The sequence below is a fragment of the Pyricularia pennisetigena genome, assembly GCF_004337985.1.
Source record: "Pyricularia pennisetigena strain Br36 chromosome Unknown Pyricularia_pennisetigena_Br36_Scf_13, whole genome shotgun sequence".
NCBI lineage: Eukaryota > Fungi > Ascomycota > Sordariomycetes > Magnaporthales > Pyriculariaceae > Pyricularia > Pyricularia pennisetigena.
This window is the reverse complement of record NW_021940925.1, coordinates 265-143,762: the sequence shown is the minus strand read 5'-3', so window position 1 is coordinate 143,762 and position 143,498 is coordinate 265. Positions and strand designations below refer to the sequence as shown.

General features: G+C 38.4%; 12 protein-coding genes across 12 annotated transcripts; 6 read left to right on the top strand and 6 right to left on the bottom strand.

The window, feature by feature from the left end:
• Positions 1-59,585: 59,585 nt before the first annotated feature.
• On the top strand, positions 59,586-60,036 carry PpBr36_11071 (uncharacterized protein; the record flags this gene model as incomplete). Its single annotated transcript, XM_029898175.1, has 2 exons — positions 59,586-59,645; positions 59,710-60,036. 2 exons carry the CDS (start codon positions 59,586-59,588, stop codon positions 60,034-60,036), a joined length of 387 nt encoding a protein of 128 aa, XP_029743464.1.
• Positions 60,037-68,600: 8,564 nt separating this feature from the next.
• PpBr36_11070 (uncharacterized protein) lies at positions 68,601-69,042 on the top strand (the record flags this gene model as incomplete). The annotated part of the gene is made up of 2 exons (XM_029898174.1): positions 68,601-68,786; positions 68,941-69,042. The coding sequence occupies 2 exons, from the start codon at positions 68,601-68,603 to the stop codon at positions 69,040-69,042; spliced, it is 288 nt and encodes a 95-aa protein (XP_029743468.1).
• A 7,093-nt stretch (positions 69,043-76,135) lies between these two features.
• Positions 76,136-77,678, top strand: PpBr36_11068 (uncharacterized protein; the record flags this gene model as incomplete). Its single annotated transcript, XM_029898172.1, has 5 exons — positions 76,136-76,237; positions 76,318-76,357; positions 76,456-76,645; positions 76,908-76,986; positions 77,082-77,678. The coding sequence occupies 5 exons, from the start codon at positions 76,136-76,138 to the stop codon at positions 77,676-77,678; spliced, it is 1,008 nt and encodes a 335-aa protein (XP_029743481.1).
• Positions 76,542-77,617, bottom strand: PpBr36_11069 (uncharacterized protein; the record flags this gene model as incomplete). Its single annotated transcript, XM_029898173.1, has 2 exons — positions 76,542-76,800; positions 77,145-77,617. 2 exons carry the CDS (start codon positions 77,615-77,617, stop codon positions 76,542-76,544), a joined length of 732 nt encoding a protein of 243 aa, XP_029743482.1.
• A 60-nt stretch (positions 77,679-77,738) lies between the features above and the next one.
• Positions 77,739-86,266, bottom strand: PpBr36_11067 (uncharacterized protein; the record flags this gene model as incomplete). The annotated part of the gene is made up of 4 exons (XM_029898171.1): positions 77,739-78,271; positions 85,045-85,414; positions 85,514-85,701; positions 85,801-86,266. The coding sequence occupies 4 exons, from the start codon at positions 86,264-86,266 to the stop codon at positions 77,739-77,741; spliced, it is 1,557 nt and encodes a 518-aa protein (XP_029743484.1).
• An 84-nt stretch (positions 86,267-86,350) lies between these two features.
• PpBr36_11066 (uncharacterized protein) lies at positions 86,351-87,475 on the top strand (the record flags this gene model as incomplete). Its single annotated transcript, XM_029898170.1, has 3 exons — positions 86,351-86,694; positions 86,787-87,269; positions 87,343-87,475. The coding sequence occupies 3 exons, from the start codon at positions 86,351-86,353 to the stop codon at positions 87,473-87,475; spliced, it is 960 nt and encodes a 319-aa protein (XP_029743483.1).
• Positions 87,476-104,379: 16,904 nt separating this feature from the next.
• Positions 104,380-105,623, top strand: PpBr36_11065 (uncharacterized protein; the record flags this gene model as incomplete). The annotated part of the gene is made up of 2 exons (XM_029898169.1): positions 104,380-104,751; positions 104,835-105,623. 2 exons carry the CDS (start codon positions 104,380-104,382, stop codon positions 105,621-105,623), a joined length of 1,161 nt encoding a protein of 386 aa, XP_029743486.1.
• Positions 105,624-105,707: 84 nt separating this feature from the next.
• PpBr36_11064 (uncharacterized protein) lies at positions 105,708-105,821 on the top strand (the record flags this gene model as incomplete). Its single annotated transcript, XM_029898168.1, has 1 exon — positions 105,708-105,821. The coding sequence occupies one exon, from the start codon at positions 105,708-105,710 to the stop codon at positions 105,819-105,821; it is 114 nt and encodes a 37-aa protein (XP_029743485.1).
• A 6,723-nt stretch (positions 105,822-112,544) lies between these two features.
• On the bottom strand, positions 112,545-113,066 carry PpBr36_11063 (uncharacterized protein; the record flags this gene model as incomplete). Its single annotated transcript, XM_029898167.1, has 1 exon — positions 112,545-113,066. One exon carries the CDS (start codon positions 113,064-113,066, stop codon positions 112,545-112,547), a length of 522 nt encoding a protein of 173 aa, XP_029743488.1.
• Positions 113,067-125,433: 12,367 nt separating this feature from the next.
• On the bottom strand, positions 125,434-125,920 carry PpBr36_11062 (uncharacterized protein; the record flags this gene model as incomplete). The annotated part of the gene is given in 3 exon segments (XM_029898166.1): positions 125,434-125,620; positions 125,636-125,836; positions 125,859-125,920. 3 exon segments carry the CDS (start codon positions 125,918-125,920, stop codon positions 125,434-125,436), a joined length of 450 nt encoding a protein of 149 aa, XP_029743487.1.
• A 432-nt stretch (positions 125,921-126,352) lies between these two features.
• On the bottom strand, positions 126,353-127,003 carry PpBr36_11060 (uncharacterized protein; the record flags this gene model as incomplete). Its single annotated transcript, XM_029898165.1, has 3 exons — positions 126,353-126,589; positions 126,626-126,820; positions 126,845-127,003. Coding segments are annotated over 3 exons (591 nt in total), but the record flags the coding sequence as incomplete, so codon positions are not given.
• Positions 127,004-130,711: 3,708 nt separating this feature from the next.
• PpBr36_11059 (uncharacterized protein) lies at positions 130,712-132,079 on the bottom strand (the record flags this gene model as incomplete). Its single annotated transcript, XM_029898164.1, has 2 exons — positions 130,712-131,409; positions 131,497-132,079. The coding sequence occupies 2 exons, from the start codon at positions 132,077-132,079 to the stop codon at positions 130,712-130,714; spliced, it is 1,281 nt and encodes a 426-aa protein (XP_029743452.1).
• Between the last annotated feature and the right edge of the window lie 11,419 nt (positions 132,080-143,498).

Below are 143,498 nucleotides of genomic sequence, written 5' to 3'. Positions count from 1 at the left end.
ACCAGCGGTAATTTTTACTATTTGCGACGATTACCCCATAGTATGCTGCAATTAAAAATAATTTCCCTAGTACGAATGCACCCGAAATATATGCAAAATACAAATATTAACTAAAATATGACTATGTCCCGAAATGAAGTTAAAGTAACCAGGACCCGCACCAATAATTAAAATGGTGTGGAACCCCAGCGTGAGGGATAACGAAATATTTACGAAAATATAAAACACACCCATATTAATAGGATACCGATTTAATAAAATCAAAATTAAAAGCAGTTATACGTCCCGAAACAAAAAAATAAGGACCCATAAGGCGAATCCAAATAGCCAAAAAACTAAAATGGCCAAACGGTATAAGGTACCAAACGGTAGCAATAGAAACGGAATAAAAAACCCTAAACGTTACACAAACCACGAAAGCAGTACACCAATATATATTTTTAAATATACAATTTAATGGAGATTTTATACGAACGCTCTTTAACAGCGGAGTATATAATAACTACATTTCCCCAAAAGTCGTGAAAAAACGACGGATATTTTAATAATAAAAAAAGAAATTATACCGATTGTAAACCGTAAAAGGAAAGGCAATTTTATACGGGAACGATATAATCGAAATAAAAACTATACATTTTAGGATGGAAACTATGGACAAAATAATCAAATTATTTGAAATATTACGGAAATAGGGAACAAAAGTATAATTTTAAAAATTCCCTAGTTTAAAAAAAGCAACCCCCGGATAAACTGGACTATAAACCAAATTTAATGGGAAAAATATTTGATTATTAAACGACCTCCAGTATAACAGGGTTTATATAGGAAATATAAAGTACGGAAGGATTAAATAAAACAAATGACGTATTTATAGGAAGGACGACCAGCCCCGGAACCAATATCGGACAAAAAGCGATTATTTACAGGCTAAAACCAATTCAATTATATAGCACTAACCACGAAAAAATAGACCAGAAACGGCAGAATCCCAAAAAATACGATATTTATATACGATTATCTAACGAAAAACTCGGAATAAAATTACCCGAACACAGCCCGTTCGACCACGAAATACTATTAAAAAAAAACCCACCGAAAATTCGATAAAATATACGGTTTAAATCCAATATAAATGGAGGTTTTAAACGAGTATTTCGCAAAAGGTTTTAAAAAAAGCTACATTAAATTATCGATATTATTAGCAGGATACCCAATTTTTGTTCGTACTAAAAGAAACGAAAAACTACGATTATACGTGGATTACAGATAGTTAAACGACATTATAATAAAAAATTGTTACCTGTTCCCGTTAATAGGAAAATTTCGAAATATGGTTTACCAAATGTAATGATTTCCAATATTGAATTTTTAAAAGGCATATAATTTAATCCGAGTAAAAAAGGCGAGGAATAGAAGATAGCATTTCGCATTTGACGAAAACATTACAAATATTTGGTAGTATTTTTCGGTTTTACAAACGCCCCCGCAACCATCCAAACTATAATTAACCATGTTTTTAGGGAATATTTAAACATTTTTATCGTTATATACCTGGACAATATCCGTATTTTTTCCAAAACGTTGGAGAAATACAAAAAACACGTTAACACAGTTTTACAAAGCTACAAAACGCTAAAGTTTTAATTAAACCCAAAAAATACAATTTTTACAACAAATAAATCAGTTTCCTAGGATATATTATCGCCCCTGGAAAAGTTGGGATGGAAAAATCAAAAATCCAAATAGTAAAGGAATAATTCCAACTATAAAACGTAAAGAACGTTTGGATATTTTTCGGATTTGTAAGTTTTGACAAAAGATTTATTAAAAAGTACGGCGCGATCGCCACCCTATAGACTAATATAATTAAACAGGATTTAAAGTTCCAATGGACGGAATAAATATAGCAAATTTTCGAACAATTACGAAACGTAATAGCATAAAAACCAATTTTTAAAATACTAAATCCAACAAAACTTTTCGAAATCAAAACCGACGCATCCGATTATGCAGTAGGAGGATAATTTAGCCAACGAAACGAAAAAGGACGCCTACATTTCTACGTTTTTCTTTTTACGAAAATAATATTAGTTAAAGTTCAATTACCAAATCCAGGATGAAAGATTTATGGCTATTATCCGAATATTCGAAAAATGGAAACTATACTTATCCAGAATTAAACACTAAATATTAATTTACACTGATTATAAAAACTTAACCCATTTTACCATTAGTAAGATATTGAATAAACGACAAATTAAATAGGTAAAATTCCTATTAAAATTCCATTTTCAAATTACTTATCGAAAAGGAATAAAACACGGTAGGGCCGACACCTTTAACAAAAAACTAAATTATAATAACATAACAACCGAAAAAACACGGAAAGTTTTTACAGCAAACGATGACGGAAACCTTTAACCTGTTTATCAAAACCTTATAACAACTAATACGGTAATTATACCAAAGGAAATACGAAAAGTCCACGAAAATAAAGCCCACGGATACCAAGGAATCTACAAAACATGGAAAGGGTTAAAACAACACCACAATTTTAAAACAAAAATACGATAAAAAGTACGAAAGACCATTAAAAATTGCGAATTTTGCGCAAAAAACAAATACGCAAAATACAAGTTTTGAAAGCTCCTACAACTTTTACCAACCCCTAATGAATTTTGGAAAACGATTATAGTAAATTTTATCGTTAAACTACCATTTTTTGAAAAACCATTTACTAAAGCCAGATATAATAATATATTAATTATAATAAGCAAACTTACCAAATACGCCTATTTTTTATTCAATAAGGAAAATAATAAGGCCGAAAAAATGGCTTACATATTCCTACGAATAATTGTCAACAATTACGGACTTCCAAAAAATATTATTACGGATAAAAATAAATTTTTTACATCAAAAGTTTGGAGAATTTTAATGAAACAATTAAAATGCGACCACGAATTATTTATAATATTCCACCCACAAATAAATTGATAAATAAAACGAACGAATTGAATTTTGAAATATTATTTAAAATGCAATATAAACCATCAATAGGATAATTGGGTATAACTATTACCTATAGTACAATTCGCGTATAATAATTTAAAACATGAAAATATTAAAACAACCCCGTTTCATATTAATTACGGACTTAATCCTACCGCATGTGGAGAGCCAATCACCATGATTACAGCCCCACGGACCGATAAACAAGCAAACGAATTACGAAAATTCCATAAAAAACTCCGATAAAAATGAAAAGTCGTACAAAAAAAATGACCAAGTACGCTAACAAATATCAGATAAAAGAATTATCCTTTCAGGAGGGAAACAACGTTTATTTTATTCGACGTAAAACCAAAATACAGCGACTTAATAGCAGATCTGATCTTAAAAGCTTGGATTTTTTATAATCGATAAAAAATTAACGAAATTAATTACAAACTATTATTACCAAATATTATAAAGATCCATATAACGTTCCCCGTATTATTATTGGAACCAGCACTATACGGCACCGATATTTAAAAAACAATCGAAATCGACGTAAAAAAGCGTATAACGTCGAACTAATATTGGGCCATAAAAGCAACCACGGCAAGATAAAATATTTTGTTAAATGGGAAAACTATGGAAACGAAAAAAACATTTAGGAACATTTTAATTATTTCCAAAATTGCTAGGAATTATTTCGTCAATATTACCAGGAATTAAATTTGCGAACAAATTAACCAAAAAAAGGACGACCTAAAAAAAACACCATTTATCATTTTTAAAGACTAAACCTGTAAAAAGCCAATCGTGCGGATCGGTATTTAATACCGAAAACCAATTAATAATATTAATGTAGCCCAGAAAATGCAGTTCCGGGATTAACCCCGCTTGGGAGGGATTATCGAAAAGCAATTTATTAACACCCAAACAATCCCTTTCCATAGCATTTTTAACCGATATTCGGCATTTCAACGAACGGTTTCGGCTTCGCTATGAAATCAAAGGAAACGTTTTTGTTTGCGTAAACGCAATAACCGATTAAATCTTTCGGAAAATTTTCGTTGTAAACGAGCAATTTCCTATTGGACACGGAAAATATCGTTTCTATTTTAAATTCCTGCAACTCCAGTTTTTTTTCCTAATCTAATCTAGCCATTGGGAACGACTTAAATTATTATAAAAGCCCATATACGCAAAGGAGGAAATTATTCATAATTGGTAATAAAGACGGAGGAAATATTACATTTCCGACCCGGGAAATATATTTATTATATCGACAATTCGATGCGATTGTATGACATAAATAACCGCGGATTCTATAAAAAATATAAATTATAATTTCGAAACCTTCGAAAATAATAATTTCAGTTAAATGCTCGCGACGGAGGGATAACGTAAAAACGGGACGCGCGGATTGTAACTGCTTTTTAATTCGAAACCATATCGCGGTTAGCTAAAAAAAACAGCAAAAACCTGGGAAACGAAAAAACAGGGACGCGACCTATTTATGGGGCCACGGGATTTGGCTTTGGAAAAAGGATTTAATATTACGACAAGGATTACAACTGATATTATTGGGTAAAAAAAAGGAGTGTCGGAACCCAGGCGGGAATTAGCGGGAATTTCGCAAACACGAGCAAGGACTAGGATACACCAGGTTACGTAATAATAAAGTCAGGAACGCTAACCCAATTAGCGGGAAAAAATAACTATGGTTACTGCCAAAAAAGCGATCACCCCTGGCCGTAATTACCCCAAATTAATTATAATCATTTATACGGAATAATTACCTAATTATATAAGGATACGCTTATTACCATGTTAATAGAATTTAGTTTAGGATTGTTTAGCAGCAATGAACTTATTACCTACCCAGCAATCGATCATAATTTCATCCTTGTTATTGAGAACCCCAGTTACCCAAGTTAAAACGCTCAGTTTCTTTAACCCACTGTATTTTACCCTAAGAACAAATCACCCGATACCTTGATGGTAACAAAAACGCTGTTTTAACATCGCATTGGATTATTAAATAACCCATTTTAACGTCTATTATTAAAATCATTCGCCACGTTTCGGTTCTGCAGGTTGTAGAAAAAGTCTCCAGAAAATCTACACCAAATATTTGATAACCACCTTATATAGCCCAACGGGCTTTATAACGATACTTCTGTTTATCGTCCGTAATATAACGGTTATCGTTATTATTATTGTTTATAGGCTTTTTTATCAAAAGCCAACGCGATTTTATAGCAGATTTACCTTTTGGTTACTAAAAGGAAGGTTATGGAATGAATTGTGAGGTGAATATATCTGTATGAGGTAGATATATATAAGGGGAAAAAGGTCCCTTTTTATAAGTAAGATAGAAGTAAAAATTGTATTGATGGTTAACAGTTGGTTTTATGTCAAATAGAAATCCGTAGTTAGTCTAATAGATACATGGATGGATGAATGGATAAATCGATAGATCCTAAAACTTCCTCTAATTCTAAGGCGGGAAATTCTTCCCTATTTATCTGCAAAAGTATTGCATTTGACAATCTATGTATTACAAATCCAGGTATTAAGGTTTGCATTTTATTTTCCCAATTAGGATAAAATAAAATAACGCATTAACGTTGACCTATTTATATATGTGGCTATTTTGAACGTCTCATATTTGAAACGTGGCATGATGCAATTGTTAAAACTTTACCTATATTTATATTATGCGTTTATTTTTACCAAAATAGGTTTGCGTGTTAATCGTATGTGGCACACATAATCTGCGTATGATCTCCGTTCATTTCTTTTGCCCAAATAGGTTAAAATGGTGCATGCGTAAATCGTATGCAATTGTATTGAATTATGTGATTAATATACGTTATACATTGAATAATAACTATGCATTATTGTATATGATTAGGTATCGTAGTATTTACTACGTGCTTAAGCTTATAATATAAGCTTATCATTCTTATATGCATTGCATAATAATTATGCATAATTGTGCATAATTATGCATCGTAGTATTTACTACGTGCTTAAACTTATAATATTACTAATTATTCTTATATTTTCAGATTATCTGCATTACCACAATATGCATATTCGTTTGTAAGTCTATAATCTAACAAAAAACCTTTATTACAAACTATATTCATTGTTGCAGCGCTATCCATTAAAGATTTGTGTATTCCCTTCAAATTACTTAAATAATCTGGGTTGTTGTCAGCTTCTGCAATTAATATATTATTTAATATATTATTTGGGATATGTGGGCTTACTTCTTCAACTGTATCCCAATTTCGCTCGTCCAAAATTGAATCGTCATTACATAAATCGAATAAGGTATTAATCGAAACATTCTCGTTGGGACTTATATTTTTATCGTTATTTCTCAAATGACTTTTCTTTAATAAACCGTCCAATGACTTTCGTGCTGTATTTGGATTCAAATACCAGCATTCTTCAACATAATAACCTGTTAACTTGCAAAATCTGCAAAATTTGCCCTTATTTTTGGCTTTCTAAATTGGACTTTTGAACGAATTCCTTTTATTTCCAAATTTATTGGTAAATAATATTTTGTCATTTTTGCCTCTGGTTTCGTCAACCAAATGTACAAATATCGAGTCCGTATTGTATGACTTTGGATTATTTCCTAATGCCTAACTACCATTAGAAATGAAACCTTCATAGAAATTATTCAATAAATTCAAGACCCAAAATACAAATATTTATTCAGGGATAATTTTTTCTTTAGATTTTAATATATCGGACAATTCCTTTATTTCATTAAAGTAATTATTCATCGATATCCTTAAAACTTATATGATGTTATATTAAAAGCTCCCTAGCGATTAATAAATCGATAGTGAATCCTTTCGGATTTTGTAAGGTTCCTTAATGTTAACCAACCTTCTTTTATATTATTTTCGTTCCTTATTTGCAAAATAGGACCGTTCTCACACAAAAGCGTCAGTAAAACTAAAGCTTTATTATTATTTTCACCGATTTTGGGAACATTGTGAATATAACCTCGTTCGGTAAAAATGGCTTTGGCTCGGAGGGATCAGGTAATATAATTATCTGTACCCCTTAATTTTAGGACAGAAATTTTATCTCCAAAACCAGATATTTTTCAATAAATAAAGTTAATTTAGATGAAAATGTTATCTTTAATAACTACATATTCTCTATATTCAAAGGAGTATAATATAGATAATATACCCGTTATAGTATATTCTTCCAAAAGTAGAAAATATATTTCTGTTTATTTAGGCCTAATGTTAAATTTTAATAATAGGTAGGTAAAAAAACGGTCGTTTGTGTTTAACCAAAGGTTAGATAGAAAATATATCTGAATAGGTGGAAAGAGTGGTCTTTTTAACAAGCGAGCACCCGGGCTTATAACCTGTTAGAAGGAAGGTTATAAAATGAATTGTGAGGTGAATGTACTAATGTGAGGTAAATATATAAGGGGAAAAAGGCTATTTTTTATTCGTAAGTTAGAGGTACAAATTGTATTGATAGTTGACGGTTGGTTTCGTGTCCAGTAGAAATCCGTAGTTAATTTAATGAGTAAACAAATTAATAAATAGATAAATCGACGGATGGATAGATGGATAGATAGATTAATTATAAGGCTTCCTCCAATTCTAACGGGGGAAATTCTTCCCTATTTATCTGCAAAAGTATTGCATTTAACAATATATGTATTACAAATCCATGTATCAAAGGTTGCATTTTATTTTCCCAATTAGGATAAAATAAAATAACGCATTAGCATTTACCTATTTATATACGTGCTCATTTTAAACGTTTTATATTACAACGTTTTATAATGCATTACTGAACACTTTACTTATATTTATATTAAGCGTTTATCTTTACCAAAATAGTTCTGCGTATGGATCTTATATGAATTACATGATTTCCGTATAATCTGCGTTTAATGCTTTTCCCCAAAATAGGTTAAAAGTTGCACTTGCATCAATTGCGTGCAATTATATTGCATGATTTGATAAATACACGTTATCCATTGCATACTAATTGTGCATTATAATACATCGTACTATTTACTACCTACTTAAGCTTATAATACAAGCTTATTATTCCTATATGCATTGCATGATAATGGTGCATAAATATGCATCGTAGTATCTACTACGTGTTTAAGCTTCTAATATAAGTTTATCATTTTTATTTGCATTACATAATAATTGTTCATAATTGTGCATCGTAGTATTTACTACGTGCTTAAGCTTATAATATAAGTTTATTATTTTTATAAATATACGTGCGGCTCCTATGTCCCATAGTTTATTTGAATACACTGGGCTATATACGTTATGTAATATAAACTGGTTTATTTGCTATATTAGTCTTATCATATATATTTTCGCTCGTCGCGCGATGGATATACGCTTGATTTCACAGGAATTGTGCGAGGTGGTATTTATTATTTTTATTTTCGTGCTCCTCGTTAATTTTGCTCAAATCATCGCGCGGTTGCGGCCTATTTACTCCCAAATCTCTTAAAAATTAATTAAAATCCTCGTATTTCTTTCCCAATAAATCGCACGTTTGGTGGTATTTTTGGCGTACGTTTTCCTTTTTCTTTTTAATGTATTTCCAAAATCGACAATTTTGTTTTTTGCATATACAGCAAATATTTGCGTTTTTATCCTAATATTTGCTTATATTCCCTATCGAACGGAAATTACCTTTTGGGCCTAGTAATTTGGCGAACTCCTTTTATATCCCGCCTTATTTATATTTTAATACGTACGCGCGTCCTTTTAATTTTTACTGGTAGCGGTAATATCGCCTATTTGTAATATTGGCGTTGTACGGCCTTTTACCTAGCAGGTATTACTTGCCGGCTCTATTTTGTACTATTCGGTATACGTACGTAGGTTCAAAATAATATTTCGCAGGTCCTTTTTTATACTAGGATGCGTTTTTGAATTCCGGCATTTTTGGGCATGCTCGCACTACTATTATATATAATTGGCGTTTGTGTTGGTATTCGTCGCCCAATACTCGTGATACGAATTTAAATATATCCAGCAGCAATTCCAGCATTTTTTAATTACCTTTACTTGCCTTCTCCTATTTTATACGAACTAAGGTGGTAATTATCCAATCTTTCAAGTATCATACGTGGTTTAATTTAATGTTAAAATACCTGTCCAACATATTATATATTTCCTCCCATCGCATGCCTAACCAGGAAATATTGGTCCAATAATCGCGCGCGCGGTTTATTAAAATTTTAGGGAAAATGGCGTGGTATTCATTAATAATAATCCTTTCTTTATCGCACGTTTAATCGGAAATTTTGGTGTTATCTAGGAATATATTGTACGGTTTTCCTTTATAACTGTCCGTTCTTTTCTATATTTTTATAAAACGGTTTACAATTATAAGGTTTATAAATTCGTTTGGTATTAATCGTACGGGTGGTGATTTATATTTAAATACTTCTAGTTTTTAGTTTATCGCACGTTAACCTTATTAAAAAGAAGGTTATGTGATGAATTGTAAAGTGAATATATCTGTATAAGGTAGATATATATAAGGGGAAAAAGGTCACTTTTATAAGTAAGATAAATAGAGGTAAAATTGTATTGATGGTTGAATGAATCGAGAGATCGATGGATAGATAGATCGATAGATAGATCATAAAACTTCCTCTAATTCTAAGGCGGGAAACTCTTCCCTATTTATCTGCAAAAGTATTGCATGTGGCAATCCATGTATTACAAATCCACGTATTAAGGTTTGCATTTTATTTTCCCAATTAGGATAAAATAAAACAACGCTTCAGCGTTCACCTATCTATATATGTGGCTATTTTGAACGTCTCATATTTGAAACGTTGTATGACGCAATTTTCAAAACCTTACCTGTATTTATGTTATGCGTTTTATTTTTACCAAAATAGGTTTGCCTGTGGATCGTATAATCTGCAAATAATCTGCGTTCATTTCTTTTGCCCAAATAGGTCAAAAGTATACATGCATGAATTGTGTGCAATTGTATTGCATTATTTAATTAATACACGTTATACATTGCATAAAGGTTATGCAGTATTGTGCATAATAATTATACATTGTTGTGCACATTAATTATGCATTATTGTGCATAATAATTATACATCATTGTGCATAATTATGCATCGTAGTATTTACTACGTGCTTAAGCTTATGATATAAGTTTATTATTCTTTTATGCATTGCATAATATGTATGCATAGTTGTGCATAATTATGCATCGTAGTATATATTACGTATTTAAGCTTATAATATAAGCTTATTATTCTCATAAACCTCCGGTATTTTTTCCATAATAAAGGAATTATGGGTAAATGTAAACCTCGGATGTTAATCTATTTTCCAGTACAATTAAAATACCCTTTCCTGGGTCGTGCGCGCCTGCCACATTTGGGATAAAATGTGGCGTTATTTTCGCACGTATCGATTTTGCAGTATAGCTTCCTTATTCATCGTATTTAACAAATGAATATACGGGTTTTTGGGGGATAAATATCGTCGCCGCACGCTGGCTTTCCTTTATTTATCTTTCGTTAATTTACTCCTTTTTTCAATCGTCCTTATTTTTAAAAATTATACGATTTTATCGTTAATTTTCTTTCCTGGGACTAATCCGTATATCTTTTTCAACAAATCGACGTACGTTTTGCGGATTCCGCGCGTTATTTGGTCGAACTGCTAATTCATCCAGCTTTGAATTTTTTTTAATATCGGTCGCGCCATTGTTATTTAAATTTATATTGTACTGCATTTCGGGTTTTGCGTTTATTAACCCAAATTTTATAATAGTTGTGTATCAAATATGTAACGGGCATTTAGGGGTCCAATAATTGTTGAAGGTTAGGTGGTGGTCCATCTTTTGCGTGCGGGTCGATATGTTTTAACTATTATGTACCGCTAATCCCGCTTATTTCGACTATTTTAATTAAGGCAAATATGCGCAATAACCTCGTTATAAGTAGCGATTGCTCCTCGAGCTCGTGGTTATCCTCGTCGCGCGTATTTGGTATGCTGTCTATTACTACCATTGTTGCAATTGTTGCTCGCTTGGATGCAATTTCTATAACCGTCGCACAATAGCGTGCAATTTAATCTCTTTGCGCAAATATTAAATTTGTCCACCTTTTGAATTTTTGGTTTTGCCAATAAAAAACATCCGATTTAAATTTTAAAGAATAGCATAAACCAGACTCCAGCGTTGAAATATCTAATGGGATAGGCCGTCGTCCGCGCGACTCATTTTTTCACTTTAGCAATTTGTAAATTTCGTACGACTGGTAACCATATTTTTATTTATTAGTTAATGTTCATAAAACGGTGGTTTTATTGATAAATTATGGTAAAATCTGATTACAAGGGTGATAATAATATATTCTTCTGTATTTGGATATATTGGGTGTAATCTTTTATTTAAATCTGGCGATAACACGTGGTTATTGCAGCGTTAGTTAGAAACCTAATACACGGTCCGTGCATCGTCTTTAATTATCCAATTGCGGTCCGTGCACCGCAATTTAGGCATCCCGTTCCGCCGGGTCGCGTCCTCCGCCCCGGATCTCTCTATTTGTGCATACGCGATAGTGCAGTTGTTCCAACAATAGCGTAATTAACCCTATTCGCTAACTATTTAGTCCTAGCTCCTTCAATAATAAAATGAAAACGGATAATCCAATAGCCCTGCCAACCCCATTTCGGCACTATTTGTTATAGTTTATATATGATAGAAAGTGGACCTATTACACTTTAAATAACGTATATAATTAACAGCTTTTTTTTGCTATTATTCATAGAAAGTCGGAAAAGAAAATATATAAAAATAAAAGCTTTAAAAAAATCCCCTTAATATCCTAACCCCATTCGAACCCCCGATATAAGCCCCTTGGATCAATGAACCTTTTGTACCGACCTATAACCTCTAAATTAAACGAACCCCCGGATTGGAAAAGCGCCCATAATTATAATAACGCACAAATTCGAACCCCCAACCAGCATAATATAGACCTATGGAATTAATTATTAAACCAGGTAGCTAACTTGGCTATTCGTTGTTTATAGTCCCAGTTAAGCAAACTATATAGGGCATTTGGAATGCGGAAATTGCCCAAAACGCAAATTATTTCAATTGAAATTTGATTTTGGGAATAAAATAGGTATATACTGCCTATTAATCAACATATACAGGATGAATAAGGGTGATGCGGTCGGTATAGCGCTAATAAAAATCCAATATCTGCAAATAAAAATAATAATAGATAATAATTAGCTAACGATTTAATTTAATATCCTTAAATTCACTCGGTAAGAATAAGTTCACAGGGGTTAAAACGTTATAAACTTTAAAATGACCTTGTAAATTGGAAAGGGTAAGGGCATTATCAGGCTATAACAGGGTATTTGTAAGGATTCCAGGTATTTTAAGGTTATGAATTTTTTTGTAATTCGCACCCCTCGTAATACAATTTTCATAACGTATATTGAATACGTTTATAATACGTAAGGTTATATGCGCTAATCAGATTGCTAAAAAGAAGGTTATACAATAAATGGGGAGGTGAATATATTTATATAAGGAAAATACATATAAGGGGAAAAAAGTTCATTGATTATGAAATAAAGGTAAAAATTGTATTAATAATTGATGCTTAGGCTAATGTTTAATAGAGATCCGTAGTTGATAAAATAAATAGGTGGATGGATGGATCGCTGGATGTATGAATCGTAAGAACTTCCTCTAATTTTAAAGCGGGAAATTTTTCCCTATTTATCTGCAAAAGTATTGCATTTAACAATCCATGTATTATAAATCCACGTGTTAAAAGTTGCGTTTTATGTTCCCAATTACGATAAAACAAAATAACTCATTAGCGTTTACCTATTTATATATGTGGTTATTCTAAACGTTAGATATTTAAAACATTCTAGGACGCATTTTTTGAAACCTTACCTATATTTATATTATGCGTTTATTTTTACCAAAATAGTTTTCCGTATGGATTATATATGAATTATTTAATCTGCGTATGATTTGCGTATAATTTGCGTATAAATCGTATATGTGAGGAGGTTACGAGATAGAATAAGCTTAATCTTAAGCGCGGGGAAAAGTGGATCACGTATGAGGTTGATGGAACGTTGAAATGGCAAATAACCGTCTGCTAGCGGGTAATAGAGATGATATATTATTGTTGCACAATCGATTCGTTGAATCGTTAAATCGATGAAGGTATGAAGGTGATGAATCTAAGGCTAAGTTGTGAATTACGTGTTCGTATCCGTAGGTGCAGATCTTCGATCCGGATGTCCGGAACGCGGGGTCACGTCACATGATTTGGCCTTATTCATGTGACTGACCTGCCGACCTATTGAGCCTAACGACCCATTGAGCCTAACGGCCTATTGTGCTTATGCATGCACAGAAAATCTGCGACCACAACGGGATTCGAACCCACGCACTTTAACAACGTATATATGATATAGATTATAGTACGTGCATTATACTATTAAACTAGATTATATATGACGTATTTGTTTTGTTGTTGAAACTATGAACAAAGACGTGATATATAAAGCTTTGTGTGTATAATAAACGCGTATACGTTTTATTTGTTATTTGTTTATTTATTCGATGCAGGGTGACTAATAAAATTAGCCCGTGCTAGCCGTTATAAGATAATGCAGGGTAGCTAATATAATTAGCCCTGCGCTAGCCATGTTCACAGTATATATATGCAACAAATGATTTGCGTATCATTTGCGTTTATTTCTTTTGACTAAAATAGGTAAAAAGGTATATATGTATAAATCGCATGCAATTATATTGCATTATTTGCTTAATGTACATTATATATTGCATAATAACTGGGCATATTTGTGCATCGTAATATATATTACGGGCTTAACCTCACAATAAAAGCTTACTATTCTTATATGCATTGCATAACAATTGTGCATAATTGTGCAACGTAGTATCTATTACGTGTTTAAGCTTATATTATAGGGTTATTATTCTTATATAGAAAGCCTATATTATTTCCAAACATTAAAATAGGATTTATTATTAACAATCCAATCTTCAGAGGTGGATGTTAATAATACAGGTGGCTAATAGGAGTTTGGGCATCAGCTCAGGTGCGGCGTGGTGCTAGATGCCTTATAAGGCCTGTTATTACTGGGTTTAAATGCATTAAACGCACTGAAATGGTACAATAATTTTGGGATTAATAATTTAAATTAATCGGTGGGGAAGATCTTGCTTTGTGTCCTTTATATACCCTCCGACATCGAAATGGGGGTCCGCACTATGAGAATAATAAGGTTATATTATAAGCTTAAGCACGTAGTAAATACTACGATGCATAATTATGCACAATACTGCATAACCTTTATGCAATGTATAACGTGTGTTAATTAAATAATGCAAATATAATTGCATACAATTCATGCATGTACCCTTTTGACCTATTTGGGCAAAAGAAATGAACGCGGATCATGTGCAGATCATGCGATCCACAGGCAAACCTATTTTGGTAAAAAGTAAACGCATGACATAAATATAGGTTAGGTTCTAAAGATTGCGTCATACAACGTTTCAAATATGAGACGTTCAAAATAGCCACATATATACATAGGTGAACGCTAAAGCGTTGTTTTATTTTATCCTAATTGGGAAAATAAAATGCAAACCTTAATACGTGGATTTGTAATACATGAACTGTTAAATGCAATATTTTTGCAGATAAATAGGGAATATTTTCCCGCCTTAGAATTAGAGGAAGTTTTAGGATTTATCTATTTATTTATCCATCGATTTATTTATTTCTTTAACCATTAATACAATTTTTACCTTTATTTAATTTATAAAAAGTGGCCTTTTGTCCCCTTATATATATCTACCTCATCCAGATATATTCACCTCATAATTTATTATATAATCTTATTTTTAACAGGTTATGAGCCCGGGTCCTTGCTTGTTAAAAAGGCCACCTTTTCCACCTTTTTACATATACTTTCTATCTAACCTTTGTTTTAACACAAAAAACCTTTTTATTTACCTACCTATTGTTAAATTTCAACTTTAAGCCTAAGTAAAAGAAGATATATTTTCTACTTTTGAAAGAATATATGATATTACGGGTATATTATTTCTTTTTCAATTTTTTGAATGTAGAAAGTCTACATTCATTAACAATAACATTCTCAGAAAAATGAATTTTGTTTATTTCAAAATGTCGGGCTTGGGAATTAAGATTTCTTCCCCAAAATTAAAGGGCACACAGAATTATATTATGTGGTCCCTTAGAACCAAAGCCATTTTTACCGAACGAGTTTATATTTACAACATCACTGAAATCGGTGAAACTGATAACAAAGCGTTAGCTTTATTGACTCTTTTGTGTAAAGACGGTCCTTCATTGCAAATAAGGAACGAAAATACCGCAACAAAAGCTTGGTTAAAATTGGAAAACCTATATAATTCGAAAGGATTCACTACCGATCTTTTAATCGCTAGGGAGTTTTTTCATACAATTCCACAAAGCTTTAAGGATATCAAAGAATACTTTAATAAAATAAAGGAATTATCCGATAATTGAAGATCTAAAAATATAAACAAATAATTATATTTTGGGTATTGAATCTATTAGATAATTTATATAAAGGCTTTATTTCCAATATTAGTCAGGCATTAAGAAATGATCCAAGACTATACAATACGGATCCGTTATTTGCAGATTTGAATGACGAAGCCAGAGGTAAAAATGACAATAAAGTTTTATCTACCAAAAGATATGGAAATAAAAAGAATTCGTTCAAAAATCGACTCGAAAAAGCCAAAAATATAGGCAAATTTTGCAAATTTTGCAAACTAACAGGTCATTCTGTTACCAAGTGCTGGTATCTGAAACCAAACAAAGCACCAAAATCATGGGACGGTTTAACAAAGAAAAGTCCTTTGAAAAATAACGATGAAAACAAAAATCCCGACGAAAATGCTTCGATTAATACTTTGATCGATTAATTGAATAACGATTCGACTTTTGACGAACAAAATTGGGATACAATTGAGAACGTAAGCCCAGATGCCCCCAATAATATATTAAGTAATATATTAATTCCAGAAGCTGACAATATCCCAGATTATTTAAATAATTTGAAGGGAATGCACAAATTTGTTATAAAACGCGCTGCAACAATAAACACAGTTTATAATCAAGGTAATTCGCAAATCTATAAACCTACAAACAAATACGCGAATTGGGGTAATGCAAATGAATTGAAAGAAAAAACCGGAATCGGTAATTTATATTTGGAATTCAAAGTTTTGCATATAAAGATTGTCATTAAAATGTTTACTTTATACCCGAATGGGGAATAAATACATTAAATGTGTCTTATTTCCAACATGTGACCACTACCTTTCCAAATAATGAAGTCACTTTATTTAGACAGAATTAATTGCTTACAAAAGGCTACAAATCCAATGGATTATACTATGTTCTGGCCCAAGTTTTTGAACAAAGCTCGGATAATAATGGTTTTAATACTAACAACTATAATATTAAAGATAATATAATATATAAATGGCATTTAAATTCAGCCTATGTAGGGCTAATACCGTTATTAGCGGTTTTAAAACCACAAAATATCCAAATAAACAGAGACGGTATATTGGTATAGAAACAATTTCAATGTAAAATCTGTTTGCAAGCAAAGGCCAATCGTCATATAAATAAAAGGTCAAATAATCAAAGTGATTATTATATAAGCGAGCGAATCCACAGCAAATTGGGGGGTCCTATCACCCCTATCACGTTTAGTAATTACAAATATTATATAACCTTTTTGGATAAAAAGCTCAAATATTTATCCGTTTACTTATCAAAGCAAGAATCTAATGCAATTATTGCTGTTTAGACTTTAATGAATAAATTAAATAATAACCCGAAAAATAAAAGAGTAAAAGAAGTTTTTACCGATAACGGAGGGGAATATATCAATAATGACTTCAAGTCAATATTAAATAAATATAGTATTATCCATAATTTAACTCCTCCGTATACAAAAAAACCAAATGGGTTAATAGAAGGAATAAACTTAACACTTTTTAATAAAACGAGGGCTATGCTTTTTCATACAAATGCTCCCAAGTACCTTTGGGGCGAAATTTTATTATTAGCTGTTTATATATATAACCGAACCCCGAATTTGTCATTAAGTTTTGAATTATTTTACGAGTTATATTATAATAAATATCCACATTATAATATATTTTGAAAAATATGGGGATCGATTGTTTATTTTGACACAAATAAACAGATAAAACAGCTAGAAGCTAGAAATTAACTTGGTTTATTAGTCGGTTATACCGATTAGAATAATATATGAAAAATATGGGATATAAAACGGAAAACCACCGTTTGAGTTCGAGATTTGACAATATTGGAAAACAAGTTTTCATCGAATGTTAACAATGTCCCGAACGAAATATTTAACGAAATAGAAGTTAGTATTTCTAAGGATTATAACGCTGAAATTAGCGTTAATGATAACGGTGAGAATAACGTCAATAATAGCGTTGAGAATAACGTTCAAAGCGGACCTTTTGCTGCAAAAATGCCCAAATTCGATCCATGGCAGCACGAATTATTAACTATAAGCGATACGGTGTTAAATAAATCTTGCAAATTCACAAACAATAAGCATTTCATTTTAACGATAAATAATACGGATAATCCGTCTATTTTCCACCAACCTATAAAGTTACCAAATGCACAGAATTGGTACAAATCCTGTAAGGATAAAATAAACAGTTTGGAAAACATAAACGTATTTAATATTGTTGGTTTACCAAAAGGGAAATCGGCTATAAAAGGGCGTTGGGTTATACAAGGTTTTTACCAAATATTTGGTGTAGACCTTTTAACGATTTTTTCTACAATTTGCAGAGCCGAAACGTGGCGAATTGTTTTAATAATAGCCGTTAAAATGGGTTATTTAATAGTTAAATGCGATGTTTAAACAGCGTTTTTGCACGCAAATATTAATACCAAAATATATATAAATTTACCAACTGGTTTCTATGCAAAAAACAACTATAAAAATAAAGTCGGTAAATTAAATAAAGCTTTATATGGCCTAAAATAGTCGCCACGATTATACTACAAATATGTGTAAAAAATACTAAATAAAATAGGATTTAATTCTTTACAATACAACGAGGGTATTTTCATTAATAAGAACCCCGATAGCAAATATTACCAAACAGTTTTGGTATATTACGTGGACGATAAATTAGTAATAGATAAAAGTGTCATTATTATTAATAATTTGATTTCCGATTATCAAATGGAAACTTAAATAGAAAATTTCGGACCTGTTTCCAGCTTTTTGGGCCGCGAAATTGTTATAAACAATAATAATTTGACAATAAAACAAGCCCAATACACAGAAAAGTCATCAAATAAACTCAATAGTAATGACGATTATAAACCGGGATTAATTCCGGGGGTACCGGGTATTACATTGACAAAAAATAAAAACAACGCTTGTCAGGACGAAATAAAAATATACCAACAATATATGGGTTCGCTAGTATATTTAGCGTTAAAAACAAAACTAGCTATTTGTTATACCGTTATTTTATGTGCCAGATTTATGGCGAACCCAAACAACGAGCATTTGAAATGTGTTGTGAATATTTGGAAATATTTGTTGAAATATCCAAATCTTAGGTTGAATTATGACATGAATAACGGAAATAAAAATATTTTTATAAAAGGATATTGCGATTCTGATCGGGTTAATGACTTTGAAAATCGGAAATCGACTTCTGGCTATATATTTAGCTTGACAGAAGAGAATAACAAAAATATATCGAATAAAAATATACTAAGTTGGAATTCTGATTTACAAAAAACAGTAGCTTTAAACAGTTGCGAAGCAGAGTATATGGCTTTGACAAACGCAATGAAAGAAGCAATGTATTTAAACAATATAATAATTTATTTCAATAACAATTTAAATTTGGGATTCAGTATAAAAACACCTGTTATTTTGGTGGATAATACGGCGGCCATTGATTTGGAAAATAATCCCGAATCTTACCAAAAGTCCAAGTATATCGATATGTTATATTATTTTAACAGAGAAACTGTTTTAAAAAAAACTTGATAAAACTGGTATATACACCAATAAAAGAAAATTTGGCGGAACTTTTAACAAAAACGGTACCAAATCCAGCCCATGAATATTTTCCAAATCTAGGAAATATTTAATAAAGCTTTTTTACCTGAAGTATTCAGGTTTTTTGCTTAAATATATAATAATCCAACAGTTCTTTCCCAAAAGGTTTTATACGTTGAATATGTGTATATAAAAAGTACTTCGTTTTAACGAGTTTTTTACCACTGGATTTTATATGTTAAAACGAGGAATACTTTACAGATACTTTCTATAATATAAAAGCTTTTATTATACAAAATATGGGGGTATATAAGAATAATAAGCTTCTATTATAAGCTTAAGCACGTAATATATATTACGGTGCACAATTATGCGCAACTATGCATAACTATTATGCAATGCTTGAAAGGATAATAAGCTTATACTATAAGCTTAAGCACGTAGTAAATACTACGATGCATAATTATAAACAATGATCTATAATTATTATGCACAGAAATGCATAATTAATATGCACAATAATGTATAATTAGTATGCGCAATGATGTATAATTGTTATGCGCTATAAGGCATAATTATTGTACAATGTATAACGTGTATTAATTAAATAATGCAATACAATTGCATACGATTCATCGATATACCCCTTTGACCTATTTGGGCAAAAGAAATGAACGCAGATCATTTGCAGATTATACGATCCACAGGCAAACCTATTTTGGTAAAAATAAAACGCATGACATAAATACAGGTAAGGTTTTGAAGATTGCGTCATACAACGTTTCAAATATGAGACGTTCAAAATAACCACATATATAAATAGGTGAACGCTAGAGCGTTGTTTTATTTTATCCTAATTGGGAAAATAAAATGCAAACCTTAATACGTGGATTTGTAATACATGGATTGCCACATGCAATACTTTTGCAGATAAATAGGGAAGAGTTTCCCACCTTAGAATTAGAGGAAGTTTTATTGATCTATCTATCTATCGATCCATCTATCTATCGATCTCTCGATTCATTCAACCATCAATACAATTTTACCTCTATCTATCTTACTTATAAAAGTGACCTTTTTCCCCTTACTTATATCTACCTTATACAGATATATTCACTTTACAATTCATCACATAACCTTCCTTTTTACATTTCTAAGGTAGATATATATGAGGGGAAAGAATCTCACTTCTTATAAGTTAGATAGAGGTAAAAATTGTATTAATGGTTGAATGAATGGATAAACCGATGGATAGATCCTAAAACTTCCTCCAATTCTAAGGCGGAAACCTCTTCCCTATTTATCTGCAAAAGTATCGCATTTAATAATGCATGTATTACAGATCCACGTATCAAGGTTTGCATTTTATTTTCCCAATTAGGATAAAAAAAACAACGCATTAGCGTTCACCTATTTATATATGTGGCTATTTTGAACGTCTCATATTTGAAACGTTGCATGACGCAATCTTCAAAACCTTACCTATATTTATATCATGCGTTTATCTCTACCAAAATAGGGTTGCCTGTGGATCCCATGATCTGCAAATGATCTGCGTTCATTTCTTTTGCCCAATTAGGTCAAAGGGGTATATATATAAATCGTCTGCAATTGTATCGCATTATCTAATTAATACACGTTATACACTGCATAATAATTATGCATCATTTTGCATAATTATACATCGTAGTATTTACTACGTGCTTAAGCTTATAATATAAGCTTATTGTTCTTTTATGCATTGCATAATATTTATGCATAGTTGTGCATAATTATACATGGTAGTATATATTACGTGTTTAAGCTTATAATATAAGCTTATTATTTTTATAAAGGAAAGGTGTATATGTCCGGGTCGTGGTAATACTTTTCCCTTCTACATATTATCCTTAACCCGCTTTTATATTTGATTACGTAGTACGTATTTTAAATACGAATCCATAATACAACCCGGATTTGCCCGTCCACCATTCGGTTTAATCCCGATCTGGAAAAATATGGACACTATAATGGATGCGTACCCTTTTCCTAATTTCCGTTTCGTTGTCGCCGCGGTTTTTTTATAACGTATTCCGGCTATTGGTACCTATTATATCCCATCCGTCCCTCGTTTTAACCGTTGTAAACCCGTGGTCGGGTCTTGTCCGTCTGCCCTTAATTGTGGTCGTATCGCGAATTTTCCATCTTATTATCCGCCTGCGGGCGTTTATCGTGGTTTACCTTCATTTTATTTCGGGCGGTATAAATCTATGGTCTGGGTTTACCCTTTTATTTTTGGTTACGGACGCGTCGCGATTTTTATATCGTATTTTCCGTTTATAAACGTTTATCGTGGTTTATTTTTATTTTATTCTGGGCGGTATAAATCCATGGTCGGGTTTTATTTATTTATTTTTAATTGCGGTTACATCGCGATTCTTTATCGTATTTATCGTTTTCGGCCGGTTATTATACCTTATTTACCTTTTACTTTAGGCGGTGTAAGTTTATTTATTTATTGGTATAATCTTTTTCCTATAGTGGTTGCGGTTTTGTTTTTAGTACCATCCCGCGTTATAGTCCTAGTTTCTTTTTTCTTACAATTTTCCCCTGACCAAAATTCCTCCCGTCTTTTTGCTTTGTTCGTCATCGTTTTTCCCTTTTTCGCCATTTTATCGATTTTTTCTCGTTTTTCCATTATTACGTTTTTTCGTTTATATCACTTTGATTTTATTTATTTTTACGTCCTAGTCAATTAAATTTATTATTTATACCTTTCTTTGTCGTTACTAATTTATTTCCATTATATCCCGAGATTTTATTTCCTCGGTCGTATTTTAAATAATGTTTGGATAAAGTAATATTGGTGGTGGATGTGGCCGTCCTTTTAACCGCCCTGGTTAATTGCCTTCGTCGTATAATAATTATAACTGTTCGGCTGTAAATTGTATCGTTTAAATGCTAATTGGAAATATCGCTAATTTATATTTGCAACGTTGTCGTCGCGTTATTGGCGCTGCAAAATTTCAGAGTAATTTAAATAACGACGAATCTACCGCCCCCGAAAACGTGCTTCATTTTTGCTTTTTTTGCGTAAAAACGTCCAAAATAATTAAAGTTTGGGAATATGGTCCTACCCCCGACGGTATTATTTGTTAGAGATATTATAATATTTGAAATCGTATTATTATTATAGCGAAGCCCTTTGCGTGTTTAACCCTGTTTTTCGCCGTCGTTTGCAAGAATTAAGAATTGCGACCTATAATAGTTGTTTTATTATCCAAATTTCGGTTAAAAACATTTTCGTGCACGGGAAAGAAATACCGGGTAAAAATACTGTCCTTTCCCGCTACTCCTTCACCGTATATACTAATTGGGTCCGCGTTTATTCAAACGCACAAAATAAAATAGGCAAGTTTGGGGCCATAACGACTTTTATTCAAACTATTATCCTTACCATATTTAATATTTTTTCCCGCAACGGCGGTATTTGCAATCGTTAATTGGTACAAATCCTTACCCGCGGTTTTATTTACCTGGATATACGTCCCCGCTTTTTCAGTATATATAATTATTTTTATAACGTTATTTATTTTCAAATTTTTTAGGAATGTAATACGTCGCGGTATAAAAGAATTTGCAGGAAACGCGCCGTAATAATAGTATTTTTGTTATTTTAACTACTATTTTAACCTTTTCCTTTATTATTTCTGTGCTCCAATTTCGTCCCGCGTATTCCTTGCGCCTTTTTGCCTCCGTTATTACCACGCCCCGTCGCCGTTTCGAAACCTTTTTTTCGCGTTATTTAACCGTTTTTCGTTTTACCGGTACCCTAATTTGGTATATATTTGGTTTTGCGCGCCCCAGCGTCCCCGCCCTGTTGTGTTTTGCCGCCTTTGGTTGTAATATAGGTAAAAACCCGTTTTTTTGGGAGGTTCCATCGTAAACTTATTTTAGTCGAAAATGGCACACGTCGTCGTACTGCTTTATTGCGAAACGTTAACCATTTGACTAAGGAATAGGAATTTTAAATTTCCAAAAATAACACCGAAAATAATAAACCAAAACAAGGACGTTAAAATAAGCGAGGGATAAAAGGAACAGGGCAATTTAGGTCGTAAATCGGAGCTGTATAGTTTAATTTTCGATTAATGTTTTATCGTTGTTCAGGGGTTATAGTTTCACATTATATATACTAATTTAATTTAAAAATTAAATGGGTGGTATGCGGCCACGTCGCCCCCAAAGTGGGCGCAGTTTGCGTGGTCGTCGGTTTATTTTTATTATTTTTCGCCCCGGGAAAAGGTTTGATTTTGCGTATTTTCGCCATATAATTTGTCAAATTAATACTCATTTTGGGTTTACCGCGTCGCTTTTTTAACGGGGAATTATTTGTTTTTTCGTTAATTATGGCAAATCATTGGTCCAATTAAATATTTTATCGCTGGCGCCGTTTCAATACGGGGCCGTTATTTGTCCGGTTAACCTTTATTTCGCTTTAAATTTGTCCAATACCCATATATTCTCCATTATTAATTAATGTTCCTATATAAATTCGTCGTATTTTGTCCATTTTTACCAGGATTTTTTGCTTACGCCCTTTTTTTACTGCGTTCTTCGCGGCCAGGATTTCTTCCATTACCTATTCCTCCGGGGTATCGTTATCCAAATCTAATATTATTAATAACGGGCCGGGTTTAATATTAGTATATATTTGGAACCGTAATGGGTTACTCGCAGCCTTTTTAATAAATTCCACGTAAAAACTCGGGTAAATTCGTTTTGAAGCGTCCCGCGTAATTATTAATAATATAGGAGCTGTTACAATTATATACTTATTTGCTAAAAAGTTTAACTTTTCATACCGGAGGTGAATTTTAACGTTTTGCAGGTTGAAAAAGATTTTATCCCTTATTTTCAACCGTTCCGCCGGTTTCCGTATTTTATTTGCGTTTCTTCTGGCGTTGCTATATATGAATTATGGTGGCGTGGGCCACGTTTATAACATTTTTAAAATATTGCAAACACGAATCCGCGCGGACTTTGGGTATAAAGCCTGGCGTTCCATTTATCTATATTATCGGGACCGCGGTTATTTTATAATTTTAATAATAGCCTGCTAAAGTTTACTCCCGTAATTAACGAACTTTTTTTTAACGTCATTTAAACAGCGGGTAGTTGCCCGGGCCAGTTTGTTTGGTCGAATACCACTAAAACTTTTAAGTAACATTACACCTCCTAAGGAATATATTGCGTATTATTATCCGGTGTTAGGTAATAGGACGTCGATAATAATTGTAAGATTTCTATTTACCGGCACAATTCCGGTTTGAAACGTTTTACTCAATTTAACCCCCGGTTTAATTTAACTGCGTTGAAAAATCCCTTTAACCGTTACCAAATCAAAACGGACTTCGCGGCGCAGGTTTCAGCTTTTGTCGAATTTATCGCTTTTAATTGGATATATTTGGAAAGCTTATCTATAATAACCATCAAAAAACCCGGCGCATCCGTATTATTTCTTAGGACGTTTATTATAAAATCGATTGAAATTTGTTTCCAAACGTATTTAATATGAGTAGGGGTTATAATAATCTTGATTTGCGTCGCTTTAACGGTTTTATCCTGCGGTAAATATCGCAATTGCGTACGAATCGCTGAATATGCTCGGCCATGCCGTCCCAATCGTAGTTTCGGGCCAGGTTCTTAAATATATTATTTTTACCGGAATAGCCAATTATCGGAAATTTGTTGGTCCGTTGTAAAATTGCCGTAATTGAAGGCTTCCAATTGGGTACTTAAAAGCGGCTTTTATATAATAGTAAGCCGGAAACGCTTATTAAATAATCCGTTATTTGCGCCGTCGTTTCGGTTTCGGGTGGGAATTGTTTTATATATTATTGGACCGCGTCACGTCTATAAATGTATACCGGGCTTTTTTTCTACCGTTTTGTTCCAAAATCCGGTTATATAGGTTTATTGGAAAAAAAATATTCCTTCCAAAACCGCGGGTAGTACGTTTTGCGGTAGTATTTGTGATATACCGATTATAGTTATACAGGGTATTAGGCGCAATATCGTCGTTTTTTTCCTCGTTAATTTTGTCCTACTCCCGTTTCGATAACCCGTTAAAAATTGTGGCGTGTTTCCCTAGTCGGTATTTTAAAGTGTAATGAGATTTAAATGGAGCTTCTATTTACGGTATTTATCGTTCCGATAGTACCTTCGGTTTCGTAAAATATTCGAATATTTCATAATCCGTGAAAATATTTAAAACAAACGGATATTGCGTAGCTCCGTTTCCCACAGTTATAAACAATAAACGACCGCACGCAGTTTTTTCTCGTGTATAATATAATTTCGTTGGGCCGTCCTTAATATAGCGGAATAAAACGTTACCGGTTTCCATAACCCGTTTTTCCCTTTTATATTAATACCTCCCCGACAGCTGCAACGGAATAATCCCTGTATATTTTCGTTTATAATGATGAGCTTAAGCATGTAATATATATTACGATGCACAATTATGCACAATTATGTATAGTTATTATGCACTCCTTATCTGAAAAATACGCTTATACTATATGTTTAAGCACGTAATATATATTACGATGCATAATTGTACACAATTTCGTATTTATATTATGCAATATATAACGTGTATTAATGAAATAATGCAATAAAGCTGCATACGATTTGTGCATGTACCCCTTTGATCTATTTGCGCGAAAGAAATAAGCGCAAATTATACGCAGATCATGTGTTTCACATACGATCCACATAAAAACCTATTTTATTACAAATAAACGCATAATATAAATATAGGTAAGGTTTTAAAAAATGCGTTATAAAACGATTCAAATATGAAGGGCTTAAAATAACCCCATATATAAATAGGTAAACACTAATACGTTGTTTTATTTTGTCCTAATTGGAAAAATAAATCGCAAACCTCAATACGTGGATATATAATATATGGATTGTTAAATGAAATATTTTTGCAAATAAATAGGGAAAAGTTTCCCGCCTTAAAATTAGGGGAAACTTTGGGTTCGATCCATTCATCGATCCATCCATTTATCCATCCATCGACCTATCTATTAAATCAACTACGGATTTCTACTTAACATAAAATCAATTGTCATTTATTAATTCAATTTTTACCTCAATTTTATTTATTAAAAACTAACCTTTTTCCCATTATATATATTTACCTTGTATAAATATACTTACCTCACATTTTATTCCATAGCCTTCTGTTTTAACATAAATTATAATAAGGTGCGATTATTCTTTATCCAAACTTTAACCAATTTAACGAAGTTTATTATTGTATAAAGAGATTTAAGGTGCGAATGCTACGTGGTAATATACAGAAATTAGGCCGAAAGATTACGAATAATAAAAATTCCTTTACATAAACCCGCCGGTTGGGCACGGTAACGGGATAAATACGAACCAATATACGAATAATAGGCAGTTGCGACGTGGATATCGACGGCTATTTTGCGCCCATATTCTTTTATATTATCCCGGGATTGGCCTAAAACCTGCTCCCCGGACTCGCTTGGATAAACCACCGGAAAATAATTTTAAATCCAAATTAGGGATGGTTAACAATAGGATCCGTTAAGGGTTTATTCGTGCAGGAGTTGCATTTGCGGCCGAAAAATAGGAAAATATGCGAATAAATAAATGGAATTCGTTTCTACTTTATTACGAAATATAACTCGGGTCCTAATTTTACCGGTTTTAAAAAGGGGTGACGCAAGGTCCCCGGCGACGTTACCCGGAAAATTAAAAGGTTTTACAAACCTGTTTAATAAAAGGAGGGTTTTGGTTTTACCCCCGTATAAGGGCGAGTTGGACCACCATATTTAGATTTAAAGGGATTACGACGGTAAGTCCCTCCTATTGCTATAAGGCCGGAGATACTATATATCGCGCGATTGATTATTAGAATTGCGGCGATAAATAGTCGATATTATGAGAATAATAAGCTTATATTATAAGCTTATAATTCTCATAATTTTTGTACAATTCTTATTCATTTTTCTATTCGGATATTCAATTGTATGTAGTGTTTATACCGTTATATTTTGCCATTATAGTGGGAATACAGTGCAAATACTCGCTATAAACGGTAAAAGGCGACAAATTGTCCTCGAACCAAGTACCATAACCCGGATATAAACATGGTTCCTTCCCTTTCACTTAAACGTTAATAATAATATTAACGCAAATATTTAACGGTCCCAAAACCGTTGTTATACCCTATAATATTTACTAACGTTCCATTAAAAACACGAGAATGGCCGACCTAAAACCGGGTCATGTCAAAAAAACCCATAACCTTTACCAAAACCCAATCGCGAATATTGCGATATTGGAAAAACGTATCGCTTAAACGCATTTGCAATCCCCGAACGTAACCACGATTACGCAAAAACAGCGTTTAAAAGGAGATTTTTACGTAACCCCCTATCGTATAACGGCGCACTGGCCGTATTTACAATTTGGAAACAATTTATTTCATACAAATTAATACGCGACGTGGAATTTATTAGAACCCCGCGCAACCAATTGGAATATATAAGTCCAATTTTACCGCGATAGTATAAAATGTAGTCCGTTCTGTCTACAAGGTAAAGGGTACGGGAAGGGCGTAAAATTACGAGAATTTCATCTAATGTTTGGGGCGCACGTACGACGATTAATATAAAAAAACCTAAATTTTTGCCGAATTAAAGGCGTTCCGTATACGATAGGGAAAGTTATTCGCACATTCTTTTATTAAATTCGAATATTCTTTTATAACGGCGGGATGTTTTGTATGGTCGGACAAAATACAGGCCAATTGTTTGCGTTTTCGGGTTTTCAACCAAATAAAAGAGGCGTCGGTGGGAAGGTATCGTTTCCGATTTTTATTATAAATTTATCGTTACGTACCGCTATATTGCCCAAAACCTGGAAATTATCGATTTAAACAAACGTTTTGGCCAAAAACGGAATACCTTATTAACGGGCTTTTCGTAAACGGGCTTTGAAAACATAATAATAATAGGCGTGTTAGCGATAGGAGCTGGACGCGGCCGTTATAATATTGGTAAAAAACGAAAAAAACAGCGGTTAGATGGAAATTGAAAAAACGGGCCCTATAAATACCCGCCCAAAGATTCCAGCGACGCCGCAAAATAAAAGCCTATTTCCGTTGCAGTTCCACCTCCCATTATAACTAAATTACCAATTCGCGCCGGCTATACGTTTAACGAGGAATTAATTCGAAAAAGGAAGCAATTAACATTGGGTTTTGGTTTTAATTTGAAGGAAAATTTATGCGACGGGCCGTAGCCGTTCCACAATATATTAGCAAATACGGATCGAAAGAAACAATTAAAAAATATAAATTGTAGGGATGGGCGACCATTTTTTATCCCAATTCTAATGAATTAAACGAAATTTATTATTGCGCAAATGGATTTAAGGTTCGAATATTATACGGCGATTAACAAAAATTATACTGAAAAACTAAGAATAACGAAAATCCTTGTATTACGGGCCCGCCGGTTGGGCACGGTAACGGGACGGATACGAACCAATATATATAAAATAGGTAATTGCGACGTAAATATCAACGGTTGGTTTACGCTAATACTTTCTTATATGACCCCGGTATTAACCCGAAATGTCCATTTAAATTCTTTTTAGATAATTTACCGAAAAACAATGTTAAACATGAATTGAAAATAGTTAAAAATAGAATCCTTTAAGGGGTTATTTGTGCAGGAACTGTCCCTACGTCCAAAAATAGGAAGCGCATGGTAATTATAGGTAACGTATTCCTAACGGCGGCCCAAAAAGCGAAAAAGGAAAAATAAATGAATGGAATTCGTTTTTATTTTATTACGAAGTGTACCCCGGGTTTTAATTTGTCGGCGTTAAAGAGGGGCCATATGAAGTTTTCGTCAACGTTACCCGAGGAATTAAAAACTTTTTAAAAATTGTTTAATAACGGTAAAACTTCGGTTTTACCCCCGTATAGAGGCGAATTGGACTATTATATCCGGATTTAGAGGGATAGTAACGGTAAATCCCCGTTACTACTATAAGGCCGGTTATATTATATACCGCGCAGTTGATTATTGGGGTTGCGGCGACAAATTATTAGTATAATGGATAAAAAGTGGATCTAAAAACGCGTTAAGAAACGCGGCCCCAGTGTAAATAATTAAAAAAGCTTTTAAAAAATGGCGTTTATATATCGATTATAAGGTATTAAACGCTGTTATAATGTAGGACCGGTATTATTTTCCATTAATCAAATAACGTTTCGCTCCTTATCCGGGGCGAAATAATCCATTAAAATAAACGTGTGTGCAATTTTCCATACATTACGCGTGGCCGAAAAGGATAAATATTTTTACAGTTTTTCCCATCAAATTCGGATTATTTATATGGTTAATGTACCCGATTGGATTAGCGGGCGCCCCCGCCGCGTTTGAACAGTATGTTAACGGCGTTTTTGGGAATATTTGGGCGATTATATATAAATATATTTGAACGATATTTTCATTTATACGTCCGGGTGTAAAACGGATTATTAGCGCAAAATTAGCATATTTTGGGAAAATTGAAGGAAACGGGATTGAGTTTGAATTTTGACAAAAACGCGTTCGCAATTATTTCCGTTATATATTTCGGGTTTGTTATATACGTTCGCATAGGTGTAAAGGCTATTCCGGAAAGATTTCAGGCAATACGGGAATGGAAACCCCCGACGGCGTTGCGAAAATTGCGCGGTATTTAATTGTTCGCCAATTTTTACCGTAATTTTAAAAACCAATATTCGGATTTGGCGGCGGTTTTATTTCGATTTATTAAGAAAAAGGTACCGCTTGAACGGAAGCCGGTGGAGGACGCCGTTTTTAAAATATATAAGCGAATATTCTTATAAACACCGGTAATGGCCGAACAGAGCGACGGAACGGAAACGAAAGTGAAGACGGACTATGTAAATGCAAATATTGGGGAGGTATTGATACAAAAAGGAAAAAAGTGGGTTCTAAAACCAATAACGTTTTATTCCGTGAAATTAACGACGGTTTAACGCAATTATATTATTTACGATAAAAAGTTGTTCGCGGTCGTTTATTATTTATAGATATGGGAGGCGGAATTACGGAATATCCGTTTTCCGCCTACTATTTTTACGGATTATAAAATATTCGAATATTTTACGAAACCGAAGGTGAGATTGGAACGATTAATGCGGTGAGTAAAAGCCCTATTTAAAGTAAATTATACCTTGATATATTAACCGGGGAAATACGCGATAATCCCCGACGCGTTATCAAAACGGGAATCGGAGGAAGTCAACGAAAAAAGAAAAACGATAATCTTGCGTCCAATACCCGGTATTATAAAAATAATAAGCTTATATTATAAGCTTAAGCGCGTAGTAAATACTACGATGCATAATTATCATTCAATGCATAAGAGAATAATTAGCTTATATCATAAGCTCAAACACGTAGTTCTTACTATGATGCATAATTATGCACAACGATGCACAATTAGTATGTACAATGATGTATAATTAATATGCACAATGATACATATTTATTATACAATGTATAACGTGTATTAACTAAATAATGCAATACAATTTCATACGATTTATGCATGTACCCTTTTTACTTATTTGGGCAAAAGAGATGAACGCAGATCATATGCAGATCATGCGATCCACACGCAAACCTATTTTGGTAAAAACAAACGCATTATATTAATATAGGTAAGGTTTTCAAGATTGCGTTGTGCAACGTTTTAAATATTAGACGTATAAAATAGCCATATATATTAATAGGTAAACGTTAATGCGTTGTTTTATTTAATCCTAATCGGGAGAATAAAATGCAAACCTTAACACGGGGATTTGTAATATATGGATTGTTAAATGCAATATTTTTGCAGATAAATACGGATAAGTTTCCCGCGTTAGAGTTAAAAGAAGTTTTAGGATTTATCTACCCATCGATTCATCCAGTTAACCAACCATCAATACAATGTTTACCTTTATCTTACTTGTAAAAAGTGACCTTTTTCCCCTTACATATACTTACCTCATACAGATATATTGACCTCACAATTCATTTCATAACCTTTATTTTAACAGGGATAAATATTATCCGTATTTTATAAATATAACCGTAAAACGTACTACCCGCGGTCCAGGAAGGAATATTTGTTTTCTATTTATCCTTATTTAACCAGATTTTGGAACGAAACGGTAAGAAAGGACCAGGTTTACGTTTATGAACGTAACGCGGTCCAGGAAGATATAAAATAATTCCTACCCGAAGCCGAATCGACGGTGTAAATAACGGATTTTTCAATTAGCGTTTCCGGTACGCTATGATATAAAAACTGCTCTTGATCCCCCCTTAGGAACCCCTAATTACGCTATTTCTGTTAAAAGGAAGGTTATGGAATAAATTTCAAGGTAAATATATATAAGGGGAGAAAGGTCACTTTTTATAGATACAATAAAGGTAAAAATTGTATTACTACTTGACAGTTGGTTTTATATCAAGTAGAAGTCCGTAGTTAATCTAATAAATAGGTAGATGGATGGATAAATGGATGGATAAATGGAATGGATGGATAAATGGATGGATAAATGGATGGATAAATGGATGGATAAATGGATGGATAAATGGATGGATAAATGGATGGATGAATTAACAGATATTGAAAACTTCCTCTAATTTTAAAGCGGGAAGTTTTTCCCTATTTATTTGCAACAGTATTGCATTTGACAATCCATGTATTACAAATCCACCTTTTAAGGTTTGCATTTACTTTCCCAGTTGGGATAAAATAAAGAAACGCATTAGCGTTTACCTATTTATATATGTGGCTATTTTAAACGTTTTATATTTCAAATTGTTAATAATATGGGTTGCTAACACGGGTTACGGCATTATCCTAGGTGCGGCGTAGTGCTAATTGCGCTATAAAAACTTGTAGTTAGAGGGTTTAAATTCACTAAATTGTTCACCAAAATGGTTCACTAATCTTGGGGTTATTAATTTAGATTTATTAATGGGGGAGACTTTGCTTGGTTTCCCTTATATACTTTCCGACATCGAAGCTGCGGTCCGCACCCCTGAAAGCGTTCTAGTGCCGCACACGATTTTCCGAGAAAATTATTTTGTATGCGTTGTTGAAAAAACACCCTTATTTCCATATAAACCACTTTTAGGTTCGCACTAATTGTCTTATCTGGTGAAGATCTCAGCCCGATATATGGTGGCTGACGCGGAAGTGTTTAAAGGAAGGTTATGGAATAAATTGTGAAGTGAACATATCTATATAAGGTAAGTATATATAAGGGGGAAAAGGTCATTTTTATAAGTAAGATAAAGGTAAAAATTGTATGAAATAGTAGACAGTTGGTTGTTTGTCAAGTAAAAGTCCGTAGTTTATCTAATATATAGATAGATGAATGGATGGATGGATGGATAGACCTTAAAACTTCCTCTTATTCTAGGGCGGAAAACTCTTCCCTATTTATCTGCAAAAGTATTGCATTTAAAAATGCATGTATTACAAATCCACGTATTCAGGTTTGCATTTTATTTTCCCAATTGGGATAACATAAAATAGCGCATTAACTTTAACCTATTTATATATGTGACTATTTTAAACGTCTAATATTTCAAACGTTGCATAACGCAATTTTCAAAATTTTACCTATATTAATATTATGCGTTTATTTTTACCAAAATAGGCTTGCGTGTTGATCGTATGTGGCACAGATGATCTGCGTATGATCTGCGTCCATTTCCTTTGCCCAAATAGGTCAAAATGGTGCATGTATAAATTATATGCAATTGTATTGCATCATTTAATTAATACACGTTATACATTGCATACTGAATGGGCATTATTATGCATCGTAGTATATACTACGTGCTTGAGCTTATAACATAAGCTTATTATTCTTATATGCGTTGCAGAATAATTATGCATAGTTGTGCATAAATAGGCATCATAGTATTTACCACGTGCTTAGGCTTATAATTTAGGCTTATTATTCTTATAAAAAGAAAGGCAATTTTACACGGGAACGGTACTATGGACATAAAAACCGTACATTTTTGGATGGAAAGCTATGAACGAAAAAACAAATTATTTTGGGTATTACAGAAATAAGAAATAAAAGCATAATTTTATGAGTTCCCTGGTTTGGAAAAAGTATCCCCAGGATAAATACGATCACCGGCCAAATCCAATGGTAAAACACCTAATTATTAAACGAATTCCCGTATGGCAGGGTTTATATAGGAAATATTGTTAATTATGCCGCTGTGCAATCGGCTGCGCGCATGCAAAATGCAGCCGACTGCACTTAACGTGCGGTCGCAGGGTCTCTATACGGCCTCTTCTTAGCAAATATAAAGTACGGAAAAATCTAATAAAATAGATGGCGTATTTATAGGAAAAACAATTAACCCTGAAGCTAATATCGGAAAAAAGGCGATTATCCATAAATTAAAACCGACCCAATTACATACTACCAATTACGAAAGAATAGATCAAAAACGGCAAAATCCCAACAAAATACCAGGTTTATATACGATTATTAAACTCAAAACTCAAAACCAAATTACCCGAATATAACACGTTCAATTATAAAATACCAGTAAAAATAGGAACCCAACCAAGATTCCATGGAATATACGGTTTGAATCCGATACAAATAGAGGTTTTAATCCAATACTCCGCAAAAAACTTCAAAGACAGTTATATTCAATTACCGATATTATTAGCAGAATACCAAATCCGTTTTATACCGAAGAAGAACAGAAAATGACGATTATACGTGGATTATAAACAATTAAACCATAGTAGTATAAAAAACCGTTACCCACTCCCATTGATAGGAAAATTCGGAAGTATATTTTGCTAAGTATAATGGTTTTCGATATTACATTTTAGCATAATATATAAATTGAACCGCATAAACGAAGGCGAAAAATGGAAAACAGCATTTCGTATTGAACGAGGATATTATAAATATTTGGTAATACTTTTCGGACTCATTAACCCCCCTGCAATTTTCCAAACTATAATTAACTACATTTTCCGGGAATGCCTCAACATTTTTATCGTTGTTTTCCGGGACGGTATCCTTATATTTTCCAAAACGTTGGAAAAACACAAAAAATAGGTTTGTATAATCCAAAACCGGGGTCGCGGTTGCTAACGCACTTGCTCGGATCCATTTGTCATCCATTATATCTATGAGAATAATAAGCTTATATTATAAGCTTATTATTCTCATAAAAATAGGGTAACCTGTTTTACATTATTTGGAATTTAACGATTTTGTTAATGCAAATATCGTTCCTATGCCGGCTTTGATTTTATGAGTAGTTAAGTATTAAGTATTTTCTCAGTTTTTCGATATTATTTAGCATATTTGAATTTTAATATAGTTAAGGGGAAAAATTGCGCAAATAATAGAATTTTGCATATAGTAAATATTTGTTAGTTTAACGGTGCAAAATGCATATACTATCGATTCGAACTAGTATTTTATTACATGTTTTCTTAAGTATATGACTTATAAAAAGATGAAATAATTAATTTAATTACTAATCGAAAAACTATTAGTGATATGCGTTATTTGGCACGTGATAGGTCCACCTTTCTCTGGATATAAGCAACAATAAATAATATCGAAGTGGAGCTGCCGGGGTTATCGAATTATCGGTTATATTTTGTATTATAAGAATTGCGATTCAACGGTCAGCGAATGGGGCTTACCGTATACCGGGTTTACCACCCACCCTGCAGTTACAAATTAACTACGCTATATCAGGTTAAAAATCTTTCCCAATTAGCAAATAAATGGGAACCCCAAAATAGTTTATATAATAATAAGGGTGTTTTTTCCAAAAATCATTGAAAATAATTTTTTCGGAAACTCGTGTGCGATACCGGAATGGTTTTTGGCGTACTAACCCCTATTTGGATATTGGGGGATATAGAAAGGGAATAAAGCAGAATTTCCCCCACCAATTAATTTAAATTATTAATCCTAAAATTAATGTACCATTGTATTGTATTCAGTGCATTTGAACCCCGTAATTTCAGCTTTCAAAACCCTTTAATATAACGTTTTTACAGCGTAATTAGCACCACGCTGTATTTAAACTAGTATTAACACCCCTGTTAGCAGCTCATATTATTAATAGGCTATAAACCCGGAAAGGTTTTAATTTATACACCAAAATACATTTTATATTATTGGAAAACCTGGATTTTAGGTTTTATTTTAACTATTATCGCATTTTTATAACACGTATGAATTAAAAAAAAGGTCATAAAACAAATTGTGAGGTAAACATATCTGTATAAAGTAAATAGATATATAGAGAAAAATCACTTTTTATAAGTAAAATCTATTATCGATTCGTGCCTAAGGCCCGTATTATGTTATTAAACACAGGAGCGGGTGAGGGATAATATATCAAAGGGAAAAACACTACCACGACCCGGATATACACACCTTCCCTTCCTTTTCCCTCCACCGTTAATAGTAACATTAATAAGGATATATAACGGTCCCAAGGCCGTTAATTTGCCCTATAATACTTACTTCCGCTCAATTAAAACACGATAATAGCTAGCCCAAGGTCGGGCCCGGGAAAAGAAACCCACGATGTTCTCCAAACCCTGGTCGCGAATATTGCGATATTAAAAGGACCACAGATGTAACCACGGTAAGATAGGATACCTAGTTCAATAGGAAAATTACGGGAACGAAAAAAAATATTTAGGAACCCTTGAACCATTTTCAAAGTTGCCAAAAACCATTCCGCCGATATTATTAGAGATTGGATTTGCGAACAAATTAGCCAAAAAAGGACAATTTGAAAAAACACCACCTATTATTCCGAAAGGTAATAAACCGACCAAAACTCGAAACCATACCACTAAACGGATTTACAAAAAAATAATTAATACGCACCACGAATCGAAATACACGAACAAAATCAATTTACCAATTAAATAATACACAAAAACATTCATTTTGTTTAGCAAAAAAAGACTTAAAAAACTTATTAAAAAAGAGGAATCCCAAACAAAATTGGAATCCGGAAAAAACGAATCCAAAAACATTTTCGGGAAAATTTCGGCCAATCGCCGCCACTCTTTTTATTTTACCTCCTCGCGTTCCACCCGATTCAATTCCTCCCAATCGATAATACCGCGAATTACCGCCCGCGTTATCCTTTCAAACCTCAATTTTGATTTTCGCAAACGGAAAAATTTTAATTGATTTGCCTGAATCCTCTGCTATTCTGCCAAAATGCCCTTTTCCATATAAGAGTAATAAGCTTATATTATACGCTTAAGCACGTTATATGTACTGCGATGCATAAATATGCCCAATTACTATGCAACGTATACCGTGTATTAATTAAATAATGCAATATAATTGCATGCGATTTCTACATGCACCATTTTGACCTATTTGGGCAAAGGAAATGAACGCGTATTTTACGAAGATTATGCGTTTCACATACGATCCACAGGCAAGCCTATCTTAGTAAAAATCAACGCATAAAATAAATATAGGTAAGGTTTTGAAGATTGCGTTATGCAACGTTTCAAATACGAGACGTTCAAAATAGCCACATATATAAATAGGTAAACGCTAATGTGTTGTTTTATTTTATCCTAATTGTAAAAGTAAAATGCAAACCTTAATACGTGGATTTGTAATACATGCATTGTCAAATGCAATGTTTTGCAGATAAATAGGGAAGTTTCCCACCTTAGAACAAGAGGAAGTTTCAAGATCTATCCATTTGATCTATCCATTCATCCAACCATTAAGACAATTTTTACCTCTATCTTACTTATAAAAAGTGACCTTTTTCCCCTTATATATATTTACCTTATACAGATATATTCACTTCACGATTCATTACATAACGTTCCTTTTAGTGACGATGCCGCGAAATAAAAATTTACCTCCGTTGCGGGTCCATTTTTTATGACGCCCAAAACTACCAATTCGCGCCGGTTATACGTCCAACGTCAAACAACCCTCAAAAAGGAAAAAGATATTTTTGGACCGCAATTTTAATTTGAAGGAAAACCGACGCAACGGGCCCCGATTATTTTATAATACCTTAACAAATATAAATCGGAAAAAACAGTCACAAAATATAAATTATAATAAAAAGGCCATAATTTTTTATCCCGGTTTTAACCAAGTTAACGAAACTTATCATTCTATGAATGTATTTACAATGCGAATATTACGCGGTAATAAATGAGAATTATATCAAAAAATTAAAATGAAGGAAAGTTTTTAATTATAAACCCGCCGGTTAGGCACGGTAACGGGACGAACAAATTCCGATGTACGGGAAATAGGCGATTATAATGTAAATATCGACGGTTGGTTTACGCCGACATTGTTCTATACAATCCCGAAATTAATATTAAATCTATTCCTAGAACCTTTGTGGATAACCCACCAAAAATTATATTTAGCCCAAACCAGGGATAATTCAAAATAAGGTCCGTTAAAAGGTTATTCGTGCAAAAACTGTCCCTGCGCCCGAAAAGCAGGAAATTTACGGTGGTTATAGGCAAAATATTCCAGGCGGCGGCCCGAAAAACAAAAAGCAATACGAATAAATAAATAAAACTCACCTTTATTTCGTCACGAAATGTAGCCCGGGTTTTAATTTTGTCGGCGCTAAATAAGAATAACGTAAGGCACCCTGCGACGTTTCCCGAAAAATTAAAATATTTCGAAAATTTATATAATAACGGTAAAATTTCGGTTTTACCCCCGTGTAAAAGCGAGTTGGACTATTATATCCGGATTTAGGAAAATAATAACGGCAAATCCCCGTTATTCCCACAAAACCGGTTGTATTATATACCGCGCCATTAATTACTGGAATTGCGGCGACAAATAATCGATATAATGGATAAAAATGGGATCCGAGCGAACGCGTTATCAACCGCGGCCCCGGTCCTAATAATTAAAGAAATTTCCGGAAAATGGCGTATATACGTCGACTATAAAATATTGAACGTTATTATAATAGGACCAGTACTTTTTATTATCAATTAAAAAACATTCCGCTCCCTATCCGGGGTAAAATGGTTTATCAAAATAAAAATGCGTATAACCTTCCATAAATTAGGCGTGGCCGAAAAAAATGAACATTTTACAGTTTTTCATACAAAATTCGGATTGTTCGAATATTTAATATACCCGTTCGGATTAGCGGGCGCCCCGGCCACGTTTTAACGATATATTAACGGCATTTTCGAAAATATACTGGGCGATTATTAATTAGTATATTTGGACGATATTTCAATTTGTACGTCCGGTTCCAAAACGGACTATTAACGGAAAATTGCCCATATTTTGGGAAGATTGAAAAAAAGCGGAATTAAATTTGGATTTCGATAAAAACGCGTTCGCAATTATTTCCGTTAAGTATTTTCGGCTTATTATATTCGCTAATAAAAACCTGGAAATCAGCCCGGAAAAATGACGCGCAATACGGGAATCAAAAACCCCGACGAAATTACAAAAATTGCGCGGTTTCCTGGGACTTACCAATCTTGACCGAAATTTTATAAACAGGTATTCGGATTTAACGACGTTTTTATTGCGGTTTACCAAGAAAAGTACCGTTTAAATGGATATTTATAAAGGATACCGCCTTTAAAATATTTAAATAAATATTTTTACAGGCGCCAATATTGGCCCAATAAAGTAGCGAAATGGAAACGAAAATCAAAACGGATTATTCCGGCGCAGCTATTGGGGGGTATTCATATAAAAAAGGAAAAATGGGTGAGAAAAACCAGTAACATTTTATTCCATTAAATTAACGACGGTTTAACGCAATCATATTATCCACGATAAAAAACTGCTCGCGGTCGTCCATTATTTATAAATATGCGAAGCGGAATTACGCAATATCCGTTTTCCTTCTATTATTTTTACGGATTATAAAATATTCAAATATTCTTCGAAATTGAAGGTAATATTAACACAACAAATACGGTGGGCGGAAATCTTAAACAAATTCAATTATATTTTAAAATACCGATTAAAAAATTACGCGATAATTCCCGACGCGTTATCGAAACGGGAGCAGGACCAAATTAACGAAGAAGAAAAACGACAATATTATGTCAATACCCAGATAATTATAATCGGAATTCAATAAGTATTATTATAAAATATATTGCCGACGGTCCCGAAAAAAATGTTTATATTCCAACAATTTTATATAACCGGATATTGGAACAAAATAGTGGAAAAAAACCCGGTATACGTTTATAAACGTAACGCGGTCCAATAGAATATAAAATGGTTCCCAGTTAAAACCAAAACGACGGTATGAATAACTAATTATTTAATAAACGTTTCCGGCGCGCTAATATATAAAAACCGTTTTTTAAACACCTAATTGGGAACCCCTAATTACGGTAATTTTACAACAGACCCACGAATCCCCAATAATTAGTTATTACGGTAAAAATAACACATTTACGATTTCGGCCCGAAATTACCATTGGAACGGGATAGCCGAATATATCCGATAATTTGTACGTAATTACGATATTTACCGCTGGATAAAACCGTCGAAACGAGGCAAATAAAAACTATCATAATTGTTACTAATATTGGACAGGTTTTAAACACAAATTTCCATCGATTTGATAACGGATTTCCCAGGTAATGATACGGCTACACCGCGTTATATAATAATTATAATTAATAAAGTTTTCAAATATATCCAATTACCAAAGATAAATTCGATAAAAACCGAAATCTACGCCGCAAAATTCGTTTTTATTTGGAGGCGGTTTAAAGTTTTTTTTAACGCGATTATATTGAACCGGGGGTTACATTGGGTAAAAGGTTTTTGGTCGGAATTTTGCCGATAAATAGGAATTTCACATTTATTATCGACGTTTTACCACCAAAAAACGGATAATAATACGGAACGTATTAATTAGGAAATATAGTATTATTTGAAGATCTTCGTGGTCTTCAACCAAATATATTGGCCCGGACATTTACCCGCCGTTCAGTTAACGTTAAATAATAAAAATTTGTTAATTACGGGAATTAATCTCAGCAAATTATTGTCAAATTACGAAATAAACGCGGTGCCGATAATATAAATAAATGGAAGGCGGGGTATTATACTTAAAAACCGCGCGAATTTGTTTTTATAATATTTCAAAAACGGTATAAACGTGGCCCATGCCGCCATAATTTATATGTAATAACGTTTTGAAAAAACGCAAATGAACTACGGAAGCCGGCGGAACGTTTTAAAATAAAGGATAAAACTTTCCTTAATTTACGAAACGTTAAAATTAACCGCCCCAATAAAGAGTTTAGTTTTATAGCAAAAAAATATACAATTGTAACTGTTTTTACACTATTAACGGTTACATTAAACATCCCAAAAAGAATCCACCCCATTTCTTACGCAAAATTAATCAAAAAAACCGCGGACGACTCATTACCGTCCCAAATACATACCGATATCAAACCCGGCCGGTTATTAATCCTGTTAAATTTGGACGACGATACCGCGGAAAAATGGGTAATAAAAGGAATCCTCGCCGCGAAAAACGTAATAAGAAAGGGCATAAACGCAAAACTTGGGTAAAATGGAAAAGATACGACCAACCCACGTGGGAAAATTTATTAGCAATGGAAAATATACGGGTATTGGACGAATTTAAACCAAAATAAAGGCTTACCCGGACGAATGATAACCTGGTATGGAAATAACAATGATAACAAAATATCCAATTGGACCAAAAATCTGTTATAATTAATAAAAAAACCGACAATTCCCCGGTAAAAAATCGACGCGGTAGACCCAAAATAAATAAATATTAACTTAAACAATTATATAGTAAAAAACACGCAAAATTAAACCTTTTCCCGGGGCGAAAAACAGTAAAAAAACCGACGACAACGCAAATTGCGCTTATTTTTAAAGCTGCGTAACCGCATCCCACCAACCAAATTTTTAAATTAAATTAATAAATACAATATAAAATAATAACCCCCGGCGACGATAAAATATTAATCGAAAATCAAATTATACGTTACCGATTTACCACCCAAATCTTTTCCCTCCTTTTTTCCCTCCTTTTTTCCCTCCTTTAATCTAACGTTTTTTGCCTTTATTTTATTATTTTCCGCGTTATCCTCGGAAATTTGAAATTCCCATTATTTGCCGAATTGGTTAATTTCCCGCAATGGGGCGGTACGACGACGTACGGTATTTTCGATTTAAAAACATTTACGGCGGGACCTTTTAAAAAACGGGATTTTCCTTATACTATAACCAAGAACGCGAAAACGCGACAAAATAAGGGCGCGGGGGCGCGAAACACTAAATATATTATGAGAATAATAAGCTTATATTATAAGCTTAAACACGTAATATACACTACGATATATAATTATGCACATTCATGCATAATTATTATGCAGTGCATAAAAGAACAATAAGCTTATATTATAAGCTTAAATACGTAGTATATACTACGATATATAATTATGCACAACTATGCATAAATATTATGCGATGCATAAAAGAATAATAAGCTTATATTATAAGCCTAAGCACGTAGTAAATACTACGATGCATAATTATGCACAATAATGCATAATTATTATACAAAAAAATGCATCATTAGTATGCACAATATTGCATAACCTTTATGCAATGTATAACGTGTATTAATCAAACAATGCAATACAATTGCACACAATTCATGCATGTACACTTTTGACCTATTTGGGCAAAAAAAATAAACGCAGATCATTTGCAAATTATACGATCCACAGGCAAACCTATTTTGGTAAAAATAAACGCATAATACAAATATAGGTAAAGTTTTAACAATTGCGTCATGCCACGTTTCAAATATGAGACGTTCAAAATAGCCACATATATAAATAGGTCAACGTTAATGCGTTATTTTATTTTATCCTAATTGGGAAAATAAAATGCAAAGCTTAATACCTGGATTTGTAATACATGGATTGCCACATGCAATACTTTTGCAGATAAATAGGGAAGAGTTTCCCACCTTAGAATTAGAGGAAGTTTTATGATCCATCTATCGATCCATCTATTTATCGATCTCTCGATTCATTCAACCATTAATACAATTTTTACCTCTATCTATCTAGTCTCAGGGCTCATCCCTGGAGCCCAGAGCTCCACAATTGATCCATTTCGCTCCACTTCGTGGCTCAATTGCGGCTTTGCAATGTACCTGTGGGTCCATCCAAAGAACGCTCTGGTTCAGGTCTGAGGACAACTTGTCCATTTTCGCCGTTCATGGCGGTATTTTTGGCCTTTTTTTAACCGAAACTCCTTTATTATTCCACAACCACGCATAATATTGAAAAAATAAATTATCGTTAAAAATAGCGTTTGATACCGCTATTAGCAGCGATTCGATTGATTTTTTTATCTATTATAATGGCGGAATTGGATACCACCTGCCCTTAATCCGTTTATGGCGGTACTGTTTTTTCGATTTTTTTTTCGATTTTCGATTTTTTTAATATTATTTTTAATTTTTGACCAAATTTTATATATTTTGCACGTAGAGGGTGGTATATATGTATATATCGTTATGAGAAGGTTTGGTGCTTATATCGGATTATATAAGCAGTTAAATAAACGGATAGGTAAGGTATATACTTTTTTATATATAATTTGCAATCGAAACTCGTTTATATTTTTACCAGTTTTAACGATAATAAAACCAAAACTTCAGAAATTCGATTACGTATATAAGCAACCGTCCAAGTCCAATCGTACTTACAATATCGGCTTTGAAAACTGTTTAATAAAAACAAATGGCAAGTGTGTATTTTATAAATCTTTTTGCTTTATTTAATTAATTTTATATTATTCTTGTTTTGCAGCGGAATTTTGAGGTTTTTGCACGTGGGGGGTGGCATATATATATTTAATATAATATCACATTTTTGTACGTATACCTAAGTATATAAACCCTTAAATATGCGGATAGGTAAGGTATATCCAATTTTATATATATTTTACCATCGAAATGCTTTTACATTTTTACCAATTTTAACATTAATAAAACCAAAATTTGAGAAAGTGGATTATATATGTAAATAAACGTTAACGTAAAACTCGACTTGCAATACCGGCCCTTCTTATGTTTTTATATAAAAAAATGGTAAATTTGTGTTTTTTTTGTATTTTTTGCTTTATTTAATTGAATAAAACTTATCAAAAAATATTTTGTATAAAGTTTACTAGCAAATTGATTAAAAAATATATCAAGTGAGAATATTTTCATTTTACCAATATTTGCGTAAATTATTTAATTTCTTAACAAATTGTTAATTTATATAAGAATATTAATAAAACTTTTGTTTTAATCGATAATTGCATGCATTTTGCAGTAATAGGTCTACTAAGGTATAAAAACTGTAAACTAAATTAAAATAATTACATACCATTATTTAAAACAAGAATTAAATATAATAACAAATTACAGATTTTATTTAATATTTTAATATTTTTCCAAATACAGTAGCTATAAAAACGCGGCCGGTATTCAAATACTCAGCAAACTCCAATAAACCTAACGCAAATTACTATATATTTTTATAATTTCTATTTATTTCTTTATACGAATATTTAATTGCATACTATGGGTACATTATTTTCTTTTGCCATTATAATGCGAGTATATTCCATTTACCCGCTACAAACGGCAGAATACCATAAATTATCCCTATGTTAATAAAACAATCATAAGCGATATCGTAATATTAAATATATTATTAAAAATACCGTTATAAACGGCGAAATGCGACAAATTATCATTGGTGGTACCGACATGAACGGCGAAATGCGACAAGATGTCCTCAGACTAGAACGAGCGCGATCTTTTCGGCCAATGTAATTGGTCGAAAAGCCATGTGGCTGAAAGGTACATGGAGCGATCGGTCCCCACTGCGAAGCAGGGGGGTCTAGTCTGAGCACTGAGACTACTATCTATCTTATTCATAAAAGTGACCTTTTCCCCTTACATAAATCTACCTTATACAGATATATTCACTTTACAATTGATCACATAACCTTCCTTTTTACAATGACGGCATTTTCGAGATTTTTGCGACCGACACTCCGCTATAAAAAAACAAATAAAATTCGTAAAAATGAAGGGTTTACACCTTAAAAACAGCATTTGATACCGCTATCAAGAACGATTTAACTTATATTTTTATGTATAGAATTGGGCGAATTTGCTAGGCTTTGCCCTTAATCCGCTTATGGCGGTACTATTTTTTCGATTTTATTTCGATTTTCTATTTTTCTTATAATATTTTGATTTTCCAACCAAATGTTGGACTTTTTGGACGTGGGGGATGGTATACATATAAATAAAGTTTTGTTGAGTTCTGGCCTATATACCTGATTATATAAACCGTTAAATAAATAACTAGGTAAGGTATATATAATTTTATATATAATTTATAATCGAAACGCTTTTATATTTTTACCAATTTGAACGATAATAACACCAAAATTTCAGAGATTGGATGACGTAAGCATACCACCGTTTACATGCATTCCGTTCTTGACACTAGCTTTTATAATGTTTCTATTAAAAGAAATGGTAAAATTATACTGTTTTTATATTTTTTGTTATATTAAATAAAATAGAATTGGTAAAAAAAACGTTTAATAATTTTTATATAAAATAATTTAATAGAATTGTTAACAAATCGGGTTCCTAACAGGAAGTTAAGCATTAGCCTAGGTGCGGCGTGGTGCTAGTTGTGTTGTAAAAGCCTGTAATTACAGGGTTAATATGCACTAAGGTCACTAATTTTGGGATTGATCGATTTAATTTATTGGTGGGGGAAAATTTTGCTTTATCTCCCTTACATACTCTCCGACATCGAAATGGGGGTCCGCACCCCGCAAAGGGTTCCGGTGCCGCGCACGATTTTCCGAAAAATTATTTTGTATGCGTTGTTAAAAAAACACCTTCATTTCTATATAAACCATTTCTGGGTTCGCACTAATTTGCTAATTTGGTGAGAATTTCAACCCGGTACAGGGTAGCTAGTTCGTAATTGCAGGGTGGGTATTAAACCCGGTATAGGGTGAAACCCTATTCGCTGACTTTGAATCGCAATTTTTGCAACACATAAAATATAACAGAAAATTTGACAATTTTAACAGCCCCATTTCGGCATTATTTATTGTCGTTGATATACAAATAAAAGTGGACCTATTACATGCTAAAGAACGCATATAATTAACACCCCCTTTTTATTACTACTATTCACATAAAGTCGGAAAAAATAAATATATAAATAAATAAAACCCTAAAAGAAAAATCCCCCTTATGTCCCAACCCGATTCGAACTCCCGATATAAACCCCCTGGATAATTAAGCCTTTTGTACCGACCTGTAACCCCCGAAATGGACGAACCCCCGAATTGGAAAAAAACCCCCAAAATTGTAATAACCCCCGGATTCGAACCCCCGATTTGCATAATATTGACCCACGGAATTAACTATTAAACCAGGTAGCTAATTTGGCTATTCCTTGGTAATAGTCCAAATTAGGCATATTATATAAGATATTTCGAATACGTAAATCGCCCAAAACACGAGCTTTTTCAATTTTAATTCAACTGTTACGATCAAGGTATCGGGTAACCTGTTCTTAGGGTAAAGTACAGTGGGTTGAAGCAACTGAGCGTCTGGACTGGGTAACTGGGGTTCTTAATAACTGGGGGTGAAGTTATAATCGTTTTCAAGTAAGTTTTAAGGTTAATTAGATTTTAATTGCTGCTAAATAATCCTAAAATCGAATTTATTTACATGGTAATAAGCGTGCCTTATATAGGCTATATCCCAAAAATAATCTTCCTTAATTTGTCACAAATCGCAGAAATCATTTCGCCTAATTTATTGTAATTTTTTAAGGATTATTGAAATTACTTTTTTAGCGATTACGTGGCGTTACGTAACCTTTTTTTTAAATGATCGATATTTTGTCGGTCGGTAATTTCTTTGGGCGAATGTCGTTAAAAGGGGTGTAACCCCGCCTGGCCTTATTGGTACCGCCCCATTTTATTTGGTCGTAATATTAGGTTTCCTTTCCTTTAACCAAATCCCTTTGGCCTTTAAATAATTTGTACCCCCTTAATCCTTGTTTCTGTTTCCGTGTTCTTTTTTTGCTAATTTTTTTGCGCTATATTTAATCGCGTAACCAAATTAAAATTTGGTCGTTCGTCGACAAAACGTCGCCACGTTTTCCTTTTTTCCCTATTATCGACCGATATTGTCGAAATGCCTTCCTGCAGTCCCTATTGTACCAAAAGCGTAGTATTTTGTTAAATGTTTCCGCAGGATTTTATTCGTTATATGGAATGCGTTCGTTCCAACCGTTTTGGTTGCGACGTATTGGGTTTGTCCGTTGTTTAAATCCGTTATATTGGTCGCTAGCATTCGAAGCTGGATGCGGAAATTAAAACGCTTAAAAAGCAAATTTACGCGCAATAGGCGAAATTGCTTCGTTTGCGAAAGTAAAAAAAACTGTAATTCAAAAAAATAATGCGAATTATATTTCGCGGGATTGATAATTTGGAGGAATTAGATCGCGTGGAGCGTAAGGAGGTAAAGTAGGAAAAACGGCGGCGATCGTCCGAAATCCTTCCTAAAATGTTATTCGAATCGCTTTTTCCGGATTCCAATTTTGTCTGGGATTCAATTTTCCTAATAAATCCTTTAAATCCTTTTTTATTGGATGAGATGAATGCTTTTGCGCAATATTCGGTCGGTGAATTGCTTTGTTCGTATATTTTGGTTTATGGTATATATTAATCGTTTTTTTGTAAACTCGTTTGGTGGTATAATTTCGAATCTTAGTCGATCTTTAGCTTTTGGGAATGGTAGGTAATATTTTTTTAAATCGTCCTTTTTTTTTGGTTAATTTGCTCGCAGATCCAATTCCTACTAATATTGACGGAATGGTTTCTGGTAATTTTGGAAATGGTTAAAGGGTTCCCAAATGTTTTTTTCGTGTCCGTAGTTTTCCCATTTAATAAGGTATTTTGTTTTACCGTGGTTGCGTTTGTGGTTTAGTATTCGTTCGACGTCGTATATTTTTTTTGCGTCGATTTCGATTGTTTTTTGTGTCCTGGTGCCGGGTGGTGCTGGTTCCAATAATAATACGTGGAACGTTGGGTAGATTTTTATAATTCCTGGTAATAATAATTTGTAATTAGTTTCGCTGATTTTTTTGTCGATTTTAAAAGGTTTAAGCTTTTTAAAATTAAATTTGTTACTTAGTCGTTGTATGTTAATATTACGTCGAATAAAATAAACGTTATTTCCCTCCTGGAAGGATGGTCCTTTTATCCGATACTGGTTGGCGTATTTAATTATTTTTTTTCGTACGAATTCCAATTCCTGTTGGAAATTTTGGTAAAATTTTCGTAATTCGTTTATTTGTTTATCGGTTCGTGGGGCCGTAATCGTGGTTTTTAGTTTTCCATATACCGTAGGGTTAAATCCGTAATTGGTATAAAACGGGGTTATTTTGGTATTTTTATTTTTTAGATTATTATATGCGAATTGTGCTGTGGGTAATAACCGTACCTAATTATCCTGTTTATGGTTTATATAATATTTTAAATATTATTTTAATATTTGGTTTATTCGTTTTGTTTATCCATTTATTTGTGGGTGGAATGTTGTAAATAACTTGTGGTCGGTTCCTAGCTATTCCATTAAAAATTTCCAGAGTTTTGATGTAAAAAATTTATTTTTATCCGTAATAATACTTTTTGGAAGTCCGTGGTTGTTAACAATTATTCGTAGGAATGTGTAAGCGATTTTTTCGGCGTTATTACTTTTTTTATGAGGTAAGAAATAGGCGTATTTAGTAGATTTGTCCATTGTAATTAATATATTATCGTATTTAGTTTTAGTAAATGGTTTTTCAGAAAATGGTAATTTAACGATAAAATCCATTGTAATAATTTACCAGGTTTTATTAGGGGTTGGTAAAAGTTGTAAAAACCCGTAAGGTTTATATTTGGCGGATTTGCTTTTTGCGCAAAGTTCGCAATTTTTAATGGTTTTTCGTACTTTTTATTGTATTTTTTTGAAATTATGGTGCTGTTTTAACCGTTTCCATATTTTGGAAATTCTTTAGTGTCCGTGAGCTTTGCTTTCGTGGATTTTTCGTATTCTTTCTGGTATAATTACCGTGTTGGTCGTTATAAAATTTCGGTAAGTTGGTAAAAGGTTTCCGTTATCGTTTGCCGTGAAAATTTTCCGTATTTTTTCGGATATTATATTTTTATGGTTTGGTTTTTTATCAAAGGCGTCGGCCCTGCTATTTTTTATTCCTTTTCGGTAAATAATTTTAAAATGGAATTTTAATAGGAATTTTGCCCATTTGATTTATCGTTTATTTAATATTTTGCTGGTGGTAAAATGGGTTAAATTTTTGTGGTCCGTATAAATTAATATTTCGTACTTTATTCCGGATAATTATGGTTTCCATTTTTTAAATATTCGGATAATAGCCATAAATTTTTTATCGTGGATTTGGTCATTGAGTTTTGGTTTATGTAACTTTTGTGAAAAAAAAGCGCAAAGGTGTAGGCGTTTTTTTTCGTTTCGTTGGTTAAATTATCCTCCGATTGCGTAATCGGATGCGTCGGTTTCGATTTCGAAAAATTTCGCTGGGTTTGGTATTTTAAAAATCGGTTTTTGTGCTATTGCATTTCGTAGCTGTTCGAAAGCTTGTTATATTTATTCCGTCCATTGGAATTTTAAATCTTTTTTAATTATATTGGTTAATAGGGTGGCGATCGCGCCGTAACTTTTAATAAATTTTTTATAAAAATTCACGAATCCAAAAAATACCCGAACGTTTTTTACGTTTTGTGGTTAGGGCCATTCCTTTATTGTTTGGATTTTTAATTTTTCCATCCTAATTTTTCCAGGGGCGATAGTATATCCTAGGAAATTGATTTGCTTGCTGTAAAAAATGCATTTTTCGGGTTTAAATAAAAGTTTAGCGTTTTGTAGCTTTTATAAAATTATATGAACGTATTTTTTATATTTTTCCAACATTTTGGAAAAAATAAGGATATCGTCCAGGTAAATAACGATAAAAATATTTAAATATTCCTTGAAAACGTGGTTAATTATAATTTAAAACGTTGCGGGGGCGTTAGTGAGACCGAAAGGTATTACCAGGTATTCGTAATACTTTCGTTTGGTGCGAAATACTGTTTTCTATTCCTCGCCTTCCTTTATACGGATTAAATTGTATATTCCTTTAAAATCTAATATTGTAAACTATTATATTTGGTAAAATATGTTTCGAAATTTTCCTATTAGTGGGAGCGGGTAGCAATTTTTTATTATAATATCGTTTAATTGTTTGTAATCCACGTATAATCGTAATTTTCCGTTCTTTTTTGGTACGAAAAGGATTGGGTATCCTGCTGGTAATATCGATGGTTTAATATAACCTTTTTTAAAATTTTCCGCGAAATATTCGTTTAAAACCTCCATTTATATCGGATTTAAACCGTATATTTTGTGGAATTTTGGTTGGGTTTTTTCTTTTAATGGTATTTCGTGGTCGAACGGACTATGCTCGGGTAATCCTGTTTCGAATTTTTGGTTAAATAATCGTATATAATTTTGGTATTTTTCTGGGATTTTGCCGTTTTTGGTTTGTTTTTTTATAATTTATATTATGTAATTAAATCGGTTTTAGCCTGTGGATAATCGCTTTTTTTCCGATATTGGCTCCGGGGTTCGTCGTTTTTCCTATAGGTACGCCATTTGTTTTATTTAGTTTTTCCGTGCCCCATATTTCCTGTATAAACCCTGTTATACTAAAAATCGTTTAATAATTCAATGCTTTTTCCATTAAATTTGGCCTGTAATCCAATTTATCCGGGGGTCATTCCTTTTAAACCAAAAAATTCCTAAAATTATATTTTTATTCCCTATTTCCGTAATGTCCAAAATAATTTATTTTTTTCGTCCATAATTTTCCATCTAAAGGTGTACGGTCTCTGTTTCGATAATACCGTTCCCGTATAAAATTGCCTTTCTTTTTACGGTTTATAGTCGATATAATTCTTTTTTTTATTACCAAAATATTCGTCGTTTTTTCACGATTTTTGGAAAAATGTAATTGCCTTATACTCCGCTGTTAAGGAACGCTCGTATAAGTTTTCCATTAAATCGTATATTTAGGAATATATATTTGTGTGCTGTTTTCGTGGTTTGCGTGGCGTTTAGGGTTTTTTATTCCGTTTTTATCGCTACCGTCTGGTACCCTGTACCGTTTGGCTGTTTTAGTTTTTTGGTTTGCTGGATTCGCGTCGTGGGTTTTTATTTTTTTTGTTTCGGGGCGTATAACTATTCCTAACGTTAATTTTATTAAATCGGTGCTTTGTTGGTGCAGGCGTTTTTCGTGCGTTTGTAGGTATTTCGTTATTTTTAACGTTGGGGTTCCACACAATTTTAATCATAGGTACGGGTCCTGGTTGTCGTAATTTCGTTTCGTACTATGCCTGTGCTTTGGTTAATATATGTACTTTGCAAATGCTTCGGGTGTATTCGTATTATGGGAATTGTTTTTGGTTGTAATATGCCATGGGGTAGTCGTTATAAAGGGTAAAAATTACCGCTGGCTCGGTGTAAAATTTTATTTTAATTTCCCAACTGGGTAATTTAGTGGTGGTATATATTTCATGGATATTTGTTGTTTTGCGTCGTCGTGGGAAAAAATCGCGGACTATTTTTTTGCTAAAATGCAATCCGCAATTGTTTCGAAAACATTTTACCCAAAAAATTTTTGTATATTTGGGATATTTGGTATCCAAAATTGGGTGGTTTCCGAAAATTGGATCGATTAATCCTATGGGGTTTTGTATTTATATTCGAAATGGTGTTCCGGGAAATTGCACTAATTGGTCGTTTCGGTATAAATCGATAAGTTTCTTCTTATATATATAAGGGTTGTTTTCCCTTGCTGCATTATATGGGTTTGAAAATATAATTTTTTTCTCGTTAAATTCGTTTTTTAACTCGTTACTAAATTCGTCCGTTAGGGTTTGTTGGATTATCCGGATACGGTAGGTTTATCCCAATAATTTTAATTTTAACTTTAATTTTTTTAAGGTATTTAATTCCGTAAGTTCGGGTAATTTGGCGTTTCGCCTGCGTAATTGTACCGGTGGTTTGGTTTTAATAAATACACGGTTTCCTATTGCTAAAGTCCGAATACCTTTAAATTTTTGTGGGTATTATCCTGCGTCCATTTTTACGCTGTTATGGATTATATAATTATCGTCGTGATATACGGTCCAGTTTTTTAAATTGTATTAATCCGGTGGTATTTGTTGGTGGGTGGTGGCGTTTAATTTTCGTGGTTTTTTGGAATCGGGGTGTAAATCCGGAGTGTTTTGGGGATAAAATTTGGCTATCTATCCTAATTTCTCGCATTTAAAGCATTTACCACTTTTGGGGTTTTTGCGAGGTTTTTTATATTGGGTCGCGTTCAAATCCATAAATCCGTTATATATTCCGTAGGAAATATTATATTGGCGAAACGGTTTAAGGTATTGGTATTTGCGTCCCGTATTAATTTATCGCAAAACTGGTCCCTATACGCTGCGTTTTTCGCGTCGTTCCAATTTCCGTTCGTAAAATCGGTTATCGATTTTAATTATTAGCTTTACGTATTCGGTTAGGGTATCGGGTCGTTTTTTTTTAACAAATTCGTTTTTAATTTTTTTTTTAAATCCCGTATAAAAACGTGCTATTAGGGTTTCGGGGCCCTATAATAGTTTGGCGGTAATTTGTCGAAATTTACTAACATATTTGGATACCGATTTGGTTTGGGCAAAGCGTACCAGTTTACGTTTAACCGTGCGTTTCTCGTCTGGGCTACCGAATATTCCCCTAAAACATTTTTCGAAATTTTCGTAATCGTCGAAAATGCGGTTAGTTTTAATTTTACGGTTTTTTTCCTTATCGTAGTCCAAATAATTTCGTAAAATTGGTTTAAACCAGGCAAACGCATCGCCTTTTAATAGCGAAACTGCGTAAATAACCTTTTTTGCGTTATTATCGAAATTTTCCTCGTTAAAATAAAGGTAGGCCCGGGTTCCCGTAAGGAATTCCTGCAAAATACCTGGGGTACCATTATAGGGTAATAATAAAAGGTATTTAATATAATTCCTATTGGTTCGATTAATTTATTCGGTTATTCGTTTTTAGAATTGTCGATTTTTTGTTTAAAGCGTCGCGATTATTTAACGCAAGGCGTTAGCGCTGGCCGGAACGTTAATGGTAAAAAAGGTTTAAAGGGTGGTTTTGTTGGAAAATATTGTTTCGGCGATACTGTTCGGTATATTTTAAAACAAAATATTAAATAGGAGCAATTAAAATATTACGATTAAGGTATCGGGTAACCTGTTTTTAAGGTAAAATACAGTGGGTTAAAACAATTAAGCGTTTGGATTGGGTAATTGGGGTTTTCAATAACTGGGGGTAAAATTATAATTGTTTTTAAGTAAATTTTAAGGTTAATTAAAGTTTGATTGTTGCTAAGCAATCCTAAAATCGAATTTATTTATATGGTAATAAGCGTGCTTTATATAAGCTATATCCCAAAAGTGATCTTCCTTAATCTGTCACAGATCGTAGAAATCATTTCGCCTAATTTGTTGTAATTTTTTAAGGATTATTGAGATTACCTTTTTGGCGATTACGTGGCGTTACGTAACTTTTCCCTTAGGTAATCGATATTCTGTCGGTCGGTGATTTCTTTGGGCGAGTGTCGTTAGGAGGGGTGTGACCCCGCCTGGCCTCATTGGTACCGACCCATCTTGTCTGGTCGTAACATCAACTTTTAATATAAAGTTGGTATAAATTGCTTATTGATTAACCTGTGCAGGGTAAATTCGGGTAATACGGCCGGTATTGGGGTAACAAAAATCCAATATTTGCAAATAAAGGAAATATAATGGGTAATTAGTTAACGAATTAATTAAATACCCTAAAATTCAATAGGTAAAAACTAAGTTTTTAGGGGTTTAAACCTTATAAATTTTAAAAAGATTTTATAAATTGGAAACGTTAGGGGTTTTGCTAGGCCATTAGCGGGTATTTGTTTGGATTCCAGGTATTTTAGGGTTATTAATCCTTTTGTAACTAATTCCCGTACGTAATAAAATTTTAATAACGTATGTTTAATACGTTGGTAGTGCGCAGGGTTGTATGCGTTAATTATAAAACTTGTATTATTTACAAATATTGCAATAAAACCTTTTATAGGTAGTCTAATCTTGATAAATAGGTTTTTAAACCATTGTGTTTTACGCAGGGTTTCCGTTAAGGTATCGGTTTCGGTTTTTGGAGTGTTTAAAGCTTTAATATTAACCTTTTTGCACTTCCACGTTATAAAGCCCCCAAATAGAAATAGGGTATACAAATATCCGTAAATAGATTTTAAATCTTCCCTAGCCCCGGCAAAATCACTATTACTAAAACCCAGCAATTTTAAGCTTTTAAAACCCCCCATTAATAAATTGGGTGGTAATTCGGCTTTAAATACTTTATTTCCGTAGTCAATAAATAAGGATTTAATACCCGTTAAATAACGTAATAAATTTTTTAGCTGCCGTTAATTGGATTATAATGGTTTTTGTTAAAAAGCGTAAAAACCACTAAACCGTAGAACCGATATCCGGGCGCGTTAATAGCATTAAATACATAAGGGTACCGATAATACGCTATAATAATTTGATTTCCAGCGCATTTACGGGTTTACCCCCGTTATATTTTAGCACACCCCCTTATAAGGGAACAGATATAGGTTTGCAATCAGTTAATCCGAACGTCGTTAATATTTCCTTTATATATTGATTTTAATGGAGCCAAAATAGGCGTTTAGGCTTAGCTTTTATAATTTAAGCGCCTAATAAATAGGCTGTAGGGCCCCTGTTTTCCAACGCGTATATTTTATTAAAACGGGTTTTTAAATTTTAAATATATTGCAATTTAGGATTTGTTAGCAGGTAATCGCTTATAAAAGTAACGATAAAATGTTTGGATTTAACGTTATAAAAGACAGCGTGATTAGAGATTAGTAGTTTAAAACCTTTTTTAAAAAGTAGGGTTTTAAATTTATTTTGCTATGTTTTTAAAACCTGTTCCAAACCATATAGCGCTTTTTTCAACTGTATAACCGGCAATTTTTTCGGGTTATAACCCATTTCCACTAAAATTTTAGCGGTGGTAGGGTTACAACTTGTTGCCCATTCGTTAAAACCGTATGGAATTTGCAAATATATATTTACGTCGGTAAAGTCACTATTTAAAAACGCACCGATAAAATCAATTTATTTTACTTCCCAGTTTTATGCATTAACTATAGCTAATAATATACGCCAGGTAAATAATATATTAATGTTAGCACAAGTTTCGATATAAATGAAGCCTTCGACCTGTAAAAAACCCCTAACAATAAATTTAGCTTTATATTTTATAGGTTTATTATTTTTATCCTTTTTTAATTTTAAATACCGGCCGGGTAAAATCGAATTTACGGCCTGTAAGCATTTTAATTTTAGGGATAAAACGGAAGGTTTTTGCAGTAACGATTTGGTCGAATTTAAATGTTAAAACAATCAACCATTTAGCATTTTTAGGGCTATTTAAAACTTGTTAGTAATTATTTGGTTTACCGTTTTTAGTGGGTTTTTTCTTTATTTTTGTTTGGGTTTGAAAACAAAGATGATGCACGTAATTTATATCCATTAAATTTGGGTTTTCGAACTGCGAATTTAACTCCATATTTGGTATTTCAAATGTTAAAAACACTGGAATTTCCGTTGTTTTAGGTATTGGATTAAATACCGTTACCGTTATAGGTTTTGGGGGGCGAACAGTAGGTTGTACAGGTTTGGCGGGCACTGTATTTTCAGGGTTTAAATGCCCTGTAACGGGTGGTAACTGCCCTGTAGCAGGTGGTAAATACCCTGTATTTTCAGGGTTTTTAGGGGATTATTATCCGTTAAAACGCTGTTAATTTCGTTTTTAAATTCAAAATTAAAATCCCCCTTTAAATTTGTATTTTCTTCCTTTAAAATCTGTAACGTTTCCCCTAAAATAACCAAATTTTCAACGGTTATACCCTTTGTAATTTTTACGGTAAAGGTTTTATGTAAGGCCCGTTTAGCGGGTGCGTAAACCAACGCTATAAAATTCAATAAATGGGTTAAAGATCTCACCGTTTCGGTGCGCGGAACCAATTTATTAAATTTTTGGCGTTTTTCCAACGGTATAATAACCTGGTATACAGTACCAATAACCCGAAAATACCCTAAATCGGGTTTATGCGGTAATCCATTTCCTACCCATTATTTTCCTTTTTAACGCCTTTTTTAGCGTGTTTTTACCCGTTTTTTTGCTTTTAAACCTATAATTAGCGGTTTTAGCAGTTGTAAAACCTAAAATCGAACTTTCGGATATAAGGTCCGCCATAAGGTATTGCAAATTTAATTTTTCCGAATTTTGGCATATTACCTGCAAAACCCGTTGGGTATTGCGTTGGCGTTCGGTCCAAATAGGGAATATCCCTTCCAGGACCGGTAAATACTAATTTCGTACGTTTACAGGGTTAATTTGTACGTAAGTATTCGCTAATTTTGCTACCAGTAAATTAAAACGGTTATTAAGTTTAGGTATTATTTTTTTAAATTTTGAAAAATTTAAAACGTGGAATTCCCAATTTAGTGAATTTCGATAAATTTCGGGTGCAACGGAATAATTATTTGCCAGGGTTTTATAAACCGTTACGGGGTTGGAATATTATGCAATGGATTTTAAAAATCTTTTAATTAAATTGTTTTTTATAAGCAATAATAGGATTAATTGCTCGTATTCCGGTAAAATATAACCAATGTGAGGGTTGGAAATAAATTCCGCTGCTTTTATAACTTTAAATTGTACTATTAACGCCTATTTCCACAAATCGTAATTATTAACCTTAATTAATTTACAATTTTCGGGGAAAAAAAATACCCGTTTCGATAATTTTTTATTTATCCCGTTATTTAGAATTAGGTTACCAGGTGGATTAGGGGGTGCGGTAGCGGGTTTGTTTTCCGAATTACCATTAAAATTAGTAAAATCACCGTTTTTTAGGGTTAATCAGGTAATTAATTGTTAAGTTATCCCTTAAAACTAATTTATTTACGTAATTAACGCTTTTAATTGCAGGTTTTGGGTTTGTAATTTAGCGGTTAAAATTTTGTTTGGGCTGGGTTTAGGCCCCTTATTTATTGGAATTGGGCTTGGAAGGCCCGACATAAAATTATTTTCCATTGTAAAGTAACTTAAATTATAATGGTAATTCGCTAACTTATAATTATAATCAATTAACCTAATTGCTTCAAGGTAAATACCTTGTTTAATTTAGGATTTGCTATACCGTTTTGCCTTTTAACGGGTATAGGCCTGTAATTGCCAATTACAGGGTTTATTGCTATTTTCAATGGTTAAAATCCATTAAAAATACAGGGTTGGAATCCCTGAAATCCCCAATTAATAAATGCCCTGGTATTTATACCGATCCAAATGCACGTAACGAATTCAATTCGTTAAATGGGTGCAAGGTAAATTGCAGGGTATTGTGCAGGGTAAATTAACCGTTAACGTAGTTCCGCTAATAGGTTTATAGGTTATTATAAACCCTATTAAACGCATTAGGATTTAATAGGTTATTAGCCAACGAATACAGGGGTTTTTGGCCCTAATTCGCTCGCGTAAACCCTATTAAAAATTTGAACCAATTACAATGGCGTGCACGATCCATAAAAACCATACCAAAAATTTTGGATTTGCAATGCAAACGATCGCTGCAGTATTTAAAAAGGCCTAAATCGAACGTTAATTTTTAGCGATCCCCATCGTAAATATAGGGGGTTAGGTGCTGAATTAGCGCCTAAAACCAACAATTTTGCACAAAAACAGCAATATTTTCGTTAATATACGTGTTGTAAAAATGCGACAATAATTAAAATAAAGTTTAAATTTCAGGCTTTCCAACGATGCAAAATGCATTTTAATACACAAATTAAAACTTTTCCGGGCTTATAACCTGTTTATAATATGGGTTGCTAACTGGGGGTTAAATATTAACCTAAATGCGGCGTGGTATTAATTGCGTTATAAAAACCTGTAATTACAGGGTTTATATACACTAAATTTATTAATATTGGGATTGATAAATTTAATTTATTGGTGGGGGAAATTTTGCTTTATCTCCCTAATATATTTTCCGACATCGAAATGGGGGTCCGTACCCCGCAAAGGGTTCCGGTACCGCGCACGATTTTCCGAAAAATTATTTTGTATACGTTGTTAAAAAAACACCTTTATTTCCATATAAACCATTTTTGGGTTCGCACTAATTTGCTGATTTGGTGAAAATTTTAACCCGGTATAGGGTAGTTGATTTGTAAGTGCAGGGTGGGTATTAAACCCGGTACAGGGTGAAACCCCATTCGCTGATTTTAAATCGCAATTCCTGCAATATATAAAGTATAATAGAAAATCTAACAACCTCAACAGCCCCATTTCGGCACTATCTATTATAGCTTATATACAAATAAAAGTGGACCCATTACATGCTAAATAACGCATATAACTAACAGAAATTGTTATATTAAAGCTTGTTTTATTTTTACATATAATTAGGCGAATGATTAATTTTTCACCAAATTAATTATTAAAAGAAAAGCACCAATAAAATATTTATTTTAAACGATAATCGCGTGCACCTTTAATCGCCACGTTAACTCAAAAGCCCTTTTTATAAAAGCACATTTAACTTAAACAAAATACCACTGCTTGAAATAATGAATTAAATAAAGTAAATATATACTCAAAATCAAAAAATAAAATTAATATTCAAATATTCATATAAATAGAAAAGCCATACTAACGGCTTCTTCGTCAGCAAAGCGTAAAAGAATTATATATTGCAACGCAGGTTACCCCATACTTTTACGATTTTTATTTATTTATTTATTTGAATATTTAATTATATACAGTGGTTATACTATTATTATTGCGTATGCAGTGCATGCACAGTGCGAATATAGTGTTATGGATTCGTGCCTAAGGCACGTATCACGCGATAAGACACAAGAGCGGGCCAGGGACAATATATAAAGGGAAGGACACTACCACGACCCGGACATACACCTTTTCCTCCCTTCTTCCCCAGCGTTAGTAATAATACCAACAAGGATACTTAACGGTCTCAAGGCCGTTGGCTTACCCTATAACATATAGTGCAAATACCCGCCATGAGCGGGGAAAATCGACAAGTTGTCCTCAGAATAGAACGAGCGCGATCTTTTCGGCCAATGCAATTGGTTGAAAAGCCATGTGGCTGAAAGGTACATGGAGCGCTCGGTCCCCACTGCGAAGCAGGGGGGTCTAGTCTGAGCACTGAGACTACGCCTACAAACCTTTCCCACGTGTCGGCCACGTGAAAGAGTGGGCCAACACGAGGTTCTTTTATGGTTTGATTGCATCGCATCGACGCGTCAGTCCAAGACAGATTCATGACCGTAAACCACACACACCCTCAAGTTCAATCGCCGTCTTCGAGGTTGGCATCCCATTTTCGTAGACTCGATGGGTCCTGAAGATGTATAATGTATCCGCTGCTAGCGAAGCGCTCCGCGCCGGCCGTTCACTGGACTTTGACGCTGTTTACCTGCTTCGGATGCTAAGCTGCGCAGTCGTGTGGGATTATGACATTGCATTGCTACGAAGCCATCGGAGCTGAGAGGACCACGCCCGGAAGGGTTGACAGTTGGAGTTGCCATCCCAGGCACCCTTCATGGATAGATCGGCCGCTGGTCCATTGACCGTAGCGGTAAGAGGGTCCCATACGCCAGTCTGTGTCTTGGAAACAAAAACCAAACGGTGTCTAAAAGCGCGCCCAGCAGTATAGCAAACAGAACAGGTAGCACGTCGAGGGTGGATTCTTTTTATTTATTTTGTTTTCCGTTTCAGCCAAGGCAAGCGGCGACCATATGACATATTTCCCGAGGAAGACCAACTGCACGTCCGTATTCTTGGAGTAAATGGGAAGCACGACCAAATCCACAACAGATTCGGACGGCAAGCTTACGGTCAACGTCCATGGGCGATAACCCGGACAAGGCCATGATAGATTGGTACAAACCTTGTCGCGTTGGAAAGGTATATGGATATGGACGCGATTACCAGTTTGATGAAAATTTTTGTTGACCACAAACCACAACAGTTCTACCGCGGCTTTCTGAACATCCTCAAACTTGACAATATGCTCAACCTCGCTGATGTGACCAAAAACCACGGGGCGAACTTTGGCATGAACAAACATTTTGCAAAGACCACGAACATTAACGCGATCATGCCCGCGCCCGTAGCCACGAGCGCCCACTCGTTTGCCAGCATGGGCTTACCCAACCATGCGGACTTTAGCATGACCAACGGCCAAACTCGGAACCAGGGCATCGGCGCAAATTCGTTTGTATCCAACGACAAACCAGTCTCAGACCAAGCACGCGGGGCCGCCCATGGCTGGGGAGGAGCTAGAAAGGGCGGATGATTGACTCCCAGGGCAAGGCCGTGTCCCTAAAAACCAGCATAATTATCGATTTCCTAACAAGTTCACGGAATTTGCCAGCTGCGCAACCACGAACATTGCGGAAGCCTATACATTCGCGGCCTTCGCCCATGTCGTGTGGAGGAAGAGACGGGCATTTACTATCACGAGGCCCTGCCCGTGGATCCGCTCATGAGAAGGTACGATGGCACGACCATACACGACAACGTTTACGTACACACGGCCGACAAGGCAAACTCGAATCAAACCACACCCCCGAAGGACCACAACATACCTGAACTTTGTTGTTCACAGCTGCCTGCTCATATACGGTCGTAAAAGAACCTGGGTCGGTACCAGAGCGACCTCGCGGGAGAACCTGATGCTGTTATACATCGTAATATAGTAGCTCATCTCACTCACCTGGCCCCCCCCCCCCAATCCCATAATTGATGTTCTTGTGGGAATTAAGACGTTGGACTTGAACCTTTCGCTGGCCTTTATATCCCTGAGGTTGGGGATATCCTTTGCGTCCATCAAGCTCCACAGCGTAAGCCGGAGGCTGTAGCGCGTCGCCTGCTCGTTCCCCACATCGGGTATATCTTGCCCACGAACACGTATGGTGTTATGCACCCGTTCTTGTTGACGTACGTTTTGAGCCCCAAGCCAGGTATGGTGGGGTTTTACTACTTCTGCCTGTACAGGACGTCGAACGGTTTGAAGGCGCTGCAGTTGGTGGGCAATGGCGTAGTCGATATAGCCCCTCCAGGCGAACTGCTGGCTGACAATGCACCTTTTGCTGCATGTTAACGAAGGTGAGAACCATGTTTGTGCTCGGGATGGATGGCTTCCTGCATAAACCGTTTTTCTTTGTTGGCATCGATGCGAACTCCATCGCGACGATCGGCTCATTTTTCCCGTTCACCACCATCGTCGCCTCGCCCTGGGTTGGCTCCTTTTACAGCATTTGCCTTACTATGCCAATTCCGAGTCCGGGATGTTGACGCTAATGGGCTCGATTAACATCCCGTTTAATATGGGTATTGTAAAGATTTTGGTACTTTTGGAGACGTGTAATGTCGACATATTTGGTTTACAGTACGTCGACCATCTAACTACTATGGCCTCGACGCAATCCTGCGCCACGATGGAAATGTAACCCATTACATTTGCGGAGCCAGTCCCCAGTCGAGGAAATTCGAGGATGTCGCATGCAATTTCCACAGTTATATTCGTTATCGTTTTCACCGATACGCCCGTCGTTGTAGTCCTGTTCGGGCCCGCGGACTTTGACTGGAGCGTGTAGCACGGGTTTAAGAACCCTTTTTACACGGGCAGGGGCATCCTCTGGTCGGCGTCGCACTTGTTGGCGGTCCCGGCGAAAAACTCCATCACGTTATTCATATTAATAAGCCCTTTTCACATCGGCCCCCACCTCCTCGAAGGCCGTCCCCTTTGGGGTTCCTCGAGAGGCTGCCTACGACAGCCTCCGCCGTCTGCTCGCCCTTCTCCTCGTTTTGTCCCACAACGTGCACGAATACCAGGACGGCCGCTATCCCATAGACTTGGCCTGTTCCTGCCCTTCCAACAAGTCATTTTTCTTCTTTTGGATGCACAAATACTGAGTTCTATCCCTCACAAATATCAAGTCGTAGTGCTCGGCCAGGTCGTCGATGGACAGCTCTTTCGAGGTGTCCTTTAGGTTACAATAAAGCATCTGCGTTACGTCGTAGTCTTTCAACCTTTCGACCATTGTTATATTATAGTCCATCCATCGGGGCCAGGTCGCAAAAATATGGTAGGAAATCTCAAACTCACGTACCGCGGTAGGTAGAATGTCGCCAGAGGGGCCTTGGTAGAATACCTCGTTATCGCCGTACGCACCATTGACGTACCTCACTGCCTTTGATCCTAGTTAGTCTTGCCAATAATATTCAAGCTATTTGTTGCGTTGATAAGCTGTGACGTGAGTAGGCCTTGAGTACATCCGCATTTACAGTTCAAATTGTATTGCCCAACCTCCTGTCCGGTATTACCCGGCTCCAGTTGTCTTGTTTCTATATCTGATTTTCGACTGTCAGGGTTTGGCAGTGACCAGTTATTCGATGCTGGTACACAAAACACTACAGTCGATCAACTAAAGGATCTAGGTAGCATAGATTTGGATATTGGCAACATACCTCGCCCTATAATAGAATACGTATGCACTTACGCCAAAGCACCACCCTACGGGGCGGGCTTCGACACTGGTCATGCCTTCAAATACTAAATCCAGGTTCCGGGCTGCTCGAGCCAGGCTTCATAGTGAATTCGCTGGCACACTCTGGTCTAACATGCTCCTCCAAAAAGACGGTGGTATCTGAGAGGGCGGTTTGTAAATAAGAAGCATTACTGCCTGAGAGCAATGAGCAACACGATCAAGTGAATGGGTGTGTAAATTGCCAGAGAGGGTATTTCTGGGTCTGTATAGGGGGAGGTATTACGAGCAGTGCAGTACATAGTATTAACTTATAACAAGGCCAGTGGATTGCCGGTGCCGGCTAAGTTTAAGCACGCTGACCAAAGTAAGCCTCAGCGATCAATTCACTTTTTTATGTGCAGCAGAACATGTAGCCCGTCACGGCAAAAAGCGGTATGTATACACTGGTAAAAATGGCAAGAAATTCTTTGTATCAGAGGATACAGCGGCCTTGTCTGACATAGTAGATTACGATTCTGCCACCCCCAAGTCACGGTGCTTTGTTCCCTGGGCAGTGGTGATTGGATATACCGATGCCTCTACTTGGGAATATATGGGGGCTACGGAACCCTCGAAGTTGTCGTTTTCCGTTTTAATGTTATAATGTTTACCCACTCATTTTGTACTAAATTTGTTATTTGGCAATATCCGTGCGGGTACACCAACCGACGCCACCTTGCCTCAGACATTTTAAATTAGTGGTGTTGGCAAACACACAAAGCGTAATTTTGGGCTCCTCGCTGCTAGAGACCAACCTTCCTTTGCATAGGTTCGATGTCAGATTCATGCGGAGGCTCTTTTTTAATCCCAACTCGATGGGCGTCCGCTGTATAGCCATTACTACACGGGTCGCAGGGACGCCGGTGAAGACCTTGTATGGTGCGGTAGCTTGATCCGTAAAGTAAGGAAAAGCGGGAATGAATGTGGCGGCAAGATTATGCTAGCTAGTATAGTACACACGTGCCCGAAACATCCAGTGTCCCTGCTACATGCGAAACTGTATTCATCTGTACATTAAATTTTACCAGCTTTGACGGGTTATACCATATATTGTGTGCTTTTGTGGCAGGTAACCTAGACATGCTGATTACGTCAGACGATAAGTTCTTTATTAAGAGCAGAGATATACCATCGGTCCTCCGTCAGTTTCGGGATTTGAAAGCTGCGCTGCCCGAGCTTCCCGTCCGTCAACGAATATATTCTGCTAAATTGATTATTGGGCGATACCGAGCGTTATTGCCACGAGCTCATACTGCCTTTTTACGGTGTTGTGGCTATACCGTTTTATCTTATATGAGCTAAGAAGTTCAAGGCTGTTAGATCCATGGAATTCCTGTACACCGCAGGTGGCGCTATGGTGACCAAAAGGGTGATGTAGTGGTAAACGGCTTAATTGTATTAGTCGACGCCCGGCCCGGGACAATAGTCGAGTTGCGCTTCAAGCTGGGCAATAACCCAAAATATATCAAGGTGCTATTGTGCTTTAATTGCGTAAACAGAACGGCTCCTAACTTTACAAAAGTTAAATATTAATCCCATAGTTTAATAGAGGGTTGGGGGGCCCTGGGTGCCGGCATCACACTGAAAAGATGACCGGAATAAAAAAAAAAAAGAAAACACCCTTTCTCAGCCTCCTCGTATGCTGATGTCACCGTATTGGGAAACTTGAGCTCCTGATCCACGAACGATTGTAAATGTTTACACCGGCTTCGACTGCATCGGAGCAGAATCACTTGTCCGACCCCACCGCCAACAACGATCACAGCGGGTTAAGGTTCACCAGACTCGGCTTTGGTGTGACGTTGGTCAAAATGCTAAACTCTAGAGACCTCGTGGCATTCATGCCCGCGTTTGTAAAGTCAAGTTGTTGAGGAACGCATATATGCAGCTTCGACCATCAAACCTCCTCCGCGGCCTGGACGTTAAATCAGCCCCGGGAAATATGGTTTCAAAGAACGCCTGGAAGTGGGAGGTTTGGTAGCTGCTTTCAGTCTGGTACCTGTTCATGCAGGAGCAACCTTGGTGCAGCCAGGCGGCGGAAATCTTTTTAAACCCCACCGGCTGTCCAACATAACGTTGGGCTCCACATCTCCGACCCCCCTAAAGTCCGGCCCCTAAAAATATCTACTCAGCCACGTCAACCCTTTGTTTTATTTTATAAATATCTAGACGAATTTTTCACTTTAGAACTTGCATTTTGAAGATTCTTGCTCCAAACTTTCCAATGAAACAGTACACTGAAAATCAGCTTCTTGCTGCCATTTCTGACATAAGAAATGGCAAATCAGTTCACAAAACCTCGCAAAAATGGGGTATTCCTCGGAGTACCCTTCACGATCGTTTAAAGGGGGCCCAGTCAATTCAACAAGCGAAAAGATTTTGTCAAAGGCTTTCACAGGAGCAGGAGACCTATTTGGCAGATTGGGTACTTGCGCAGGCCGCGTTAGGCCTTCCGCCAACGCATCAAGAACTACGCTATTTTGCGGAACGAATTCTTCAGGCCGCCGGAGAAAGAAAAAGCCTTGGGAAACATTGGGTTAGCCGTTTTATAGCCCGATATCCAATTTTGAAAACCCAAAGGCCCCGGCGAATAGAAAATGCCCGGGTTAATGGGGCTACAACCGAGGTAATTAAATCTTGGTGGTCCTATTTGAAAAATCCCGTTATCGATACTATAAAACCGGCCAACCGTTGGAATATGGACGAAACAGGTATAATGGAAGGCAAAGGATCTAATGGCCTGGTGTTAGGGCGTAATAAAATCCGGCCATTACAGCGAAAAGAGCCTGGAACGCGGGGTTGGACGAGCATAATCGAATGTGTATCAGCTACGGGGGCTGTTATACCTCCCCTCGTTATATTTAAGGGGAAAAACGTACAGCAACAATGGTTTCCAGCTGATTTAAGTCCTTTCGATACCTGGCAATTTCATGCAACAGAAAACGGGTGGACAAATAATGAAACAGGTATCGAATGGTTAAAAAAGGTGTTTATTCCAAATACCCAACCTTTAACTCCTGAAAAGCGTTTATTAGTTCTCGACGGCCACGGATCACACGTCAGCGACGAGTTTATGCTTGTTTGCCTCCAAAATAATATTCAGCTTTTATATTTACCTCCTCATTCGTCGCACGTTCTTCAACCGTTGGATTTATCGGTTTTTGGGCCGTTAAAGGAAGCTTATCGACGTCACCTGGGATTTGTAAACCAGTTTTGCTGTTCAACGGTTGTTGGGAAACGAAACTTTCTACTTTGCTATCGAAAAGCCAGATCAAAAGCATTTATAGCAAAAACCATTCAATCTGGTTGGCGTACGACGGGGTTATGGCCGGTGAACTTGGCAAAACCACTTTTAAACCCGTTTTTATTAGAAAATAGCAACGCCAACGTCGAAAAAGGTAGAAATAACGGCTTCCAAAGGGATAAAACACCGGAAAGCCCAAACCAAAAAATTAACGACCAATCTTTACTTATTTGGAAAACCCCTAAAACGACCCGAGATATTCGACTTCAACTACAGGAAATTTCCCGGTCCGAAAAAAGTAACGCCACTTCACGGCTTTTGTTTGCAAAAGTCCAAAAAAGCTTCGAAACCAAGGATATCTTATTGGCTGAAGCTCAGCAAAAAATCAGTTTGTTAAAAGCAAAATTGGAGGCGGTACGGCCGGTCAAAAGGAAAAGGGTAATTCCGGATCCCAACGAGCTTTTGGTCAGCAAAAAAAACGTTTATGAAGCACAGGAAAATAATAGGGACTGTTTAGAGGATTTGAACGATGGAGAAGAGGTTAGCGAACCGGGAGAGCCTGACAATGATTGTATTATTGTGCGTTGATAGGTTTACATTTAAATCGGTTTATAAAAGGGGTATTTCGTCGTTACATTTTTCAAGGGGGCCGGACTTTAGGGGGGTCGGAGATGTGGAGCCCAACGTTACCTTGGCTGGGTGACCATGCCAGGGCAGGACATGATATAAAGTAGTGGGTGGCGCCTCGGGCTTATACAAATTTACACCAGTGCAGTCGTCGGCGCTGACGCAGCGCTTGGGAGCCCTGGTCCTATGGGCCATAATTGGCGGTATTTAGACTTCGGACGTTTAAGTTACCCCTAATAATTATCAAAAAGTGTGGCATAATTTATGGTCAATAACGAATTTAAATAAACTGCTTGTGCTGTGCCTGCCCATGATGGCATGCACTCTTTTTTGTTTTTGCCTTTATTTCCTTACAGTATGGGCTAATAAGGCAGGTAAATAGAAGGTTTGTGCGAATCACTTCAGACATTAGGTTTGCAGGACATGAAACTTCAATTGTATCTCTCTAAGTTTCCAGCTATGTGCTTCTGTTCAGTTGTTGGCATGGTAAAATTTCAGTGTTAACAATCCATATTTCAAAAAGGGCACCTAATTAGGAAAGCTTAGCAAATGCAATCAGCTTATAACTTGTACTACATAATTTCCTACGAAATCCCCCCACACATTTGATTGGAGCAGTGCCTCCCATCCAGAGTGGATCGCTGATTTGAGCAAGACTCTGCTTCAGCTTCAGCTTCATCTCCAACCAGAAAAAAAAAAGAAACAGGCAGGTTTAACGAAACCGCCCAACTCCCATTGTCCTTTATGCCACACTGCACATTCACATAAATAGAAAAAAGCTCCGAGTCAGTATCATCCAAACAACACAAAAGCAGATACAACTCCAAGCACAAAAGCAAATCAAGGGATAAGAAAAAGAAGCAGCACAAACACAAATCCGGGGAAAGGTTGCTCGAAAAAGATCGCCGTGCTGGCAGGTAGCGCCGCGAACGACGTCGATTCCGACTCGAGCAGTTCCAGAAAAGACGGTACCAGTAGAGACGAGGCTGACCGCAAGACCAAAAGCAAAAAGACATTCGGCGTCCTCTGCTTCCTCGCCAACAAGCACGGCGAGTACAGTACCATAACGCTGGATTCCAAGGACTGGATTCCAAGGACGAGATCGATGTAAACGAACTTTCCAGTGATAGAAGCTTCTCCTTTCACGAGCCATAACGTGATGGAGGGGTGTACCTGGGCGTGAACCTACCACCAGGTGGGTAAAATCCTGGCTTCTTTCCCCGCATACGCTCACTTCTTTCAGTTCGAATGGTTTGCCAACGATTTTCCAGCCGCAGTGGCGTCCTCCGGACATAAGCCGTGCAAAGAAAAGAACACTCCAACATTTGCGGCTCCATTAAAAATGAAAAAGGAACGTGAAAAACGGTAGGACAAGGTATTTAATAGTTATCGCCCCATGGTGCCATAAGGGAAGCAGTGGATACCCAAGGAGGTTTCGGGGGTTGACTTCACTCATGAATCTAACCCAACCCGGACGATCCGGTTCCGATACCCGCAAAGAAAAAGCTTAAAGCAGAGCTGGAGACAACCCAGGCGCCTCCTGGCTTATCTACTGCTGAAGCTATGGCTTGGGATAAGGCCTCTGAATCTATCCGTTTAACTAGGATAATAAAGAGAAAATATCCGTTTAATTCGACTTTGGGTTTGCAGGTGTTGTTTTTTTAGAACAGAGTTTACTGACGATCATCTGAGGGCATTATATTTGACTGGAGAGCTTAACGGGCAGCCGATTTGTCAAATGTTGCTTAATGGTAGAGTTAAAGGAAATCTGGTGTCGTTTTCATTTTCATTTTTTTTTTTAAAAAAAGTAAAGCAGCAGCTGGTATAGAATTGTGAAAATGACTGACAGGCGACTGGCACCATCCGACGTAGATGTTGCTGTCGAGCAGCAGTGAACCCAAAACGGCGGTGATGGTGAGCGAGCTACAAGGAGTTGAACATGGGAGGGTAGACGGGCCCGGACCGGCTCCCCGACCCAAGACACGAGAACGAAGGCGATGCCCGCGTGGAACACGCCCTAATGGATGAGCGTCGCCAGTCGGCAGTCATCAAAAACTGCATATAGGCTGATGTAAATATAGTAGATATCAATCATATTGCCGAATAAACGATGGTGAGAAGCTGCAGGTCCCTTTTGTGCCTCCAGTCTTGTCTGTTATGGCTAACGATCACGCCCAGGGCAAGAGACTGGAAGCTTCCTAACAGGCAAGTCAACGTCATTGTTCACCCTGGCAACCATAAACACATCTCCTTCGACCTCCCAACGGTGAGGCAGCCGCTCCTGGAGGCGTGCTGTGGGAGCTCCCGGACCTGCCGCCAAGGATGTACAACTTCACGGACCGTTCGCTGATACCGTCGGGGCCCCGGGAGGCAAGCCTGGAATAGACAACGATAGGGACGATCTTGCGCCGGTTCCGGTACGGCGTCGCGGCGGAAATAGTGTTCCAAAGCACGGCCATGTGGCAGAGCGATTCCAACCCGATGCGCCTGCACGGGCACGACATATGGGTGCTCGCCCAAGGGCTCGGCAATTACGACGCACCCAAATATAGCCTCGTCTATCCGCCGCTGAGGAAAACCGCCCTCGTCCCCAGGCTCGGCTGGGTTGCCGTCAGATTCGTCGCCGAAAATTCAGGTATATGCGTATTTACAAGCTAAGATTCCCATTTACCTGTCCAGTTAAAGATTGATAAAGTTAGTAAAGCTATAGATTTTATATAGATTAGCTACCGGAAAAGATGATTTGATTTTGTTTTGTGACTTTTACAGGGATATTGTTGGGTATTGCCATTTATAGTTCCACCTGTCGTCCGTCGATGGGGATGGCAGCGGTGTTCGTGAAGGACGGACGGGGCAACATTTAACACCTCACTCCCTGCACCGCCAGCAGATTGTATAAAGGCATATGCCCGTAAGAAAACAGTTCTGCGGCGGATAAAATCGACATCCAGACTACGAAAAGCGAAATCCCGTACGTAACTGGAATTTAAAAATTAGAAATAATTCCGGCCAGCATTTACACACGGAACCAGGAGCTAGAATTGAATTAGTATTACATTTTTATACATAGTGGGTATCGGATTGGCCATTTATAAAAGGGATTTTTGTAACAAACCTTCCAGTGTTTTTATATAAATAAAAACAAGGCTATAAAGCTACTCCACCGGCCTCTTTCACCAAACTAGCCTCCTCTACCAGCATTGCCTCTTTTCGTGCACGGATAAACGCGGGCTCTAGCACGCAACCGACACTTGATCACTGTCTCTCCTAGTAACAGAGTTCCCCGGCACCGGCCACCGCTTGCCTGTCCTGCTTCCAGCAGCGAAGCTCCCTGTCCTCGGCCCCCGGCACGAATAACACTAAAATGAATTAGTACTAATACATAATAGACTGGAGGCACACTTAAAGCAAGGTTATCCTAAGCTTATACGTCATTCACCGTGTTGCCGCTCTGGATCTCTGCAATGGCCTCGCCCTGAAGCTAAATGAGCGCATTGTGTACGTGGGTTGCTCCCTTTTCCTCCAACTCGAAAATCACCCCCATAGCAGCAACGATAATGTCCAGGAAGCTACCCTGAAATATGGCGCTGATCTTTTATAGCACCTCCTCAATGGCATTTCACTCGTCATCATCAGCGTCTAGCTTTGCATCGCAGGTTGCGTTGCGCCAACACTATCATTAGGAACGCCAGTTTTTTTTTTGACCAGGCAACCGCTTGTGCCGACAGCAAAAAGTTCAAATACACGCTTCTGTTGAGGGCGTTCCTCGGCAGGCCTTGGCAGGAGAGGTTCTGGCGTAAAGGCGAAAAAGGGCTTTAATGCTCCCAGCATAGTCGCAATCGTATTCGTCTGTATGCCCGCCTTATAAAACCACTGGTGGGCATGCATACCGTGCCGGAGTCAGCACATGCCCCGCCAGCAGTAGCATGCCCGTTATTATGGATGGCCTGCCCGGGTTAACGCTTACAGTCCAAATGGCTGTTTCAGCTACAATACCGCCGAAATCCAGATATGCGCATAAGCCACCTGTTTGACAGACGGTATTGCTTTGCGCCCCCGGGTGCGACCGATAATGTCGAAGGCCTGTCGAACGGGCACCAGTTTTTTCGATACTGAGTGTGAACAAAGGGGAAAAACGTCGAATGGGAGTATCGAGAGGAGAAGGCTTGTTTCGGGGTCATGTACAAAATGGGTGGTGATGGGGTGAAAACAGCTATGAATACATGGTCAGCTTTGGTATGCCACCGCCAGTCCAAGGTGTTCAAAAGCAGTCCTAAAAATACGAAGTCCGTTGTGTGAATGTCGATTGCCCGTTCAAGGTCCATGCAAACAAAAACAAGTGGAAAAGGACCATTGGGGGATCAGTAGGTTGGTAAAGCACGAATGCTTATTTGAGGAATTAAAAAAAGGACGCATGGTAACCTCACTGCCGAATATGTAGCTCGCTACATGTGTCCTTTACAACAAGGCTTAGTGTGCGAAAGCAGAAAGCTTTGGAGATAAAGTGGGGACCTGTAAAGCCTCGTACCATAACCTGCCATCTTTGCTGCGAACAATATGCCAACTAACCCAGAAAATTATTATAGCATAAAATTTTAGTATCGCGTTTAAAATGGCGAAGAAGGGACAGTGCCACATTCTGTTCGTGCGATTTCGACGATATATCACATCCTGCTGGGTATTGAGGTCTTAAATACGGACAGAAGCTTGGCGAATCGCGTGCCATTGGGCGACGAATCGTATACTATCCGGCTAATGCGCGGCTGATTGCGTGGGGACGTTTCAATTGGTGCAAGTGCGATAAGGCTGAGGTGGAAGGCATGGATGGAGCTGGTGGGTGGCACATGTGGGGTCAAGCATACCATAAAGATTGGCTCTCCCATGAATAATGGTTGTATTTGTTTAGATTATACAAGGTTCAGTGTGAAGGGAAAATTAGCGCTGAGGTAAGTTGGTCCGTATGAGATAATTGAAAAGTTCGGACCCGTGGTTTATCGACCGAACTTACATGAAAATCTGTTTGCCGTTCATTAAGTCTTCCATATATCTCAACTTAAAAAATATGTCCGAATGCCTAATGAGATTGTTGATAATTAAAAGGAAGTTGAACTCCAACCCGATCTTATTTACGACGAATATCCTGAAAGAATTTTCGATGTAAAGGAGAGAGCCATTAGGAGAATTACGGGGAAAATGTTTAAAATTCAATGGAAACATTATTCTAAGGAAAAAGCTACTTATGAGGTGGAGAGTTATTTGGATAATTACAATAATTTTGGTCAGCTTATTTATTGTTGATTTCAACTCTCAATTTCTGTTTCCTTTCTACCTTGTGAACAAACTGGCAGAGAAGGCTGTCTTCGACAATATTACTCACGCAGCATTAACTCTTACCGGAATGTGTTTGCAATTGGTGGATCAATCAATCCGATATTCCGCCGGTGTTGCAGAGGACATTGCCATCGGAATTCGGAATTCAGCTATCCGTAGGTTAACCGTTTTTTTTTTTTTTTTTTTTTTTTTTTTTTTTTTTTTTTTTTTTTTGAATTTGCCCACGGTAATGCGCGGGGAAACTTACTAATTTTCCGCAAAATAATGGAAAAACATGAAATTTTAAACGGAAGATTTAGAAGAAATGCCAAGATACCGAAATTTAATGTCAAGATAAAAGGCGACAGTATAATAAACATGGTCCTTTTCGATAATGTCATAAATTATGCTGTAACGGATAAAATAATATGTTCGCCGCCCCAGGTGTATCATAATTTGGCGGCCATGTTAGGTGCCATGGAGGATTGGGCTACAAAAACAGTGCATTTAAAACAGCTTTGGTACCCGTTTGATGGCGTAATTTATACCCGCCTGAAAAGCGGGTGGTACGTGCTCGGAAAACTTATACCTAAATTCGTGTCCCAATATTTAGATATCCTTAACTTTAGGAATTTCAATCCTTTGTCAATTTTAACCCTTTATACCGCATTAAAGTTAAAGTATAATAAATCCTCCCAACCCCTACCCGCGCGTGTACCAGTTCCCACGTATAACCACACCGCCCACGGGTCTTTTCGGCACACAAATTCACAATCTGTTTGTGGATGTATCACCCCGGAAAAAAATAAAAAGGCTAATATAGAATAACGCTCGTTCAGAAAACACTGGCTCGGTTTTTTCTGCACGGTTCACACTGCCCACACGAACGAGGCTGGTAAATCACGAAGGTTGGTTTGTAACATAAAGGCTAATATAATTACACATACGACTTTATAGTTTCTGTTAAAGGTGTACTCAGCGCTGCTCGGACCCGGAGCTTCTGGCAGCAGCGACTTCGTCCTGTATTGGAACGGCAGCGCGTGTAAAATTATAGGGTTCCAAATAAAAAAGCTTTTGGGTTATTACAAAATTTGTTTTCTAAGCCATAAGCCTGGCTTTAATGTGCACCTGTCGGTCCAGGATAAAATTTATTTTATTAGTATATTATCGGGAATTTTTTTCGAAAAATGCAGCAACGGGCCGTGGTGCGACAACACATTATTCCACCTTTCCGATAGGATCGGGTATACGTTAAACCTTAAAATAAACCCCTCCGGGCCGGATTTTGAGCGCGTTTGTCTTTCGCCCTTTTATTCCACGATACCGTATATCGAGCAGAACAAAGCTATACGAACCACCATTTTTTCTACACAGCTTGTATAGTTAATATATTTCCCTTGGTCGCCGGCTATAGCGACCACATCACTAATATACGTAACGTTTCCTATAATAATAACTCCCCTATATAGCAGCGTTATATTAAACCAGGCTTTAAGTTAAAATATAGCAAGCTACCTGTCTGGGGAAAACCTCTGCGTGCTGTACCATAACATGCCTTTAACATACGAGGATTTAATAGTGATGTCGAGCGGGTACAGAGAAATGGGCGGGTTCGCTACATTATCGCTGTGCAAATACACTTTGCCCGTATCCGAGTACGTCCCGCCTGTGGGGTATATGCTGTGCTCTAAATTGTTTTCCTTGTGGGAAAGCAGGTGGCAGTCCCACTGCGCTCACACTGTCGAATGCGTGTCATCTTCCAGGGTAATGAATGTGTTCTTTGGTCCCATAGGCACCGTGGTACCCTTTCACATACTTAAATCTGGAAAAAGGTTAGTCACAGTGCGTAGTTTTAATCAGTTTCAAACAACTAATAACCATTGGATACGGGTAGAAATGTGTGGCTACTATTATTCCTTTTCACGAGATGCCCATAGTGCGGACCACAGACGGCTATATTATAGTACCTGAGATTGTAATATCTGTATTTTCGACAATTATGCGCCAAACGCCTGGACAGCTCTATATAAACTATGCCGCAACAAGCGTGCTGTTGGGTAATCCAGAAAACCGTATAGTGGAAATGGGGGATATTTTCAATGTTTGTACAAACTTCGAAACAACGGACCCACGCACTGGAAAATTGTACAAGTCCCTCGTGAAACAACCTAAAAAGGCTTAACTTACGTTCGGGATTACACGCGTTACCGTGGGGTATGTTAAAGTTTACAATATAATACAAACCATTAAAGAAAAACACTTTACATTATACAGTAAACCAGGTAGGACCAGCCTTAGGACGCCCGTGCGTAGGTCCAGGGGTGGCGATGTGGTATGGGCAAAAATGGAGGTCCAGGCCTGTATTGTAACGGGCCTTTCCATATGCGTAAAAAACTAAAAGAAACGCGGGGATAAAGTTATGGTACTAAAATGTACCAAATATTAGCGCCTTCGGCTGCTGCACTCGTGCGCCAACAATATAGATTTCGTCGAAGGTTTTTTGCCATATAATACAATAGTTATCGATTGAGTTAACAAAATAGTGCACAATACCGCCTTTAAATATGGATTTTCCGCAGACGTTTGCAACCGGCGGGCTTTTTGTAAACGTGGGAAAAAAGGACAATATTTACAAGGAGGTGCACGGTGCCACGCAGTGTAACTTCTCGCATCAAAAAGCAATTCGTTGGTCGTAAAAATTATTTTGGGGGACCGAAACGGGGTATATTTAAGAGCCAACTGGTCCATAAAAAAGAGGGAAGCCGATTTTAGGGTCAAATACGCCGCGGACCTGTATAATAATGTAATTAGGACTCCTGGACCATATTTCGTTTATTTTACAGTTTCGGGAAAATATTCGTAATAATAGTGCTAAAAGAGTTTATAAACGGTACATTTGTAAATCTTTTGTGGTAATTTATAAGCATAAAAAAAAGAATTCTTTGGTAGAACAGGTGTTTAGGGTTATAATAAAGATGTTTAGGCATTAATATAGCTATTAGGGATGTATAAAAGGCACTGGGTTAAGGTCCAAGTCCGCGTTTTCCTTTTGAAACCACCATATATTTTTATATAAAATAATTAGCAAAATAAGGAGCTACAATATATACCCGATGGAGGATTTTATTGAAAAGCATACGATTATTATATGATACGGTAACCTTTTTTTAAACCACGTAATAGTTAAAAGAGGCCATATGGTTGTACTGGTTGGTTGGAGCTTGGTAGATTATATGCCGGAAATATACGATAGGGTTCGGTACTACTGCTTTCCGATCCTCGTGTCCCAAATTCGTGGGAGCTCAGGATAGCAACGACGCCCATTAACAACGGCACTCAGGACTTCAGAGTGGCGTGTTGCAGTGTTGAGCTCTGCTTTGCCCCGAGGTTGCGCAGCGTACCGGTAAGCGAGTGAAAAACAGTGCTGGACTGGAGAGACGTACTGAGGTCGAACCCTCTAGTGCTTCTGGCTTGCGGTGGACAACAATTCCGCTATATAGCTGCCACCGGAGCCCGGTATCACTAAGCCCTCGACGATGTACCTTAAAGGCAGTGTGGCCAGCAGGAGCACAAACAAGGCCGCAATTATAAAACTAGCCAAAGCAATGGAGCTCAACTATAAATTCACTGATGAAGTAGTTACGAACTGTTTATTATGGTGTTGGGTGGTCGTCGTGGAATTAGAAGTAATGTATTCGTAAGTTTTATGGATAAAGGAGAAGAGAGCTTTAGGATAATAAATTTGAGCTCCGGAAAACGTGTCCCCAAGCAGTGCACTGCTGTGCCTATACCTCAGTATCCCGAAGGCTCCAGTAGGGCTAAGGAGGCTCCTGCCGAGCCATACCGCCAGGCTATCGGGTTCCCACCTGACATTTACTACCAGCAAAAACGTGATAGTAGAATACGACCCGGTCCCACCTTTAGCTCCCTTAGAAATGACGGGCCCATTCCAGAGCACGATAGTGAATATAGGCTCGACGATGCTTCTTGTGTTACGTCACCTGATTTACGTCCCAGGAACTTACCTTTTCCCAACGTAAAGATTGTACCTCGCAAATTTGCAATAAACCCCTATAGGCGTAGTATTAAATTGCACGGGTATTTTGGTGTAGGAACCGACTACGATAATATTAATAATATAATAATATAAAATAATTTCACGGTTACGGCGTTTTTGCTCCAGTTAATAATTTAAAATTTATTTTTTTCGTCTGTTGTGCTTGAACATATGGTCTTTAAAAAATTACTATTGGGGATTCAAGTATATGATTTTGGAAAAGATTTCATATGCCTCGTCTTACAAAAGTTATGTATCTTTAAGTATTATTTTATATATTTGTATTAAATTGAAAGAATTACTGAAATTAACGGACGTTATATATGGTTTATTGTATTTTATAACACTCCCCCTATTTAATTGAGTATTCGGATTCGCGCATTGTTTTTTATTATTATATTACAACTATTTATTAAATATTGAGCGAAACCGATTTCGCTATAAATATGAATATACTTATATACTGATATGATTTCATCCGAAATATATTTAAAAATAAAGGTTAAACGTAATTCAAACCGATTTAATTTCGGATATTAATATTTACATGTTTTTCTGTTTTCCAATTTATTTTTTATATTGCAATATACCTTTATAAGCCGCTGCCAAGAACGTACCGGAGGCCATGGTGCATCCCATATCGCAGTTGGTTCCGTACATCGACTCGGCGCAGATCGTGGTAAAGAGGAGGGGCTCCGCGATATACACCATGTATCCGACTGCGAAGGTGTCTCCTACGCCGGATTAGTGGGAGGCTTGGTGCTCGATACTCAAAATGACCGCCCTTAAGACGTACATAAGGTACAGGTTATCCAAAATGATTCCGGAGGCGACTGTGTCCAAGATGGTAAGTGAAATCCCTAAGGAGAACCTGACAGAGAAGAAAAACTCGAATAAGGTTTTGGGCTACGGCATATACAAGCTCGCGTCCTCTGACGACCACAGTGCACCTACTGTACGAATTCCCCACCAGTACCGAATGCAGAGTCGTGACCGGATCTCTATCGACAGCGACTGTGATGGACGACTTCCTACCCGCGTACACCCTCATGGCGACCTCCGTCTCTGAGTTCGTGTATACGACCATGGACACGACCTGCGTCATGGCGAACCTCGTTGGACTTGCTTGCGTAATGTTTGCACTTCTCGGAGATTGCCTTTATTGTGAGCATCTCTGCCAGGACAGCCTTGTACATCTCGAGAAATTCGTATGCGGTTTCGCCTGACGACATGTCCGACATCATGACTGAGAGCTCATACACCTGCTCGGCAGTCGTCTTGTTGTTGCACCTGATAATCGACATGGTTTCGTACTTAGTAGCGTGTGGGTACGTGTGCTGTGCAGAGATAAGATCTTAAATGGTAACAAGACCCTCAGACCACGCATTCCTACACAGGATCGAACACGTACTGGACCATGGACAACGAGTGGTCATTCGACGACTCGAGCAAACCGGAGCTGCAGAGCGCGAAACGGTACGAGAAGCAGCGCCCACCAGGAGAGGGACCGGAAAAGGAGGGCAGTGGACATAGTCTCGATGTTCAAATATAAGCTGGACAGGAACTTCCAGCCCATGGAGTCGAAGGAATACCTCTCGGCGCTCATGAGGCAAAGGGGAGTCCCGAGCTTGGACTGCTTCACGGAGTCGATAGTGTCCTCGTTCAAGGTGGGCATGGGCTGCAGTCCGGTCGTCGAAGGTACGCTCAGGAAGCTCATACCGGTGTGCAGATGGCAAAGCAAGAACGTTCTGGTTACGATGTGGACACTGGAGCCGGTTGTGTCGAGCGTGATCATATCGGGCATCCTTCCGGGATCCAGCATATTCTTCGGAGTGCACTCGAGAGGATCGAGGATTTCGCACATGATGCTGACTCCAGAGTTAGTTACCCTGATATCCGCGTATTCGAGGAGGATCTGCTCCATGTCGGGCGTGACCTCGTCGGTAGCTACGAGCTCGTTTACCAAGCTGAAGTTCCAGCCCAACCTCAGCACGGGCACGGCCACGTCTCTCACCTTGTTCGGAAACGGGTCCATGCAACTGTGTGGGTCACCCAAGGACATGCAGGGCATGTGTTCCGTCATGGTAGAGACTGTGAAGGAGGTCATGGAGTCGGAGCCTGCGCTGTTTTTGGAGACTATGAGGAGAGCGGATACGCCTGCATTATAGATCCTCTTCGTGGCGGTTATTTCGACGAAAACCCACCGAATTACCACTAGTGCGCGAGCATTAGCTCCGTCCGACATTCGCGGTGACAGCAGATGGGAGTGCTTCGATAGGAGGAATCTCCGACGTGGCGGTGAGCTCGTGGATGGAGTTGAGCGCGTTTCTGTTCCTGTTGGAAGCACTAGAAGCCATGGATCTGCTGGCCTCCGAGTTGATCGGGATGTTCATGACCTCGAGAAGCTCGCTGGAAGTCCTCTCGTGAGTCGCACCGATGTCGGACGGTCTGCGCTTACCCCAACGCATGATGTCAGCACCATCGAGACCCTGGAGGACGAACGACCCCGCGAGGTCGGATGTGTTCTTGTCAACCATGCGGGACAGATGTCCGATACGTGCATGGTAGCCCTTCCCGTCGACGCCGTCGTTGCAGTTGGGGCAGAAGAGAAGCCTCGCCATCACGATCGACGAATCGATGCCGTTACCAGTGTGCTTGGTCACCCACTCGCGCGAGAATGGTGTGATCTCACTGTTGTCGCGATTGTGCAACTCCGCAAACTTGTCATACTCCTCGCACTCCTGTACGGTTCTCTTCGAATCTTTTTCAGGCACTTGACGCAGATCCCGACTCCGTACTTGCACATGATTGCTACTGAGGTTGCGTTCTTGTTTCTGCTGTGCTGAAGTTGGTACTCCTATATCCTTCGGACATGTGCATCCCTACATCATCCTCCACCATTCATGGGTCAGACCCACCTTTGTTAGCGATTCACACCCAAACACACCAATAAGCTTAACAGCTGAAGAATTTTCGCCCTCCGGGCGCCGGTCGTCATGGCCTCACCAGAGGTCTCAAACCGCCGCGCGCGCCCGCAAAGCACGCCGCAGGCTTTGCCGCAGGGCCAGGCCGAGTCGGAACACGTATCTCTCGACACGCGCACCGCTAACGCGCCTGAGCCGGCCGGCCGCGGAAGGTACTCCAGCCTCCCGGCCCTGGCCATCAAAACACTGCAGCAGGAGTTGGAAAACGTGGAAACAGTCGGCAGCTGGCTCGAAGAGGTCTTTGCAGCCAAGCTCGAAAGTTTACAGGCCCCGGAGGACGCCGCGCTTAGGAGAATTGTTCTTGAACTTGACGATGTGATCAGCGGCTGGTTCCTCAGTCGCACCCTCCCTGAAAAAGAGCGCTCGCGCTCCCCGTCGCGTTCGCCGACCAGTTCCAGCGAAAGGCGCAGCATCTTAATTACAAGGACGGGCACGGCGTCGTCGGCCTCTAAAGGCAGAGGCACGCCCACTAACAAATCGGTCACATGGGCCGAGCGAGCCGCCACGCCACCAGCGGCGGCCCCAACGCGAATTTTAACCCCGGCCACGCGCTCGTACCCGATACGTACGATGCCCGGCAATGCACCTGACAGCTCCGCAGCTCCCTCCCAATCGGGCCGGGACCGCTCCCAAGCCCCGAAACGTTTGACAGAACAACCGTCCAACCGCATCCTGATCCGCGTAAATGACAAACTGCGGATGGTGACGAGGGAGCCATACGCGGTAACGACCAAATTGGCCGAATTGGTTTCAGTGCCACACAGTGAAATCCCAAACGCCAAGCGCATCCCCACGGGCTGGGGTGTTACGGTGGCCTCTGAGGAAACACGGCAAAAGCTCCTTAACCCCAGCGCGGTCAAGGCCATTATGGACGCATTGGACGCGCGGGAAGTCACTGTCCCGACAACCTGGCACACATACGCCGTCTCTGGAGTGCCCCGAACGCTCAATTGCCTGGACGGAAGAAAGGACGTACATGATGTAATCCAGGAGGAGATTACCGTGGCAGCAGGCCAGCAGCCAATTAACTGGCATATTTCCAAACATGGCTACGACCCGCATACGGCTGAGGGCACGTGGATAGTGTCCTTCCTTCAACCCGCAAAGCCTTTTCAGCTTTTCGGAGTGTCGAAACGTGCGCGGAAGGTTGAAAAATCACGCAAAATTACACACCACCACGATGGTTGCCAGGGATATTGCGAAATACGTCGCTGCGTACGGCAAGCGCGTTGCGGCATATGCGGTGAAGCAAAACATGCGACAGAGGAAGAGCCGTGCAAGGCAGCCCCCAAATGCGTTAACTGCCACGGCCATTTCCCATCCGGACATGAAAACTGCCCTGCCCGACCTTTGGTGGTAAATGGGAAGCTTGAACGACCTTCACAGCGTAAACTAAAGGGGATCCGCAGAATCGGACGTGCCAACCGTGCCGCGATTATCAACGACCGGGCTGAGACGGCCCGCCGAGAACCAGCACCTGCAATCCCGGTCCTAAGCACTTCATCGCAGCATTCGCAAACCTCGAGCTCCCGATCGAGCACTTCAAATAAAAGAGCGCGGCCATGCGAGGCGGCAGGGGCGGACATCCGCAACTTCCTGCAGGCTGAACAGGAACGCGTGCACGACGAAATCGTTTGGGCAGCCGAAATGGAGGAGGACGCAGCGGCTGCCGAACCTTGCCCCGCTGATGTGACAAACTTGGAAGCAACCCATCGATTGATATGACGAAATATTCGCTCGGCAACATGCAGCGGGAACGCCTCGACGTAGTTTGGGCCAACGTAGGCAAAAGGATGGGTGTGCATCTGAGCCTATTGGAGTTATGCCACCAGAGGGAAGTGGACCTGGTTAACGTCCAAGAGCCATGGTGCGGGCTAAATACGACTACACAAACGCACCCGGGCTATGATGTCTTTGCGCCAGTGGACGAATGGCACGCCAACACTTACGAAGCCATGACTGGGCTCCGGCCCCGGGTGCTCACCTACGTAAAAAAGGGGGCCGCCCTAAGGGCCGTACAACGACGCTTGCCGCAGGGCCAAAATACGCGGGACGTACTCTGGCTCGAAATTAACGGAATACTGTTTATTAACGTATATAGGGCTGCAGGTACTAACGCCGCGCTGGAAATGGTATGCAATACCGTGCCAAATGGACCCACGGTGCTAGGCGGCGATTTCAACGTAGCGGCTGCTGCATACCAGCCAGGCCGCACAGACGCACGCGGAGGGGATCAACTGACGGCATGGGCGCAAGCCCAGGGCATGCGTTTTACAGGAAATATCGGCGTGCCCACCCACCGCGACGGGGGTTTATTGGATATGGTTTTTTCCAACCTCCCCAGCACAGTAACTGTGGTTGACAGCAGTTTTTACACAGGCTCCGACCACGAATCTCTTTATACCACGCTGCGGACGCGCGGCGCCCCGCGCCCGGAGGCGGTCAACGTCTCGGTTAGGGACGACCGGCTACCAAAGTTCGCGGAGCTACTTGCTTTTGGCATGCAAGATATGCCGGACCCGGGATCCGCGGCCGATGGTTACGCATTGGACGCGTGGGTAGCTGAATTTACAATTTTATGGGAGCAAGTAACGTGGGTCGTGGGCACGCCGGCGGGAAAAAGGGGCAGATCGGCTCCTTGGTGGACCGAAAACTGCCAACGGCTCTGGACCGAATTTCAGCGGGTTAAACGGAGCGCTGTAAATAGGACAGACGCCTCTGCCGAGGAGAAAGCTTACACGAAAGGGGTGCGGGCCGCGAAGCGGGAGTATTGGAGGCACCGGATTGACCAATTGCGCGACGATAAGGATTTGTGGAACATGGTGGGCTGGCTGGGAGCCGGACCACGCCTCCGGTCCCCGCCGCTGGTTATTAACGGCGAGCAAGTGAGCGAGCCCTTAGCAAAAGCGGAGGCACTGCAACGGGAGGTGCTTGGCCGATTTTCGGCGGAGGATGACCTGCAGGGAGACCCTTTGGAGGCCTGGTCGCCGGACGAGGCTAAAATCCCTTGGGACACCCAGATTAGTGCGGAAGAGGCGGAGCGCTCCTGCATTGGGGTCACGAGCACGTCCCCGGGCATCGACGGAATTACCGTCCGGCTACTAAAAGCCGGATGGGCTTCGTTGGCCGAGCCGGTGCGCAGGCTCTACCAACGTTGCCTGGAACTCGGGCATTTCCCAGCGCCTTGGAAGAAGGCCGAAGTCGCGATGCTACCGAAAACGGGGAAAAAAGACCGGAGCAACGTTCGATCTTGGCGGCCTATAGCCCTCCTCTCCTGTATCGGAAAAGGCCTCGAAAGGCTCGTTGCACGCCGGATAGCGTGGGCCATACACGGCAACGGGCTCCTTAGCTGCACCCACGGCGGTGCCCTACCCAAGCGATCGGCGACGGATCTGGTTTGTGCCCTCGCCCACGATATCGAGCAGGCTTTAGCTCGCGGGGAGGAAGTTACCCTTGTCGCATGCGACGTCCAAGGCGCCTTCGACGCCCTCCTCCATGGGCGATTAATACGGAAAATGCGGAGCCTCGGGTTCAGTAAAATGCTCCTCAGGTTCGTGATTAACTTCTTAAACGGCCGCCAGGCCCGAGTCCGGCTGGAGGGTACGACCACGGGCTTTAGGCGGCTTGGGTGCGGCACCCCGCAAGGGTCTCCCCTTTCCCCGATCCTATATATGCTGTATTTGGCGTACCTCGTTAAAAACGGTGCGGAGTGGCGATTGGCATACGCAGACGACGTGCTCACATGGAAATCGTCACGCTCGTTGGAGGAGAACGTACGTTGGCTGGAAAATAAACTCCGGGATATGCACGAAATTGCGGCGGAAGAGAAGATCCATTTCGCAGCGGAAAAGACAGAGGTGATTCACATCACTAAGAAAAGACACGGTCGCAACCCGGAAATCCGGATTAATGGTAGAACGGTTACCCCGGTCCAACTGCCGGGCGGCCGACGCGGACAAAGCGCCTCCGGGGCCGAGCGGTACCCGGGCATGCGTTGGCTTGGTTTTTGGTTCAGCCGGCGGCTGGACGGGCGCCGCCACGTGGCCGAAAGGGCTGCCAAAGCAATGGCGGTCGCTGCCCACCTCAAAGGCTTTGGGGCAGTAAGATACGGACCGCCTGCGGCTGCACTTCGCAAGGCAGCGGTGGCATGCGTGGGTTCCTCGGCCACCTACGCAGCCGAGGCATGGTACAACCCAGCGCACAAGCAAAGAGGACTCCTCAAAGCACTGAACAAACCGCTGGTCTTAGCGGCACGGGCAATCCTCCCGGCGTATAAAACCACCCCCTCGTCCACTGTCCTCAGGGACGCAGGACTACCCTCGGCCCGCGTCGCGCTGGCCCACACCCGCCTGAAATACGGCGCCCGACTGAGGCTCGCGGACAAGGGGCACCCCCTTGTCAGCCGCCTGCGTGAAACACCTCGTGCCCGCAACCCAGGCCAGCCGGCCACGACCCTGCAAACGGCTGCACAACTCCTCCCGCGGATCCGGAGATTAGAGTTGCGCGCACCTCGCAATGCCCCGGATTCTCGCACTGACCCCACCGGAGGAGTCCCAAAAGAGGAAGCGGCGCGCCGCTTTATCGAATGGCTGGACATGGTATCACCTGACGATATCGTGGTATATACGGATGGTTCGGAAAAACACGAAAATAACTGCGTCCAAATAGGGTACGGATGGGCCGTTTTTAGGGCGGGCCTGGAATTTGCTGCAGGCTCCGCATCTATTACGCCGGAAAGCCACGTTTTCGACGCCGAGGCGATTGGCGCCCTAAGAGGGCTACAGGCGGCAGCCAGGGCCCAGCCAGGCGCCCGGATCTGGATTTGTGTGGACAGCACCTCGGTTATTTGGGGTCTTAGAGGCGACGCGCCGCGTTCGTCCCAATGGGCCTTTTTGGAATTCCATAACCTTGTCGATTTACTTCGAAAACAAGGCACCGAGGTTCGGGTCCGCTGGTGCCCTGGGCACCAGGGAATCCCGGGAAACGACCGGGCTGACGAGCTGGCCAAGGCCGGCTCCGCCGGACCGCCGGACCCAGACCCGAGGGCTCAGCAAACCACGTATAGCGGTGCCGGCACGGTCCTCAGAGCCATTCTTTCGAATACAGAAAAGGACTGGTGGCGTAAAGAACTCTGTGAACGGTCCCCCGCATATAGGGAATGGAAACTCCAATACACACCGAGAAAGGAGCCCGAGGAACTGCGTTTGCCAAGACCCCTACTGGGCCATTATTTGGCCATGAGGACCGGCCACGGCGATTTCAAAGCCTACCATGACCGTTTCAACCACCAGGATGCAAACACCTCGTGTGCCTGGTGCTGGAAGCGGACCTCCCCTGAGCACCCGGTGCACTGCCGCTATTCGCGGGCGGTGTGGAGAAACTGGCCGTGGCCTGATGACGACCGGCCGGTCGGGCCGCCAAACCGCGCCCAACGCCGCAAATTCTTCCAGATAAGCTTCGGGCAACCGAAAAGCTTTGAGGCGTTTTCGATAGCCACCAACTACTTCAGCGCCCGCCCCAGAGCGGCCCGCCAGCGCCCCGCGCGTCACGAACGCACTTTACGCCTAGGGACACCGATCGTAAGCGACTCGAACTCAGACGAGGAATAGACTTATTGCCTTTTCACCCATACTCCACGGCACAAGCCGTCAGACGAACCCTCCGTGCACCTTAGGCACGGGGTCGCGTCAGTGAACTATCCCCCTAAGCAGGACCGGGCCCGAACCCGGTCAGGCACGATCCGCCTCTGCCCTCCTTGTTTTCCCCCTGTGTAAATAAAGAAGATAGAACGCGCGCCGAGATACCCCTCGGGAGGTTGCTAACGGCCGGCTAACAAGCCGGGCCGAGCCCGGCGTTAAATAATACTACTACTACTACTACTACTACTACATGTGCATCCCTAACTAGTACGTGTACGCAGTCTTCCTGTGATGGCGGTGCCGTTTCGGTTTTCGTAGTCATTTAGTAGCTGGTTGCGGTCGACGTGTTGGTGATAGTACATGTGCGTGCGCGCGGCGTTGGTAGGAATTGCGGACCCCATCGATAATGATAATGCGCTCATGTTACCTATCGCAATCGAGGGCAGGACAAAGTTGATGTCCATCGACATGGATATGCCTGGGTACTTGGACTCGTCTCTTATCACCTTCTTGATCCACCTAATGTCCGAACACGTCACCGACGAGTACCAGTCGATACCGAGCGAATAGATCATAGATCGTGGATATCGTGTCGGTATCCATAATTGAAGCGACGTTCGCAGACAGGAACAATATCAAAAAAGATGCGGCTATCCTCTCGGCCGGTGACAGGTCGACGGAATCGATCGTCTCTACCATTGACACCAACATGACGGACTTCGTGAGTGGGCTCATTCCCGAGCACACAGTCTGCAGCGCTGACAAGTTCGTGCACAGTTCGTCTCTCGAAATCGCGTCGTCCACCGTAGCCATGGTGGGACTGGGAAACCCATTTGAATTCGACAGCGTATAGCAGGCCATTAACTCCTTTAGCAGCGACTCCATTTCCGACATAGTAGCCCCAGACGCACCGTGCTTCGAGGTGTTTATCCCGCTCTGGTACATTATCTTGGTCAGCTTCGTCATGGCGGATGAGCATAGAACAGGCGATGTGCCAGGGGGTACTGCCACGATAGGGAGGAGAGGCGCGGACGGAGATGCTACTGTGAACATTGAGTTCGTGGTGGACACGGTCGTGCCGAGCATCATTCCCATCCTTATAGCGCCGTAGGGCCCTGCGACACCGAACCTTCCCATTATCGTGTTGACTTTCCCGGCTTTAGATCTCTCCACGAACGAGGCCCAATACGGGGTGCTCTTCATGGTTGCGTACATCGCCTTCCACGATCTCTGCTTCAGCATCAGGGAGTCGTACATCTCGCCACCGCCGTGCGTGGACATCTAATCGAACGTCATCGTGCTGTACATCACTGGGTCTACGTAGTGGTTGGCAGGTTGCTCTGGTGTGTGAGCCTCGACCGAGTCTGCTATGCACCGTACCCCCGACGAATACCACACCCTTTTCCAATGGGATTCGAGTTCCGCTATAAATGCGTCCGTCGCCGGGAGTATGAACCACCCCTTATCGCTATTAAAGTCCGCGTTGTTAAGCTTGCACGTCTCCAGGGGTATCCTGACGGATAAGGTATCCTCGTCCGTTATCCTTACCTTCACAGGAAGGGCACTATCTGCACCTTGTGACGGACATTTTCCGAACACAACGAAATCGCCATCTCTAATCCTTTTCATGGGGCAAACCCCACCCTGCGACACATAAATGAACTTACCTTTGTCGGCAACCTGCTTGGGAAAGTCCACGGTGCCCCATTCCATCCCGTCGCTCGGTGGTGAAAGGAGAAGCCTTATCGAGTTGGTTGGCCTGGTCCCATTGCATGCTTTGCGGAGTATCCCCTTCTTTCCGGATAACCTCCTGAAGCAGAAATCCGCCACGTCGCTCATTCCCTTGTCGCCGCTCAGCACCATCTTGTTGACGACGAACCCATCTGACTGGACTAGCTCGTCCCCTGCAGCGTACCCGTACGGTATCAAATACGTACCAATGTCCTCATCGACGGTTAGGTGTCCCTTGCACCCCTTGTGCATCCAGCACCCCCTCGATGACGAAATCTGGTCCATGGCGGCGTTCTCGGTCGCCAACTTCTCAGTGTCGATCACGGTCCACGTGCACCTCACGACTTTGGGCGACGTCGTGGTCATCCTGCCCGGTCTGATGACCCGCTTGATGCGATCCATAACGTCGGCGGTTACCCGAGCTCGGATAGTACGACGGTTCGGTCTAAACACTTGCTCGCAGCAAGCTTTACGACCAACGAGATCATGGCGTCTCCAAGCTCCGCGTCGAGATGCACAGTGTGCGGCAGATCCAAAACGGTGGACCGGGCCGACTTTGTCCACGTCAGGCTAGGACTCGACGAACCACCCGAACCACTCCTGTGCAAGTGCAAGAGTCCGATCGATATGGTGCACACGGTGCAGAACAAGTTCTCGGATGCAGCCTCGATGGTGTCGGGAGATTCGACCAGGTATATGAACACGGTCCCTCCTCCCAACGTGAACGCCGTCATAATCAAATCCCTGTCCTCGGTTCCGCTCTTGGAGGTCGAGCTGAAATCGGGTCCGGAATCGTTTCGCAGGGCCTTCGAGAAGATGACCAAGGGTGTGTTCGGAAATGCCGAGAGGCGCGAGGTGAGGAGGAGGGATGCTCCTGGTGGACGGGATTGCCTGCGAACAAAAGAGCGAAGGTGAGGGATAGATTAAGCGGCGAAAAGGTCGTGAAGGTCCCCGTCGAGGCGTACAAGATCGCGCCCGGCATCGTGCTTGCCATGTCGTACGAGCTCCCTTTCACAGGCCATATCGTGAGGTCGGAATACAAGTCCGTCATAGTCGAATTGTCCTGCGACACGGTGATGTCGAACACGAAGGTGAGGATCATAGCGAGACGATACGGGCTCCAGAAGGTGCAGGACGGCGTACACACACCCTCGTTCACCTACGCGTGCGAAGTCGAAATACTCGAGAAGACGACTCACGCCGACTTGAGGAGGATCTGTGCCGATACGATATCCGTAGTGGGATCCGTCAGCTCTATGTCGAGATTCGTCGATCAGGACGTCATATCTGCAGTTCGTCAATCGGACCATGCCGTTGTAAATGTGAACGGCATATCAGCGTACTCGGGCAAGTTCATGCTCAAGGCCGACGGTGTGAAGGTGTACGTGTTTTGCTACTTGTTCGGGTATGTCGTGACTGACACGCATCCATCGCTGAGGGTGATCACCTTCGATGAACAGGCCACCCATGTTGATCAGGAAGGTGTGGAAGGAAGCGCCGAGCGCCAGGTGTACCAAGACTTACACAATGCCCAACGACGGCCTGGTATGCGTGACGCCATTCAGGACTCTGAGGAAGAAGCAGCCCACAGTCGACCTCCTGTACGGATAAAAATATATTATTTGTTTTGAAAAACACAATAAAAGTAATCTCTGGCGGACCTTTCTGGATGTTTCTTACATGCGAGCCTGAGATAAAATAGCAAATATTTGGTTAAATTGGGTTTTACGTGAACAAAAACAACAATATTTCGTTGGATTTTAGCTCGTTTATCGCCTGCCCAAACCCAACGCCGATTTTAAAATTTATCAATTTGTTGAAATCTTTTACGGATTTTTCCACGAATTCTTTTTAGATGCATTGTACCAATAAGTGCTGTGCGCCGTTTTATATCGTTATTACGTTTTAATATTTTAAAATATTCGAATGGAAATAAAACGCTATTAAAATGTTAATATTCGTTTTATTAGGTTTTTTATATATTTTTAGCATTAATATAACGTGGTTCATCAGGACCCCGGACATATCAGGACCCCGGACACTCTTCCTGCACAATAGTACTTCCAATTTCAATTGCAACGCCAGCGTTGTTCAATTTACCTCAATGCAATCGGATATATGTACATCAGACATTTCTGCATCCTCCTGACAGGTGCGTGCATTATGTCCAGGTTTACCGCAGTTGCCGCAACGTCGTTTAGTCGCCGGCTGCGCACTACTCCCCTCCCCATTTTCATCTTTCTTTTCGTATATTAGACCATCGGCACCATTTAATTGAAGCAAATTCTGACCCTCTTGTATGGTAAATGACCCTCCTTCGCGGATACGTGTTTTTTGCGCCCTGCGCCGCTTGCTAAGCGCTTCGTTGGCCTTCCGAAGGCTGCGGTTCTCCGCTTCCAAAAGTGTGGTTCGATGAGCAATCGACTCCAACCCTTTTGCTAGCTGCTTTACAGCATTAAAAATAGGCGTTGGCGAGCTTCCCTGATGACAGCTGATTCGACTTTTAACAAGGGTAGATTGATTAACGGCTTCTGTCGGGTTGTGCGGTGTTTGAGAGACCCAGGTGTCGGTGCTGGAAAAATCAAGCTCTTTAGGTGACGGCGTCCGTAGCCTAACATCCAGCTTAGATATGACCATTTCCGGGCTATGGGGGATAATTCCCGCCCCTCGAAAGCCCCCGGCCATATTTTCTTTTGTCATTGACTTTTTGTAAGCCGCTGCAAAAGCCAAAAAGAACTCGACTTTGCTAATGCTGGTAATGTGGGCCCGGATAAAGTCGTTAATTTCTTGACCGTACGCCCGCTTAAGGACGTTGAACACTCCGACATCAAGTGGCTGGGTTAAATGAGATGAATGAGCAGGCAGGCAAAGTGGAATAATATTGTGATCTTTGCAATAGCCCTCGAATTCAGGGGATCGATGACTGCCGTGCCCATCGAGCACTAACATCCGATATACGCCTTTTGTCCGCGATTTTGTATGGTTGTCGAAATGCTGAACCCAGTCGAGGCCAGTCTCGTTGTCGGTCCATCCATTAACGGTGGGTTTGAGGCGCCACGTGTCCGGAAGACCGCCTTCTGTATACCAATTGGACAAATGGTAAACGCCTTTGACGATGATATACGGGGGAATATCGTAACCGTCGCCACTGATGCAACAAATTGCAGTTGCCCATTCTCGATTGCCAGGCTGTACTTTTTTCCTTCTTCCGCGTCTTTCGGACCCAGTTACGACCATTCCAGCGCAAATCTGGCCCATCATAAAGCCGGTTTCGTCGAAGTTGTACATGTCGCAGTCTTGGATGCCATATTTGGCCCTCATATTGGCCACCAATTGAAACCACGCGTTTAACGCGTCAGGATCTTCGCAAAAAGCTCTTTGGAAATCGTAAGCGCGAGAAAAACGCGTTTTTAATTCTGTGCGTCGTTGTACGAAGCGATAAGCCCATTGCTTGCCAACCGGTCGCGCGTCCCGCGCGGCGAGAAGATGATCGGCCATTGCGGCCACATCAGCGATCTGGGCTGGAAACCCTCGGGAATCTAGGTCCAATATATACTGGACAACTACTTCCTCTTCCCTTTCCGTTAGCTTTTGGTTGCCTGGCCGACGATTGGCCAAAGAAGCGATGCCGTTTATTCTGTCGTGTAGTGTCGATTTTGGGGCATTATATATTAATGCAACCTTTCGTATGCTTTTCTTTTTGCTTGATCGGAGCTCATTTAGAGCAAGAATGATTCGCGCTTCGCAATTTGATGATTCCATTACTGTTGGGGGAAAGAACACGTGTGGAAAATAAAGGATGAAACTGGGTTGAAAAATGTCCGGGGTCCTGATATGTCCGGGGTCCTGATGAACCACGTTACTCCTTTTTTGTTAGAACTTGAAATTTTATTTTAACTAGATTTCTCAATATTGAATTGTTTGCCAAAACAGGTCTTCGGTTAATTATTATGCCATTTTTTGAACGCAAATTTATGTTACTGTTAATGCGAGATTCTACAAAACGAAAAGGTTTTCCTTTTTGCCGGACATATTAGTGCGTGTTATAATTACAATACCATCGTTCAATATAATATTCGATTTAAAATAGAGCGCGGCTACATTTGGAAAAATAAAATGTTTTCTTGTTTTTAATTTCAAATCCAACCAATAAATCCTGAACAGTTTTAACGTTGGGCTCCACATCTCCGACCCCCCTAAAGTCCGGCCCCTAAAAATATCTACTCAGCCACGTCAACCCTTTGTTTTATTTTATAAATATCTAGACGAATTTTTCACTTTAGAACTTGCATTTTGAAGATTCTTGCTCCAAACTTTCCAATGAAACAGTACACTGAAAATCAGCTTCTTGCTGCCATTTCTGACATAAGAAATGGCAAATCAGTTCACAAAACCTCGCAAAAATGGGGTATTCCTCGGAGTACCCTTCACGATCGTTTAAAGGGGGCCCAGTCAATTCAACAAGCGAAAAGATTTTGTCAAAGGCTTTCACAGGAGCAGGAGACCTATTTGGCAGATTGGGTACTTGCGCAGGCCGCGTTAGGCCTTCCGCCAACGCATCAAGAACTACGCTATTTTGCGGAACGAATTCTTCAGGCCGCCGGAGAAAGAAAAAGCCTTGGGAAACATTGGGTTAGCCGTTTTATAGCCCGATATCCAATTTTGAAAACCCAAAGGCCCCGGCGAATAGAAAATGCCCGGGTTAATGGGGCTACAACCGAGGTAATTAAATCTTGGTGGTCCTATTTGAAAAATCCCGTTATCGATACTATAAAACCGGCCAACCGTTGGAATATGGACGAAACAGGTATAATGGAAGGCAAAGGATCTAATGGCCTGGTGTTAGGGCGTAATAAAATCCGGCCATTACAGCGAAAAGAGCCTGGAACGCGGGGTTGGACGAGCATAATCGAATGTGTATCAGCTACGGGGGCTGTTATACCTCCCCTCGTTATATTTAAGGGGAAAAACGTACAGCAACAATGGTTTCCAGCTGATTTAAGTCCTTTCGATACCTGGCAATTTCATGCAACAGAAAACGGGTGGACAAATAATGAAACAGGTATCGAATGGTTAAAAAAGGTGTTTATTCCAAATACCCAACCTTTAACTCCTGAAAAGCGTTTATTAGTTCTCGACGGCCACGGATCACACGTCAGCGACGAGTTTATGCTTGTTTGCCTCCAAAATAATATTCAGCTTTTATATTTACCTCCTCATTCGTCGCACGTTCTTCAACCGTTGGATTTATCGGTTTTTGGGCCGTTAAAGGAAGCTTATCGACGTCACCTGGGATTTGTAAACCAGTTTTGCTGTTCAACGGTTGTTGGGAAACGAAACTTTCTACTTTGCTATCGAAAAGCCAGATCAAAAGCATTTATAGCAAAAACCATTCAATCTGGTTGGCGTACGACGGGGTTATGGCCGGTGAACTTGGCAAAACCACTTTTAAACCCGTTTTTATTAGAAAATAGCAACGCCAACGTCGAAAAAGGTAGAAATAACGGCTTCCAAAGGGATAAAACACCGGAAAGCCCAAACCAAAAAATTAACGACCAATCTTTACTTATTTGGAAAACCCCTAAAACGACCCGAGATATTCGACTTCAACTACAGGAAATTTCCCGGTCCGAAAAAAGTAACGCCACTTCACGGCTTTTGTTTGCAAAAGTCCAAAAAAGCTTCGAAACCAAGGATATCTTATTGGCTGAAGCTCAGCAAAAAATCAGTTTGTTAAAAGCAAAATTGGAGGCGGTACGGCCGGTCAAAAGGAAAAGGGTAATTCCGGATCCCAACGAGCTTTTGGTCAGCAAAAAAAACGTTTATGAAGCACAGGAAAATAATAGGGACTGTTTAGAGGATTTGAACGATGGAGAAGAGGTTAGCGAACCGGGAGAGCCTGACAATGATTGTATTATTGTGCGTTGATAGGTTTACATTTAAATCGGTTTATAAAAGGGGTATTTCGTCGTTACATTTTTCAAGGGGGCCGGACTTTAGGGGGGTCGGAGATGTGGAGCCCAACGTTATACTTAGTGGATATTTATTCTTTTGCGTCGTCGTGGGAAAAAGTCGTTAATCATTTTCCTGTTAAAATGCAATCCGCAATTGTTTCGAAAACATTTTGCCCAAAAGACTTTTAAATCTTTGGGATATTTAATTTCCAAAATAGGGTGGTTTCTGAAAATTGGATTAATTGGTCCTATGGGGAGTTATATCTGTATTTGAAATAACATTCCGGGGAATTCCATTAATTGGTGGCCTCGGTATAATTCGATAAGTTTTTTTTTCATAAATATGAGAATTATTTTCCTTTACTATATTATATAAGTTTACAGGTATAACCTTCTTGCGTAAAATTCGTTTTTTAATTTGTTGTTGGATTCGTTTAATAGGATATATTAAACTTTTCAGATACGGTGGGCTTATTCCAAAAGTGTTAGTCTCAGTTTTGTTAAAATATTTAATTCCCTAGGTTCAAGTAATTTGGCGGTTTATTTACGTAAGTATTCTGGTAGTTTAATTTTAATAAATACGCGGTTTCCTACTATTAGGGTCCGGGTGTTCCTAAATTTTTGCGGGTATTAGGCTGCATCTATTTTTGCGTTATTATAAGTTATATAATTATCGTCGTAATGTATAATCCAATTTCTTAGTTTATATTAATCCGGTTATATTTATTAGTAACTGGTGGCGTTTAATCCTCGTAATTTCCTGGATTCGGGTCGGGGGTATTATCTTGGTATCCGGTTATAAAATCGGGATATCAGTTTAAAACGTTTCTGGGATACAATTTGGCGATATATCCCGGCTTATTACATTTAAAACATTTACCGTCTTTGGAGTTTTTGCGAAGTTTTTTATATTTTATCGCGTTAAAGTCCATAAATCCGCTATATATTCCGTAAAAAATATTACATTTACGAAATGGTTTGAGGTATTAATATTTGCGTCCTATATTAATTTGTCGCAAAATTGGGCCTTATACGCTGCGTTTTTCGCGTCGTTCCAATTTTCGTTAATAAAATCGGTTGTCGATTTTAACCGCGAATTCCATATATTCTGCTGGTATATTGGGTCGTTTTTTTTTTAAAATTCGTTTTTAACCTTTTCCTTAAATCCCGCATAAAAATGTGCTATTAAAGCTTCGGGGCCCTATAATAATTTAGCGGTAATTTGTCGAAACTTACTAATATATTTGGATACCGTTTTGGATTAGGTAAAGGGCACTAATTTACGTTTAACCGTGCGTTCCTCGTTTGGGTTACTGAATATTTCTTTAAAACATTTTTCGAAATTTTCGTAATCGTCGAAAATGCGGTCAATTTTAATTTTACGGTTTCTTTCCTTATCGTAGTCCAAATAATTGTGAACATGGCTAGCGCAGGGCTGATTTTATTAGCTACCCTGCATTATCCTATAACGGCTGGGACGGGTTAATTCTATCAGTCACCCTCCATCGAATAAATAAATAAATAACAAATAAAACGTATACGCGTTAATACACAAAGCTTTATATATCACGTCTTTGTTCATAGTTTCAACAATAAAACAAATACGTTATGTATAATCTAGCTTAGTGGTATAGCTCATCTACCATAATCTGTATCATATATACGTTGTTGAAGTGCGTGGGTTCGAATCCCGTTGTGGTCACAGATTTTCTGTGCATGCATAAGCACAATAGGCCGTTAGGCTCAATAGGTCGGCAGGTTAATCACATGAATAAGGCCAAGTCACGGGACGTGACCCCGCATTCCGGACATCCGGATCGAAAATCTGCACCTACGGATTCCAACACGTAATTCACAACTTAGCCTTAGATTTATCATCTTTGTTATTTTCCATAACCTTCATCGATTTAACGATTCAACGAATCGATTATGCAACAATATATTATCTCTATTACCCGCTAATAGACGGTTATCTGCCATTTCAACGCTCCATCAGCCTTATACGTGATCCACTTTTGCCCGCGTTTAAGATTAAGCTTATTCTATCTCGTAACCTCCTCACAATAATTTCGTGGGGTTCGTTCGAACCAGGCGAACGCATTGCTTTTTAGCAACTAAATTGCGTATATAACCTTATTTGCGTTATTATCGAAATTATCCTCGTTAAAATGAAAATAAGCCCCGGCTTCTGTAGAAGATTCCTGCAAAATACCTATAATACCATTATAAAATAATGGTAAAAAGTATTTAATATAATTCTTATTAATTCAATTAATTTGTTCGGTTATTCGTTCCTGGAAATGTCGATTTTCCGCCTGGAACGTCGCGACTATTTAACGTAAGGCGTCAGCGTTGGCAGGAGCAATAATGGTGAAAGGGGTTTAAGGGGTGGTTTTGTTGGAAAATATCGTTTCGGCGATCCTATTCGGTATATTTTAAGGTTAAATATTAAATAGGAGCAGTTAAAGTTCTACCACCAAGGTATCGGGTAACCTGTTTTTCAAATAAAATATAATGGGTTAAAACAATTGAACGATTAAATTGGGTAATTGGGATTTTCAATAATTGGGGTAAAATTATACTCGTTTTCAAATAAATTTAAAGCTTAATTAGAATATAAAATTAATTGCTGCTCAGCAATCCTAAAATCGAATTTATTTACATAGTAATAAATATAACCTTTCATAATTAGGTCATTATTCTGTGTAAATAATTATAATCTTTTTGGGGTAATTACGGCCAGAGGTGATCACTTTTTTGGTAATAACCGTGATGATTTCCGCCCGGTAATCGGGTTAGGGTTCCTTATTTTATCGTTACGTGACCCTGTGTGTTTTAGTCCTTGTTCGTGTTTCGAGGTTCCCGCTAAATCCCGCCTGGGTTCTAACACTCCTCTCCTGCCCAATAGTGTCGGCTACAATCCTGGTCGTAACACATGCCCTGCGTTTTTCGCCAGCGTTAAAAAACCAAGTTTTTATACCTATATTATATATTTTAATTAACTTTTTTTGTTAATATAAGGTTATTTCCTCGATTAACATTTATTTGGTTTCGGGTGCGGCCCGCATATTTTCCAACGTATTAGCGGTTTGGAATTGGTTATTTTGTAATTTCAAAGTTATTTTAATTTTATATCGTAAAGCGCGTTAAAGGTGTTTTTTCCTTATTCTTTTGCTTTTAGGCAACGCGTTACTGTAAAACAATCGCCTCGTTGTTAACGGTTTATAAATTAAACACAACATCAACGGTATATAAACTAAAGTAATGCGCTTTAACTGTTATACGGTTTACATTATATTTGGCCCGTGAAAATCGGTTAACGGTAGGAAAAAAGTCCGGGTATCGCGGTATATTTGTTACTGCGGCGTGGCCAAGTAATTTGGCGAGCATTTTAATGCCGTTAACAGGAAATAAACATGTATTTTAAAAACCGTTTATCGTATGGCGAATTGTGGAAACCGTTGACGAGTACTGCTAAATAAGTAAGTATACATCAATTTACCGCTAAATTAACCCGGAAATCGAAAACCATTTATTTGAATTGTGGCAACGAAGTTTAACCGGGTAAAAGCCGGAATATCAGTATTTATATATTTATACAAAACCGCCTGCAACTCGTTTTTCAGGTAGCCAAACACGGATACGTCCATAGGTTACATAGAATACGTTCAATAAAACGGTAAAATAACAATTCCGCTAATAAATTTAAAATAGTAATTACATATATTCATACCAAAATAGCCGGTAAAGCCGTCGAGAAAAAACCACCTCCAAATACGATTTTTGGCCCGCCGTAAATTTAAATCAATATTATCTGTAATGTGGTTTACAAAATCGAATTTAACGTCGAAATTATAACCAAACTACTTTTTAACGTAAAAAATCCGCTCGATTGCATGGTAGCGGTTTCTAACCACAAATACCAATTAAAATGCTATATACAAATAAGTTAAATATTTCCGTTGGAAAACCCGGTTTTAAACCGCGTAAAAACAATCCCCGCAAATAAATCCAAATTAAACCAATTGCTCGTTTGCCATTTGGTAAAAATATAAAAAAAGCGGTAACGATTACCCAATAACGTTACCACCACCTATTAATGAATAATTTTTATGGTTAATTGGATCAGCGGTACGTGGTTTTTAATACCTTTTTTCGTTACGACTAATACCGGTATCCGGCTATTTCGTACACCGATCTTAATACCGTATTCGTTAACGTTCCAGGCCGTTAAAACCGTAATCCTAAACTTTACCGCACGAACCGCCGTACGGCGATACCAACTTTTTATAAAATCGATTTATTATTCCCAGTTAAAACGAGTAATTTTAACGGGTTATTATTTGGTAAATCGTAATTCCGGGTATTTTTTAAACCAGCGGCCGTACCAATTATTTTGGATTAATCCACGAAACGGTACACGTAGTCAACGTATTAAATTGGCCGCAAATATTACGTATTGTAAATCGTTTATGCACTGAATTTATCAAATTGCACAATATATTTAACGAAAATCTGATTTTTAATATTAAACAGCGTTAACGGCCGCCCGCCACGCTGTACCGATAATACAGAAATACCGTTGATGAAAAATTACGCATATATTATTAGATATTTAAATACGGGTAACCGTGCCTTTTATAAAACGCCCGGATCGATTTTGGTTCGGGTTTGCCCTCCCGCGCGATTGCCGCCCTGCTATAATAAATCTCGAAATATTTGGCGTGTAAGCGGGCGTTTAAAATAGCGGGAGATTTTGGGAACGTTATAATACGGTTTTATTTGCGGTCAATGCAATTGTGGTAATATGAAACGGGATCGCACGCGGTACGAGTTGATTTGTTAACGATTTTTTAGCTAAAAAACTAATGAGGGGTGGCTTACGGTTTGGTCGAAAATTATGGTTTTGTAACCCCCTTTTTGAGTGGGCTCACAACGCACAGCCCCCAAGTATTTACAACCTTGAAACGAATTACATTTAAGCTCCATCTTTCTTTCCTCCTTTTTTTACGTATTGGCAAACTTAAAATTCCGGGGGTTTGTAATTAAGTATTAAAATGTTCCTAGTGGAGCATAATCGAAAACTTTGCACGATTGCGAGTTGCAAAAAGATCCAGAGGCAGTTCCCCGCGTCAGAGGTTCACACACAGTGGTTCGTGTGATTAGTGTAGTGGTGCGTGGTAGCAAACTGTGAACTGAAGGCGTGTTGGGCTTCGCTTGCGCGACCTTGGAATACATTGCACATAGACCGGCAACTTCGTTGCCTCTCGCCACCAAAAATAACAAGGTACTCTCCGAGGGACGCACAGCTGATAAAGGCATCCCCAGTGGGACTGCAAAGCTGCCATTTGCAGCGTGTTTTTGTTAAGAAAAATCTTGCAACAAAGCCGTCATTACAGAAACTGCAAACAACTTCGTTGTAAATCTGCACTAACATGGAACGAAATTATGCGGAAAAACACGTTTATAATGGAGAACCAATTAAACGAAATCATAAAACTGCATTCACTAAGGTGTGCAAAACAAGAAACAGGGACCGTACCGTGGGAGACAGTGGCAGTGTGCAGTATAGACGACTATTTTGCTGGATACATGCTTCAACCCCGCTGCATTGGACGCATATATATTACGCCATCTAGTCCACTACGACCGTTTCGTTGGTATATTTCTGATTCACATCGAAGCAAGGATTACAGGAAAGGTCATGCTGTGATTAGACGCGATCAGTTCGCTCTGGCCGTGGTACGGCCGCCGACCACTGGGATACTTTTTTCCCATCCATACTGTGTTCGAAAAGTCGGGCGTATACGTGGTGCTCGTCAGCGGCCCTAATCTCGAGAATTCGCGTAACTCAGTCCTTCTCCCTGCCGGGCATGGAGGTCCCGGTATGTTGCTTGCTTCCCAACGGATTATGGCGCTTAATGGAGACCTCCTTGGCGACGCAAATAAAATCTTTATTATAGTATCTGATGCCGTTTATTTCACCACTCAAAGCACATTAGCCGTTAAAATTGAGATCGCCGGGCAAGGGGAGGTTGGCGGCAGGCTTACAAACAAAGCTGTTATACCGCTTTATTTCAATCGTTTCCTCGCGGGCTCCACGACATAATAAACATTCATCGTTATTCGTCCTTTCAAGTTTGGACTCTCTATTTGGCGCAAAATAGTGACAGCTGCCTCAGCCTTTTGTGGAACCTATTGTTCTTTTCCGCGCTGCCAGTCCGTGGCCGCTTCTGAAGTTTGGGTTTTTTGACGCTGGAGTTGATAATCGTGACTAAAACTCACCGCAGAACTCAACCTTCAGATAGTTTCCTACAGCCATAAATTCGTTTTCCTTATTGAAGCACATCAAAACTGTTGCCACCGTTTAAAATTCCAATAACATTCGCCACGAAGGCTTTGGTGCAGAATCGGTAATGACCTCCAAAAGTCGCGCCTATCGGTATCGTTAGTATGTGAGATGTTGAAAACAACCGGTGGAACATTTGGTATGTTGCCATTCGTGGGTTGTAGTGCTGTCGGCAAGGTCTTATCGGCCGAAGTTGCCTTTACGTTATTCTCCCATATAGATGCTCCTTCAGTCCCATGACTAGCATTTAAATGATCAGTCGAGTAAGAGTTATGAGTAATAACTGTAGCGCCGTCAGAACTAATAGGATCGAAGCTTGTCAAGCCCGATAAGGACATTCCGGCCGTGGAGTCGTATGGAACCGACCGATAATGACCCAGTCGGTTATTCAAGTCTTGTTTGGCAACTAATTCCATAATCCTACACATTTCTTCAATTATTTGCTTATAAACCCTGTACACTCTTGGTTCTGCCGAAGGCGGAACTCTCCATGCTAGATAGAGTTTTTGGTGGCAAGAAGAGACCACGTAGTGATAGATGGCTTAGAAGGAACCTCTAAGACAAATAACAGTTTTTTGCTCACCCCAACGAACCGAAACACAGGTGTAACACCCGGATATTGATCGTAAAAGTTAATAAGCTGCATTTCGGCATGCACCCCAAGCTGCAGACTGCAGACCTTCCTAAAGCGTGCTTCGGGGTCGCCAACGTTCCAGACAAAAGCCACCTTCGTTGCGAATTCCTGCTTGCGTTCGGCCACTACTTTGCGGAGAAACTGGCTGAACGGCCACTCGGTGTTTGGTAGCGAGAAGCGGATTTCGGGAAGGGGCGATCAACTTCTATTCGCATCGGACAGAACAATGCAGAAAAATTCCGAAGCAGGTTAGTATAAAGCCCTTAATACAACCGAGTACCTCCCAAGCTTGTAAATGCTGTTTATAAGGCGTGGTGGCTGAGAATCTGGAGCTGAAAACGCCACCTCGAGATATTTCAAGTACTCCCACTTGGCTTTCTCCGCCCACACGACGTAAGGTAAGAGCTGCGAAGGGGATAAATTTGCAGGTATGGCAGCTGCGATGGCTTTGTAGGTATTTATCCCTACAGAAAGTCTTTGGACCTTATCGGACTCGGATAAGAAAGCTAGTCGCGAGAGGACCGTTTCGGTATCCGCAATCTTTCCGGAGGTCCGTCAAATAGTAATGGATTTTGTGAATATTGAGACGAATGATTTTCTCAGAATTTCTGTCCTTTGAGCTAATTTCTAGCCTAAACATACCTCAGTCGTGGATTTTCTAAGGGACAAACACGCTATCTTACTTATCATAGCCATTTCGTTAAGGTTTGGTATTAAATTTTGAAGGCAAAGCAGCGTCGAGTTACATAGATCATCGCTGCTGGCAATATGGATTGTTGTTCCGTCGGGAGTGCCCTCCTCCAAGGTCGCGGCTGATATTTTGTCTCCATCCCTGTGCGTTGAGGCCATTAGGGCCAAAGAATCGAGAAACTTCCGCTTCAGGACATTCTCACGGGATTCGCCTGGGTCGTAGGGATTGCGATCGAGACTGTTCGCAGTAAGGCTGCCACGTACTGTGTTAAGTAGGTGAAGTAATACCGCATTTTCCATGAACCTTTTCTGTATATTGCCCGTTATCTCATGAGCAACCATTATGGCAGCATAGTAGCGCATTCGTAGAGTATTCTTAAAAAAGCCTAACAATTTCGGATTTGAAAGTCGCAGAAGCTGATATTGCGAACCCTGAGTCGCAATTGAGTGCCAAGAACCCTCGATATCCTTTCAGTTTCCCTCTGGCAAAGTGTATGTTTTATAAAAATCAAAGCTTGCGTAGCCATTCGATAAGAGTGTGTCCTCCTTTATCATTTTTCATGGAAACGTCATTTAGCATTCACAAATGCCACTAGTATGTACTAACGTGTATATATTAAGGCGTTTTGCATGCTTATTTGTAGGTGAAGTGAACTATGTAAATAAAAGTCTTATTGTTATAACCGTGCAGTTGGTCGCTGCCAGCTCGCATATTAATGTAGAATAAAGTAAATTGAAACATCGGTTTTATTATCGAAACCTTCACTTCGTGATGCAACCTTTACCTATCTGTTCGTAACACTTATAATAGATGCAACGTGGTGGAGGCAGTACCGTGCCAGTGCGGAGAAAACCCGCGTATAAGAGATTCAAAACAAATCAGCTATCGTTCGCAAAGAAATGCGAAATTGTGCTTGCATGTGAAGCTTTAATAACCAATTTCGAACTGGGCAAAATTAAATCTAAATAAATTCAACTTTCATGGTTTAAATCCTAGCTTTAGTGAATCCCGAAACGGTTACAGTTAGATTATTTTGCGTCTTCGGAAAAGAAAATCTGGTTATCGAAGAATTATGGAGTGGTTACTAAGTCGGACCCCCTGATCTCCGATCACCCCCCATCTCCGATCACCCTAAAAATCGCGATCTGAAACGACATCTCAAACAACAACCTGCTATATCGACCACTTAACTAGCTGCAAAGATACAATCAATTATATCATTGGAATCCTCAGGCTCTGGAGATTCCTCCACCACTTCCTCAATTGCACCTGCATCAGCTTGAGCCTGCTGTACTTCCCGCAATCCAACGAACGTAAAATTAGGGTCTGGATCAACCCTCTTTTTTTTCCGTGGTGCAACTACCTCCAGTTGGGCCTCCAACTCTTCAATCTTTCTTTTTGCCATTGCAAGTTCGATATCTTTAAATTCACAGCTTTTTCGGAGTTTGGAAAACAATAGCCGTTGAGTAGAGTCGCCGCCAGTTAGCTGGGTATATTGCACCAGCTGATCCGTTACCCCTTTAGATCCTTTTGGGGTTTTCCATACGATAACAGAACCGGTTTTAACCAAATCCGATATCTCTCCGGGGTTCTCTGGGGACTTCAGACGCTTGGAGTTACTATTTGGAGGTGTAATTGCTTGCTGTTGGCTGGGAACATTCCTATTTTCGAGGAGTAGGGGACTTAACAACGGTTTGGCGATATTAACCGGCCATAAACCCGTTGCATACCACCCGCTTGTAATAATTCGAATTGTAAGTGCTTTTTGGCGTGCAAACCGGTAATTTTGGAGAAAAAGCCGCTTTCCAACAACCGTTGAATTGTTGAAGTAGGCCGTAGAAGAGAACCGTCGTCGATATGCTTCCTTGAGTACCGAAAACACCGCTAAATCCAAAGGTTGGAGTACGTGAGACGTATGTGCCGGTAAATATATTATATATACGTTGTTGACGAAGCATTCAAGCATAAATCCCGGTGTGGTATGTGATTTGTGGCCGTCGATAACTAGTAACCTAGCATCTTTGGGGTCGTTAGGACGAGTATTTGGCAAAAATACAGTTTTGAGCCATTCCAAAGCGGTATCGTTATCGGTCCAGCCGTTGGGAGTAGCGGTAAACTTCCAATCTTTGAATTGATTGGTATTCGAAGGGAACCATTGTTGTTGTACCGATTTACCTTTGAATATAACGAGGGGAGGAAGGGCCCGGCCGGTAGCTGAAATGCACTCCAAAAAGGTCGTCCAAATGCGACTTCCAGGTTGTTTTTTAATCAAAGCTTTAGTGTTTTGGGATCCGATAATAAGGCCATTTGATCCTTGGCCTTCCAGTATACCTGCCTCATCCATATTCCAACGGTTTTCCGGTTTAATAGGCTTAACTTCGGGGTGGTTTAGCCTTCGCCACCAATTTCTGATTATTTCAGTAGTAGCTCCATTAACACGCTGAGAATCAATCCGCAAAGGTCTCTGTACCTTAAGGGAAGGATGCCGTGCCAAAAAACCGTTAATCCAACGTTTTCCGAGCGGTTGAGTAACTCCTGAAGTTAATAGCACCCGGCTTGCTAACTGACGGAGATCTTCATGAGTAGGTGGGAGCCCTAGTTCGGCTTGGGTACGCACCCAAGTCGAAAGGTGAGCTTCTTGGGTAGCCGATAATCGTTGCGAAGGTTCTTTGGCTTTCGATATCGGTTGGGCGCCGCGTATTCGGCCGTGGAGGGTGGCATATGGAATTCCGTGTTGAATCGCGGCTTTTCGGATTCCGACGCCGCTAGCGACTTGTATACAAGCCTGTTCGATGTCATATTCGCAATATTGCTTCATTTTTACCAGAAGAATAATTGAGTAAAATTTGGGATTCATTGACAAAGATTTGATGGGAGGACAGCTCTTTTATTATGGAGGTCGCGATGTTTCATGTGGTGTTTGAGGTGATCGGAGATGGGGGGTGATCGGAGATCAGGGGGTCCGACTTATAACCTCCAGCCCGGACCGCCTCCATTTTCCAGACAAATACCACAGTCGAGCGACAGACTCGGTACCACATCCAATACATGGTTTTTGGTCTGTTCCGATAAGGGTCTTAACGAGATGTAGTAGACTTTTGCAGACGAAATTTATCATTTGCACACGTGCGTTTCACGTAGAGAAGTTGCCACACCGGGCTTTTGGGATGGTTGGAAGCAAAATATCGGAACAAGAATTAACATTGGGGACCAGAAATAAGCAGCTTTTTGATAGGCATATACGTTTTTGGAGCTAATTTCGACATATGTAATTGTATTAACAAATTCTGTCGGGTTGCGTGGCGTTCAAGAAGCCCGGTCTTGGTTGGGAAAGCCTAACACTCCTTAGCCTTCTGGTGGTTTATTGATGATCGCTGTTGCTTGGGTTGCTGTCGTGCCCTCCGCAACTTCTCCATTACTAGAAGAAGCTGTATATTTTACCCTGACCTATCTTGACAACATGACTTGTGACTGCCTAGAGTATTCAGGGTTCTCAAGCGTTCCAAGGGGTCCCCGTTTGATCTGAGGAAGATAATAACATATGATTGACGTTCCAGTTCTGGCAACAGCCTCCGCACGAACCTGTAGATATCAGCCAATAATCACATTCACAGAATCGCGTTACGATGGATAAACAGGAGCCTAATATTGAGCTCGGAAAGTAATTTCAGTATTCAGGTGGAAGATCGGCGATTCTCAACAGCTATCTAGGTTTACCAATGTATAAAAAATCAACCTGAGGGAAAATGTCTAGTTATCTTTTTTTCCTGACTTTTTCACTCGTGTTCAACTTCTCATCTTTCTTTTTCTTACGATGCAGACAGGTGGGGTAGCCCAACTAGACATATATATTTTGTTTTAAATAGCTCATAGCAATCAGAAATTGCCAATCAATTCATCACACAGACTCGGAGTGCTTCTGGCATACCAGTAAGCGACAAAAGACTGGGAAACCCAACCCAAAAAATTAACGACCCGTCTTTACTTGTTTGGGAAAGTTTCACAGTCCGAAAAAAAGCAACACCACTTCACGACTTTTATTTGCAAAGTCCAATAAAGCTTTAAAGCCAAGGAAACCCTATTGGCTGAGGCCCAACAAAAAATCAGTTCGTTGGAAGCACAGTTGGAAGCAATACGACCGGCGAAAAAAAGAAGGGTTGTTCCGGATCCAAACGAGCTAAGGTTAACAAAAAGAACGTTTATAAATTACAGGAAAATAATGGGGGAATTTGCAAAGGTTTCAATGATGGGGAAGAAGCTAAAAAACCAGAAGAGCTGAACAATTATTATATTGTTGTGCGTTGATAGTTTAATGTTTATATCGGTTTATAAAAGCGGTAATTCGTCGTCATGTTTTTTGAGGGACCGGACTTTAGGGCCGGACATATGGAGTCCAACGGTAATTGCTTTTTTTTACTGATTGGGCACTGCCAAGACCACCTGGAAGGGTACTCGGAGGTATACCCCATTTTCGGGAGGTTTTTGTAATTGATTCGCCATTTTTAACGTCATCAATAGCGGAAATAAGCTGATTTTAGGTATATTCTTTCATTTTGGGATGTGAGGAAGGAAAATTAACAAAATAGTCATAGAGAAGGTATCGAATCGATACAGATATTTATAATAGAAGTACGGGAGCAAAAATAGAAGTGTTGTTATTTTTGGGGTGCCGGTAGGGGGGTACGCAACGTTATCTGTCCTTTTGATAGGGCGGTCAATAGATAAAAATTCAAACCGCCCAGCCTTTGTAACTTCTCACACGTCACCCTCTCTATCATGACTTCCCGCATTGGCATTTTCATAATCCATTTCAGACATAAATAACGATATTACATAACCAATCTTTCTGCTTGGTGTCTGCTATTAAAACCCCATAGCCGTCCTACAATGGGCCTTGATGCTGGTTTCGACATGGTTCCGCCACTGGAAAATAATTCCATGGACAATCAAAGGTGGCTGCGCTTCATCACTGCCGTCAAGGAAGCCTACAAACATGACGAGCAGGTGCGTGTTGAAGTCAATGTTGTCCACTTCCACGCGGGCGAACATCCGCTGCTTCCATTCCAGGGTCACAAGTTCCGTCGCTTTAGCTCCAGGATAAGTGGCCCCTGCAGCGATGTCTATGACTACCTGGAAACAGTTAGTTACCTTGCTCGTCAGTATTTCGGCGCGCAGGTTGTGTTGTGGGATGAGTCTTCTGGCGAGGATGGCTTCTATGACTGGGGAGAGGTCCATAATTCGATCAAGTCATATGACGAGGTAAATATGAACAAGCCAAATGCAAAGCAGATTCTGTAAGCAGCAACTGATGACGCTCCCACGAGGGAACGATTGATTTCCAGAGGCTCGAAAAGCCAGTGCAGATTGCGCCGCTTAGGGACGCCCTCAAGCAGCTACCCGACGTCCTCCAGCTACAACAAAGAATAGAGCAGATTGTGGATTTGCAAACAGCGTTTGTTCCTGCTCGGGCCAGACCAGCCATCCAGAAGAAGCTCGCCAGCAGAGCATGGAGGGATGACTGGTATCAAGAGGACGACGACGTGCCCGCGACAAAGGCTCAGCTGGAGGCGGAGCTGGAGGAGCTCTTGGAAATCCAAAAGACCGCAGACGCCTGCTTCAATGACGAGGCATCAGAGTGTTCTTGGAACAGCCAAGTGCATTATCCACTCCTCAGGCAAGCGACAAAATGGTGCTCTGGGGTTACAAATCTCCCAGTTACAACGGCGCGCATCGCGAAGGAATGGGCGCCTGTTCAAGTTAACGGTATATCTGCAACGTCTTCAGCTGAAACCTCGGTAACGAAAACTAAAGGGCAACCGAGCTCGGCCAAGATGATTGATTTTGCCCTAGTGCTGGACGAATCCGTAAATACGGACCTAGGAGCGGCGGTCAGAACAGCTCTCCGGCAAAGCACATCCGTGTCCGTGAATCATTCTGACTACGGGCCTCTGAGGTACCGTCCACTGGGGGCGCCAATTGAAACTAATGTCTTGGCGGCCGCCAATATAGGTCGTACGCCAATGTCGGTATGGGCTGCTGGCTGGTTTGCTCGCATGGAGGCTTGGGCATTTGAGACGGGTGTCCAAGCCCCATCGACATTGCCAGTTATTTTAGTCACAGAACTTGACTGAAAACTTTCGTATATTTGTGATCGTGGCAGTCGGCTCGAATTTATACACCATATCAACATTGGTGGCACCAACACCTTGTTGGCAATGTACAAGTTGTTGGCGGTTTTCCGAGCTTTGCAAACATGGATGGACAAGGACTTGCGAAAGTTCTTTGAACAGGTGTTTGGTCTTGCAAATACATGTGTAGGTAGCTACTAACTCTAAAGGACGATTGAAATAGTACCAGTGAACCCGATCGCGGCAACAACTATGATGTGATCTTGGGGCACCGCACGAGTGATGTTGTCCGTGCTATCACCCAAACCCATCACCAATAACGTCACCCGTTACCCGGATTTGTCCTTTCTTTTCCGTTTCCTTTGCATTTCTCCTAAAGACTTATAATTTCTTTAGTGTTTACCAATTTCTTAAATTTCAATTAGATTTTGCTGTCGATTGAAAGTGTCAATCACCCGGAGTACGTTACCAGGGCAAGACTCTCACAGCTGGAACCACTGCCGTTGTATTCTTCTTCCCTCAAGTATAACGAGGGGAGGTAGGGCAGCCCCCGTAGCCGATTCATATTCGATTATACTCGTCCAGCCCCCTCCCCCCGTTCCGGCCTTTTTTTCGCTGTAACGTCGGGTACCCCCTGTTGGTCACCCAAAAATAACAACGCCTCTATTTTTATCCTTCGTTTTTATATCAGTATCTCGACAAAGTTTGCACTTTTGAATTTGGCCTTTGCAATTTCTCTTACTTTAGCTTATCATAAAGCAACATACAGAAAACCAACTTATCTGCGCCATTAAGACGTTAGTACAGGCGAATCAGTTTCAAAAGCCTCCCGGAAATGGGGTATTCCTAGATTTAGACTTCGCCATCGTTTAAATAATACTCAACTTTATAAAGAAGCACAAAAGCCTTTTCAAAAGCTTCCACCTAAGCAAGAAAAACACCTAACTGATTGGGGACTTGTTCAAACCAATTTAGGCCTTCCACCAACGCATTAAAAACTACGCGGTTTTGAACAACATATTATTCAAGCTTCCGGAACGACGAAAGGCCTTTGAAAACATTAGGTTGGCGGTTTTATAACGCGGAATCCAATTTTCAAAGACCCATCGGCCCCGGAAAATAGAATATGCTGACGTTGATGGGGTTATTACGGAAGTAATCAAATCTTGGTGGCTTTATATTACCAATCCCATTATCAACGTTAAAAACCGGAAAATCCGTTAATTGAGGACGAAATTAGTATAATGCAAAGTAAAGGTTTTAATGGCCTGGTATTAGGGTTTAACGGGATCCGGCCTTTACGACCAAAAAAGCCCGAAACACGGGGTTGGACGAGTATAATCGAATATATATCGGCTTTGGGCGTTACCCTACCTCCCCTCTGTATATTTAAGAGAAAAGCTGTATAAAACAATGGTTTCCAGCGTATTAGGACCTGTTCGATAATTGGCAATCTTGTGCATCCGAAAACGGGTGGATAAATAACGAAACGGCTGTCGCATAGTTTAAAATTTTATTCCATATACCCAGCCCAACACTTTTGAAAAAGAGTATTAGTTCTCCAAGGCCACGGGTTATACGTTACGGACGGGTTTATAGTTCTTTGCCCGCAAAACAATGTTCAGTTTTTATATTTACCTCCTTATTCGTTACACGTTTTTCAATCATTGGATACATCGGAATTTAGGCTATCAAAAAAAGGCCTATCGACGTTAACTTGCAATTTTGAGCCAATTTTGCTGTTTAGCGGTTATTGGGAAGCGAAACTTCGTATTTTGCTATTGAAAAGCCAGATTAAAAGCATTTATGGCAAAACCCATCAAGTCTAGTTGGCGTACGACTGGGTTATGGCCGGCAAATTTGGCTCACGTTGGGTACCGCTTAACCGCACCCCAAAAAAACAACACTTTTATCTTTACTCTCGAACTTCTGTTATAAATATCTCCATAGATTTTCTGTTTTTTGCATTGTTTTCTTTCAATTTCTTTTCTTTATTTTCAAAATGAGAAAATGTACCGAAAATCAGCTTATTTCCGCTATTAACGACGTTAAAAATGGCGAATCAATTACAAAATCTTCCCGAAAATGGGGAATACCTATGACCACCCTTCGAAATCTTTTTAACGGCACCTAATTTAAAAAACAAATAAAACAATTATTCCAAAAACTCTTACCAAAATAGGAAAAGCATTTAATTAATTGGATATTTGCTTAAACCGTTTGAAATTTTCCAATAACGTATTAAAAATCAACCATTTTTGCGGAACGAATTTTTCGAACCGCCGGAAAAATACAAAATCTTGGAAAACGTTGGATAACCCGGTTTTTGGTTCGTTATCCAATTTTCAAAACCCAAAAACCCCGTCGAATAAAAATCGCCCGGTTCATAGGGTTATTACGAAAACAATTAAATCTTGTTGGTTTTATATTATTAACCCTGTTATTCATTATATTAAACCCGAAAATCGGTGGAATAAACACGAAAACGTAATAATGGAAGGTAAAGGATTTAATAATTTAATATTAGGTTTTAACGGGATCCGGCCGTTATATCGAAAAACACCCGGAACGCGGGGTTGAATAAATATACTGAAATATATATCGGTTACGGGGGCTGTTATACCTTTTTTCGTTATATTTAAAAAGGACGTATTATAATAATGGTTTCCGACGGATTTAAGCCCTTTTAATAATTGGTAATTTTATATAACCGAAAACAGGTGGACAAATAACGAAACGGTTATAAAATGTTAAAAAAGGTGTTTGTCACGGCCCAGGGTAAGCATAGCACGGAAGCTAGTCTATTGGCATCTATCGACGAAAATTCTACTCTAAGGAGAAAAAAGGAAACAAAATTCTGAATTTAACGCGACGTAAATAAAGGTATCACCCTAATGGGTCGTTGGCCAGGGGTTAAAATTAGGGTTTGGTTATTTTATGGTCCAAATATTATATTACCCCTTTCCAAACCTCGTATATCGACGCAGGAAATTATACGAAATTTTTATTAAATTAACCATATCGTCGCTTTTTCCTTTTACCGTTTAATTTACCATATTTTACTATATTATTCTCCTGATTCGGTTCGTCCAATTTATTTTCGGTAGCGGTTTTTATCCAAATTACCAATCGTTTCGGCGGTCCTGCGGCATTTTTATATTTTTTGTGGAAATTGTTAAAAGTTGTCGTTAAATTTTTGAAATTTTCGGCTGGGTACCACGTGTCGTTTGGATTATATTTTTACCACGCGATCTGGTATTGCAACGTTTTATTCCGGCTAAATAATCGGGACGTTAAAATTTTATCGATTATAAATTTTGGTTTTCCGTTAATTTTTTTTGGCGGAAGCGGTTTTTTTTTTATTATGGTAATAGGTCCATTGCGGTTTTGCGGAAACGGTTTGCGTGGAACAAATTTTTTCTTTTAAACGATTTAAATACGTTTAAAATATAGCTATATCCTCGTTTTTTTTCAAAATTTGCTATAATCCGGTCCATTGTAAATTTAATTTGGTCGTCGGTGCGGTCGTCGGAAACCCTTTTTTTTGACGAAAATATAATCGTTAATTCCAAAATTTACTGGTCGCCGCTTTTTGTTAGTTTGTTTTTTTTGCTTCGTTTGCGTTTTTAGCGCGTTTTGGCGAACCAATTTTTTAATTTTTTTAATTTGGCGGACGATTTGCAGGGTTTTTCGTTTTTGGTTTAAATTAATGGTCGTGGTTGGTAGGTCGGTGGATAGCGGGTTTTGGGGTTCGGTCCCGAATATTATTTTTAACGGGTATATACCAAAATTGGAATACCACGCGGCGTTATAGGCAAAATCCAAAGTAGGCAAATGTACGTTCCAATTGGTTTAGTATTTGTTAATATAAAACCGTAGCTTTTGGTCCAATTTTTGGTTAATAATTTCTATAATATTTTGTGTTTAAGGGTGTAAGGCGTTACCGTGTCGGTGTTTAATACCCGTAAATTTATTTATCGTCGCCGTAAATTCGGAAATAAACGGCCCGGCGTTATCGTTAATCCAAACGAAAAATAGTTTTAAAAAACGGTATAGGTATCGGTAATATCGGGAGGTTAGGATTTCTGTTATGTCGGTTTTTTGTCCTGGGATAATAATTATTAGGCGATTAAATTTGCAAACGAATACCTATATATAATCGTATCCAAATTTGTTTTTGGGTATATCTTTTCCGTTAATTGTTATATATTTTTAAACGTAATTCGGTATCGGTAACGGATACAATAAGCCCGGGGTTTTATCGTATTTACCTTTATTTCGCTCGTAATCGTAACAATTTTTAATATATTTCCGAATAATTTAATTTATACTTTTCCAAAAATACTGTTTTTTAATCGTTTATATCGTTTTATTTTATCCTGCGTAGGCGAATATTTTGGGTTCGTAAATTTTACGGATTAAAACGGTTTTTAAAAAAACTTATCCATTTAAAATCGTTTCCGGGATTACTAGTTTTCCTTAATATTAGCCTAGTTTTTATTTTTCGTTTTTTTGTCGTATTAGGTTTACCAAATTTGCGCCGTTTATTACGTGGCCGTTTGGGTCGGTAATATTAACGGCGGCCACCGTAAATGTAATTTTTTTAAATGGGATTAAAATTATTATTCGTTTTTTTTTCCCGAATTTTAATTGTTGGAAGGTTTGCCGTTTTGCGGGACAAGGTATCGGCGGTTATATTATTTTTACCGCGGCGGTATTGAAACGTAATATTAAAATTGGTTAAGAAATTTGCCCAACGTATTTATCGAATCGAAAAAAGTTATTTTGTGGAATAATAAATTAAAATTTGGTGGTTTATAACCACGAAAAAATTTATTTTTAATAATTTTGGTTTATAATATTCCAACGTTTAAATTATTACCAGCAGTTTTCGGTTTTGGATCGGGTATGCGCGTTTTGCTAGGGTTATCGTTTTTAAAAAATATTTTACAGGTTTCCATTTTCCACCCGGTTATTATTACCAAATTGTTCCGCCGGTCGCGTTACGTAAAACGTCGGTTTTTATTTTGGTCGGTCGGCCTGGGGTAAAAAATGTTATAACCGGTGTATCGCAGGTTAAACGTTTTATTTTTTCAAATATTCGCTTTTATTTTAATCCCATAGCAAATTTGGCGTTTTTTTTTAACAATCGGTTCAACGGTTTAGCGACGCTGCTGGTATGGTGGTAAAATATTCGGATATAATTGCACAATCCCAAAAAGGAACGTATAATTGTTTTGGACGTAAGGTTTTCGAATTTCCAATCGCTAATAGCCTATAATTTATCCGGATCGATACGGATACCCAAACCTGCGTTTATAACGATATTAAAATAATCGACCGTAATAACGCTAAATCGAAATTTTTTAATATTTCCCTGGAGGTCGACCCGGTTTAATTGGTAAATAACTTTTTTTATTTAATCCCAATATTCTTTTTCGTTTCCGTCGGAATAAATTAAAATATCGTCGGCGTATACGCTGGTAAATAAATCCAAAAATTTATTTAATTAAACGTTAATAAATAATTACCACCAAATTGGGCCGACCTTTAATTTAAAAGGAAATATTTTCCATTAAAAAATACCCTATCGGGTGCGAAAAGCAGTGAAATATTTTAAACCAACAGTTATATATAACCGGTTAAACGTTCGAATAATGTAGATTTTCGTAAACTTTTTTGTATTGCAACAATTAAAAATAGTTCCGTTAATATCCGGGGCTAGTACGAATCGATTTTTCAAAAATTGGTTTATCTATCGGTAATCGGTGTAAAAACGGCGTTTTTTAGAATGTGGTTTAAATACGAATAGGATAAACGTTGGGTCGGTTTGCATATAAGGTTCGATAAATTTAATACGCAATAATTCGTCGATTATTTCTTTTTCGAACGGTAGGAATTAAACCGGTATTTTATACGTCGTAGGCGATCCTGTTTTCGGTTTATTTAATTTTAAAATTATATTGTACCCTGGGCGATATGGAGGTAGGTTAGTAAAAGCTGTTTTCGAAAAAAATCCTTCCAGGTAAGCGAATCGGGATAATAATTTATTTCGGACCAATTCGATATAATCGGGGTTTTTATTTTCCGGGAACGGGATTGGTTTTCTTTTATTGGTTTTCCATTGGTACGAACGGCCGACGGTAAATAAATTAATAGCGGGTTTTTCGGGTCCAATTTTTAACGTAATGGGCTGCGTGGGTATTGGGCACGATTTCCATCGTTTTTGTCGGGGGTCGGTATCCAGTTTGTGTTAAAAAGTAGTTATATTTACAACGTTTTAATCCTTATTTAAAACGACCGGGGTCGTTGGTTTGGGTTTTAAAAAGGTTGTTTGGCGCTACGGTCGTCGAAATATTTGCATTTTTTTGGTTTTCCGTTCGAATATTCGGTCGCGCCGCTTTGTATCGGTTTATGCAACCGGATCGGGTTTGTTTAACATATTCGGAAATTTAATGGTTGGCGAAAATTTTGCCAGCGACGGTGTTTTTTTAGGTTATGCGAACGTTTGCGTTTTCGGGTGGATTTAAATATTTTGTTTAATTAGTTAATCCTGCCTAATAAATATATTATGCCCATTTTCCGTTACGTAAAATATTTGGTTGCTGAACCGGCGTTTATCGATTTCCAAAGTCGCTTTTAGTTTGTACGTAATGCGTTTTGCGTCCTGTTTGCGGTAGTCCGACAAAAGTAGCGGGGTTTTTAACCTTTAAAACCGGGCTCCCAGCCGTTTTGCGGTTTATTTAGCGATTGCTAGGTTAATTAAAAAAGAAATATTTGCTCCGGTATTATAAGAAATTTTAATTAATAATACTACGTTATTAACCTGTATTTAAATTCGGATAATAAAAAATTTAAATCGTGGGTTATTACCAATTTAAATTATCGTAAACATTTGGATTACCGAGGAAATTTTTGGCGGTTTTACTTTTTTCCCGATAGTTTTTGCTCGTTATTAATATTGTGGTTATTTTTAAAATCCAAAATTTTGATTATTTTCGTTTTATTGGGGCATTCAAATAATTTATGTCCTTTTTTCCCGTACGCGAAACAAATGTTGGTTTCCCAATAAACAATTTTTTTAGATTTTGTTAAACCACGTCCTGTAATTTTTGTTATTTTAGGTATTATATCGTTTTTTTTCCCTTTATTCGGGTTATTGGATTCGTAATAACGTCCTCGATTGCTTTTCCTGTTTTTGTCTGGGTTATAGGGGTATTTTTTTTTTATTTTTACCGCGATTCTTTTATTTTCGCTCCTTTCGTTCCCGATACGTTCGCTAAATACTGTAAATTGTATCGGCCACCAAATTTGCGAATTTTTCATAAAATATTTTGGGGTTTTTGCTGTTTTGTAATAACCGGTAATTAAAATTTGCCGGGATATGTTGCTATAACGTAGTTTTGCGTTTTTTTGCTGGTATTTCAATTTTATCGGCGAAAACATTTATTTCGGCAATAAAATTGTAAACGTTATTACCTGGTCCGCATTTAAAATATATTTTTAATAGTTTTTCCTATATTTCGGACGTTTGATTGCTATTATAGTATACCGTGGCCAAAACCTGGATTATTTTTGCCACGTATAAATACGGTTGGGTTTTTAAATTGTATTTGGTTTCCAATATCGTTGCTGGTCGGTCGTTTAACAGGTTAAACAATTTTGTTATACGGTTTCGTTTAATTTGGAAGGTTGTGTTATTTTTTTCGAAATAATTTGCTAATTTCGTAATCCAGCGGTTAAAAGTGGTTAAATTGCCGGAAAGTATACCTGGATTTAATCTTTTACTTTTGGTTTTTTTACTATAATGCGGGTTAGCTGTTTTTTAATTATAGCCGTACGGTTTAAATACTTTCCTGCTGGTTAGGCCGGTCGGTTCGAACCTGGTGCCTCCAAAAACGCTATTTTCGGGTGTGGTTTATCGGGCTTCCGGTTAGTTGTTTTGTTTTTCGGTTTGCAGGCGTGTAATAATTGTTTGTAGTTTAGCGATTTCGCTGGTTAAATTATTTCCGTTTACCATTATATTTGGGTTTATTTCCGGCGTTATATGCTTTATTTTTGCAGATTCGAATTCGTTTAAATTTTTTTTAAGCGTTTTTATATTAGGCCACGCGGTGTTCGAAAAAAAATTAATTTCGATTTCGTTTTCGAGGGTGGAATCGGTATTTGGCGTAAAATCGGTTTTATTTTTTGGTCGGGTCGGGTCGTCGGTGGAGCGATTTGTTTGCTCCGTTTTATTCGAAATTAACCTTTGTAATTTCCTGCTCGCAGGTGGATAATTTTTTAGCCTGGGTATAAATTGGGGTCGGTTTGGGTTTAAAGTTGACGTTTTTGTTAGTTTCCGGTCGGGTTTAGTTTATCGAATACGGATTTATTTTCGTCGTTCGCCAGCGGCGTGAAAATAAGTTATTGTGCTTTATTTATTAATCGCTAAACCTGTGTTTTTTTTGAAAATAAAATTGTGTTACGGCCCGGGGTAAATATAGCACGGAAGTTAGTTTATTGGTATTTATCGACGAAAATTCTATTTTGAGGAAAAGAAAGGAAACAAAATTTTGAGCTTAACGCGACGTAGATAAAGGTATTACCCTGGTGGGTCGTTGGCCAGGGGTCAGGGTTAGGGTCTGGTTATCTCATGGTCCAAATGTCACAGTGTTTATTCCGTATATTTAACCCAATAACCCTAAAAAACGGTGTTACGACTAGATAGTTGGGCCGGTACTAATGAGGCCAGGCGGGGTTACACCCCTCCTAACGACACTTAACCAGAGAAGACACCGACCGACAGGAAACAGGCTTACATAAAGAAGGGATTACGTAACCCTACGTAACCGCCAAAAAAACGATATAATTAATATATTACATATTAATTATAGTAAAACAAGTGATATGCTGGCTAGGGAACATATTACACGTATAACGCTCAAAAGAACGGATTATATACAAACATATTTATTACCATATGGACAAATTCGATTTTAGAATTGCTAAACAGCAATTAAATTCATATTTTAATTAAACTCAATATTTGTTTAAAACGAATATAATTTCACCCCAGTTATTAAAAACCCCAATTACCCAGTCAAAACGCTTAATTGCTTTAACCCACTATATTTTACTTTATAAACAAATTACACGATATTTTAACCGTAATATTTTAATTCCTCCTATTTAGTATTTTACCTTCAAATATACCGAATAATATCGCTGAAATAATATTTTCCAACAAAACCACCCTTTAAACCCCTTTTACCATTAACGTTCCGGCCAACGTTAACGTTTTACGCCAAATAATCGCGACGCTCCAAACGGAAAATCGACAGTTTTAAAAACGAATAACCGAGCAAATTAATCGAATTAATAGGTATTATATTAAATATTTGATACTACTATTTTACGATAATACCCTAGGTACTTTGAAGGGATTTTTTACAGGAATCCGGGCCTGTTTTTACTTGAATGAAAATAATTTCGATAATACCGCAAATAAAATTACTTACGCAATTTCGCTATTAAAAAGCGATACGCTCGCCTAATTCGAACTAACCCGAGAAAGTTATTTAGACCATAATAAGGAAAAAAACCCCTAAAATTAAAACTAACCGCATTTTCGAGGATTATAAAAATTTCGAAAAATATTTTGAAAAAGCATTCGGTAACCCAAACGAAAAACGTACGGTTAAACGTAGACTGGTGCGCCTTACTTAACCAAATTAATGTCTTAATATACTAGTAAATTTCGATAAATTACCGCCAAATTACTATAGGGTCCCGAAACCTTGATAGTACGTTTTTATGCAGGATTTAAAAAAATTAAACAGGAATTTGTTAAAAAAAACGACACGATATTTTAACCGAATACGTAGAATTAGCAGTTAAAATCGACAACTGATTTTATAAGCGAAAATTGGAACGACGCGAAAAACGTAACGTATAAAACCCAATTTTGCGATAAACCAATATAAAGCGTAAATATCAATACCCCAAACCGTTTCGTTAATGTAATATTTCCTACGGAATATATAACGGATTTATGGATTTCAACCCGATATAGCATAAAAAACTTCGTAAGGACCCTAAAAGCGGTAAATGCTTCAAATGTGATAAACCGGGATATATCGCCAAATTTTATCCAATGAAGACTCCAAATTTATATCCCGATTTTATAGCGAAATATTAAAAAAACACCCCCAACTGCAAATAACCAAGAAGATTAAGCGCTATTACCCATTAATAAATATTACCGGACTAATATAACCTAGTAAATTAAGCTATATATTACGACGACAATTATATAATTTTTAATAACGCAAAAATGGACGCAAAATAATACCCGCAAAAATTTAAAAAGCACCCGGACCCCAGTATTCGGGAGCCGCGTACTTATTGAAGTTAAAGCACCGATATAATTACGTAAATAAAACGCCAGATTACCCCGATTTACGGAATTAAATATTTTAAAAAAATCGAAACCAAAACTATTGGGATAAACCTACCGCATCCGAATAATCCAACAAACCCCATTAAACGAATCCAGCAACGTTTTAAAAAACGAATTTAACGAACAGAGAATGATATCTTTAAATTTATATAATGCAGTAAAGGAATACAACCCTCATATATACGAAAAAGAATTTATCGATTTATACCGAGACGACCAATTAGTCCAATTCCCCGGTATATTATTTCGAATATAAATACAGAACCCTATAAATGCAATTAATCCAATTTTCGGAAACCACTTTATTTTGGACACCAAATATCCCAAACATACAAAACTCTTTTGGGAAAAATATTTTCGAAACAATTGCGGATTGCATTTTAGCAGGAAAATAATCCACGATTTTTTTATAACGGCGTAAAATAATAGGTATCCACGAAATATATACCATTATTAAATTACCTAACTAGGAAATCAAAATAAGATTTACTACCGAACCAGCGGTAAATTTTACCTTTTGTAACAATTACCTTATAATATATTAAAATTAAAAACAATTCCCATGGTACGAATTTACCCGAAACATTTGCAAAATATATATATTAACCAAAATAGAAACATAGTACGAAATAAAATTACGACAGTTAAAACCCGCACCAATGACCAGAATCGTGTGGAACCCCAACTTTAAAAATAACGAAATACCTACGAACGCACGAAAAAGCCCATATTGACAGGACACCGATTTAATAAAACCAAAATTAAAAACAGTTATACGCCCCGAAATGAAAAAAATAAAAACCCACGACGCGAGTCCAGCAAACCAAAAAATTAGAACGGTTAAACGGTACAAAATACCAAACGGGAATAATAAAAACGGAATAGAAAACCCTAAACGTTACGCAAATTACGAAAATAATATACGAATATATATTCCTAAATATAAAATTTAATGGGAAATTTGTACGAGCGCTTTTTAACAACGGAGCACAAAGCAACCATATTTCCACAAAAATCGTAAAAACACGACGGATATTTTGGTAATAAAAAAAGATTATACCGATTGAAAACCGTAAAAAGAAAGGCAATTTTACACGGGAACGGTACCATCGAAATAAAGCCGTACACCTTTGGAAGGAAAACTATGGACGAAAAAAACAAATTATTTCAAATATTACGGAAATAAGAAGTAAAAATATAATTTTAGGAATTCCCTGGTTGAAAAGGAATAACCCCCAAATAAATGGGATTATAGGCCAAATCCAATGGGAAAAACATTTAATTATTAAACGACCTCCAATATAATAAAATTTATATAGGAAATATAAAATACGGAAAAACCAAATAAAGCCAATAGCGTATCTATAAGGACGACCAGCCCCGGAGCTGATATCGGAAAAAAGCGGTTATTTACAGGCGAAAGCCGATCAAGTTATATAACACTCACCACGAAAAAAAAACCAAAAACGGCAAAACCCCACAAAAATACCAAATTTATATACGACTATTTAACCAAAAACTGGAAACAGAATTACCCAAAAATAACTCATTCGACCACGAAATAACACTAAAAAAAGAAACCCAATTATAATTCCATAAAATATACGGTTTAAATCTAATATAAATGGAAGTTTTAAACGAGTATTACGCAAAAAACATTAAAGAAAGCTATATTAAACCATCAATATTACCAGTAAAATACCCAATCCTTTTCGTACCAAAAAAGGGAAAATTACGATTATGCGTGGATTATAAACAATTAAACGACATTATGATAAAAAATTGCTACCCGCTCCCACTAATAGGAGAATTTACAAATATGTTTTACTAAATATAATGGTTTACAATAATAAATTTTAAAAAAACATTTAATTCAATCCGTATAAAGGAAGGGGAGGAGTGGAAAACAACATTTCGCATTTAACGACAATATTTCAAATATTTGGTAATATTTTTCGGTTTTACCAACGCCCCCGCAGCTTTCAAAACTAAGATTAACCACGTTTTTAGGGAATATTTAAATATTTTTGTCGTTTTTCACCTGAATGATATCCCTAATACTTCCAAAACGTTGGGAAAACATAAAAAACACGTTTACACAATTTTACAAAAGCTATAAAACGCTAAACCTTTAATTAAACCCGAAATATACCTTTTTTATAACAAACAAATTAATTTCCTAAAATATATTATCGCCCGTTGAAAAATTAGAATGGAAAAATTAAAAGTTCAAATAATAAATAAATAAGCTTTACCATAAAACGTAAAGGACGTTCGAATATTTTTCGGATTTGTAAATTTTTTCAAAAGATTTATTACAAATTACGGCGCGATCGCCATCCCATAAACCAATATAACCAAAAAACTTAAAATTCCAATGGACGGAACAAGTATAACAAGTTTTCGAATAATTACGAAACGCAATAACACGAAGACCAATTTTTAGAATACCAAATCCGACGAAATTTTCAAAATTGAAACCAACTCATCCGATTATGCAATTGGAAAACAATTTAGCCAACGAAACGAGAAAAAACGCCTACACCTTTGCGCATTTTTTTATAGAAATTACATAAATTAAAGTTTAATCATTAAATACCCGATAAAAGATTTAGAGCCATTATCCGAATATTTGAAAAATGAAATTACAATTATCCAGAATTAAATGCGAAATATTAATTTATACGGACTATAAACATTCAACCTATTTTACAAGCAATGAAATCTTAAATAAACGACAAATTAAATAGGTAAAATTCCCATTAAAATTCCATTTTAGGATTATTTATCGAAAAAAGTAGAAAACGGTAGGGCCGACGCCGTTAACCGAAAACTAAATTATAAAAATATAATACCTGAAAAAATATGGAAAATATTTATAACAGATAACAACGGAAACCTTTTACCAGTTTACCGAAATTGCATAGCGACCAATACGGTAACTATACCAAAGAAAATACGGAAAGTCCACGAAAATAAAACCCACGGACACCAAAGATTTTCCAAAGTATGGAAACGGTTAAAATAGCACCATAATTTTGAAAAGGCATGATAAAAAATACGAAAACCCATTAAAAGTTGGGAGCTTTGCGCAAACAATAAATCCGCAAAATATGAACTTTATAAACTTTTATAGCTTTTATCAGCCTTTAACAAGGCCTGGCAAATTGTTACAATGGATTTTATTGTTAAATTACCATTTTCCGAAAAACGATTTGTTAAAACCAAATACGATAATATATTAATTAAAAGGGACAAATTTACCAAATACGCCTATTCCCTTCTTTATAAAAAAAGTATTAACGCCGAGCAAATTGCTTTTACACTTTTACGAATAATTGTTAATAATTACGGATTTCCAAAAAACATTATTACGGATAAAGATAAATTTTTTACATCAAAGTTATGGGAATTTCTAATAAAATAGCTAAAAGGTAACCATAAATTATTTACAGTATTCCACCTACAAACGGATAAATAAACAGAATAAAGGAACCAGATATTAAAATAATACCTAAAATGCTATATAAACCATAAACAAAATAATTGGGTACGATTATTACCCACAACGGAATTCGCGTGTAATAATATAGAAAATAAAAATACCAAAATAACCCCGTTTTATACCAATTACGGATTTAACCCTACCATATAGAGAAAACCAAAAATTACGATTACGGCCCCACGAACTGACAAACAAATAAACGAATTACGAAAATTCCACCAAAAACTCCAATAAAACTTAGAATTCGTACGAAAAAATAATTAAATACGTTAACCAATATCGGATAAAAAAATAATCATTCCAACAAAAAATAAGGCTTATTTTATTCGACGTAATATTAAAATATAACGACTAAATATTAAGTTTAATTTTTGAAGGTTTAAACCTTTCAAAATCGACAAAGAAATCAGCGAAATTAATTACAAACTACTATTACCAAAAATTATTAAAATCCACCCAACGCTCCACATATTATGATTGAAACTAATATTATACGGTACTTATAACCAAAAAACAATCGAAATCGACGCAAAAAAAACGTACGACGTCGAACGAATATTGGACCATAAACCCAACCACGGCAAGATAAAATATTTTATTAAATAGGAAAATTATAAATAAGAAAGAAATATTTGGAAACCCTTTAAACACTTTTAAAATTGTTAAAGACCATTCCGCCAGTCTTATTAGGAATTGGATTTACGAACAAATTAACCAAAAAAGGACGACCCAGAAAAACACTACTTACCATTCCCATAAGCAAAAATCGAGTAGAATTCGAAATTATACCACTAAATAAACCTATAAAAAACGATTAATTTATATTACATATAAAAATATATGAACAAAATAATTTACCAATTGAATGCTGCGCAAAAACATTTATTTTATCCAATAAAAAAGGATTCAAAAAACCTACTAGGAAAAACGAACTCCAGGTAAAATTGGAATCCGGAAAAAACGATTTTAAAAACATTCCAGGAAACATTTCGACCGATTGCCGCCGTTCCTTTTATTTTATTTTTTTACTCTCCATTTAATTCAGTTCCTTTAAACTGTCGATATTACGACAAACCGCCTTTATTATTTTTTTGAATTATATTTTCTTTATTTACGTAAACGATTGACTTTTTCCTCCGCCGCTTCCAATTTAAATTTGAATTTAAAATATTAAGCCGCGATTTTATATAATTGCTTTCGGAGAATATTTATAATATTGTATCGCGAACGACCCAGGCGAATATATTCGATACAGCGAAAAAGATCCCGAAGCGATATAGCGTATTTTACAAGTTTTTGCGATTCGTAAACAAAATAAAAAAGCATTTCGACCGCCGAAGAAAAAAGTACAAAAAGCAAATTGATGCGACGAACGGTGGACGTACAATTAGGAAACTTAATTACGCTATTGGATATAGCGTAAAAGAATTAGTAAGGAAAAAATATGGAAATAAAAATAAAAATTAAAAAAGTATTAACTATTTAAAGGCCAAAAGGATTTGGTTAAAGGAAAGAAAATTTAGTACTAGGATTAAATAATTGGGCCGGTATTAATAAAACCAGGCGGGGTTATATCCTTTTTAACGGTATTTAACCAAAAGAAATGCCGACCAACAGGAAACAGGCTTATATGAGAAAAAGATTACGTAACCCCACGTAACCGCCAAAAAGAACGATAGAATTAATATATTATATATTAATTAAAGTAGAACGAATAATATATTGGTTAGGGAATATAATATTTATATCATGCTTAAAATAATGGATTATATAAGGATACATTTATTATTATGTAAATAAATTCGATCTTAGGATTGCTGAGCAGCAATCAATTTTATATTTTAATTAAACCTAATATTTGTTGAAAACGATTCTAATTTCACCCCAGTTATTGAAAACCCCAGTTACCCAGTCAAAACGATTAGTTGTTTTAACCCACTGTACTTTACTTTAAGAACAGGTTACCCGATACCTTGATCGTAATAAACAGTTATTGGTTTTCGACGGCTATAAATCACACGTTACGGACGAATTTATGCTTTTTTACCTCCAAAATAATATTTAATTACTATGTTTACCACTTTATTTATCGCACGTTTTTCCATTATCAAATTTGTTGGTTTTCGGGCCGTTATAAAAGGCTTATCGACGTTAATTTGGATTTTTAAACCGATCTTGCATTTTAAAGGTTATTGGATAGCGAAATTTCTTTTTTGCTATCAAATAACCAAATTAAAAGCATTTATTAAAAGAATTGTCCATTTTGGTTAGCATACGACGGGGTTATAGCCGGTAAACTTGGCTAAACCGCTTTCAAACCCTTTTTCATTGGAAAATAGCAACGTTAACGTCGAAAAAAATAAAAATTACGGTTTTTAAAAAAATAAAATACCAAAAGGTCCAACTCAAAAAACTAATAATCCGGTTTTACTTATTTGGAAAACCCCTAAAACGACCCGAATTGTTCGGCTTTAATTATACGAAATTTCCCGGTCTGAAAAAAATAACGCTATTTTACGGCTTTTATTTGTAAAAATCCAAAAAAGTTTCGAAACCAAGGATATTTTATTGGTTAAAATCTAGCAAAAGATCAGTTTATTGGAAGTATAATTGGAGGTAATACGGCTGGTTATAAAAAGGGTGGTAATTCCAAATTTAAACGAGTTTTTGGTTAACAAATAAAATATCATTGGATTACAGGAAAATAAAATAAAGAATTTGGAATTTTTAGCTGATGAAAAAGAGGTTAATAAACCGGAACAACCTGAAAACGATTGTATTTCTGTGCGTGAATAGTTTTATTTTTAAATCGATTTCCGAGACGTTAAATTTCTGTGATTAAAGTTTTGGGGGTGCGATTATTAGGGGGTGCGGTTAGGGGGTACCCAACGTTAATCCACTTTTAAGCCAATGTTTTGTAAGAAAATAGCAACGCTAACGTCCAAAGCGCATAAAATAATTATTTGCAAAAGGATAAAATACCGGAAAATTTAATCCAAAAAATTAAAGACCCGTTTTTACTTATTTGGAAAACCGTTAAAGCGACCCGAGATATTCGATTTCAACTGCAGGAATCCCGGTCTGAAAAAGCAACGCCACGTCCCGGCTTTTGTTTACAAAAATCCACAAAAGCTTGGAAGCCAAAATATCTTATCGGTTAAAATTTAGCAAAAAATCAGTTTATTAGAAGCACAATTGGAGGTAATACGGCCGGCGAAAAGGAAGAGAGTAGTCCGGGATCCAAACGAGCTTTTAAGTTCTTCAAATAAAAAAAAGAAAAAGAAAAGAAAAGGGGTCTAAAGTCCCAGGAAAATAGGAGGGTTGGTTTGGAAGTTGATACTGATTAATAAGACGGTTAACGAACCAGAACAACCTGAAAACGACTATATTATTGTGTGTCAATAGTTTGAAATTCGAATACTTTTATAAACACGGCATTTCGTTGCTGTATTTCTAAGGCTGGCCAAGTTTAGGGGTGGCCGAGAGGTGGGGCCGAACGTTAAGGCTTTAACAGATTGTAATATACACGATCTGGCTTAACAGCGACTGGCTTAACAGCGACTGGTATTTAGCCTATTAATATGGCCAAACCTCTATTTAATCCCTACTGCTTGGAAACGTGGATCAACGCCAAAAAAGCACTTGGATCAAGATATTTAGGGGTATCAGGAAATGAAGACGAAGCCCCTCAATTGATCGAATCACTTCGACAACGGTATGGAAGACCTCGTCAGGGTCTGCAGATTTGAAACGAACATTTAACCTATATACCCAAGGGAAAGGTGCTAATTCTCCGTGCAGGACGTAATCCGTAATATCTAAAAGGGCATGGCTAAAAAAGACGTTGAAATTGCTTATAGATCACGTCAAATTGAATTCCTGGAAGCTAAAGTCGAGGATTTACAACCTCGTAAGAAGGAAGGTGCATCCAGACCCACATTCTACGTTTACGTCAAAAAGTGTGTTTATCATGTACAGGTTGTAGTTGGGGCAATTGAGGTTGAAGATTCGAAATCTTCGGATGTAGAGGATTACGAGGATATATTTGATGCATCGGGGTAGTTAATTTAGCTTAGTAAAAGCGCTGTGGAGTGAGTGTCGTACAATTTGGGGCAAATGTCTTCCGCTTCCAGTACACACATTCAATCTTTGAAAGGTGGGCAAGGCCGAACGCTACTTGACTTTATTTGGTAAGACGGGAACGGATCCAAATTTGGCTGCAGAATAGCTGGAAAAATCCATTTTTGGCTCCAATTAAACATTATTTGAAATATCTCGAAGTACCTGCTGGTGCTCCACTCGGCTGCTTTAGCGAACATCGACTGCAACAGTGCGAGCGGGTCAGTAGACTACTTCCCTCTACTTACAGAGGAACATAGTTTATTGACGTAGCCAGCCTTTGCCAGCGAGTGGATAACGCTTCGCGTGCTGTGTTATCCGACTTATCCGACGCCTCGTGCTGGAAGACGAACGTGAGCGAGAACAAATGGAAGAAAAGGTGCACAAATCACGTAAGTGGAGTCGTTTTAACTCGGCCGACTTGTCATCTGAAGTGGTACTCGTCCAATATCGTGGGTGTACCACTGCAAACGGCCATCCTGCATCACCGTTGCTGGTGTTCCAATCGTCGCCCTTACCAGCTTGCGATGTGCCTAGGGACGATGCAGTTAGGGCATACACCACCTGTTAACAGGCGCAAATTGGTTCGGAAAAGCAGAAGGAACATTTCGGCACGGCCCAGAAGTTACTTTTGGCATAAGGATACGACTTCGACATATTTGCGGTCAACCAGAAGAGGATATACCAGTTTTGTATTGAGAATAATATATTTCCTGGTATTGCCTGGCGCTATATGTATGACGTTTAATCATTTTTGGGGCAGCGTGACGTTTGGAAAAGTATTTGAAAACGCAGCAGCAGATACTAGATAAGCTTTATTTGTTACAATCGGTATTTAAAGGTTATAATCCACAATTTGTACCTTTTTGAAGAATTTCCTGGCCTTGCTGACGATTATACTTCAACCCTTGAAAAAGAGGTACAAATAATCAGGAATCATCATTTATTTCTAAACGCGATATTAGCGTTTGCGTGCATCGTTTTGCTGTTTCCAACCAAAAACATATATACGTGATGGGAATCTCGAAGATCTTCCGATAGTTGAAGCACTTCCGCGATGGGACCAGCACAGCCAACAAGCAAATGGCCCGCGACGATCGATCCGACCCGACATCAACCATACTCGAAACCAGCTCCACGGTCGGCGATGCGTCTCGAAACTCGTCATCTCTACCAGACCGAACCTTGAGCCCTGATCCAAGGTCATTCCGACCTACGGGATTGCCTGTCCCCACGACGCTAGGAAACGAGCCCAGTAGCGCATCCCATCATGCCTGTTTCGCAAATAGCCCCCCTTTCAGCAGACACGACCTCACTTTGATGAACCTCCATGGATTGCTTCTGTCTTGCAGTAAGACGAATATCTTTCCACGACTAGGCCAAGCACCGAGTGGATCGGATGTGCATTACATGTTTAAGGGAAGATTTCCTGTCAAGTTTACTGATAATAACTATTTTTAATGGTGAAACGAAAGTCCACCGACTGTCTGGACAAACTTTCACGGACTATCCACTACACCGCCACGGCAAGATGATAGCCTTATGTGCGTCTTCTTTCGATTTGTCTATCACTAAGTCATCCCGCCTCAGTGGAGCTCAATTTGGAACGATTGTTTTCGTAGATAGGTGTTTATCCTAGCCCCTCAAAACAAATCCAAAATCTCCTTGGGAAATCTAGAACTGCGGTTCCATCCATGTACCCATTTATACAGGACTCCCCCACTACAGCCCACGTTTTGCCGTCCTCACTACTCCTTAAATATGTACGGCACACCGCCGCCCAAAATCACTGATACGACATCGCCAGGGTCGGTGGTCTCGGGCCCGATGCCCAATCGTCCGGTTGACGTTAGTATAAACGATCTTTTGAAGCAATAGTTTGCCGCAAGCATTTTGTATCTGTCGGTTACACCACCACTGGACCTCAATCTTAAGCTTTCCATTAATTACAAATGCATGAACGACGATCCTTGAATATCGGGAAAGGACAAAATGGCACGAAAGTAAGCCAAGTCATCCTGGACGATTTCTTCCCATGCACTGCCCCCAAGGCCGTGCTGCTCTGCAGTGGTAGTTCGGACGAATTTCTCCACCCAATATATTATCGAAGTCCAGTAACCGGAGCGATACCGTACAAACCCGCGCGATTGACTTTGCAAAAGCCTCGTCGAACTGTTGCCGGGTTAAAATACTTTCGCAAAGGCGAACCACCTTGGACACCGTATTAACCCGCATTCCAGCATTCCATCAACACTCCACATCGTGGCGTCGATGGTGTATTTCTGCTGTCCGTCCGCTCGCTACATTATAATGATTTGGATACCAGAACCAAGCCAATCGCGACCGATCGGAAAAGTAAACCCATAAAAGAAATGTTGGGATGTCCCTATTGACCGTATTTGTCGAATCTGGGACCCAAGATGGCGCGCTTTTGGTTGGGGAAAACTGCTCTGGCCGCAAACCACTGCGTGTCAGCACAGCCATGGAACCGCTGGTTTGGATTAAAAATCTCGCAGCCTTCCGGTAGGTTTCCACAAGCTCTGCGTGGGTATAGTCGGGGTTGAAAGACGTGGATAGCGCAGCCCCGTGGGCTAACTAGTTTACAAATCCGAGTATACCGTAAACTTTATCGCGCTGATTAGTGGCGTGGAATTTGGCCTGTGTCATTTATATGAGTGCGTCGAGTGACCACTTTTCGCGGGAGCGTCGAAAGAGGCACATGGTATTAACGTTCAGCGTTTCGGCGGGAATTCGTGACAACCTGGTGTACCCCTTTCGATGAGGCCATGTTATTGCCCAGCCAAGGCGATGCCAGGGGTAAGATTGTTTGCCGTATAAAAGCAACGGATTTTGGGGCGACAGCACCATTTCCCGGATCACCCAAACCCGTGAGAACCACCGAAGCTGCTATAGTTCGCTCGGCTGTATCCAGGGATTAACATCCCATGCGGGAAGGCCAAAGTTTACATGAAATATATCCGAGTAAATTTGTCCAGAAATTTCGGTCTGCTCGGTAGCGTGGGGATTCTGAGCTTCGAAAATGGAATAAATCTGGTCCAAAAACCGCCACGCAAAGTCCGACGCTGATGGCGATATTTGTGGCCCGGGCCAAATTAAAGTCTTAACGGATCTTGACTAAATTTCGCCCATTAGTCGTACCTGAGACGATCGCTCCTCGACATCGTCCTGGTTGATACAAATTGAGTCGATCCATATGCGCCGGAGCGGGGGGTTTAGTTTTGGTTCCTCTGTTATTTGCCCAACCAGCTGCTGAAACCAAGAGACCGTATAAGCCACGCCGAAACGGACGTTCAGGGTCTCGGTACCGATTTGAAGGGAAAAAGTTGGGAAAACAGGACCCCAGGTGTGGTTTAACGCATGGAAGTCCGGGGAGCTGTCCAGTTGTAGTCTCAGTGCTTAGACTAGACCCCCCTGCTTCGCAATGGGGACCGAGCGCTCCATATACCTTTCAGCCACATAGCTTTTCGACCAATTATATTGGCCGAAAAGATCGCGCTCGTTCTAATTTGAGGACATCTTGTCGCATTTCGCCATTCATGGCGGTACGCCAATATTACCAACAATAATTTGTCGCATTTCGCCGTTTGTAGCGGGTATATATATTGTATACGCATTATAATAATAATATAAATGGTGTAACCACGGTATACAATTAGATATTCGAATATAAAATTAAATAAAAATCGTAAAAATGTGAGCTAACCTGTGTTAAATTGATTAGATTTTGGCAATCCTTTCATTGAGACCCGCGTTTTTTTAGCCAACTTATTTGGAAAGATATTTAGTTATCAAGCAAGATTTGTAATTTTTTATTTTATTTAATTATTATTTCGAAAAATGCAGTATAGTATTTATTTAAACCCAAATAAAAATGTTTATTATTTACCAGATTTATCATTGCAAACTGCATGCAATTATGGTTTAACATAAAGCTTTTATTAGTATTTTTATATTAATTATTAATTTATTTAAAATCTAAATAATTTACGCAAATAACTTTCAAATAAAAAGACATTTTAACGCTGTTATTTAGGTATAAGCTTATATATAATCGTTATTCAATTTAATTTTTATAGTTTTCATTTAATTAAATAAAGCAAAAAATAGAAACAAGGCACAAATTTAACATTTCCTTTTATAAAAAAGTAATATAAACGGGTATTACAAATTGGATTCCACGTTAACGTTTCTTAATACATTCTATTCAATCCCTGGAATTTTGGTTCTATTATTGTGTAAACTGGGAAAAATATAAAAGCGTTTCGATTGTACATTATATATAAAATTACATAAACTTTACCTATCCGTTTATTTAACGGTTTATTTAATTCGATATATATACCAAATTGGGGAATTGTATTATATATACATATATTAACCCCCTCGTGCATAATGCAGAAAGTTTGGCCGCAAAATAAAATAATATGAAATTAATTAAATAAAGCAAAAAATCAATCAAAAATATATATTTAACATTCTTTTATATAAAAGATGTCTTAAAACCAATATCCCAAATTGAACTTAACGTAAGCGTTTGTCTTTATACGTTATCCAGTCCCTGTAAGTTTGATTTTATTATCGTCAAAATTGGTAAGAATATAAACGAGTTTCGATTGTAAATTATGTATAAAAAAATAAATACTTAACCTATCCGCTTATTTAACTGCTTATATAATGCGGTATATGCACCAGAGTTTAACATAACGGTAAATATATATATATATATATACACATATATATATAACCCTCCACGTGCAGAAATTTTAAAATTTGGTTGAAATTAAAAATAATATTAAAAAAAATCGAAAATCGAAAAAAAATTCGAAAAACCAATACCGCCATAAACGGATTAAGGGCAGGTGGTATCCAATTCGGCCGTTATAATAAATAATAAAATAAATCAAATCGCTGTTAATAGCGGTAATAAACGCTATTTTTAACGATATTTTCTTTTTTCAATATTTTGCGTAATTGTGGAATAATAAAGGAGTGTCGGTCGAAAAAAGGCCAAAAATACCGCCATAAACGGCGAAAATCGACAAGTTGTCCTCAGACCTGAACCAGAGCGTTCTTTGGATGGACCCACAGGTACATTGCAAAGCCGCAATTGAGCCACGCTCAATTGTGGAGCTCTGGGCTTCAGGGATGAGCCCTGAGACTAGCATGGCCCGCACATGGCTGCTAACGTCGGGTACCCCCGGATGGCCACCCACCCTGTTGGCCACACTTAAAAATCCAATAACGAAATACCTACTTTTATAAACTAATTTAAATATAAAACTATTAACGCACAAAAGTACAATCGTCTTCAGGTTGTTCCGGTTTATTAACCTTTTTTTCATTAGCTAAATTTTCCAAATTCTTTATATTATTTTCCTGTAATCCAATAATATTTTATTTACTTACCAAAAGCTCGTTTGAATCTCGAAATTACGCTTTTTCCGCCGGCCGTGTTATTTTTAATTATATTTCCAATAGATTAAAATTTTTGTTAAGCGTTAACCAAAAATTTATTTTTGATTTAAATCTTTTTTTGGATTTTTGCACATAAAAAACGTAAAATTACGTCAATTTTATTAAATTAAAAGGCTTTTGCAATGGAAATCGAATATTTCGGGTCGTTTCAACAGTTTTCCAAATAAATAAAAACGGGTCGTTAATTTTTTAGGTTAAATTTTCCAGTATTTTATCTTTTTATAAACCGTTGTTTTCATTCTTTATAACGTTAAAGTTGCTATTTTTTCAATGAAAAAGGGTTTAACAATGGTTTGACCAAATTTACCGGTTATAAACCCGTTATACGCCACCTAAATTGAATATTTTTCGCTATAAATATTTTCGATTTTGTTATATTATAATAAAAGAAGTTTCGTTTTCCAATAATTGGAAAACGTACTAAAAATAAAAGGGTAAATATCAAAGTCAAAAATTATTTTGTAAATAAAAAAAATAAATTCGTCCGCTATATATAATTTATAATCGTCGAAAACTAATAACCGCTTTTCAAATAGTAAAAACTGGATATACGGAGTAAATATTTTTTAACCATTCGATAACCGTTTCTTATTTGGTCACCCGTTTTTTATTATATAAAATTACCAATTATCCAAAAAATTCAAATCCGTTAAAAATTATTATTATTATAAGTTTTTCTTTAAATATAACGAAAAAAAATATAGTAACGCCCGTAACCGATATATATTCGAATTTAATCGTCTTACCCCGCGTTCCGGGTTTTTTTCGCTATAACGGCCTAATTCCGTTACAATTTATTATCAAACCGTTAAATTCTTAATTTTTTATTATACCGTTTTCGTCCATATTCCACCGACTTTCCTGTTTAATATCTGTTATGGGGTAAGCCAACGGCCTTGGGACCGTTAAATATTTTTATTGGTATTATTATTAACGTTAAGGGGAAAAGGAAGGAAAGGTGTATGTCCGGGTCATGGTAGTGTTTTTCCCTTTTATATATCGTCCTTAACCCGCTCCTGTATTTTATTACGTAATACGTGCCTTAGGCACGAATCCATAACAAAATAAACTAATTTTCAGTATATTGCATTATTGGAAATTGGAAAATTAAAAGTAGAAAAAAGTAAATCCAAACATGAAAAATTCGTCGAAATAATTATAATAGAAGTTGGAGGATAAAAATAAATTTGTTGTTATTTTTGGGTGGCCATCAGGGGGTACCCGACGTTAAATTTCCTTTTTCCCTCGTGGAGCTTACGCACCCTCCATGTAGCTATTACGCCGAAAGTCTGCCGAAAGGTTCAAACAAACGGCGGGTTGCGGGTAATGTGATATATACCAAACACACACATTACCGGCATGGGCATGCCGAGCCTGCTGAAAAAAGGGCCTCTAAACTAGTAAGGACTGGAAGGCCCCTGCACACTATTCTCCCGCTGGCATAGTCACTCATCTAGTTCTGCGCATCCCGAGAACGAGCACAGACAACGGTACAGTTAGTACAGCATATCAACACATAGACAGTTCTTACTACGCGCGCAGAAACAACCCTTCAAACCACTCCCTCAGATCTTTATCCACCCAGCGCACAAGGAGACGTAAGACTGCCAGCACCTTATAGGTTCCCGTTAAAGTGGTCGTTTCTCCCATCGGAATTTCACCAACACAGGCGAAATAGTCGCCTCTGTTACAAAAAAACAGCAGACGCCAACTGTGCCCATTAACCAAAACTGCTGGCACCGCTTGGAGCATTCCAAACTTGGTTTGCCGGTATGTTGATGATTGTAACCAATGTTCCATCCGTTGAAACCATGCCGCCGTCCATACTGCTAACTGAATGAGCCCTTTTTCTGTCGCACCGGGGCTTTTCGTTTCGATGCTAACGCCTAAGGGTAGGGAACGAAGAGGGCTGTAGTTACTGTGGTTGACGGAATGATGTGCTGACTGTAAAGTTAGAGCCGATATCGCTTGCTCGAGCTGTGTCGATCTGGTTTCCATAAAAAACCCAAAATCCACCATTCTCCCGGCCGCGACAGGATCATTGTTATTACGGGACGCAGTCGTTGAACTGGTGCTTGACGATACGGAAACCCAAGATCGTGGGAACGCCCAGGTGGCTTCGCTGCGTATTGGGGGTAACCACGGTTGTGAAACACGAGCAGACATGATCTCATAGTGACTTACGCCAGGGGTTTTTCGAGTCGCCAGTTTGAGTAGAGGTGCATGTACTTCGATGTTCCAAGAAAATTCCGACAAACCCTCTTCGTCGCATTTGTTAGCATCCGCTACGATTTCGAGTAGAGATTCTAACTCCCTTTCTGCTTCTGCCACTGCGTGTGCATCTTGGTCGCCCTCTTGGATTTTGAACAACGAAGGCGGGAACGGGACCATATCTATCGCCAATATATATTTATTGATCGCCTCTTGCGCTTCGATTGGCACGAACGCGCTGCTGTACTCGACGATTTCTTGTACGCTAACATATAAACTGCGCATATCTGGCGGCAGTGTTGCGGTTCGAGGCTTTTCGATTCTAATCGGTTTGACAAGCATTTCGAGCTCTTTGATAAATTTTATTGGACTGACAAAGCGCTTGGAAGGCGTGGAACGCGACGAAGTTCGTGGTATCGAAGAGAAGCCTACATCGAAAGCGAGCTGGCGAGAAGGTCGCGGGGTTATATCGAAATCGAGGACGGGTTGACGAGCCTCATCGTCGGGCCGCCGCCGTTTCGATTGCGAAGATGCTCGTGCAGACGAAGCAGGCGGCGAGGGGGGTATTTCGAAGTCGTGGGTTTTTGAGCAACAACTGGGTTCGTCGGGGATATTTGATGTGCTGCCGAGCCATTCGCCGACCCGGCAATGTAAGCAGTCGCGGAAAGGAGTCCTGTGACATTCCATAAATGCCATATTCGCGCGATGAGGAGCGAATATGGACAGACTTGCTTTGTCGTGTGTAGGTGCAAACTGCAGCTTCATTCATGGTGTGACGACAAGGCTTATAATGGTCCGTGCTTACGTTTTGCGGGGTGACCTGGCAACCGGCGGGGCCTGCCTAGGTCTCGGACAGTTCCCGCACGACAAGCACTGTGTTTTGCAGTTTTGGCTGCTAGCCAAGCCAAATATATTGAATAACCTTAACCAGGTTCCCTTATTTCGACCTACAACCTTCGTAGCACATCCGCCTCCTCTGAGCTTGAGGTTATCGCCAATTCGCTCTCATATAGCTGCGCGCCCGTTTCGAAGTTGAACGGGCCATTAGGTACGTTGTACCTTTACACCAAACAGCAGGGCAACTGTCTGTTAACGTCTAACGGTCTAAGACAGATGGAGGATAGGAAATTGGAACGTGTTTATGCAGTAAAATTCGCCTGGGCAGGCAAAGTTTAGACCCTAGGTATGCTGTTTGTCAGTCAAGCGCCCGGTAAACGGCCGGGCGTTTATTCGAATGAATACAACAGCGGCCGCGTCGGAATACCCCCTATTATTGGGTCAGGATAACATCGCTGGCAATGTATAACAGGTCCTTGCTGCCGCACTTGTAATTTTTATCTAAAAGCCTTGCTGGCTGTATTGTATTTTTGGAGAGGGATCCGGGGTTGGTTTGAAGTCAGCTTCCTTTTAAGCAAATACTCGAAAAGCTAGTTGCAAAGGAGAAGGCCCGCGGTTAAAAACAAAGTTGACGCAAAGGACTTACATGTCTGTTGTATAGGTGTAACGGGATTAACTCTATCCATTATTATTTCGGTTATATATTTGGTATGAATATTTGTGTCCCGTATCGGCTTATTGGATTGGGGTAAAAAAACACCCGCTTTCTGTTTTATTTTTCTATCGGCACTCGTAAATTTTAATATTAAGTCTTAAGGCCACGTCGCTATATTTGAGGAAAGTTTTGGAACCAAAACAACATATTTTACTTCAAAAGATAAATATATATGCGATTTCTTTTATTTCGTTTTGAAATATTTCCATATAAGACGCGGAACGTATGTGCATTTAAACAAAATACCCTTTAAATTATTCGGGGGTATTGTAAAGGGGTTACATTTAAACTTGGTTTTCCCATTAGAAAGGGTGTAAATAATATTAATACTAGTTGGCAACATTCGCATGTTTTTAAGCTATTTATTGCAGAACGTCTTTTCCTGGAATTTTCGCGCAGTTCATATAACCCGCTGGCGAAGCCGTTTTCTTTTTCGTTGTTATTATTGATATCGTTTTTGGGTTTAGTAAAAAGCCTTTTTGGTTAATTTGCCAAAAATAGCAAATATACTGAGTGTATTATATTTAAATATGTTAAAAGATATATTATTGGCATTATCATTTGGGTTGCTTTAACATAAAATATTAGATAGCAGCAATTAAAATATTACGATTAAAACAACCGGGTAATTCGTTTTCATCATGCAATATAATGGGTCAAAACAATTAAACAGCTGCTCGGATAATTGTTAATTTTTAATAATGTTTACTACTCCCATCTCAAAATTTGTGTCTAACTTCGGGAAACATAGTGGCTTAATACACTGCAGCAATGAGGTTTCTAAGGTTCGACTCACCTAGTAACTACAAACGTGCTCTCGAAATGACCAACAAAGGCAAATTCGGAAACCTCCGCTCCGTATTTAGAACTCCAATGGCGGGTAATGCTCGATTGGTGGTCACGCCTCACACGGAGTGCGATACTGGTACAGTCTATATTTCTGGCCGCCTCGCATCGAAAATAGTCTTTTGTACGGTTAAACAAGGGGAGAGAGGATTTTAGTCTGCAAAATTTGAGGAACGGCCCCTAATAAAGGGAAATTATGTTACATTGGAGCACCCACCCTCTTTTTCGATATTTGACAAGTTAACAACCAACCCATAAAGGAAAATTTTTGGAGCAGAAAGATATTTGGCGTACACCCGGAGGTTTTTACCTTCCTCGGTGAGATTTCGACGGTAACGCGGTTTATGTATTCCCAGTGAGCTCTCCCGAAGTTTTATCATCCTGTGTCGAGTAAAAACTGCGTTTTTTTTCTGCCCTTTCCGGTGGTAAATGAGCGGATAATATGGAAATATAATTGCAATTGTCGGGCATTTTAATCGCGTGAGATTTGACAGCCGTGCTGGTTACTGCGAGGTGTAACGCGCGCATGGCTGCTACCCATTGAAAGCGGTAAATCGGGACGCAACCGAGCCACCACCACAGCTTATATAAAAAGTACAAATATGGTTAAAACGTTATTTATAATTATTTTATATAAACACGCTCCTATAGTGTTTGTTGCATTTTTTATAATGGTGTATGCCTATTGGTAAAACCAATCCTTATTTTCCGGGATAAGCTTTGTTTTATAGTACCAAATCCATCCGAATACAAATCCATGTTAGTAACACCAGTAAAGGTCTATTCGAACAGGGCCAAACCGCGCGGCTATTTCATTAAATTCAAGAATATGTCGTGGAGTTCGAAAAAGACAAGTTTAGCATACCCTGTCGCGTGCTGTGGATAATGGTGAAACGTAGACAAAAGGTGCGAAAGACTAACCCCATTTACGGCGCAGTGCTCAAAATGGGAGCTAACAATTTGTACGGAGCACTAGGTTACAAACACTATTTTTTGTACAACCTATCGTGCTCCTCAGCGAAAACCAGGGGGTTTAGGTTTTACTAAAAAGAAACTGCAGTAAATGTGTGCAATGGTAACGGAGCTCCAGAATGGGCCCACGCGTGAAATCCTCAGCTAAAGCCACAACATCACGGTCTCGGCGAAGGAAACACATGGGTGAAATGGACCTTATTTCAATATCTTTAATTTTGCAGTCGAAGGTAAAAAGAGTGTTTACCGGCCTAGACTCTAATTTTCGAATAGACAGCAATAAAGCTGTCTCTGGGTAATTCCCTTTGCCTAATTAAAGGCTGGACACAAAGTCGAAGGATACCAAAACTAGTTTACCTACCTCGTGAACGTTACAGGCATTATTTGCGCCTCCCTAGACAGAGCTAGCGCTGCCCTAATGGATGGTATTCCTATTTATGGTAAAATGCCTGGGTAAATTAGAGTTTTGCCTCGCGATATGCTGACGTACGTCCAGCCTTTTGCGTCCCTAGTAAAACACATCGTTAATATCTTCGCCACCTTCGACATGTAACATCTAGGACCCTGGCTGAGCTGCTGCCTCATTATATCCCTAACCGCCTGCATGGAAACACTCGTAAAAATACTGTGTGATTCTTTGTTCCTGAGCCTATCTCCCAACATCTTAACAAAATGCTTCTTTTTGCGAGTGTGAACGCCCATATAAAGCACCAAATCACTTTGTTCTGTTTGTCGAGCACTGAAAATGCAACAGTTGAAAATAAATTTCATACTGCCTGGCTCGTCTTTACCCACAGAGCCACAGATCCTGTATTCGTCAGCAGTACCGCGAACCCTGACAAAATTAGTGAACCCAGGGTAGTGCTAGGGCTCGGCTTCCTCTCGGGACGGCGCAGATGGGTGGCGCGTGCCCAACAGGCTAGCCTGGTGCGTAATGCTGGAAATCGAAAGCGGCGCTTCCAGAATTGACTTTTGAGGAAACCCGAGGATTGCGAAAGAAAAGAGCACTGTAAGTGCAACGTATAAAGTGTGAGCAGCAACACCTCGTACTATAACAATTAACGTCGGGTACCCCCTGTTGGCCACACCTAAAAATCTAACAACGAAATGTATACTTTTATAAATTAATTTGGATATAAAACTATCAACGCACAAAAATACAATCGTTTTCAGGTTATTCCGGTTTATTAAACTTTTTTTATTAGTTAAAAATTCCAAATTCTTTATGTCACGGCCAGGGTAATCATAGCACGGAAGCTAGTCTACTGGCACCTATCGACGAAGATTCTACTCTGAGGAGAAGAAAGGAAACATACAAAATTCTAAACTTAACGCGACGTGGATAAAGGTATTACCCTGGTGGGTCGTTGGTCAGGGGTAAGGGTTAGGGTCTGGTAATCTTATGGTCCAAATGTCATATTACCCCCTTCCAAACCTCGTATATCGACGCAAATAATTATGCGAAACTTTTGTCAAATTAACCATATCGTCGCTTTTTCCTTTTACCGTTCAACTTTCCATATTTTAACACACTATCCTCCTAATTCGGTTCGTCCAACTTATCCTCGGTAGCGGTTTTTATCCAAATTGCCAATCGTTTCGGTGGTCCTGCGGTATTTTTATATTTTTTATAAAAATCGTTAAAAACTGTCGCTGAATTTTTGAAATTTTCAGCCGGGTACCACGTGTCGTTTGGATCACATTTTTACTATACGATCTGGTATTGCAATATTTTATTCCGGCCAAATAATTGGGACGTTAGAATTTTATCGATTACAAATTTTGGTTTTCCGTTAATCTTTTTTGGCGGAAGCGGTTTTTTTTTCTGTTATGGTAATGGGTCCATTGCGGTTTTGCGGAGGCGGTTTGCGTGGAATAAGTTTTTTTTTTTAAAAGATTTAAATACGTCCAAAATATAGTTATATTTTCGTTTTTTTAAAATTTGCCATGGTCCGGTCCATTGTAAATCCAATTTAATTGTCGGTGCGGTCGTCGGAAACCCTTTTTTTTAACGAAAATATAATCGTTAACCCCAAAATTTACTGGTCGCCGTTTTTTGTTAATTTATTTTTCCTGCTTCGCCTACGCTTTTAGCGCGTTTTAACGAACCAATTTTTGGATTTTTTTAATTTGGCGGACGATTTGCAGGGTTTTTCGTTTTTGGTTTGAATTAACGGTCGTGGTTAGCAGGTCGGTGGATAGCGGGTTTTGGGGTTCGGTCCCGAATATTACTTTTAACGGGCATATATTAAAACTGGAATACCACGCGGCGTTATGGATAAAATCCAAAACAGGCAAATATACGTTCCAATTGGTTTAATATTTATCGATATAAAACCGTAGCTTTTAATCCAGTTTTTGGTTAATAATTTTTACAACATTTTGTATTTAAAGGTGCAAGGCGTTACCGTGTCGGTATTTAATACCCGTAAATTTATTTATCGTTACCATAAATTCGGAAATGAACGGCCCGGCGTTATCGTTAATCCAAACGAAAGGTAGTCCTAGGAAACGGTATAGGTATCGGTAATATCGGGAGGTTAAGATTTTTGCTGTATCGGTTTTTTGTCCTGGGATAATAGTTATTAGGCGATTAAATTTGCAAACGAACATTTATACGTAATCGTATCCGAATTTATTTTTGGGTATATTTTTTCCGTTAATTGCTATATATTCCCAAACGTAATTCGGTATCGGTAGCGGATATAATAAGCCCGGGGTTTTGTCGTATTTGCTTTTATTTCGCTCGTAATTGTAACAATTTTTAATATTTTTCCGAATAATTTAATTTATACCCTCCCAAAAATACTGTTTTTTAATTATTTATATCGTTTTATTTTATCCTGCGTAGGCGAATATTTTGGGTTCGTGAATTTCCCGGATTAAAACGGTTTTTAAAAATATATATCCGTTTAAAATCGTTTCCGGGATTATTAGTTTTCCTTAATATTAGCCTAGCTTTTGCTTTTCGTTTTTTTGTCGTATTAGGTTTACCAAATTTGCGCCGTTTATTACGTGGGCGTTTGGGTCGGTAATATTAACGGCGGTTACCGTAAATATAATTTTTTTAAGTGGGATTAAAATTATTATTCGTTTTTTTTTCCCGAGTTTTAATTGTTGGAAAATTTGCCGTTTTGCGGGATAGGGTATCGGCGGTTATATTATTTTTACCGCGGCGGTATTAAAACGTAATATTAAAATTGGCCAGGAAATTTGCCTAACGCATTTGTTAAATCGAAAAAAATCGTTTTATGGAATAATAAATTAAAATTTGGTGGTTTGTAACCACGAAAAAGCTTGTCCCCAATAATTTTGGTTCGTAATATTCCAACGTTTAAATTATTACCAGCAGTTTTCGGTTTTGGATCGGGTATGCGCGTTTTGCTGGGGTTATCGTTTTTGAATAATATTCCACAGGTTTCCATTTTCCACCCGGTTATTATTATTAAATTGCTCCGCCGGTCGCGTTGCGTAAAACGTCGGTTTTTATTTTGGTCGGTCGGCCTGGGGTGAAAAATGCTATAACCGGTGCATCGCAGGCTAAACGTTTTATTTTTTCAAATATTCGCCTTTATTTTAGTCCTATAGCAAATTTGGCGTTTTTTTTTCAACAGTCGGTTTAACGGCTTAGCGACGTTGCTGGTATAGTGGCAAAATATTCGGATATAATTGCTCAATCCCAAAAAGGAACGTACGGCTGTTTTGGACGTAAAGTTTTCGAATTTCCAATCGCTAATAGTTTATAATTTGTCCGGATCGATACGGATACCTAAACCTGCGTTTATAACGATACCAAAATAATCGACCGTGGTAACGTTAAATCGAAATTTTTTAATATTTTCCTGGAGGTCGACCCGGTTTAATCGGTAAATAATTTTTTTTATTTAATCCCAATATTTTTTTTCGTTTCCGTCGGAATAAACCAAAATATCGTCGGCGTATGCGCTGGTAAATAAATTTAAAAATTTACTTAGTTAAACGTTAATAAAAAATTGCCACCAAATTGGGCCGATTTTTAATTTAAAGGGAAATACCTTCCATTAAAAAATGTTTTAACGGGTGCGGAAAACAGTAAAATATTTTAAATTAACAATTATACGTAACCGGTTAAAAGTTCGGATAATATCGATTTTCGTAAACTTTTTTGTATTGCGATAATTAAAAATAATTCCGTTAATATCCGGGGCTGGTACGAATCGATTTTTCAAAAATTGGTTAATCCATCGGTAATCGGTGCAAAAACGGCGTTTTTTGGAATATGGTTTAAATACGAATAGGATAGGCGCTGGGTCGGCCTGCATACAGGGTTCGATAAACCCAATGCGCAGCAATTCGTCGATTATTTCCTTTTCGAACGGCAGGAATTCCATAGGTGTTTTATACGTCGGAAACGATCCTATTTTTGGTTTATTTAACTCCAAAATTACATCGTACCCTGGGCGATATGGAGGTAAATTGGTTAAAACTGCTTTCGAAAAAAATCCCTCCAGGTTAACGAATCGGGATAATAATTTACGTCGGACCAATTCGACATAATCGGGGTTTTTATTTTCCGGGAACGGGATCGGTTTTCTTTTATTGGTTTTCCATTGGTACGAACGGTTAATAGCAAATAAATTGATGGCGGGGTTTTCGGGTCCAATTTTTAACGTAATGGGTTGCGTGGGTAATGGGTACGATTTCCATCGCTTTTATCGGGGGTCGGTGTCCAGTTTATATTAAAATGCGGTTATATTTACAACGGTTTGCTCCTTACCCAAAATAACCGGGGTCGGTTTGGGTTTTGAAAAGGTTATTTAGCGCTACGGTCGTTGAAATATTTGCACCTTTTTGGTTTTTCGTTCGAATGCTCGGTCGCGCCGTTTTGCATTAGTTTATATAACCGGATCGGGTTTGTTTAACAATATATTCGGAAATTTAATGGTTGGCGAAAATTTTACCAGCGACGGTGTCCTTTTAAGTTATACGAACGTTTGCGTTTTCGGGTGGATCCAAATATCCTATTTAACTAATTAATCCTACCCAATAAATATATTATATTTATTTTCCGTTACGTAAAATATTTGGTTGTTAAACCGGCGTTTATCGATTTCCAAAGTCGTTTTTAGTTTGTGCGTAATCCGTCCTGCGTCCTATTTGCGGTAATTCGATAAAAATAACGGGGTTTTTAACCTTTGGAACCGGGCTTTTAGCCGTTTTGCGGTTTATTTAACGATTGCTGGGCTAATTAAAAAAAATATTTACTCCGGTGTTACAAAAAGCTTTAACCGATAATACTACGCCATTAACCTATATTTAAATTCGAACGATAAAAAATTTAAATTTTGGGTTATTATTAGTTTAAACTATTGTAAATATTTGGACCACCGAAAAGGTTTGCGGCGGTTTTATTTTTTTCACAATTCGTTTGTGGTTTCCGAATTTAAAGTACCCGTTTATTGCTTTTATTTTACTGTTTTAACATCCTTTATTTTCTTTTTTTCGGGACAATTTTTGGAATTATAACCACCCTTTCCGCACATAAAACAAATATTAGCATCCCAATGCGACTTTTTCTTTTTATAAATTAGCGAACGACCGGTTTTAACCATCGTAATTGGTTCCGTTTTATCCCTTTAATAATTTTTGGATTTGTAACGCGAACGGAATTTCGTCGAAGCTGTTTTTTACCTGCTGCGGGTCTCGTTTTTCGTACTGGTTTTGTCGGTGCTTTTTCGGTTTTTGCGCCTTTTTTGTACCAGTTAATTGCTGTAAACGGTTTTGGTAACGTATTGGTAAAACGTTTTATAATTTATTTCCATATTTTTACTATCGTGTAATAGCCGGTAATCCAGGTCGGCGGGTATATATCCCTACAAAGTTTGTTTCCAGTTTTTTTTTCGAATTTTTATTTGCTGGGTTAGTAAATTAAACGTGGTAATAAATTCGTGGATATTTTGGCCTTTACCTAGCTTAAACTCGTATTTTTTAAGGGTTTTTTTGGCAATTATGGACTGGTTGGGGTCGTGGTATATAAATTATAGGATTTGGATTATTTCGGCTATTAATAAAAAAGGGCGTATAATTAAAACGTAACGAATAATTATTACTTTTTCGGCTTTGTTTTCGAGCAAATTTATCAGGTAACGCATCCGATTTTTTTCGGTCCTGAAAATGGTGACATTTTTTTCGAATTTGTCGGCCACTTTTATTAACTAGTTATTAAATTGCGTTTTATTTCCTGCGAATTTTGGGGGTAAATCGGCTTTGGTTTTTGTTTTATTATTATAAACAGGGTTTATACCGCCTATTCCTTGGAATTCGGTAAAGGCTGGCCAAACGGCCATCCCTTTTGCTTTGAAATTCGTTCCGCCGAATGCACTTTCCACCGATGGTTTTCGGTACCTTAATTTTCAATAGGGTTTGGGATTGGGTATATCGTTTTTTAACGCGTTTTTTAACCTAAATATTTCCGCTTTTAACCTAGCGATTTCGCTGGTTGGGTCGTTTGCGTCGCCCATTATTTTGGGGTTATTTTTTTATGCGTTCACACTAAGCTCCGGGGACCGCGAAAAAGATGCAATTTCGATTTCGTCCTCGACATTGGAATTGGTGTTTGGGTGAAAATTTATTTCGCTTTTTAATCGGGTCGGGTTATCGATGGGGCGGTTTATTTGCTCCGTCTGGTTTTTAATCAATTTTTGTGATTTCCTGCTCGTATATGGATGGTTTTTTAGCTTGGGTATAGGTCGGATCGGTTTGTCGGGTGCGGATTTATTTTCGTCGCTCGCCAGCGGCGTAAAAATAGGTTGTTGCGCCTTATTTATTAATCGCTAGGCCAGCGATTTTTTTGAAAGTAAAATTGTGTTACGGCCAGGGTAATTATAGCACGGAAGCTAGTCTATTGGCATTTATCGACGAAGATTCTATTTTGAGGAGAAGAAAGGAAATATACAAAGTTCTGAGCTTGACGCGACGTGGATGAAGGTATTACCCTGGTGGGTCGTTGGTCAGGGGTAAGGGTTAGGGTCTGGTGATCTCATGGTCCAAATGTCACACTTTATATTATTTTCCTGCAATCCAATAATATTTTATTTATTAACCACAAACTCGTTTAAATCCGGAATTAAGATTTTTTCGCCGGCCGTATTACCTTTAATTACATTTCCAATAAATTAATTTTTTACTGCGCGTTAACCAAAAATACATTTTTGGTTTCGAAATTTTTTTGGATTTTTGCAAACAAAAAACGTAAAACAGCGTTGGTTTTATTAAATTGGGAAATCTTTTGCAATTAAAATCGAATATTTCGGGTCGTTTTAAAGGTTTTCCAAATAAATAAAAACGGGTTGTTAGTTTTTTGGGTTGTGCTTTCCGGTATTTTATCCTTTCATAAATCGTTATTTTTATCTTTATAAGGTTGATGTTATTATTCTTTGTTGAAAAAAGGTTTAAAAAAGGTTTAACCAAATTCACCGGTTATAAACACGTTATACGACACCCAAATTTAATACATATTTTGTATTGTAAATATTTTCAATTTGGTTATATTATAGCAAAAACAATTTTTATTTTTAAACAGCTGTTAAACAGCAAAATTGGTTAATAAATCCAAATTAACGTCGATAAATTCTTTTAACGACTTGAAAGCCGATAAGTCCAACATTTGGAAAATGTGTTATCAATAAAGGGGTAAATATAAAAATTGAATGTTTTCTTGCAAATAAAAACATATAAATTCGTCCGTTGTATATAATTTATAACCTTTGAAAACTTATAACCGTTTTTTAAAAGTTAAAAATTCAGTATACGGAACAAATATTTTGTTAACTATTCAATAACCATTTCGTTATTTGTCCACCCGTTTTCAGTTATATAAAATTACCAATTATCGAAGAAATTCAAATCCGTTAAATATTATTATTATACGTTTTTTCAAATATAACGAAGGGAAATATAATAGCGTTTATAACCGATATATATTCCATTATAATCGTTTAACCCCGCGTTCCGGGTTTTTTTCGCTGTAACGGCCGGAATCTGTTAAAATTTAATATTAAACCGTTAAATCTTTTACCTTCCATTATACCAGTTTCGTTTATATTTTACCGATTTTCCGGTTCAATATCGTTAAGAACGGGGTTTATAATATACAACCACCAAAACTTGATTATTTCCGTAATAACCTTTTAACCCGGGCGTTTTTTATTCGACGGGGTTTTTAAATTTTAAAAATTGGATAACGAACCAAAAAACGGGTTATCCAACGTTTTCCAAAACTTCATATTTTACCGGCGGTTTAAAAACTTCGTTTTGCCAAAAAAGTAGTTTTTAATGCGTTAATGGAACCCCCAAAATTGTTTGGACAGATATTTAATTAATTAAATGCTTTTCAAATTTAATACCAAACTTTCAAAAGGGGTTTTATGCTTTTTTATAAAATTGAAAATTTTGAAAACGGTAACGAAATATATTTTTAAATATACCCCATTTTCGGGAGGTTTTTGCAATTCATTTGCCATTATTAACGCTTTTATGGCGGAAATAAACTAATTCTCGGTATATTGCTTTATTAGAAATTGGAAAATTCAAATTAGAAAAAAGTAAATCCAAAAGTGAAAAATTCGTCGAAATATTTATAATAGAAGTTGGACGATAAAAATAAAAGTGCTGTTATTTTTGGGTGGCCATCAGGGGGTACCCGACGTTAATTATGCAAAAGAACACGACGCAGTGAACACTTAGTATATTTGAATG